The sequence below is a fragment of the Tauraco erythrolophus genome, chromosome 31 (genome assembly GCF_009769465.1).
Source record: "Tauraco erythrolophus isolate bTauEry1 chromosome 31, bTauEry1.pri, whole genome shotgun sequence".
Taxonomy (NCBI): Eukaryota; Metazoa; Chordata; class Aves; order Musophagiformes; family Musophagidae; genus Tauraco; species Tauraco erythrolophus.
In genome coordinates this window covers 1,197,679-1,309,980 of record NC_141495.1, presented here as the reverse complement: position 1 = coordinate 1,309,980, position 112,302 = coordinate 1,197,679, and the positions used below count along the sequence as shown (strand labels likewise).

At 69.3% G+C, this 112,302-nt stretch overlaps 19 protein-coding genes and 1 non-coding gene across 24 annotated transcripts in view; 14 read left to right on the top strand and 6 right to left on the bottom strand.

Moving 5' to 3' along the window:
• Positions 1 to 5,052: 5,052 nt before the first annotated feature.
• Positions 5,053 to 7,530, bottom strand: ACKR5 (atypical chemokine receptor 5). The gene is made up of 2 exons (XM_086628617.1): positions 7,362 to 7,530; positions 5,053 to 6,155 (listed from the first exon to the last, which is right to left on the bottom strand). The coding sequence occupies exons 1-2, from the start codon at positions 7,528 to 7,530 to the stop codon at positions 5,053 to 5,055; spliced, it is 1,272 nt and encodes a 423-aa protein (XP_086484743.1).
• A 2,728-nt stretch (positions 7,531 to 10,258) lies between these two features.
• Positions 10,259 to 11,893, bottom strand: LOC147526566 (retinol dehydrogenase 16-like). Its single transcript, XM_086628509.1, has 4 exons — positions 11,578 to 11,893; positions 11,169 to 11,427; positions 10,580 to 10,743; positions 10,259 to 10,488 (listed from the first exon to the last, which is right to left on the bottom strand). The coding sequence occupies exons 1-4, from the start codon at positions 11,891 to 11,893 to the stop codon at positions 10,259 to 10,261; spliced, it is 969 nt and encodes a 322-aa protein (XP_086484635.1).
• Positions 11,894 to 13,067: 1,174 nt separating this feature from the next.
• Positions 13,068 to 15,066, bottom strand: LOC147526565 (retinol dehydrogenase 16-like). The gene is made up of 4 exons (XM_086628508.1): positions 14,751 to 15,066; positions 14,354 to 14,612; positions 13,470 to 13,633; positions 13,068 to 13,303 (listed from the first exon to the last, which is right to left on the bottom strand). Exons 1-4 carry the CDS (start codon positions 15,064 to 15,066, stop codon positions 13,068 to 13,070), a joined length of 975 nt encoding a protein of 324 aa, XP_086484634.1.
• Positions 15,067 to 15,752: 686 nt separating this feature from the next.
• On the top strand, positions 15,753 to 18,444 carry PRIM1 (DNA primase subunit 1). Of its 3 annotated transcripts, none has more exons than XM_086628544.1 (13): positions 15,753 to 15,855; positions 16,151 to 16,308; positions 16,429 to 16,535; positions 16,634 to 16,707; positions 16,958 to 17,094; positions 17,162 to 17,220; positions 17,296 to 17,405; positions 17,527 to 17,618; positions 17,701 to 17,836; positions 17,921 to 17,990; positions 18,068 to 18,153; positions 18,227 to 18,325; positions 18,425 to 18,444. In XM_086628544.1, exons 1-13 carry the CDS (start codon positions 15,753 to 15,755, stop codon positions 18,442 to 18,444), a joined length of 1,251 nt encoding a protein of 416 aa, XP_086484670.1. The 3 variants fall into 3 exon arrangements, with proteins under 3 accessions (XP_086484670.1, XP_086484669.1, XP_086484668.1); XM_086628543.1 differs by having other exon boundaries at positions 17,296 to 17,419; positions 17,529 to 17,618; XM_086628542.1 differs by having other exon boundaries at positions 17,296 to 17,422; positions 17,538 to 17,648.
• A 600-nt stretch (positions 18,445 to 19,044) lies between these two features.
• Positions 19,045 to 28,989, top strand: NACA (nascent polypeptide associated complex subunit alpha). Its single transcript, XM_086628660.1, has 8 exons — positions 19,045 to 19,079; positions 19,446 to 19,517; positions 26,766 to 26,851; positions 26,976 to 27,053; positions 27,515 to 27,661; positions 27,971 to 28,099; positions 28,471 to 28,593; positions 28,861 to 28,989. Exons 2-8 carry the CDS (start codon positions 19,448 to 19,450, stop codon positions 28,873 to 28,875), a joined length of 648 nt encoding a protein of 215 aa, XP_086484786.1. The 5' UTR covers positions 19,045 to 19,079; positions 19,446 to 19,447; the 3' UTR covers positions 28,876 to 28,989.
• PTGES3 (prostaglandin E synthase 3) lies at positions 28,796 to 39,045 on the top strand. The gene is made up of 9 exons (XM_086628659.1): positions 28,796 to 28,809; positions 30,647 to 30,868; positions 35,725 to 35,838; positions 36,009 to 36,078; positions 36,343 to 36,444; positions 36,644 to 36,733; positions 37,190 to 37,252; positions 37,666 to 37,690; positions 38,225 to 39,045. Exons 1-9 carry the CDS (start codon positions 28,796 to 28,798, stop codon positions 38,242 to 38,244), a joined length of 720 nt encoding a protein of 239 aa, XP_086484785.1. The 3' UTR covers positions 38,245 to 39,045.
• Positions 39,046 to 39,521: 476 nt separating this feature from the next.
• Positions 39,522 to 42,657, top strand: ATP5F1B (ATP synthase F1 subunit beta). Its single transcript, XM_086628539.1, has 10 exons — positions 39,522 to 39,663; positions 39,857 to 40,039; positions 40,366 to 40,540; positions 40,739 to 40,860; positions 41,132 to 41,316; positions 41,408 to 41,566; positions 41,671 to 41,793; positions 41,874 to 42,086; positions 42,172 to 42,373; positions 42,481 to 42,657. Exons 1-10 carry the CDS (start codon positions 39,522 to 39,524, stop codon positions 42,576 to 42,578), a joined length of 1,602 nt encoding a protein of 533 aa, XP_086484665.1. The 3' UTR covers positions 42,579 to 42,657.
• Positions 40,986 to 41,059, top strand: LOC147526563 (small nucleolar RNA SNORD59). Its single transcript, XR_015222924.1, has one exon. It is a non-coding gene; the product is annotated as a small nucleolar RNA SNORD59 (small nucleolar RNA).
• A 1,616-nt stretch (positions 42,658 to 44,273) lies between the features above and the next one.
• BAZ2A (bromodomain adjacent to zinc finger domain 2A) lies at positions 44,274 to 57,108 on the top strand. The gene is given in 30 exon segments (XM_086628465.1): positions 44,274 to 44,300; positions 47,266 to 47,403; positions 47,921 to 48,490; positions 48,873 to 48,995; positions 49,266 to 49,460; positions 49,872 to 50,084; positions 50,160 to 50,220; positions 50,297 to 50,405; positions 50,571 to 50,672; positions 50,751 to 50,961; positions 51,057 to 51,167; positions 51,206 to 51,306; positions 51,389 to 51,580; positions 51,680 to 51,934; positions 52,286 to 52,500; positions 52,641 to 52,715; positions 52,974 to 53,136; positions 53,245 to 53,304; positions 53,380 to 53,515; positions 53,606 to 53,774; positions 53,776 to 54,181; positions 54,492 to 54,717; positions 54,810 to 54,965; positions 55,041 to 55,204; positions 55,276 to 55,559; positions 55,637 to 55,769; positions 55,871 to 56,017; positions 56,100 to 56,326; positions 56,410 to 56,553; positions 56,940 to 57,108. Coding segments are annotated over 29 exon segments (5,253 nt in total). The 5' UTR covers positions 44,274 to 44,300; positions 47,266 to 47,267.
• Positions 57,109 to 60,896: 3,788 nt separating this feature from the next.
• Positions 60,897 to 64,810, bottom strand: RBMS2 (RNA binding motif single stranded interacting protein 2). Of its 3 annotated transcripts, none has more exons than XM_086628524.1 (12): positions 64,748 to 64,810; positions 63,441 to 63,589; positions 63,267 to 63,325; positions 63,088 to 63,179; positions 62,840 to 62,997; positions 62,527 to 62,606; positions 62,343 to 62,452; positions 61,981 to 62,220; positions 61,810 to 61,857; positions 61,224 to 61,331; positions 61,058 to 61,135; positions 60,897 to 60,977 (listed from the first exon to the last, which is right to left on the bottom strand). In XM_086628524.1, the coding sequence occupies exons 1-12, from the start codon at positions 64,808 to 64,810 to the stop codon at positions 60,897 to 60,899; spliced, it is 1,266 nt and encodes a 421-aa protein (XP_086484650.1). The 3 variants fall into 3 exon arrangements, with proteins under 3 accessions (XP_086484650.1, XP_086484649.1, XP_086484648.1); XM_086628523.1 differs by having other exon boundaries at positions 61,810 to 62,074; positions 62,174 to 62,220; XM_086628522.1 differs by having other exon boundaries at positions 62,840 to 63,179.
• Positions 64,811 to 66,686: 1,876 nt separating this feature from the next.
• LOC147526560 (aquaporin-4-like) lies at positions 66,687 to 68,756 on the top strand. Its single transcript, XM_086628507.1, is given in 6 exon segments — positions 66,687 to 66,701; positions 67,372 to 67,512; positions 67,514 to 67,693; positions 67,771 to 67,923; positions 67,982 to 68,083; positions 68,547 to 68,756. Coding segments are annotated over 6 exon segments (801 nt in total).
• Positions 68,757 to 69,836: 1,080 nt separating this feature from the next.
• MIP (major intrinsic protein of lens fiber) lies at positions 69,837 to 71,593 on the top strand. The gene is given in 5 exon segments (XM_086628535.1): positions 69,837 to 70,196; positions 70,637 to 70,801; positions 70,930 to 71,010; positions 71,395 to 71,466; positions 71,468 to 71,593. Coding segments are annotated over 5 exon segments (804 nt in total).
• A 952-nt stretch (positions 71,594 to 72,545) lies between these two features.
• Positions 72,546 to 78,692, top strand: TIMELESS (timeless circadian regulator). Its single transcript, XM_086628505.1, is given in 32 exon segments — positions 72,546 to 72,642; positions 72,713 to 72,866; positions 72,960 to 73,074; positions 73,153 to 73,215; positions 73,328 to 73,429; positions 73,541 to 73,696; positions 73,773 to 73,906; positions 73,989 to 74,076; positions 74,166 to 74,342; positions 74,417 to 74,634; positions 74,712 to 74,815; positions 74,896 to 74,963; positions 74,965 to 75,018; positions 75,020 to 75,067; positions 75,145 to 75,270; positions 75,347 to 75,498; positions 75,576 to 75,673; positions 75,754 to 75,785; positions 75,787 to 75,872; positions 75,956 to 76,098; positions 76,101 to 76,156; positions 76,243 to 76,398; positions 76,478 to 76,550; positions 76,635 to 76,758; positions 76,848 to 76,930; positions 77,002 to 77,150; positions 77,240 to 77,411; positions 77,486 to 77,554; positions 77,625 to 77,743; positions 77,840 to 77,984; positions 78,247 to 78,360; positions 78,538 to 78,692. Coding segments are annotated over 32 exon segments (3,630 nt in total).
• Positions 78,693 to 79,160: 468 nt separating this feature from the next.
• Positions 79,161 to 80,120, top strand: APOF (apolipoprotein F). The gene has a single exon (XM_086628632.1). The coding sequence runs from the start codon at positions 79,161 to 79,163 to the stop codon at positions 80,118 to 80,120; it is 960 nt and encodes a 319-aa protein (XP_086484758.1).
• A 1,871-nt stretch (positions 80,121 to 81,991) lies between these two features.
• STAT2 (signal transducer and activator of transcription 2) lies at positions 81,992 to 86,950 on the top strand. Its single transcript, XM_086628504.1, is given in 23 exon segments — positions 81,992 to 82,122; positions 82,199 to 82,349; positions 82,420 to 82,518; positions 82,590 to 82,682; positions 82,751 to 82,826; positions 82,915 to 82,989; positions 82,992 to 83,002; positions 83,083 to 83,231; positions 83,306 to 83,464; positions 83,532 to 83,684; positions 83,770 to 83,790; positions 83,883 to 83,976; positions 84,088 to 84,144; positions 84,222 to 84,305; positions 84,377 to 84,475; positions 84,755 to 84,890; positions 84,973 to 85,022; positions 85,123 to 85,211; positions 85,276 to 85,412; positions 85,501 to 85,689; positions 85,786 to 85,843; positions 85,962 to 86,746; positions 86,814 to 86,950. Coding segments are annotated over 23 exon segments (3,033 nt in total).
• A 220-nt stretch (positions 86,951 to 87,170) lies between these two features.
• On the bottom strand, positions 87,171 to 88,287 carry IL23A (interleukin 23 subunit alpha). Its single transcript, XM_086628633.1, has 4 exons — positions 88,093 to 88,287; positions 87,827 to 87,925; positions 87,447 to 87,572; positions 87,171 to 87,317 (listed from the first exon to the last, which is right to left on the bottom strand). Exons 1-4 carry the CDS (start codon positions 88,285 to 88,287, stop codon positions 87,171 to 87,173), a joined length of 567 nt encoding a protein of 188 aa, XP_086484759.1.
• Positions 88,288 to 90,645: 2,358 nt separating this feature from the next.
• On the top strand, positions 90,646 to 100,379 carry PAN2 (poly(A) specific ribonuclease subunit PAN2). The gene is given in 30 exon segments (XM_086628630.1): positions 90,646 to 90,927; positions 91,286 to 91,455; positions 91,641 to 91,761; positions 91,856 to 91,933; positions 92,084 to 92,351; positions 92,546 to 92,888; positions 93,388 to 93,484; positions 94,082 to 94,201; positions 94,394 to 94,513; positions 94,586 to 94,603; positions 94,605 to 94,646; positions 94,648 to 94,668; positions 94,670 to 94,717; positions 94,886 to 94,970; positions 94,973 to 95,084; positions 95,262 to 95,404; positions 95,755 to 95,843; positions 95,845 to 95,862; positions 96,322 to 96,420; positions 96,910 to 96,986; positions 97,457 to 97,598; positions 97,863 to 98,000; positions 98,676 to 98,735; positions 98,847 to 98,937; positions 99,017 to 99,174; positions 99,272 to 99,415; positions 99,599 to 99,778; positions 99,898 to 99,991; positions 100,073 to 100,270; positions 100,345 to 100,379. Coding segments are annotated over 30 exon segments (3,591 nt in total).
• A 1,047-nt stretch (positions 100,380 to 101,426) lies between these two features.
• Positions 101,427 to 103,692, top strand: CNPY2 (canopy FGF signaling regulator 2). Its single transcript, XM_086628597.1, is given in 6 exon segments — positions 101,427 to 101,526; positions 101,771 to 101,886; positions 102,059 to 102,217; positions 102,219 to 102,257; positions 102,539 to 102,635; positions 103,527 to 103,692. Coding segments are annotated over 6 exon segments (555 nt in total). The 3' UTR covers positions 103,571 to 103,692.
• A 1,190-nt stretch (positions 103,693 to 104,882) lies between these two features.
• Positions 104,883 to 109,443, top strand: CS (citrate synthase). Its single transcript, XM_086628536.1, has 11 exons — positions 104,883 to 104,936; positions 107,034 to 107,081; positions 107,188 to 107,295; positions 107,383 to 107,448; positions 107,531 to 107,662; positions 107,740 to 107,928; positions 108,047 to 108,246; positions 108,513 to 108,642; positions 108,737 to 108,838; positions 108,914 to 109,123; positions 109,213 to 109,443. The coding sequence occupies exons 1-11, from the start codon at positions 104,883 to 104,885 to the stop codon at positions 109,381 to 109,383; spliced, it is 1,410 nt and encodes a 469-aa protein (XP_086484662.1). The 3' UTR covers positions 109,384 to 109,443.
• Positions 109,444 to 110,892: 1,449 nt separating this feature from the next.
• Positions 110,893 to 112,302, bottom strand: part of COQ10A (coenzyme Q10A) — a 3,142-nt gene continuing 1,732 nt past the window's right edge. Inside the window, exons 2-5 of the mRNA XM_086628541.1 lie at positions 112,024 to 112,167; positions 111,751 to 111,943; positions 111,554 to 111,655; positions 110,893 to 111,439 (exon numbers count right to left, since the gene is read on the bottom strand). Of these exons, the coding sequence (XP_086484667.1) occupies positions 111,272 to 111,439; positions 111,554 to 111,655; positions 111,751 to 111,943; positions 112,024 to 112,167 (607 nt within the window). The 3' untranslated portion in view covers positions 110,893 to 111,271. The remainder of the gene's footprint in view (positions 111,440 to 111,553; positions 111,656 to 111,750; positions 111,944 to 112,023; positions 112,168 to 112,302) is intronic.

The following is a 112,302-nucleotide window of genomic DNA, read 5'->3' as shown; positions in this document are numbered from 1 at the left end:
GTGGTACCTACCTACCTCCCGGGAGCGCGGCGGAGATGGCTGGCTCGTACCTGCGCAGCGTGCGGGAGATGCACAGCGCTCGGCGTTCGGCATCCCAGGGAAGCGACAGCTCCAGCCTTTCCCGTTCCGTCCCAGCTCCGTGGCCTGGCCGGATCGGTTTGCTCCTGTTACAGCCTTCCCCGCGGGAAGCAAACCTCCCTTCAGCCCCAGCCCCGCCGCAGCCCCAGCACAGCGGCTCCGTAGCAATATAAGAAGTGGGGACGGCTCCGTGCCGCCGCGGAGGGGTGGGGGAAGCGGGAGCGGGGAGCGGGGACGTGCGCTGCGATGTCCCTGCGGCTGGCAGAGCACCTCTCCCCTCTGGCTGGCACGTTGCTGTCAGGAGCGGGAGGAGTTCGCGTCCCAGGGACAGGGGCTGGAGGGTGCGGAGGTGCTGGGAGCCGCTGCTCTTCAGCTCCATCCGTCCTTCCATCCCCGCAGTTTTCCTGTAAAGCTGCATTTCCACCGCGACAGCTCCAGGTCCAGCCCCGTTGTGATGGGGGAAGAGATGAGTCGGTGTTGAGCCATGTCCCCGCCGGCGGTGCTGAGCCCTGGCTGGACCTAATGACCCTTCCCATGCGGCTCCTTCGTCCTGAGCTCGTGTCATCCCGTCACCGATGGACCCGCAGCACCCGAGTCCGACCCCTCTGCACGGAGGTGGGGTGGGAGGAACGGACCGTGCTGTCCGTCGGCGATGAGATCATTGGGAGTTTGTGTTTTTCCTCAGTCCCTGTGATATTGGCCAAGTTTGGGGCCAGCTGACATCGCCCTGGGCCGTGTTAAACTGGACTTGCCCTGATTGTGGTGCCTGGAGCCTGTTTCCAGAGGAGGAGGGGCACCGAAGCGGTCGCCAGCCCTGGGGTTGGCCAGGCTGTGCCGCGGCCGCCGCCGGAGCTCTGATTTCCAAACTCCGGTCTCGTGGTGCTGGTCAGGTCTGCGGAGCCGTGTTTAGCTGAGTGTTGTTAAGTTTTTTTTTTAAAAATCACTTTGAGAACGCATGGCGCTGTAGGGAGGCGCGGGAGCTGACGGCGGCTCGCTGCAGGCTCCTCCGAGGAGCTCTTGGAGTTACGGGGTTTGTTCCTTGCCTGGCAGGCAGGAACGGATGCGACCTGCCCTGCTCTGGAAACCGCTATGAAGGATGTGGGGGCAGACGAGGCTTTGGGAGAGCCGAGTCCTTAAAGCCTCGTGACCCTCCTGAAACGTCCCAGAAGCCGCGACGAGCTTTGGGATGGGTCGGGGTTGCTGCCGCGCCACGGCGTCTGCAGCCCCGTGTCTTGCCAAGCTGTGAAGCAAAAGCCTTTTGTGCACATAAACCAAAAAGAGAAGCTTTTACACTGAAACACTGCGGGCAAAGCCAGCCCACCCCTCTGGGCACAGCAACGGGAAAGCAAAAGCCCGTTCCGTTTTCTGCCGGTTGTTTTTGGGTGTGGGGACGGGGGGAGCGCTCGGATCTCTGGCGTTTCTGTGCCCTGGATTCTTTCCTGTGTTAAAATGAGTCATTCCCACATGAAACGTCCCGAGATCAGCAGCGAGTCCCGTCTGCGGAGGGGATGCGGGGACGGATCTGGACCCGCAGCTCCTGTGCTGGGCTGGCCTCGCGCCGCAGCTCCTCGGAGGAGGAGGAGTTTTCCCAAGAGGGATCAGAGACCTGAGCGCTCCGGGTCCTGGGCGTCCCCAGATCCGTGAGTCCGGCCAGCCTGGCTGGGAGCTCCCGCGTCCCTGCGGGGAGGGTGAGGTTGACCGGAGCAATGGGCTCATCCCAAGTCCCCCATGGGCTACGTTTCCCCGAGGAGCCGTAGCTCCGACCTGGCTGCGTCGCGGCACAGGTGCCAGGTGATGGCAGGGGCTCCCGGACAGCGGCGCGGGGCTGTGCACGTGCCGGGGTGCAGCCGTGCACATCTCCGCGTCGGAGGCCAAGCGCCGTCCGCGGCACTGGGGGAGCCGGAGCAGAAACTTGGTGCCCGGATCTGTTCCTGCTCCACCGCCGGCTCGCGGCGCGGCGCTTGGCGAGCCTGCTCGCCCGCCGGCCGCGCGTCCCTCCGTCAGTGTGGGGACGACACTTACCTACCTCGCCTGGGGCAGCCGGGAGGTGCGACTCGTGTTGGCAAAGTGCTTTGGGATCCTGGGGGTACCAGCGGGGAAATGCTTCGCCCTGAGCTGTGCCGGCGGCGTTTGCGGAGGGCGGCCGGGCTGCGGGTGCTCACGGGAAACCCCGACACCAAATCCGCGCTTGGAGACGGGTCCTACTCCCATTTCACGAGGTTCAGTTTGATTCTCCCCTTTCTCGAAGGATCCAGGTCTCTGATGGGAATAATTGAGCGGAAGAAAAGCGTTGAGTTGCTGTCTAACCTTTGCGTTAAGTTAATAGTAGGTGCTGACCTCCTGATATTTAAGTGTTTACTATCTATTTGCTGTAAAGTTTTGTATATTTTGTAAACTTTCCCCCCAAATAGTAGATGTCTAAAATCGTTGTACATCGGGTTCTTTTATACTCCATTGTTCAGCACAAAGTGTGGTTTTTATTTAGAATAATAAAATGGAAAACGTTGACCTCTTGTACATCACTTCTTTATCAAACTTGTTGCTTTAAATGTGCAGGTTGGCATTTCGGCCTCCTCGGGAGTGCCCGGGAAAGCACGTGAGCCGCTCCGGCATCCTGCTGCCGTGCTGCGCTCGGCAGGATCTGTGGCACGAGGCCACGGGCGCCCGGGGCCTCTTCCTCACCGCCGCCCCTGCGCCCGGCGCAGCGCCAGGACGATGGGCTGCGGCGTTTCTGCGGGCTGTTTCCGCAGCAGGTTGGGAGCAGCGGCCTCGTGAGAACCCGATTCGGTTTGTGTCCCTGAATAAGCCCTTTCCCGCTGCCAGCGCCGGGTTCTGCTGGGACGTGGCCCTTTGTGGGCGCGGAGCTGCTGGCTGGCACGCCGGCTCAGCGGGCAAACGCCGCCGGGGTTTCCATGAGCAGCTTTAGCTTTTCTCCAGCGGTGAAGTTTCCTTCTTGATTCAGGGCTGGGGGGAGCTGCTCGCCGGGCACTGCCATCGGCCGGGGCGGCCGGACTCGGTCACCGCCGGAGCTGCTCGGGCAGAGCCGCCCCAGGGAGCACGTACCCAGAGGGACACCGGTCCCCACTGCCGGGCTGGTGAGCAGCAGCGGCACGGGGAATTCAAGCTGGGAGGGTGGTCCCGGGGTGGGTGTCCAGCAGTTGCCAAAGGAGCCCGCGGCTGGTTTACCCCACGGGGTGGTGCAGGATTCACAGGGAGGTGGAGGGCTCCGGCTAAAGGGCTCGTTGGGTTTCCAGCCCAGATCACCACGTGGGGCTGTGTCGGGGATTATCTGAGGCCGCTCTGACCCCGAGGTCTGTGAACAAAGGTGCAGATGCATTAGGAGAGTTAAAAAACCACAAGTTTAATAGGTCAAATACCAAGTTTTACATGTTTGAGTAACTCGAAATTGAATATGTTGCAGTCCTGGTTACGTCACACCTCACATCTCTTGTTACTGTGCACTTATTTTCCGTGTTTTCCGTGAAAACGGCAGGGTAGTCGCAAAAGGAACACGTAGGGGAGATTCGGGATCAGAGCTGGGGTCGCGGCAGCGTGAAGCTGCCGTCGCGTTCGCCGGCCGGAGTTGGGGCTGTCTGGCTTCGCCGCGCATCGTGCCCAGGGGGGTCACGGGGACGGAGGCGGTGAGGTCCCGCGGCGGATCCCGAAGCACAGCCCCGGCCCTGGGGGGGTAACAGTCTGAGTGGCTCTGCGCTCCGAAGCTGTGAAACTGTGTGTAAGTAACGCAGTTAAGGAAGAGGAACGGCCGTGAGCCGCTTCCCTCGGCGATGCCGTCGTGTCCGAGGGGACCGGCTCCTTCCCCAGCTGCCGTACAAAATATTTCTGCCCAAGAGACAGATTTGGCTTTTTCTGCCAACATTGGTATCCCCCGGTGGTAAGAAGGAACGTCTCGCACGAGGAGTCCTGAATATTTAGTGCTGTACTCCGTTCCCAGCGGAGCCGTTCCCAGCGGTGCCGTGATAACCAACGGCCGCGGCGACCCCTGGTCACGGGCTTCTCCCGCGGCCCGGGACATCCTGCTCCCCCCCCACCGCTCCGTGCCGCGAGCATCCTGTCCCCAGATCTGCTTACGCTTCGCTTTTTTACAACCGTGTTTCTTGAGCAGCTCAAGGCCTTCGGCAGATTTATGGACTCTTTTCCCGGGATTGTCGCTCCGTCGCCTTCCCCTGCCCAGGGCGCGACCCGCAGCACCTGACTTAGCAGAATCCGGAGAAAGACGAACTTTCTCCGGATGCTCCAGTTTCTCCCGCAGCCAAAAGCTCAGCCCGCGCTCCGGCTCCGAGGGCGTCTGCACGCGCACGCGTTCCCCGGGGCGCGCTTCCGCGTGACCTCGGTCGGGAGGGAGCGCGGGCGAAGGGCTGCGGGGTCTGCTGGTGGTTAGAAACGCGCCCAGTGGCCTCAGAAACGTGCCAGGAGATGCTCTAAGGGAGGGTGGGTTTAATGGGACGGGTCTCCTGCTGCAAAACCCAAACTGGGAACCTGCCTCTGCTGCGGCCGGTTGCGCTCGGAAGCAGCCGTGCCCGGTCAGACCCAGATTCTGCGCTTGCAGAAGGGAAAGGACCGTGTGCCCCCAGCGCTGTGGCTCGGGGTGGGGGTACGGGGTCGGGTGCCAGGGTCTATGTTCGGACTCGGAGCAGGCGGAGTGATGCGCTGCGTTACTGCAAGTGTTTCTTTTGGAAAACAGGAAATCTCTCTTTCTCCTGTTCTGTCTTTAGCCAAACAGATGGGATGCAGCAGCACATCAGAGGCAAAACGTCAGTAGCTCTCCGCACCGCGTCGTCCCGCGCTTGGCACCGTGCCCTCAGAGCGCGGGAGGTGGCCGGCCAAGAAGGGATGTTTAAAAGCAAAGTGTCTGCTTATCACCAGGAGAAACAATCCTGCTGACCTCAGCGAGCGCAGGGAGCTGCCGCCCCCGCAACCGCTTGCCAGTGATGGGTGGGAGAGTCTGACCCCCCCTTAATTGGGGAGGTTGTTGTCCTTGGTGATGACGATGGAGTGCTGCGTGGTGGAGGAGGAATTGTCTGCGCCCTTCTGGCTGCCCTGGTCTTTGGGGATGTACTTCACCACGGCGGAGATGAGCTTGCTGCGGAAGTTTTTGCTCAGGAAGTTGTAGAGGATTGGGTTGATGACGCAGTGGAGCAGGGTGAAGCAGTCTATGATGTCGTAGAAGAAGTAGAGGAAGTGGGCGAAGGTGCAGTGGAGGATGATGTGGCTGCCCTCGAGGGTGAGCAGCGTGAGCATGATGTGGAAGGGCAGCCAGCTGATGAGGAACACGACGACGTAGGCGTAGATGAGCAGACAGTGCTTCCTGCTCTCTGGTTTGGTGCGCTTGATGAACCTGGCTGTCAGGATGTTGAAAATGGTGATGATGGGGAAGGGGATGAGGAACCCAAGGGTGGTGGTGGCCAAGCTGACCGCCAGCGCCCACGCGTCGTAGGTCTCAAAGGGAGCCATGAAGATGCAGATGGGCTCTCCGGTATTGACCAGCTGCATGTGAGCGACCTCCAGGAACGGGATGACCGCTGCCAAGGCCCAGCTGCAGGCGCAGATGATGCGGCGTGCGCGGCGCTGGTGCTTGCGCCAGAAGAGGGAGGAGCTGGTCAGGGACACGTAGCGATCCACACTCAGGCAGGTGAGGAGCAAGATGCTGGCGTACATGTTGGCGAAGTAGAAGTAGTGCGTGAAGCGGCAGAGGAAGCTGCCCCAGAGCCACGTGTAATCCAGCATCACCTCCAGCATCCAGATGGGCAGTGAGAGCAGCACTCCGAGGTCAGCGATAGCCATGTTGATGATGTAGATGTTGACCAAGCTGTTGTTGCCCCGTGTCTGCCAGTTGACCCAGATGACAAGGAGGTTCTCCACCAAGCCCACCACGAAGATGACCAGGTAAAGGATGAAGAGGATCACCCGCTTGACATTCTCATCCAGGCTGAACTCGCAGAAGGTGTGGGTGTAGTTCAGGAGGTGGAGCAGCTCGGACCAGTTGTGGTAATCCCCGTACTCGTTGAGGAGAGTGTGCGTCTCAGTGGGGGCAGTGGTCACCTCAGCCATCCTGGTAGCTGCAAGGAAAGGGAAAGCTCTGAGCTTGAAAATACGGAGAAACAGCCAATCTCTCCTGTCAGACTCAGTCCTTGCGGGAGGCTCTGAAAGTATCCTCCTCCTGGATTTTTTTTAATCCTGTTCTTACTCCGATGGTGACTTCCTACATCAACCCTCCAAAGATCCCATGTCCACATCAGTCGGTAACCTCATGTCCCAGACAAAATGCAAGCCACGAACTGCATTTCTGCACAGTGGCTGTGCCCTGTCCCACAGCCTGCTCAGCCGGGGACGGGGACAGGGATGGGGACAGGGACAGGGACAGGGACAGGTCAGGGATGGGGACAGGGACAGGGACAGGGACAGGCAGTGCTGGGGACCGACGGAGCTGGGGAACGAAGGACAGGTGGGAGCACCCACCAGCCCCGAGGCTCAGCAGCATCGGTTACTGCAGAAACCGAGCTGACGACTCCGGAGCGCAGCGACTTTCGGGCAGGACCCACCCCCCCTCCGAGGCTCGTGCTGTCCCCGACACCTCTGGAGCTCAGGTCCTGCTGCCACGGAGCCTGTGGGACCCCAGCTCTGCCCTTGCACGCAGCAACCGGCTGCGAGGGGTCGGGGCATGGGCAGGCGCCCGGACTGTTAAAGGCAGCGGTGACCGTGCCTGCTCGGCTCCGTGCCCGCGGGAAAGCCCCCGTCCCCCGCCCGAGCCCCTGGCATGTGCTCACTGCAGAAACCCAGCGGCCGCCCTCGCTCTGCCCGCCTCGCAGCTGCGTTGCTGGGAGCCGTCGGGACTCCCAAGTAGGTGACAAAATTACAAACTTAAGGGAAATGCAGTTGACCTTAACATCCTTTTATTGCCCCAAGAGCGAGAGCTCAGATCCCAGCACAGCTGCATCCGCACAGCGAAGGCACCGCGGACCCCGGCCAGCCCCGCGCCGCTGGAAGAGCTCGCAAGATGAGCCATTCCCCTGGGAAAGCCGGAGGAGCGTGCCGTGCTGCCGGGGCATTTCCGCGGCACTCGGAGCCCAGCGAGCCGGGGAACGCCGCAGCCGGCCGTCCCCTGCCAGAGCATCAGCCCTGCGGCACGCCGCCGGCACCGCCCGCTCCCGACACCGTCCCCAAGGCTCCTCGGCCTCCCGCCCTCGCCAGGCTGCAGATCCCGAGAGAGGCTGGTGGGAGAGGGGACAGACGGACACGGGCAGGGAGGAGAGGTGATGGCTCACCGGCGGCAGAGCCGAAGGCTGCGCGGAGCGGCTGCTCGGAGAGCGCGGCGATCCTCTCGGCTCGGCGGCTCCCGCGCCTTTGGGAGAGCAGAGCCGCAGCGGTGGCACGGCGCTCGGGGTGGGCTTGTTGGCAGCTTCCCAGCAGGAAGTGACTGTCGTGGTCCGACATCCTGAGACAGCCCAGCGCGGGTGACATTTGACTGGATCTCCAGCCCCGAGGCTCGGCTCCCGTTTGATTTTGCCCTGGGGCTGGGGATGGGTGCGGAGGGGCCTCGGGCAGGTGTCGGTGCCGAAGCCGCAGGTTGCCGAGGATGGAGCGGGGTTCCCCCGGGCAGGTCCCCTCCGCCGTCACTCCTGCGGGACGCGGCTGCTGCAGCCTCGCTGGTGTCAGGGGCTGGACCCTGCCCGGATCCCACTGTCACTGTGGGCAAGAGGTGAAAATGCATCGTCTGGGATGGACCCGGCTGAGCCACGTCCCTCCCGGCTCCGGGAGTCCCCAGGGGTTGGGGGGCTTAAGGCAAATGTGCCATTGACTGTCCCTGACACTCCCACGGTGCCAGGGGGAGCTCGGGGTTCCCTTTGGGGGAAAAAGGGCAGAAAGCTGAACATCTCTGCCAGGTCAGCACTGCCCATCACTCCGAGCTGTTGCAGGAGCTGCTGGCAGACGGCTGCATCCGCAGAAACACCTCTGGCCAGGCAGCAATTAATCACGGAGCCGGGATTGCCTGGCGGTTTTGCAGGGGAAGGGAGGGGGCTCCAGTCTTGCCCCAGCACTGGGGAGGGGGCTGATAGGCAGAAAATTTTGCATCAAGCTGCAAGTTCTGCAAAACAATTGCAGGAAATCTCCTTTTCGAGTGCGGACAAGACTTTGCGATCAACAATCGGCTCGGAAGGAAGGCACGGCCGGAGCGGGGAAGCACGGGGGCACTGATAAGTCGGGTCTCACAACAACAAGCCCGGTGCCCGTGACCCCGCACAGGTACCAGCCCCGGCAGCAGCAGGGCCCCGGCTGCAAACAGGAACTCAGTGGCTTTGTGCTCGCCCCGAGCGCAACGGGGCACGTTCGGCTCGGCCGGGGGCCGGGGGCCGCCAAGGGCCGCTCTGCTGCCCCATGGGCCGGGGGCTTTGCCTCCCCGGGAGGCAGGAGTGCCGTTCTGTTTCCGTGTAACGGGTCAGGCGATTTCCACGCTGAACTCTTGGATCGGGGTTTGCGCAGGGGCTGCCGATCCTGGGGGGGACGGCGAGCTCCGGGAGCCGGTTGCGTTTCCAACCAGCTGAGCCGTGGGGAGCGGGGCAGGCGGCTTGGCCCCTTCTCCCCATCCCTGCCGCGATGGGAACCATCGGTTCCCCTCTTTGTCTGGAGGTAAGTGGGAAAAGGCTGTTTCGCTTCCGGAAAGCAGCCACTTCGATCTGAGCGGGTCCTTCGGAGCCCGGTGGACCAGAGGGCGGATGGGTGGCATGTGGGAAGGCAAAGAGGAGAGATCAATAATGCCCACACCCCCCCCAAACCTGCCAGTGCTTCACTTCGGGGTGAAATATGAGCACCGGGTCCCTCCCAGTTGTCCCAGCCCGAACCCACCGGGAGGGGGCACAGCACGGACCCGCAGCGAGGTGGGCTCCAGGCGACAGCAGCGCTGGGATCTGCCATTCTCCTGCCATTTCCTACCCGGGCAGCCGGCACCGGTCTGGGATGATGCCAGAGGGATTTAGGCACAGGGGTCCCGGGGCAGGTGCAGCTGAGGCCACAGTGTCGCCACCCGGCAGCTTGGCACGCCGCAGCCCGGCCCCGCGGGGACACGCGGCCCTGAAACGTGACGTGCGGGGGCTGCTGGGGACGTCTTACTGGTTCGCTAAGCCGAGCAAAGCGTTTAGGAAAGCTTTCTTGGCCGGGGAAACAGCTGGGCGAGCTGGAACGCCGCTTGCAAAACAGCCCTGTGTGCCACCTCCTGTCCCGCTCCGCGTCCCCCCGAGCTCCGTCGCGGCCGGGGCGTCGCGTGGGCTCAGCCCCCGACCAGCCCTGAATTAGAGGCGTGAACGACGCGCCAGTCCGTGGCTTTCCCTGTGCGGGACCTGAGTGCTGCTGCCAACGGCCCACGCCATCGCCGGCGCTGTGCTGGCAAGGGAGTGCTGGCTGCCAGGGATGAGCCCGAGGTCGCCCATGGCGGAGCCGGGGGGCTGCGCTGGCGCTGAAGGGCCCCCGGGCAGCGAGGGAGGACGGAGCCGTTGCCAGCCCCGGCTCTGGGGCTCCCAGCTGCGGCAGCGAGGGAGGAGATTGGGAGCCAAGGGGCAAAGCCGCTGCGGCCTGAGCTGGACACACATGGGGAAGAGGCGGGGGATGTGGCAGAGCGGGGGGTCCCAGCAGCTCCCAACAGCTTCGGAGACCTTGGCACAGAGGAATCGCTCCCAGCTCTCCTCAGGGAGCTGGGAGCCTGGAGGGGCCGAGGGCTGGTGCTGCGCAGAGCAGCGGGTACCAAGGTCCCGGGGCAGCGGCGTCCCCCCAGCACGAGGCAGCGATGGGAGCCCAAGCACTGTGACAGCCCCGCAGCCACGACCGGCGGCGCCGGCGGGTGCGGATCGGCCCCTGGCGCTGACCACGAGGATCGGCTGGACTCCGCGGCGCGGCCACCGGCCCCTCAAAGGGCTGCGGAGGCAGAGACCACCCTGCGCCGCAGCTCGGATGTGCGCGGCTGCTCTGGGAACAGGGACCCGCCAGCGTCACAGCTGCCCTGAGAGCAGGTTGCCAGCACCGTGGCTGGCACCTCTCGGACACCACCAAGGCGAGGGGTCACCACGGGCAGCCCCTCGCTTTGCACCAGCTTTATTGAGCATGTACAGGGGCCCGAGGCGAGCACGTGCCCGTGGGTGCTGTGTCCCCATCCCCGGTCCGGTGGCCATCCTCAGGGGCATGTGGCTGTTCCACCGGCAGGGCCGGGCAGGAAGAAGCCGGTGATGGCATCGGTCAGCCAGGCCGGGCAGTAGCTGAGTGGCAGGAAGGCGAGCCGGGCGTCCCAGCCGGCCGCGTAGCGGCTGCGGGGGAAGCGGGCAAGCAGCGCGTGCTCCATGGCGCCGGTGACGGGAGACAGGCAGGCGCTGCTCAGGCGGTGCAGCAGGACGGTGCTCTTGGCATCTGGGTGGGCAGAGGGGGGTCAGCCCAGCCCGGCACGCTGGCAGTGGTGAGGTCACTGGGCAGTGCCAGGGCCATGCGGGGACGTACTCACAGCTCTCCAGGTAACGGTGGCTGTAGGCTGCCTGGATCTCTGCCGGGAGCCGCTCCCAGAGGTCCTTGATGCCCTTCACCACTGTCGTGGGGTTGGTTATGTCCGTCCGGAAGCCTCCGGGTTCGATGATGGAGACCTGCACCCCAAATGGGCGCATCTCGCGCCTGGCCGGGGAGCAGCCGTCAGCCCCACGGATGGAGCCGCCGTCCCGAGCCGAGCAGGGGCTGGGGGGGACTGAGCCACGAGGGATGAGGGGGAGCCCGTGACTCGCCTTAGGCCCCCATTGTCCCCCGGGTGGGCACAGGGGACCTTCTCTTGCTCAACGATTTCTCAAAACCTTCCCCTGGTTGCCCGCGGCTCCGGCCGTCACCCAGTTTCCCAACCCGTGGGTGACACTGTCAGTGTTTCACAAGCCCCCACCCTGTCTCGCTGCTCCTCTCCTCTACGGTTGGATGTCACTGGGCACAACACAAAACCCTGCGTGGGGAAAGTGGGGCAAAGCTGCCCGGCACAGTGGCATCTGCCAGCTGCCAGACAAGCCCTGGCACAGGGGAGCACCAGGGGCCACAGGTGACTGCCACCGCCATACCTGAGGGTGTCGGAGAAGGCCTCCACGCCGTACTTGGAGATGCAGTACCCCCCGCCGAAGAGGGCAAGCCGGCCCATCACGCTGGCCACATTGACCACCCGGCCCCGCGCCCGCCGCACCAGGGGCAGGAGGCTCAGCGTCACCTCGATGAGGCCGACCAGGTTGACATTCAGCACCTTGACGAAGTCGTCCTTGGTCAACCACTCGTTGGGGGCGCTGGGGATGGCGATTCCCGCGTTGTTCACCAGCCCCCAGAGACCTGGGGAAGTGGGATGGGGTCAGCTGGGGCTGCTCCCTTGCCCACAGCCCTGCGCCGGCCCTGGCTGTGCCGGCACAGGTCAGCAGAGCAGTGGGAGAACCGGTGGGGGTGATAATGGGGGTGAAAATGGGGGCGGCCACCCTGTCCTACCTCGGTCACCCACACACTCCCGCACCCAGGCGGCAGCGGCAGCGATGCTCTGGCTGGAGGTGATGTCCAGCAGGACGGTCTGCAGCCGCGGCGAGGCGGCCGCCCGCAGCCGCGTGGCCCCGGTTGGGGTCAGGCAGGCGGCCAGCACCGGCACCCCCCTCGCGTCCAGTTGCCGTGCCAGCAGGTGCCCGAAGCCGCTGTCGCAGCCCGTGATCAGCACGTACTTCTCCGAGAGCCCCGGCACCATCTGCCGCTCCCGGTGCCAGCGCCGCAGCAGGTACAGCCCCACCAGCACCGCCGCCAGGGACAGCCACATCCTCGGGCACCAGCACTGGCTCAGCAGCAGCCGCCTTCCACGCAGCCCATGTCCGTGCCGTATATATGGAGGTTGGCGCACAGGACCAGCCCCAGTACGTGCCAGTTGGCCAGTGGCAGTGCCGGGTGCCAGGATTACTCTGGGTGCCCGCTGGCCAGGTTGCTGGAGGGGAGGCAGGATTGCAGCAGCACCTGCAGAAACTTGTGCATCTCAGGTGCAATTCAGAGCCTTGGCTGACGCAGATCCCTGTGCCCGGAGCTCTGCTCTGGCCTGTAATGGCTGTTTGTGCTGGCACGGTGGATCCAGCTGCCCCACAGAGCTGGATTTGGCTGAACTCTCCAGGCATGGTTGGCATCACCTGGCCCCAGCCTCTCCCTGTTGCCGGCTGTGCTGCACTTGCCCCGCTTTGGTCTGGTGGGGGACAGAAGCTTCATCCCCTCACCCCAGGACGGGCACTGCACGAGGACACGGCAGAACTGCCAGGGAGACCCTGGCCACAGGCGATGGGATGTCCCCAGCCGCAGCGATGCCCAGGCACGGTTGGCTGGAGCAGGGCAGCGTTCACTGACCAGGTGCTGCGGGTCTGCGGAGCTGAGCACAGAAGCAGGCGCTGCTCGGGATGCCCAAGGGGCACCGAGGAGGAAGAGGAGGACGAGGAGAAGGACTCGACCAGAGGCTACCCAGCCCTGTGCCCGGTGAGAAATCTGTCCAGGTTTGTACAGGTCTGGTTTAATTCACGTGTGCCAACTCCTGGAGTGCTGGCTTGGGCGAGCGCAGCTCTCGCACGTGGCAGGGGCTGGACCCTGCACAGAGCAGGTGCTCAGGAGAACAGCCGGAGATCCCGGGAGCTCCTGTGCCATGGCACGGTATGGCATGGCATGGCACGGTACGGCATGGCATGGCACAGCCAGCGGTGCTGGTGCTGTTAGAGGAGCAGGGACATGGCCTCGGTGCCGCAGCCTCGCTGAGGCTGAAAATCAAACCCTTGCCAGGCGAGGAGGAGGAGAAATTGTCTTTATTCAGGAGCGAAGGGCTCTGGTAGCAGAGGACAGCGGGTTGTGCGACCCGAGTCTGAGTTAGAAATTCAGAAACCCATTGGCGCGGCCTCGGCTGCGGGCGATGCCGGATCCCGCCCTGCGCTGCCAGGGCCTGGTGGCTGCTGCCTGGCAGCTGCCTACGCCGCGTCCCTGCCGTAGGCTCCCTGGGCAGGTTTGGGGCGGAGGCGGCTGAACAGGACGTCGGTGAGGGCTGAGGGCAGGTAGCTGAGGGGGAGGTAGAGCAGTTTGGCGTCCCAGCCGGCGGAGTAGCGGCTGCGGGGGCAGCAGCTGGTCAGCGCGTGCTCCACGCAGTCTGTGACCAGCGTCAGGTTGGAGCTGAAGGTCTTCTGCATCTTCCTGAGCAATACTGAACCTGCGGAGCAGGAAGCACGGGTCAGGCTGCCAGGCTGAGACCCTCGGGCCAAATGCAGCCAAATGGCTCGGTGGGATGATGGGTGGTGGGACACCCTGTGGCCCTGGGGACGGGCCTCGCGTCAGGAGAGAAACAGCACTGCTTGACCTTTCGGTGAGGTACTTACACTCTTTCACGTAATTCTCCCCGTAACTTGCTTTGATTTCCTCTGGGACCTTCTCCCAGATGGAAAATAAATTTCTCTCCAGGTTCTCGACTCTGGACATCTCCGTCTTGAAGTAGCCTGGCTCGATCACACTGACCTTCACCCCGAAGCTGCGCATCTCAAGCCTGGAAGAGATTGAGCCCTTGGGAACAGTGGGACACGGGAACAGCGCCCAAGTGCATCTGCCACCTGGCAGCACGGGCAGCACGTGGGCATCGGCTCTGATGAGAGATGCACAGCAGCCTCGTGCCAGAGGTGCGGCGGGGAGCCCGACCACCGCAGCAGACCCCATGCCAGCCCTGGCACGTGGCCAAGGCAGCACATGAGCAAACATCTGCTGAGTCTGGATGGGACGGGGCCAAAGCAAACCTCAGGGCCGCAGGGCCATTGCCCACAGGATCTGGTATGGGGCATGGTCCGATGGGGGAGGCTCAGTCCCTGGAAGGCCGTGCCTCCCGGCAGTAGCCTCCCAGCTACTGGGAAGTCTTCAGGCAGGGGAACGAACCCCAAGCTCTGCCGAGTCCTTTGCCTTCCCGTACGCCAGGCTGCCTCTGCACGAGCTGGGCTGAAAGTGGAGCAGAGGCTGCCAGCAGCAGGCAAGGGTCCCCCCCGGGCAGGAGATCGCTCCTGTGGGACCCGAGTCCCGCAGCAGTGGCACAAGGTGTCCCGGCGTCGGGCATCCCCGCAGCCCCTCCTCTCGCGCTTCACCAGCAGCTAAAACGAACTCTGCCTGCGCTCGCTCGCGGTTGCACGAGGAGGGGGTTTGACAAATGGAGGCTTTGCCAGCCAAAGTCCGGAACAACAAGCTGGGAAATCAGGGCTGCTGTCTGCCGAGCCAGACTTACCGGAGACTGTCGGAGAAGGCCTCCACGCCGTACTTGGAGATGCAGTACCCCCCGCCGAAAAAGGAGGTGCGGCCCATCACGCTGGACATATTGACCACCCGGCCCCGCGCCCGCCGCACCAGGGGCAGGAGGCTCAGCGTCACCTCGATGAGGCCGACCAGGTTGACATTCAGCACCTTGACGAAGTCGTCCTTGGTCAACCACTCGTTGGGGGCGCTGGGGATGGCGATTCCCGCGTTGTTCACCAGCCCCCAGAGACCTGGGGAAGCGGGATGGGGTCAGCTGGGGCTGCTCCCTTGCCCACGGCCCCACGCCAGCCCCGGCTGTGCCGGCACAGATTGGCAGGGTGGCAGGAGGGCTGGCACAGGTGGGGATGGGGGCAGCCGCCCCGTCCTACCTCGGTCACCCACACACTCCCGCACCCAGGCGGCAGCGGCAGCGATGCTCTGGCTGGAGGTGATGTCCAGCAGGACGGTCTGCAGCCGCGGCGAGGCAGCCGCCCGCAGCCGCGCGGCCCCGGTTGGGGTCAGGCAGGCGGCCAGCACTGGCACCCCCCTCGCGTCCAGCTGCCGTGCCAGCAGGTGCCCGAAGCCGCTGTCGCAGCCCGTGATCAGCACGTACTTCTCCGAGAGCCCCGGCACCATCTGCCGCTCCCGGTGCCAGCGCCGCAGCAGGTGCAGCCCCATCAGCACCGCCGCCAGGGACAGCCACATCCTCGGGCACCGGGACCGGGACCGGGACCGAGAGCTCTGCGAGTGCGGCGGGCGAGCGGCTCCGGCCCGACCTTGTCCCTGCCCCCGGTGCCGCTGTCAATAATTACCGCGGCCGCGGGCTCGGGAACGGCTCCGGCGCGACGATCGCACAGAGACCGCGGGGCCTCCCGGCACTACCGGGCTGCGCGACCGGCCGCGCCCCCCCCCGCGCCCTTCCCTCCCCCCGCGCCACCCGCCGCCCGCCCCCGCGGGCCTCGCCCCGGCACGTCCCGGGCTCGCCGCCGTCGCGGTGCTGCCGCCTCGAGTCCGTCGGGCGCCGGGGCTGTCGGACTCTGTCCCGGCTTCTGCCGGGTCGGGGCCGGTCGCAGCCGTGCGGCCGCTGCGAAATCGTTAACCCGGAGCCGGGCAGCGCCCGAGGGTTCCCGCACCCCTGCGCCGCCGCCCCGCGGGCACCCCGGACCCCCTCGGGCACCCCTCGGACCCCCGCGATCCGGGCACTCCCGCACCCCCCCCGGGCACCCTTGCGCTGCCGCCCCGGGACCCCCCGGACCCTCCTGGTGCTTTGCGCTCCCCGACGTGCCCCGAACCGCGCGGTGCCCCCATCGCCGCTCCGCCCCCCCGGGCCGGACTACAGCTCCCGGCGGCCCCCGGGCGCCCGTCCCCGCCGCTTCCCGCCGCTTCCCGCCATGGCGCGGTTCGAGCCGGCGGCGCTGCCCGAGCTGCTCCCGGTCTTCTACCGACGGCTCTTCCCGCACGGCGCCTACGGCCGCTGGCTCGGCTACGGCGGCGGTGAGCGGGGCGGGGGGCACCGCCGGGGGCTGCGGTACCGGGCCCGGGGCACGTGGCGGGGTCCCGGGGGCGCTGGGGCAGGCGGCGGCGGCGCGTGGATGCGCTGACCGGGGCACCGGGGAGACCGGAGGGTGCAGGGAATGGGGGGACTGGGGGCGCCGGTGATGGAGGGGGCTCAGGAGGGCAGCGAGGGTTCTTGGGGCAAACACGCGGGAGGGGTCCGGGCACTCAGGGCAGTGTCGGGGCTGCCCCCCTCCATCCGTGCCCCCCCCCCAACCCGCCCGCGCCCCCGCAGTGGTGAAGAACTACTTCCAGCTGCGGGAGTTCTCCTTCACGCTGCGGGACGACGTCTACCTGCGGTTCCAGTCCTTCGGCAGCCCCCAGGAGCTGGAGCGGGAGCTGCAGAGGACCAGCCCCTACAAGATCGACATCGGGGCCGTCTACTCCCATCGGGTGAGTCCCGCTCCCACCCGGGCACCCCGACTGGGAGCACGGGCGCCGGCCGGCCCCGGGGGGACGCAGCCCCCAGCTCGTGAGGGTCCCGGCTGGGGCTGAGCCCGTCCCGTCCCACAGCCCAACCAGCACAACACGGTGCACCTGGGGGCCTTCCAGCCGCAGGAGAAGGAGCTGGTCTTTGACATCGACATGACGGACTACGACGACGTCCGGACGTGCTGCAGGTTCCCAGGGGCCTTCACGGCACGAGCTGGAATAGGGGGCTGGGAGATGGGTGCAGGGGCGCGGGGCGACAGCCTGACCCGCGACACTCTGCCTCCAGTTCGGCCGAGATCTGCTCCAAGTGCTGGACCCTGATGACCATCGCTGTCCGCATCATCGACCGCGCGCTTGTGGGTGAGGGGCTTGAGGGCCCGCGCCACCCCTGTCCCTGTGCGCCAGGGATGCATCCTGATCACACTCTGCCCCGCAGCAACATCTAGGCTCCAAAGCGGGGCTGGAGCAGAGCTCTCATGGAGCTGGGGGGAGCAGAGGATGCACTGGTGCCCAGTGGGGTTTGCCCAGTGGGTTTGCAGTGCTGCCAGGCTCAGGTGGATGCCACAGCCTGTCCCGACACGCTCCTGCAGCCCGGCTGTTCCCCCCGCAGAGGACCTGGGCATGAAGCATCGCCTGTGGGTGTACTCGGGCCGGAGGGGCGTCCACTGCTGGGTGTGCGACGACGCGGTGCGGAAGTGGTCCCCGGCACTGCGGGCAGCCACCGTGGAGTACCTGACGCTGGTGAAGGTGAGTGCACGGGGAGCCGGGCACCCCCTGCCCGCCCCCCCTCGGCTGACCGCTGCTGTCCCCCCAGGGTGGAGCGGAGACCGTGAAGAAGGTGAACCTATCTGACCCCATCCACTCCTTCATCAGGTCAGTGGGGACCCCCGTGCCCGGCCCCTGCAGCCTTTGGCCGCGGGCGCTGAGCCTCTCCCCGCTCCCCCGCAGGCGCTCGGTCAGCGTGGTGGAGAAGTACTTCGAGGAGTACGCGCTGGTGGGCCAGGACATCCTGGGCAGCCCGGAGAGCTGGGACAAGGTGCTGGCCCTCGTCCCAGAGGATATCCTTCCCAGAGCGGCCCCGCCATGCTCCTCGGTGCTGTGCGGGGTCTGGAGGGGGGGTCTGCACGGGGGGAGTGGGGTCGGCAGTGTCTGCGACCAGCCTTGACCACGGATGGCCACAGCACCGCGAGCCGCTGCAGAGCGAGTTCCCCAAGAAGCGGGACTCGGCGCAGCGCTGGGAGCTGCTGAAGGGCAGGATGGAGCGGACGCGGGTGAGTGGCCACGGAACCGCCCTGGGTGGGGTCCGGGTGCCGCTGCCCGCCCCGCTGCCCCCTGACCCGCCTGTCCCCGCAGCGGGCAGCGGGGACTGGAAGGTGCTACGCGGACTGGGAGATCATGCTGCAGTACTGCTTCCCCCGCCTCGACATCAACGTCAGCAAAGGCGTGGGGCACCTGCTGAAGAGCCCCTTCAGCGTCCACCCCAAAACAGGTGGGTCCGGTGGCCGGTGGGGCTGGCACCCCACGAGGACCTGTGGGGCCGGGCACCCCCGGCAGTGACTCCCCTCTTTTGCAGGTCGCATATCGGTGCCGCTGGATCTGCAGAGGCTGGACCAGTTCGACCCGTTTGCTGTCCCCACCATCAGGTACGCAAGTGGGGCTGGCGGCACGGGGGGCCCTGGCGGTGCCAGCAGCCCCCACCGCATCCCGTCATCTCCCGCAGCTCCCTCTGCCACGAGCTGGACACAGCTGGTGACGATGGGGAGCAGGAGGACGGCGGCGAGACGGAGCCAAAGCGCCGTGCGCGGGGTGAGCGGGGGCCGGGGCTGGCACGCAGGGGGTGCCCGCTGCCCTGCTCCCGCTCAGCCCCCAAATCCCCCAGACTACAAGAAGACGAGCCTGGCGCCCTACGTGCGGGTCTTCGAGCAGTTCGTGGAGGAGATGGAGCGCGCCCGGAGGGGAGAGCTGCTCCGGAGAAGCGGTAAGAGCCGGGCAGGGACGCAGCCGGCTGGGCGACCGCGAAGGGCTCTGAGAAAATTCTCTCTTTTTGTGTAAAACCCCCCGTTTCTCCTCTCGGCAGACCTGCAAGGAGACTTCTGAGGCCGCGCTGCCGGGGCCGCAGCGGAAGCCCCTCGCCGTGGTCACCTCTCGCCGCGGGGGTCCCGGTGCCCGATGGCCGATCGCGCCGGCTCTCGGCCCCGCTCCCCACGGGGGCCCTTCCCCCATTTTGTACTTTTTCTACTCAAAGACCATTAAATGTCTTCTGGCACCCGCCTGCCTGCGCCGGGATGCGCCGCGGCAGGATGGGGGTCCCGTCTCCACGGGAGGAGCCGGGGGTCCTGCCCCCGTCCCCCCCGTCCCCCTGACCCCTCGTACCGCTGCCCGCCCCCCGTACCACTGCCCCCGTACCCCTGCCTCCGGTACCGCTGCCCCCCGGTACCGCTGCCCCCCCGGTACCCCTGACCCCTCGGTACCGCTGACCCCTCGGTACCGCTGACCCCCCGTGCCCCTGCCCCCCGGTCCCTGTCCCACAGCCGGGGCCGGGCCCCACGGTCACGGTTCCGCCCCGCCGCCGGAGGGCTCGGCGCTCCGTTCCCGCGGCGGTTCCCGCCCCCCGGCCCGGCCGGGCCCCGGAACGGCGGGGCCCTGCCCCGGAAGTGCTCGTGCTCCCGGAAGTGGCGCTCGCAGCCGCTCGGTCTCTTTCCGCCGCCATCTTGGGCCCCGCTCCCCGCACAGTGAGTCCCGCCGGCGCCATCCGCCGCCATCCGCCGCCATCCGCCGCCGCGGGGGCTGCCCGCCGGTCGCGGGGAGGGCGGGAGGGCGGCGGGAGCGCGGCTGGGGTCGCTGCTGGGGCGGGAGGGCCGGGAGGGGCCGGGGGGGGTGGCTCCGGGGGGAGCCCCGTCGGCAGCACCGGGCGGGCCGGGCTCGGCCGGGGCCGGGCCGGGCTCGGGGCGCTCGGTACCGACCCGGCGGCTGAGCCGCCTTCGCAGCGCTGCGGTACCGGGCGGCGTTCTGGGGGGAGGGGGGGCGGGCGATCGGCGGCCCCGGGGCCGTCCGGAGCCCCGGCGAGCCCGAGCCTGTGCGGTTCTCCCTCTGCCCAGAAATGCCCGGCGAAGCCACAGAAACCGTCCCGGCCACGGAGCAGGAGCTGCCGCAGCCGCAGGCTGAGACAGGTGAGGCCGGGGGAGGTCGCGGCTTCGGGCGCCGGGCGGGGGGACCGTCCCCGCGGCCTCTGGGCCGCTTTTACGGGGGGAGGGGGAGCGGGGCACCGGCGGCGGCCCCCGGGGCGTTTGGGGCGGCCACTCCTGGGCTGGATCCTCCGGCCGCCCCGTCGCGGGACGGGTCTGTCCCCTGGCGGGTCGTTCCCCATCGAAAACCGTTCCGGTTGTCTGCGGGAAACGTGGCCGCGGTCACGGGGGTTGTAGCTTCTCGCGTCCCAAAATGTTGGGGGAGCGTTCGGCCAGCCGCGCCGCGCCGTGCGGTCCCGCTGCGGACCCGGGTGCTGGAGCGGCGGGAAGAGGAGGAGAACACCCGCAGCCAGGGCCGCACGGGGACTGGGATGAGCTGGGACACGTACAGACGTTAATAATCCCTTTGGAACTGGGTGGGCTGGGGAGGGGGACGCGTGGCTCCGTGTTGGAAAGTCGCAGCAGGGCCAGGAGCCGCATGTCATCCGGGGGGCTGGCACCGGGACGGGGCAGCTCAGAAATGCCCAGGTAGGTGAGCGTGGGCTCCGCACCTGCCGTGGGGCAGGGGCCGGGCTCCAGCTTGTGCTGGGACCCGCGGCCCGTGGCACAGCCTGCGACACTGCCCATCACGCTGCCCATCGCGCTGCCCGTGGCGCTGCCCGTCGCTTCTCTGGGAAGGAAGCGGCGCCCCGTGGGGCGGTGACGGCTGTCAGCGTGGCAGCTGTGGTGTCAGGTCCCAGGGAGCTGCTGCGCTTTGGTCTCTCTCCAGGCGTAGCTGGGATTCCTGCACTGGGATTCCTGCGATGGGGCCCCTTCCCAGGACGGCTGCTCTCGGTCCGGGTGGTGGTTTGTGCCCTTTCTCCTCCCAAAGCTCTGCTGCTCTCGGGTCTCTAATGGCGTCGTGGTGCGTGCCGAGGCCGGTGGAAGTGGACGGTGTGTGCTGAGCAGCAAACGCTGTCACAGCACCGGCTGCCCGGCCCTGCGGGGCACGGGGGACTCCTGGAGTGGCACAGGCAGCTGCGGAGGCCGGAGCAGCTGAGGGTGCTCGAGGCAGGTCTGCAGGCAGAGGGAGGAGGCACAGGGGGTGCACGAGTGCGAGGGCTGTCGTGTTTCTCCCTTCCTGCTGAGCCGTCTGCTCGGAGATCCGGCAGCGCCAGAGGAGCCAGCGCTGGGTGGGCGATCGGCCCGCGGGTGGGACTCGTCAGGCAGTTTCCTTTGGCGTTCATCGTACGCTTCGGAGGTTGGCTGCTCTGCGGGAGGTCCGTGAGGTTGGGCAGAGGGGTCTCCAGTCCGGCAGTACACGGCTGGATTTGGTGCGTGCAGCCGGGCCGCGGGGCGCTTGGCATCCCTTAAAAGCTGTGTGTCTCTTTGGCACGAGCTCAGCTCTTGGCAGGGGTTGTCGCTCCTTCTTGAGGCTTCCCGGGAGCAGGATGTGTCCTGGTGCCCGTTGGCACGAGGCACCAATGGCCAGTGTTCATTGAGTGGCTGCCCAGCTCTGGACCGGTGCCCGTGTCCTCTCCCCACCCTGCGCTTCAGGGCAGGCCAGGGAAATGGGGCGTTGGAGGCATCGTCTGGGCCACTGGGCAGAGGAAGGGCCGTCACCCGCAGAGGGGGCTGCTGTGAGCTCCATGCACGTGGTACCGCTGGGAACGGTGGCGAGGCGAGGGCTGGAGCTCGCCACAGTGTGGGACAGGGGCGATGGGCACGTGGGCAGGGTTGATGGGCTCGCGGGCAGGGCTGGCCCAGTTGCGGGTTGGCGGGTGACCTGTGCGGAGCCGGCTGTGGCTGCGGCGTTGGAGCCAGTGCCCTGTGCAGAAGTGGGAGATCCGTTGCTCTCTCGATGGGACGGGTCTCTGCGAACCAGACTGGTTTGGGCTCCGCTCCTGCCAGCGGCTCCTCCTCCAGCCGGCCTGGCCACACTCCCCTCACCATGGCTCCCAGCGGACATGCTGGGACCTGTTGCTCTGGGCTGATGCCGCGCATGGGGCGGGTGTGTGGCTGGGCTGGTTCTGCTCTCCCAGCCAGCAGCAGTGCCGGTTACACTGGTCAGACCAGTGCTGCCCTGCCTGGCTCTCACAGCAGTTCCCTTCGATCACCCATTGGCATTCGGAATGGCGTTCAGAACCGCGGGGCTCTCTCCTGGCTCGGCGCTGGCTGGCAGCAGACGTGCGCTGCGGAAGCTGGGTGCCAAACGCTCCCAGTCAGCGGGACTTGTCCTAACAAACTGTTGTTCTCACCCGTTCAGCTCCAGCTGCCCTTCCTCCTGCAGCCTCTGTTACTGTGCCCGTCCCAGCGCCAGGTACTCCGGACCCTGCCCGTTAACACCTCGTGTGCCACATTAACCAGTTTGCTGTTGGGGGTGGCTGCAGTTCCTTAACTCTAACAGCTTGCACAGGGCGCGCAGGTCACTGCACGAGGCCCAGGACTGGAGCTCGCGTGCCCTTGGTGTGGGTGAGCTGTGCCACCTTCGTGTCTCGGCATCGTCGTCCTGAAGGGCACCTGGCTGCCAGGAGGGTCGGCCAGTGTCGCACCGGGGTGGGAGGGGGGTCCTGTCTCTGCCAGTGTGCTCCTGGGATGGTCACGCATGCAAGTGTGTTAAATTTGACTTTTTTTTCCTATTCCTGAGTGGGTTCTCGTCACCCCCCTGCCCTCTCCAGCCCGGGATGCGATTTCGCAGGCTCGGGAGCAGCGCTGGGCTCTGGCTGGGCGTCCAGGGCTCCGCAAAGGTTGTGGCAACCCTTTTGGTGGGGAGGAGCCAAGGGCAGAGCTGGCGGTGAAGTGGGTTCCTGCTGTGCCCGACTTGCTGAGGCTCCCTGGCGTTTCAGGTGCCAACTCCTGCCACGCGGAGGTTTCAGCCACAGCTGCTCTGAAGGGGGCAGGTTTGGGGTGACGCTGCTGGTCCTGGCATCGGGGTTTTCATCCATCGCTTGTGCCCATCAGCCGGCTCACCCGCCGGCACAGCACGGTGTAAAGTTGGTGCTGGTTTGTGGAGGCGGGTGAACGCCCTGGTCCGGGCTGGAGCTGGCAGGGCAGGGGTACGTTCATCTGCTGCTCTCGAAGCCGGGCAGGAAGGCGGGGGGTGGCCAGGGCCAGCTGTGCCAGGCAGGGTGCCTGCTCCTGGGCTGCCATCCCTCTCGCCCTTCTCTCATGGATTCACTCTGTTTCTCTCCTTCAGCTGTTCTCCATGCTGCTCATTCCCCACCTCTGACTCCATCTCCGGGCCTGGTGGGCCAGGCTGTCCCAGCAGAGCCACCCAGCACTGCTGTGGCTCTGCCCGGCCCCCCGGCCCCCGTTTCTCCCCCTGTGGTTCCAGCTGCAGCAATCCCTGTGTTTTCTCTTCCCCCTCAGCTCCCTGCCCTGCCTCTGCAGGTCCCAGTTACCACTTCTCCTCCTCCAGCCCTACCTCCGCCGTCCCCCACGGGATTTGCAGCCCCAGGATCTCCAGGGCCTGCCCCAGTTAGCCCAGTGTCTCCGGGACTCCTGGCCCCAGTGTCTCCTGCTCTGGCTGCCGCTCCCGCTGCAGTGACGGTGGCCCCCCTCGCCCCCGCTGTGAGCCCTGGCTCTCCGCCCGCAGCTCTCGCTTCTCCTGTCAAAGCTGCCCCCTCTGCCACCCCTCTGAGCCCCATGGGAGGCACCCAGGCCCCTCTCCCTGTCCCCATGGCCGCCTCAGCAGCCCCCGCTCCTTCCCGGGGCCCTGGGGCTGCGCCAGCTGCCCTCCCACCAGCCCCTTCCCTTCCCCTCGTGGCATCTCCCCCGCTGGGAGCCCCCACTCTCCTGCCCGCTCCCACCTTGCCTCCCGGGGCAACTGCTTGTCCCCAGAGCCCCGGCTCTCCCCCTCTTCCCATGGCAGCCCCTCTCCGTCCTGCCATGGCACTGGCAGCAGCTGCCCCGGCAGTACTGGTGTCTCCTGGCAGCCCTGTCTCCACCCCACTGGCTTCTGCTTCGGCCACTCCCCGAGCGCCAGCCCCTGACTCTCCCCTGCCCCCCGCAACTCCTCCCCAGTGCCCGGCCCTGGCCGGTGCCATCTCTCCACCTGTCTTCCTGGCTGCCCCCATGGCCCCATTGCCACCCTCTGCCCCTCTGGCACCAGCTGGGATGTCTCCTGGGAGTCCTGCTGCTGCCCCACAGGGCACAGCCCCTGGTGCTCCAGTTTCTCCACTGGTTCAAATTTCTCCTTCTGTTGCCAAGACCTGTCCCGTGGGCCCTGCCCCGGTGGCCCCGGCTGCTGCCCTTGTTGCCCCTGCAGCTCCAGCTGCAGGAGACCTGGTCCCTCCCTCCGTGACCAGGACATCTTCTGGGAGCCCGGGCCCTCAGGCAGCACCTGCCACTGTGGCAGCTCCCATCACTCCTGCCCAGTCCGGACCCTCTCCAGGAGCTGCCCTGCCTGCCCCAGTGCCACCCGCAGCAGCAGCTCCCAGTCCTGCACCAGCAGCGGCCACAGCTGCTTCGGCCAAAGTGGCTCCAGCGAGCCCTGTCTCCCCTCCTGCAGCGCCTGTGCCCGCTGCCCCCTCGGCCCCTGCCAGCTCCCCGCCTGTCCCACCGGCGGTGGCAGCTCCAGCTGCCCTTCCTGTGGCCAAAGCAGCCCCTGCGAGCCCAGTCACTGCCCCGACTGCTCCCTCTGCCCCTGCCGCGCCAGCCCCGCTGGCTCCAGCTGCCCCTCCTGCAGCCAGATCCCCTCCCGTGAGCCCCATCACTGCCCCGGCTGTCCCCTCGGCCCCTGCCAGCTCCCCGCCTGTCACACCGGCGGTGGCAGCTCCAGCTGCTGCTCCTGTGGCCAAAGCCGCTCCCGTGAGCCCAGTTGCTGCCCCGGCTGCTCCCTCTGCCTCTGCCACACCAGCTCCTACAGCTCCACCAGCTCCAGCTGCCCCTCCTGCAGCCAGATCCCCTCCCATGAGCCCCATCACTGCCCCCTCTGCTCCTGCCAGCTCCCCGCCTGTCACACCAGTGACAGCAGCTCCATCCACCCCTCCTGTGGCCAAAGGGCCGTCTGGGAGCCCAGTTGATGCCCCCTTTGCCCCTGCTGCACCGACGATGGCAGCTCCACCAGCTCCAGCTGCTCCTCCTGCAGCCAAAGCGGCTCCCAGGAGCCCTGTTGCTGCTCCCCCGGCCCCTGCTGCCCCCCCTGCAGCCAAAAAGCCTGCGAAGAGCAGCCCTGTGGCTGCCCCGTCTGCTCCCTCTGGCCCTGCTGCACCGGTGCCAATGGCTCCGCCGGCTCCAGCTGCCCCTCCTGCAGCCAAAGCAGCTCCCAAGAGCCTGGCAGCCACACCAGCTCCGCCGGCTCCAGCTGCCCCACCAGCAACCAAAGTGCCTCCCAAGAGCCCCGCTGCAGCCACACCAGCAGCCAAAGCAGCTCCCAAGAGCCCGGCAGCCCCGGCACCTGGCGTGCCAGCTCCTGCTCCAGGCACCGCTGCCCCTGCGCTGGGGGCTCCTGGTGCCCCCCTGAAGCCATCAGCCGAGGGTGCTGCCCCTGCTCCCCAGAAACCAGAAGTTGGCCTTCCTGCCTCTGCCCCAGCGGGCAACCTCACCCCGCCTGCCTCTTCCGTGCCAAGTGCTCCCCCTGCAAAGAAGCAGACCCCTCCCAGTAAGGTTGCCAAGCCGGCCGCCCGCCCACCCCCATCCAAACCCCCCTCGAAGGCCCCAGCCCCTGCCAGCGCTGCCGTCGACGACGACGACCTGCCGCCTCTGATTCCCCCAGAGCTGCCCGCTGCCGTGCCGCCGGTGCAGCCCATCCTGGTGGACCTCTCTCCCCGAGCAGCCGCGGCCCCCGCCGAGGTCCCTGCTGCGGCCGAGCAGCCTGTCCTGAAGAACGACAAGGGTATTTGCCGCCTCGGTTTGCCGTGTGCATGGAGTGTCACTGGCTGCCCACTGGACACTAACCCGCAGGCGGGGCCCGTGTGCCCCCACGTCGCTTGGTGTGTCGGTCTGGACAAGTGGTCTGGAAGTGCCGCGGTGAAGGCCGGCCTGGACCATGCCACACCACGCTGGTCCTGCCCGAGCGGCCGGTGAGCTGGGGAACAGTGAGGGGAGATGCCCCGTGGCCGCGGGCTCGGGCAGCTCAGGGCTCGGCATGGTCCAGTGCCAGCAGGTCGGTGTCACTAACGCGTGTTGCCGGGCACGGAGCATGGAGTGGTGTGGGCATTGACTGGTGCCTGAGCTGGCTTCACCCTGAGCTCTGGGAAGAGCTGCCACTTGCCTGCTCCCCGCTGTGTGTGTCTGGCGTCCACCGTGGTTCTCTCCGTGTCCGTGTGCCGGCAGAGGGGAGCTCTGGGCGGTGCTGGTGCCAGAACAGGCCCGTCTCTGCGCTCTGGGGAAACCCCTCTGCCTGCCTGAACCGTTGGGATCCCCGGGCGCGCACCCGCAGCCGGCACAGAGCTTTGCCGAGGGCTCCCGCGTGCTCAGCGTGGGCACCGAGGCCTTTTCCAGGAAAACAAATGGGACTGAACTCAGGTAACGGCTGCACGAGAGGGCGGCGCGGTCACCCTCGGCCTGCTCCGAGCCTGGCGACACCAGCTCTTGGTTGGCTCCCGTGCGGCCGGACGCAGCTGTGCTCTGGTTCACCGGCTAATGGCAGCGCTGTGGCGGCGGCGCAGGAGCTGGCAGCGCTCCGAGCCTCCCCAGCTCCGGCAGGTGTCAGGACCTGGCACAGAGGCTGACCTGCATCCAGGAGTGCCGTTCCCTGATGGGGGCTTCCAAGGGCAAATCGCCCCCCGGAGTGAAGTCCTGGAAAGCTGCAGCGCCCCGGGGAGGTGGTCAAGTGGGTCACGATTCCGTGCCGTGTCTGAGCTGCTGCGACCTCAGCTGCGCCGCCGCCTGAACGGGTTGGAGGGGGCCGAGGGGTCCCCGTCAGCGCTGCGCTGCTGCCAACCCGCTGCCCACGGAGTGCAGCCCTGTGCTGGTCCAGCTGGCCTGCCGTGCCAGCCAGCGCTGCGCCTCACACCAGGGCTGTCTCCGAGGACTCGGTGTTGTGGAGCCAACCTCCGGGCACCCGCGGTGCTCTGGCACGTGGCTTCCACTGTGGTGAGAGCGCTCGGAAGGGGCGAGTGCCATGCACTGCTGATGGCACTCAGGGTGGCAGAGCACGCTCCTTCCACCAGATCCTGCGTAACTGCGCTGACTGGAAAGTGTGTCAGCACTGGGAGCCCCGGCAGCAGAGGCTGCACCGAAGCGCTGTGGTCTCGCCCTGTGCCCTGGACCTGCCGGAGCTGGATGAGCGACACGTGTTTGTTTCTGCAGGGTCCGGAACAGAGTCTGACAGCGACGAATCCGTACCAGAGCTCGAAGAGCAGGACTCCACGCAGGCCACAACACAGCAGGCACAGGTAGGGCGGGCAGCGTGTCCCACCGTGTCCCTGTGCCCAGCAGCAGTGGAGCGGGATCCCTGCTGATGCTTTCCACCACTGTACTGGGATTGGCACAGGTCCCTCTGGTTTTCTCTCGTTGCAGCTTGCAGCAGCGGCTGAGATAGATGAAGAACCCGTTAGCAAAGCAAAACAGAGCCGGAGCGAGAAGAAAGCACGGAAGGTGAGGTGGGATGGTGCTAGGCAGAACCAGAGTGCAGCAGACACTGTCCGTGGGCAGCTGAGCTTCTGCCTCCGAGTCTGACACGGGGTCCCGGAGCGCTGGGGACAGGGGGCACCTCCCGCCCCTGCGCGTTCAGGAGCCGAGAGGTTCGGGCGGCTTTTGGCCCTTGCCAGGCCCCCAGGCAGGGGGACGCCCCCTTCGCAGGCAAAGTCCTGGTGTCTGGAGGAGGCTGGAGGTGCCACGGACCTCATTGGTCCTGGGAGTAGGGAGTTCCCAGCGCCCTGCCAGGCTGAAAGCCTGGGAATGCTGCTCTGCAGCAGTAAAACACCTGTTATTGGCGTGAGGGCAGTGGTCAGTGGATCCGGGTCTCTGGAGAGAGATGAGCGGATCCATCTTCTCACGGGCTGGGCTGTCTTCGGCTACTCTGCTTCCCTCGCTTACCTTCCTCTCGTGTTTCTCAGGCAATGTCTAAACTGGGCCTTCGCCAGGTGACAGGAGTAACCAGAGTCACCATCCGGAAATCCAAGAACATCCTCTTCGTCATCACAAAGCCAGATGTGTACAAGAGCCCCGCGTCAGACACCTACATCGTCTTTGGCGAAGCGAAGGTGAGTGGGCCGCGGGGCGTCTGGCAGCCGCGTCGATCCGTGCTGGCGGCAGCCTGCCGCTCCGCTGGGTTCCTCCCTGCCACCTGTGCACCATGGCTGCTGCTGGCGGCTCCCAGCTGCTGTGTGCCCCCCCGAGGGATGTGGGCAGGCCTGGCGTCCGTGCCAAGGGCCGGCTTCCCAGCTGGGTTGTGCGGCAGAGCCACGCGACGTGCTGGCACTGCTGCGGCGCGGGGAGCACAGCTGCGGCTCTCAGCCGCGTGCTGACGTCCCGCTCTGCAGGGCTGGCCTCATTTATTCTTCCCCCTCCAGATCGAAGACCTGTCCCAGCAGGCCCAGCTGGCAGCTGCTGAAAAGTTCAAAGTGCAAGGAGAAGCTGTTTCAAACATCCAAGAAAACACACAGACCCCCACCGTGCAGGAGGAGAGCGAGGAAGAAGAGGTGGGCCTTCCCCAGCCTGTCTCTGCGGGGCTGGGCGCCGCATGGGGGACCCGAGCTGGCGGTCGGGCTGCAGATCTGCTGCATTAAGGCGCCTCCTGCGAAGATCCCGTGTTCCCGTTAAGAGCCGTGGTTTCCTTTCCCTCATCCACGTCTTTGCTGTGATGGCAAAGGGAGAGTGCCGGTCCCTTCCCTGGAGGATCTGGTCCTGGGCACTGCCAGGGGCCTGTCCCCAGCGCCTGCTCTTGCCTCCCAGCTTCGGATGGGTGGCCTGAGTGGGAGCTGCCCCGATCCAGACGGTCCCGTTTTCCTCTGCCAGGCACGGAGCAAAACGTGTGTTGGGCTGGTGCGAGTCCGGGCTCTGTCTCCCTTAGGTTGACGAAACCGGCGTCGAGGTGAAAGACATTGAGCTGGTGATGTCCCAGGCGAACGTGTCGCGAGCAAAGGCAGTCCGTGCCCTGAAGAACAACAGTAACGACATTGTAAACGCGATAATGGTGAGTGTCTGCCTGCCTGGGCACGCCCGGGCACGAGGGAGAACGGCTTGTGGTGGCACGGCTCGGGTCAGGGGACAGCGGACGTGCAGCGTGTGGTTCCCCGCTGGTGTGAGACCGAGAGCTCAGGGGCTCCGTGCCACCAGCAAGGCTGGCTCTGAACGCGGGCTGGGGGGCACCGTGCCACCAGCAAGGCTGGCTCCTGATGCGGGCTGGGGGGCACCGTGCCACCGCCAAGGCTGGCTCCTGATGCGTGTTTCTTCTCCGCAGGAGTTGACGATGTAGCCGCCAGAGGGAGGAGCCTTTTTTGGTGTTTCAGAGAAGAGTAAAATGCAACTAAATTTAAAATTTGTACTATTTCTATCCATTAATAAAAGTCGTGGCTTATTGTTGGTGAAACACTTTCTGCTCCGTGTCGGCTTTGCCGCTGCCCCCTCCGTGGAGCTGAGGCCCTGGGGGGAGCTTTCCTCTCGGAAGGTCTCGGCCGCGATCCCCCATCCCGTCCCAGCCCAGCAGAAGAACTCCTGCCCGTTCCCTCTTTTCCTTCCTGTCCCGAAGGTCGGCTGGCCGCGAGCCTCAGGGCCAGTGCCATGCCTGGATGCGGCTCAGCCCAGGGCCGTGGGTGGCCCAAGGTGGGAGGCCAGGAGTCCCCTGCAGACGGGGATGGGTTGGGACATCGTGCACCTTCCAGCCCGACCTGAGGGACGGCTGAGACGAGACGCGCCTGGGTTCAATCCTGCTGTTCCAGCCGCTGCTTTGCTGGAGTCGTGCGGTGCGGTGGGGCCAAGTGGCAGACAGGGCTGTGATCCGTCGGCCCTCGGGACGCCTGTGCTTCCCGGGAAGCTGCTGTTGGCAGGCGGAGAGCCCCCCGCTCGCAGCCGGAGCTGACATCTGCCCACCCACGGCCCGACTCATGAAATGCAGGGGCCGGAGCTGTGAAAATGGCACCCGCCTGCCGTTACCAGTGGGTGCCATAAAAACCGGGCCCTGGAACAGCTCATGAAAGCCGGTGAGCAGCACCACAGCCAGCGAGGAGCCCGACAGGAAATAATGGTCGGTGCTGGCTGGGACCCCTTCGTTCCCATGCCACCTGCCAGTGCCAGCGCCGACCCGCAGAGCTCCAGCAGCGTGAGGGGCTGCAAGGGAGGGCAGCCGTGCTGCGCCGCACTGGGGGGACTGGGCAGACACGTGCCCAGCAGTGTTGGACGGTTTTAGTTCAGAAACTGGAGAGCTGCCGGCCCAGAGAGCAGCTTCCAACCCCGGGAGGCCGGATTCGGAGGCTGCTGGAAGGAGCGAGGCCCCGAGGGGCCCCATCTGCCCAGAGCAGCGCTGAGCTTTCGCCCGCGCCGTGCCCAGTCCCCAGTGCCAGTGTCCTGACTGCCCAGCATGGGCACGACTTAACCTTTGGCTTGGCACAGGGTTTGCAGCCCGGTCGCTCAGCTGGCGGCCAGTGCTTTGTGTCGCCCAACGCCGCTCCGAGCACGGTGCCGTCCCTGCTCGCTGCTCCGAGCGCGGTGCCTGTCCCTGCTCGCCGCTCCGAGCGCGGTGCCCGTCCCTGCTCCTTGCGATGAGCTGAGGCGCCTTCGGAGCGAATCACTCCGCGTGTGAAGCCTGCGGCCTGCCGGTGCCAGCAGCTCTGGGCGGGCCCGAGGGGGTGAGAGCGATCCCGGGGCGGGGGGAGATGGGCCCTACCGGGCACGGACTCGCGAGGTACGGCCGGAGCCCCGCGGCCCACCGGGCCGGGGCCGGGGCCCGTGCGAGGTACAAGGCCCCGGGACGGACCGCGGGAGCCCGAGGGGCTGCGCTCCGGCCGTGCGGGCGAGGGGCCGCCGGTGCCCGCCCCGCCGGCTCCGAGGGCTGCCCCGTCGCCACGGCAACCGCCGGCCCCGCCCCGGGGCGGGCGGCCGTAACGCGCCTGCGCGGCGAGAAGCTGCTAGAAGGGAGGAGGGAGCGGGCGCGCGCGCGCGCGGGAGGGCGGGGCGCGGGCCGCGCCTGCGCGGGCGGGGCGGGCGGCTCCGCGCGCCGGAGGCCGCGCGCGGGAGGCGCGCATGCGCAGCGGCGGGCGGCGGCGCGGCGGGTATTTTGCTGCGTCACCAGCGCTGGGCGCCGCCGCTGCCGAGCGCGCGGGGCATTGTGGGAGCGAGGCCGCAGCCGAGCCCGGAGCCGCCGCTGCCGCCGGAGCCACGGCCCTGCCCCCGCGCCTGCGCCACCGCCCAGAGCCGGACCCGGAGCCGGGCCCCCCCCAGGAGCGCCAGCCGGAGCCGCCGCCGTTCGCCATGTGAGCCGGGGGGTGGGGAGCGCGGGGGCGCGGCGCGGCGCGGCCCCACCGGGCCCGGGCCCCGGCCCCGCCGGGAGCCCGCGCTCGGCGGCGGGTGGTGGGCCGAGGGAGCGCGAAGCGGCGTGCGGGCTCCCGCCGCCGCCGGCCCGCGTGGTGACCTTGGTCGGCCCCGGCGTGTTCCCAGGGCCGTGGCCCGCCGTAACGCGGCGCCTTGGGGCGCCTGTCCCGGTCACCGCCGCTCCCGATGGCTCGGGCCGGGGGAGCGCCCCGGCTCGGCCGCTGAAGAGGGGCCGGTTTGCCCGTTTCTGCCGGGGCTCGGAGCGGCGGGTCCCGGGTGTGTGAGACGATCGGGGCCGCGGCGGAGCGGCCCCGCCGGGCCCCTTCCCTTGGCGGGCTCGGCCGCGCTGGCGGCCGGTGTCGGGAGCGTTGAGCGTTTCTTGGTGGTTCGAACGGTGCTGGCGTCCCCGAACGGTAACGGGCAGAACTGCGGGAAACGCGCGGTGAGTAGCGCGTCCCGCCGCACGGACGTGCGAGCGACGCGTCGATCCGTTCATCCGCCTTCGCCTCGCGACGTGCGAAACCGGGAACAGCGGACGGGCAGAGGCGCCTGTCGGGGCGGCGCGGGAGCCCCTTCGGAAACCGCCCGGACGGTGCGGAGCGGGCGGACCCGGTGCTGCGGGAAGGGCAGAGGCGCCGAGCGGACGGATTTCTCTCCTGAGCATCCCGAGCGGAAACCCGCCCTCCGGAGCGCCTCGACGCTGCGGGAGGCGCGTGCGGCGCCGCCGAGTCCCGGTGAGCTGCCCTCGGTGTAATCCCGCTGAGGATCCAGTGGCCCGAAACCGGAGCGGGCTCCCGTCGACGGAACGTGCTCCAGCGGTGCCATGTGCGCGGCGTGGCGCCTTTGGGAGCGAAACCGGGCTGCGCAGGAGGCCGACGGCAGCGTTGCTCGCCCACGGTCGGGACTTCCACGTGTTCGGCTCAGATGACGGACGGTGGAAGCAGTTTCTGAGGCGTTTGTCTGCCGCAGGTGCCGAGGAGGGTGCCACCACCCAGTGCGAGCCGCTGAAGTGACCAGGTGCTTGTGCCCCCCTGTCCCCCCTGCGCGGTTACTTCAGCGCAGCTGTTCTGGAACCGAGTCGTGGCGCTTCTTCATCTCGGTGTGACGTGAAGCTGGAGTCTGGCGCTTAATGTCTGTAGAATACGTCATCTTGAAACCACAGGGCTGCTACATCCCACGTGAAACTGTCTGCCTTTCTAGTAGACATATAGCATACCTTTTTAATGAAAAAAAGAGCTTTTCTGGGGCATATAAATGAAAGCAAAACTAATTATGTAAAACAGATTTCTTACTGCTTTCTGGGGTGAAAAATCCCGTCCAGCAGATGACTTTTGCAGAGTCCTCAAACTGTAGGAGTTGGCAGGATACTTTCCAGGAAGCAAAGCTGAGCTGCCAATAGGTGCAACCTGTGGACAAGGGGAGCACGAGGACAGGTCTGGAAACTTCTTGAATCGCAGCAGGCCGCCGGCGTGCGCGCAGGGTGTGAGAAGCCGCTTCTGTTCCTGTGGTTAAGCTGGAGGCCGGCGCATCTTCACCCGAACCGCGGCTCCTGGTGTTGCGGGCAGCCCACCGCGGAGCCCCTGCGGACCAGGCGGAGCAGTGGGATCTCGGGTGGAGCTGCGGCCACTCGTTGCCCATCAGCAGGAAGCTTCCAGAAGCTGCTCTGCAGTGCTTCATCACGATCATCTTCTGAAGGTGGTGGCTGGAAGAGACAGTCGGATGCAGGGCCACCCTGTCTGTTCAGGAGGTGGCAGCAGGCGTGGATGTGACAGAAGAAATCCTGGCCAAACGTGGGACACGGCTGACCCGTCCCCAGGGCTGTGCGCCGCTCGAGGTCTGTTATGGCGCATTGCTACACGGGATAGAGCATGTTCAAATTAACTTCTCTGTTTCAAAGAAGCCTCAATCCTATTAGGATGTGGGAACCAAAGCACGTACTTGGGTTGACACTTGGCGTAAGGCTGAGATCTCCCGGGATTAGCTTGGTTGAGCAAGAAGAAGGAAGCGCTCGGCTCTCGGTGTGACAGTGGCTGTGCTGAGAAGTCCTGGCAGTGTTTCTCAGTGCCTGTAGGAAAACAGAAGATTTTCTGTGGGTGCAGGGGAACCATCTCTCGGAGCGTGCGCACGCTCCACCACTGGCTTCTGTGTGTGCAGTTGTCCCTTAGGAATCTCCGTGTAGGCAGGCAACGCAAATTAGCTGCGGCTTCCGCCTCGTCCGTAACTTTGGTTAGCAGTTCCAACGCATCCTGCCTTACTGGTTGGAGTGGTAAGGCCTGCCTAAAGCGCTTCACAGGTGGCTGAGGGAAGGTTTCTGTCCTCCCTTTGGGAGGAGGAGAGATTGGAAAACAGATAAAAAGGATGAGAGGCAGCTCCAGCCCAGCTGTAATTACAGTAGGTGTGTTCAGGGTGGTAAGTACTAAATATCTGGGGAGGCAGCATGTGGTTAGTGTTAGAAACACGAATTATGTGCTAGTAAATTTTCTCTGGTCTCTTTCATTTCTCTCTAGCTGAGATGTGTGCGAGCGCCCTTCAGCTCTAGGACGCTTTGTTAAGGTTTTGGGAGTGCTGTGAACAGGCTCTTGGTGCCTCAGACCCCCCGATCTTGGCAACGACTCTGAGGTCACGGCCAAACCGAAGCTACAAGGCTGAGGAACGCGTGCAGCTCCCTGGGAAGGCTGGAGATATCGCCGTTGGCATTGAAAATGCTTGCGAAGTGTTAGTGCTATTCAGCAGGAGCCCCTGCATCATCTCAGCCAGGACACTGAGATTTCTGTTCTGATAACAGCGTGTTTGAGTGATGTCCTGAGTTCCAGGCAATGAGATTTTGTCTTGCAGCGGCGTGAGCGATGGCTGCTGTGCTGAGACACACAGAGGGAGCAGAGCAGGTGGCTTCTCATCCTCCTCTTGGCTCTGAGCATCTTTCATCCCCTGTTAGAAGAGGAAACCTGTGTCCCAAAAGGAATTAAAAAAAAAAAAAAAAAAGAAAATTGCTACTCTGCTGCTGTTGTGCTTTACCCGAGTAGGTGGAGATGCCTTGGCACTTCCTAAAAAGGCTGCTAAAGGGAAAGTGTTAGGTGTTCGCCCAGTGAGACAGTATCTTGCTTGAAACTAAAGGCTGCTTTCAGAAACCACTTGTGTTTTCTGCCCTCGGGAGTTCAGTGCTCTGTTACAGGCCTCTGATCAGACGTTTCCTGCACTTGTAACGGGCGCTGGTGCTGGAAGAGGCAGCTGTGGCCGTTTGTGCCGCTGTACCGGCCTTTCCTTCGGCCGGCACCAGCGCTCGTACCGCTGAATTGCAGAGCACTGGTGGCGCCAACGGAGCCCAGAGCTGGGTCTGAGCTGCAGCAGGGCCCAGGTTCAGCTCATCCTGCAGATGCACGGACGGCTGTGCAGGGAGTGGGGCAGGAGCAGGCTGTGGGGCAGCGCTCAGGGAGTAACTTCAATAAACGTGTCACAGTTCGGTACCAAAAATTGAGTTGATTGATGACCAGGTGAGTCAGAACCTGGTCACCGTCGTAAGTGCTCTGAAGAGTTAATCACGCTGTCGTCAGGTTATGGTGTGCAGTGCTGAGGCCAGGCACCGCCCCGCGCTGTGTGCAGTGGAAGCCGCACGTACAGATAGGACCGTGAGCTTTGTTTGTATCCTCAGGTGCTCCCCGTGGTCAGGGCGGTTCCAATAAACATCACGGCAAGTGACCGTTTGGCTCGGAGCGTTTGGCTCGCTCTGACTCGCGGGTGGGTGGTTGAGGTGGGCTCTGCAGGATGTGAGCTGTGGAATCCCAGCTCTGCTCTTGCACCGCTGGAAAATGGCCGAAGCGAGAAGCTCCCGTGGTGTCCTGTGCTCGTGCTGGGCGGCCGTCTGCTTCCTCTCGGAATGCCGATGCCAGTCGCGGGCTTGGCTCGGGTTGCCAGGAGAAAAACTGACGGTGGTGGGGAGTTGGCGCCGAGGCGCGCCAAGCCGGGGTCGCCTCCACCAGCCATGGAGTGCGGCGGCACTCGAGGTCGCGGGTGGATTCTCACCGTGGGACTGCGAACGTGCAAGAGCTGGTCAGGAGTCCGCGGTGTTTTCAGGTGCCCTGGACGGGCTGCTGGTGTCTGTGGAAATCCAGAAGGTACCCAAGAGCCCGAGAGTCCGAGTCTGCATGTGGAAGGTCGTAGCAAGACGTCGGAACTGTGGTTCTTCAGCTCTCGTGCCTGTGCTGCCTTCAGCTGGGTCCTACTTGTAGCAAATTTGTTGAATGGTCCATTTTTTAATAGTATCAATGTCTGAAAAAGTGACTTTTTCAGTGGTGGTGTTTGGGGTGTTAACTCTTGGGTGGCAGAAAGCGCAGTGAAGCCGCATACGCAGCTGCTGGAGGTGGCTGATGTTTTGCCATCACCTGCAGTAGCTCCTGAAGAGTCTGTCCTAACTGGGATTTGCTGTAATGGTTATTTCGGTCTCGCAGGTTTCGGTAGCTTCTCCAAGGAATATCAGCAGGAGCTTTTTGGGGGCGTTGGGTGCTGATGCATTGTGTCTCTTTTTGTTCTTCACATCTTTTTTCAGCCTTAAGCACCTTCTAAAGATTATTAATAAGGAGCTGGTAATGCAGCTTCTAAGACCAGGACAAAGTCTTTTAGTTGAACTCCTCTAAATACAGTAAAAAAAAAAATAAAAAAAAATCAAACTGTTCAAGTTGTGTGTGGGGAAAGCCAGTGGGAAGTTTACTGGCAGCGTGGAAGGGTGAGTTTTAAATGTTTTTCAGTATTAATGAAAGATGCAAAACTTGATTTGAACTTCTCCTAAACGGTCTGTTCACAGGCAGCCTGCTTCTGCGAAGTGGTACGACCGGAGGGACTACGTCTTTATCGAGTTTTGTGTTGAAGACAGTAAAGATGTTAATGTAAATTTTGAAAAGTCCAAACTCACCTTCAGGTGAGTAACTCGGGCGCTGGCAAAGCTTGAAGGGCGCCAGGGGGCACCTAAAGGTCACCCCGATACTGCTTAGATGATGTTTTTTTCTTAAAAGTAGCAAGTTCTGTTAACGAAGCTCGTTTGTGCTGGAAGATGTTTTGTGCTGATCAAACTTTTTCTTCTCTTGACAGTTGTCTTGGAGGAAGCGATAACTTTAAACACTTAAACGAAATTGACCTTTTTAATAATATTGATCCAAACGTGAGTATCCTTGACTCTCCTCCTACTGTGTTCTTGGTGCTGTATCCTGAAAAATACCGTCCGTTCTTTAGGCTGCTTCCGTTAATGTGGGCAAACTGGTCCCTGGATTGTGGGAGTGTGCTTAAACTTGGATCTGAGAGCATCTCCGGACGGTGTTTTTCAGGGCAAAGATTAAATTGATCGCTTGAGGCAAACGAGTCTAATACAAGCAGCTGCTGGTGGAGTTTGTGGTGATTATACTGTCAGGTATTTGCTCTTTTTCAGGAATCAAAGCATAAAAGAACAGACAGATCTATCTTGTGTTGTTTACGAAAAGGAGAATCTGGTCAGGCGTGGCCACGGTTAACAAAGAGAGGGCGAAGGTGGGTCTGGGCTCCGTGGAGCCAGCGCAGCGGTGCCCGTTGCCTCCCCTGGTCTTTAATTTTGTTTAATATTTGGGTCGTGTTTAACTTATGTAACAGTTAACGGGTCACTTAGAACAGCAGTTCTTGGTAACCTCCCTTTTCTGAGCAGTAACGGCTCGTTACTCGCTTGTCCTTAAGTAACTCATTGTGTCGGTGTACAGCTCAACTGGCTCAGTGTGGACTTCAACAACTGGAAAGACTGGGAGGATGATTCAGATGAAGACATGTCCAACTTTGATCGCTTTTCTGAGGTACGGGAAGACGAATCCCTGGCGGTTTGGGTTTCCTTCTGGGCTCTATGTGGTCAAGCAGGGACTGAAAGCTGTAGGAAGAGTTATCCTCCTGCTCCTGGCGCTTTCCTGGCCCCTGGTCTCGGCGCGGGCTCTGCTGGTGTGCCAGGGAGGTGCAGTGGGCTGCCAGCGCGGCAGTGAGGTGACCAGTTTGTGCTTGTTGCCAAACATGAGATGAACGTACGCCCTGCTGTAGATACTGGCACGAGCTCGGTGTGCTGGTTGGCTTGCGAGGCAATTAATGTACTTTTTTTGTGCGCTCACTCTGTAATTTCTGCAGCTGATTTCACCAAACAACTGGTGGCTGCTGGTTGTAACAGTTCTGAGCTATTTTTAGTTTTTTACAGCGCTCCCGTAGCTCACACGGAGAGCGCGGTCGGCTTCACCCTGTAACCGGCTGTTATCTCTCTGGAACAGATGATGAACAACATGGGCGGAGATGACGACGTAGACTTGCCAGAAGTAGATGGGGCCGATGATGTGAGTACTTTGTTTGCAGCGAACACGCGCCCTGCGCGTTCCGTGCTGCTTGCCCAAGTCAAACTTGCGTTCCCTCTTGGCACCGTTAAACGGTTAAACCGCACCAAACCTTGTCTGGACAGGTGAAGTCACCTGGCAAAGTCGTTTCCCTCCCCTGAGGGGGTGGTGTCCCTGCTCGAGGTGCCCAGGCAGCTCGGTGTTCCCTGCCTCCGCCAAAACCGCTGGCAGTTACGGGTCTGAGGCCAGATGGAGCACATCCTGGGACCTGGAGCCCCTCGAAGCAGGTGCCCTGGCAGAGCACGCCTGCCACTGGGCTTTGGGAACGGCAGCTGGTGTGGGGGGGGGGGTGGTGGTGGAGGGAGAAGTGCCTTCAAACGCAGTCTGCTCCAGTTAATGTTTCCTCTTCTTTCCAGGACTCACCAGATAGTGACGATGAAAGTAAGTTGATGTTCTCATTTGTTTCTGCGCGCTGACCCAACGCTCCCAGTTGAGCAGGAGCCTTGAGCAGCGCCAGCAGATGTTCTGCCCTGGCGGCCGCGCTAATCCTGGCGGCGAGCTACTGCCGGTGCCTGCCTGAGCGGTGTGGGACGATCTGATCTGGCGAAAGCCTCTCTGCGCAAGCATGCAGCACCAGTTTGACCTTCCCAGCCAGCCGTAGTCCTGGGGAGGCTTTGGCTTTCAGAGCAGCAGACACGTGCCCGGGCTGTCGGTGTCTGTAGCGCTGGCTTTCCTCCAGGAAGGTCTGTGCGGGCAGCGGTGGCTCCGCAGAGCTCTTCCTTGTGAAGGAGCAGCTCAGAGCGAGAGCTGGGCTGAGGCCAGAGACCTTCAGCTGCCCTGTGCCCTCGGTCAGGGGCTGGATCTTCCTGCATCTGTCCCTTGTGATGTAGTGGGGCTCCTGGCATCGTTTTTAAAACCAAAACAAGAAAAAAAAGCCACTCACTAATGCTCCTCTCTCTCTCTCTCTCTCTCTAGAAATGCCGGATCTGGAGTAAGGAAAACTGTTGTCTTCAGGGTTTGGGGAAAGAACTTCATCACAACATTTCATAATTGAGATAAGAATTCCTGAGTTGATAGCCCTACAGGGAGATCCTGCATCCTTTAACCCATTTTCAGTCCATTTTAAATGGCTTCACTGATGGTAGGTGTGTACCATTGCACGGGGCGGTCGTAAGCCACCAGAGGCAATAACGTTATGCATGAACCGTTCTCCAGACTTCCAAAAAAAAAAAAAAAACAAACACAAAAACCCCTTTGAGGTGTAGGCAATCGACACAGAGCAGTCGCAATAAAGTTTACGGCGCCTTCTTGCCTCGTAGCAGCTCTAATTACAACAGGAGAAGCCTGAATTTACACCAAGTGGTAAATGAGCATTTTTCCCCCTCTGCGGCCTGAAATTGTACGTTTTTACCGGGATCAAAACGGGCAGAAACCCAGATGTTGTCATTGGCTCACGAATCGCGGCGGGCGATGCGCAGTACCGCTCTGGTGTCTTCAGGTGTTGCGTTCCACTAAAGTTCATGTTGAAAAAAGAAACTAAATTCTCCTCGTTGGGTGTTTGATCGTGAGTTGTGTGCCCTGACCCGTCCCCTGGTACCGGCTGCCCCCGAGCTTTCCACCCCCCGGCGCGAGCGGCTGGGCGCTGTTCTGTGGAGCTGGGATGGAGACCAAACCGTGGGTATGGGAGCGAGTGACAGACCCCTGGGCGCGCCGGTGGCCTCAAAAACCGATTTCTGTTCAGAGCGGCGGGGATTTTTTTAATGTCTGCATTCTTTCTAATAAACTGTTGAAGACTCCCTGGCTCGCCTGCGCCTTCCTCCGCCCGCGGGGGGCGGGATGGCGGGGAGGGCCCCTTCGGGCCGGTGCCGGGACCCCCTCGGGGCGGTGCGGGGCCCCTCGGGCCGAGGCCGGACCCCCTCGGGGCGGTGCCGGTGCCGCGGAGCGCTCCGCCGGGGCCGCGGTCACGGTGCCCGCCCCAAGGACAAGCGCGGGCCACGTGCGCCGCTGCTTCCGGCTTCCCCCCGCCCCTTCCCGCCAATCCCGTCCTATCGATTCGTGCTGTTCTTTGATGGATAGAGCCGCGGCCCAATCGCGAGGAAGCGGGGGGGATCGAGCGCCCAGGCGAGTCCGGCCAATGGGAGGGCGGACGCGCGCGGTGCGGCTGGGCGCCGCGGCCAATGGGCGAGCGCGGCGGCCGGTGACGTGCAGCGCGGTCCCGCCCCGCGGGGGCCGTGCGAGGCGGGCGGGGCGCGGGGGCTCAGTCGGCGCCGCCATGTTGGGGCTCGCGGGTCGCTGCTCGGCCGCCGCCGCCGCCGCCGTCCGGCCGCTGCTGCGCCGCGGGGCCGGGCCGGGCCGCGAGCTCCTACCGCTGCTGCTCAGCCGCGGGGCCGGCCCAGCCGCCGCCGCCGGCGCGCGTGAGTGCGGGGCGGCCGCGGGGTCACCTTGGGGCCTGCACGGCGGCCCCGGGCCGGACGGGACGGGCTGAGGGGGCGGGCCGGGGCGCGGCGGGGCAGCCCGGGGGTGCCGGCTGCTCCGGGCAGGGGTGCGGGGGGCCCCGGGGATGCCCCGTCCGCGGCCGACCTTGATCCGTCCCTTTCCCCCCCGCAGGACGGGACTATGCGGCGCAGCCGGCCCCCGCCGCCAAGGCGGGCTCGACCACCGGCCGCATCGTGGCCGTCATCGGCGCCGTGGTGGACGTGCAGTTCGACGAGGGGCTGCCGCCCATCCTGAACGCGCTGGAGGTGCAGGGCCGGGAGAGTCGCCTGGTGCTGGAAGTGGCTCAGCACCTGGGTGAGCCCTGCCGCAGGGGCCGGGGGGGGGGGGGCGGGTCCTCCCGCCGTGGCGCGGCGCGGGGGCTCGGTTCTCCTGAGCGTGATGGAGCCGCGGGGTTCGACCCGAGCGGAGGAAAATGGCTGCAGAGGGCTCTGCCCGCAGGGCTGCGGTTTGAGCGCGGCCTGGCCTCTGCTTTTCTCCGTGAGGTTTTGTTCCCGGCTCCTGCTGCTCTTCTCGGCTTCCTCCTGGCTGACGGCTCCCGTGGCAGGGCCCGGGAGGCCACCAGCAGCTGTCCCCGGGGTCAGCTCGGGGTGCTGCCGTGACACTGTCCTTGGCCTCGGCAGGGGAGAACACCGTGCGCACGATCGCCATGGACGGAACAGAAGGGCTGGTGCGAGGGCAGAAGGTGCTGGACTCCGGTGCGCCCATCCGCATCCCCGTGGGCCCCGAGACCCTGGGCAGGATCATGAACGTCATCGGGGAACCCATTGACGAGAGGGGCCCCATCACGACAAAACAGTGAGTGAGACCCGGGGCGGGGAGACGAGCGTCCAGCGGGGTCTGGAGCAGCAGACGTTGTCAGGAACGCGGCACGTATCTGCTGCCGCGGCGTTCTCCTGGCTCGTGAGCAGGGACTGCGCTTTGCAGTCTCCTGCCGGCCCCTGGCCAAGGGCCTTTGTTCGGCCGCTCAGCCCCTCTCGCCACCTCCCGCTGCAGGTTTGCTGCTATCCATGCCGAAGCCCCCGAGTTCGTGGAGATGAGCGTTGAGCAGGAGATCCTGGTGACAGGGATCAAAGTGGTGGACCTGCTGGCTCCCTATGCCAAGGGTGGCAAGATCGGTACGTTGCCCCGGGGGAGCGAGGGTGTCTGGGGAGGGGGGCATCCTGCCAGATGTGCAGAGCAGTTCCTGGGGGCTCCCACTGTGCCCTGCCAAGGCTCCAGACCCATCCTGCTGCAGTGGTTTCCTTCACTGATGAGTAACCATTTGACTTTCGTTCTTCTGAGCTTGCTGAAGCAACGCTTATTGATCTGAGGAGGAAAAGGGTGAAGGGAGACACTGCGGTTGGCCAGATCGGCCTAGGGTTGAGCGGCATTCCCGTTCCCTCCCAGGATTGTTTGGAGGTGCCGGCGTTGGCAAGACAGTGCTGATCATGGAGCTGATCAACAACGTGGCGAAAGCCCACGGCGGTTACTCGGTGTTTGCTGGTGTGGGGGAGCGAACCCGCGAGGGCAACGACTTGTACCATGAGATGATCGAGTCTGGAGTCATCAACCTGAAAGACGCCACTTCCAAGGTGTGCTGGGTCTCCTGGGGGGGGCCGGGGCGGCTCCCGGGGGCGCAGGCGGCATAATGGCAGCGTGCCGACACCGGGGTCCTGCCCGCAGGTCGCGCTGGTCTATGGGCAGATGAATGAGCCCCCAGGCGCCCGTGCCAGAGTGGCTCTGACGGGGTTGACAGTGGCCGAATACTTCAGGGACCAGGAGGGTCAGGACGTGCTGCTCTTCATCGACAACATCTTCCGCTTCACCCAGGCTGGCTCCGAGGTCTGTGCTCGGCGCAGGGTCGCGGTGTGCCGGCTCTGGCGCTGAGCGTGGCGAGACGCCCGGCCCCCGCATCGCACAGCCTCTCACGGGCTCTTCTCTCCCAGGTGTCAGCCCTGCTGGGGAGAATCCCCTCTGCTGTGGGCTACCAGCCCACGCTGGCCACCGACATGGGCACCATGCAGGAGAGGATCACCACCACGCGCAAGGGCTCCATCACTTCGGTGCAGGTGAGGGCAGGCCCGGCCCTGCCACGCCGGGGAAGCCGCGGTGCCTGCCTCATGCCCACCATCCCCTCCCACCTCCCCAGGCCATCTACGTGCCGGCCGACGACTTGACTGACCCTGCCCCTGCCACCACCTTCGCCCACTTGGATGCCACGACGGTGCTGTCCCGCGCCATCGCCGAGCTGGGCATCTACCCAGCCGTGGACCCGCTGGACTCCACCTCCCGCATCATGGACCCCAACATTGTGGGCCCCGAGCACTACGATGTGGCCCGGGGGGTGCAGAAGATCCTGCAGGTGAGGGGGCCGGGGCAGCCCCTGGCGGGGCGCTGGCGGTGGAGCGCGATGCCCGGCACTGGCCGCTCACCCCGTCTCTCCCCAGGACTACAAGTCCCTCCAGGACATCATCGCCATCCTGGGCATGGACGAGCTCTCCGAGGAGGACAAGCTGACAGTGGCCCGGGCTCGCAAGATCCAGCGCTTCTTGTCGCAGCCTTTCCAGGTGGCTGAGGTCTTCACTGGCCACATGGGCAAGCTCGTGCCGCTGAAGGAGACCATCAAGGGCTTCAAGCAGATCCTGGCAGGTGAGGCAGTCGCTGGGGGAACCGCAGGCTGGGCACGGGGGAGCCGGGGGTCCGGGGGGTCCTGGGCTGGCCCCGGCTCCCCCCACTGAGGCAGCGTCTCTCCCCAGGTGAATACGACCACCTCCCGGAGCAGGCCTTCTACATGGTGGGGCCCATCGAGGAGGCGGTGGCCAAGGCCGAGAAGCTGGCGGAAGAGCACGCCTGAGGAGGGGGCACCACTCCCCCCCTGCTGCCAGACCCCCCCCCCGTATTTAACGTTTCCAATAAAACATCAGTGAAAACAGCCTGGGGCCCCGTGTGCTGCGTGCGGCTCCTGCTGCCCAGGGGTGGGGGGGCCCTGTGAGCCCCCCACCTGCGGGAGGGGGAGGCCAGGCTGCCTGGGGGCTCTCCACGGCCCCCCCTGCGGTGCCCCCTCCGCTGTGGGCTGGGGGGGGGCAGCAGGAACCGTGCGGTGTTGCAGGGACCCTGGGGGGGCCCGGGAGTGCAGGAGCGAACCCCTGGTGTGGGGGGGGGGGGGCGGGCAGGTGTCGGTCCTGTTGTCTGTCCCCGTGCCCTGTCCGTGTGTCGGTCCTTTCTGCTGCCCCGCTGCCCCCCCGCCCCCCCCCTTTGGGCTCCACCATTTCGCAGCACAAAGAGCCGCCGCGGCCCCACCAGCTGCCGCTTTGTCCGCGGGGTCCCGGGGGAACGCGCCGGCCGGGCCCGCCCCGGGGGCACCGAGACCCCCCCCGACCCGTGGGGCCGGGCCGAGCCCCCCCACCGGGGGTACCCGACGGAGCGGGAGCGGAGGGGGTCCCCGCAAGGGCTACAGCCGGGGGGGGCCCGGCGCGGCCCCGTTGCAGGGCTGCCCCCAGCCGCCCCCCCCCCCGGCGCGAAGGGTCGTGGTCCCTTTAAATGGCGGCGCGTCCTGCGCGGGGAGGGGGCGGTGGCGGCCGCTGACATCACGCGGGGCCGGGAGCACCTGCGCCGCCGCCCGGCTCCGGCTCCGCCACCGGCACCGCACCGGGCGGGCACCGGGCCGGCACCGCCGCCCCCAGGTAGGCAGCGCGCGGGACGGGCCCCGGAGACAGGGACCCCCCCCCCCCCCTCGGGACCCCAGCGGGGCCCGGCCGGCTGCGCCGGGACCCCCGGCTCTGTACCGGGACCCCCTATCGGGCAGGGACCCCCCGGGCCGGGCCCCGCTGCCCCGCACCGGGCACGGATTGCCCCCTCTCCCCCGGGGCCGCTCCGGGACGGAGCCTCCCGCGCCGGGACCCCCCGCTCCCCCCGCCGCCGCGTTCCCAGAGGCGCCCCCGGCCCCTGCGCAGCGCGGCCCAGCCGGTGCCGCGTGACGTCACCGGAGATCCCGGGGGCCGGGGGGAGCCGCGGGGCCGGGGGGGGCCGCGCCGGGGTCCCCGCGGCCGCGCCGAGCTGCGGAGCGTCACGGTCCGGCGGGGGCCCGGCCCCGACCCGCGGGCCGCCCCGTCCGCCCCTGCCCCGCGCGGCGCCGCCGTTCCCCGGGGCCGGGGGGGGGGCGCGAACGGGGAAGCGGGGGGGGGGGGCGGGCGGGCCCGGGGGAAGCGGGGGGGACCCGGGGCGGGGGGGGCCCCGCGTGGGGATTCCCCCCGCCCTGACCCCGCCGGGGGCGGGGATCCCCTCCCACGTGGGCGCGCGGCCCGCCCCCGGTGACGCGCGGCGCCGCTCCCGGTGACGCCATCGCGGCGGCGGTGACGTGCGCGCGGGGGGGCGGGGCTGGGACCGCCCGGCGGCGCGAGGCGCTTCCTGCCCTGCGCCGCTGGTTCGGCTCCGCTCGGCGGCCCCGGTGCGCTGCGGCCCGGCCCGGCCCGGCCCGGTCCGCGCGGAGGGGCCGCGCCATGCGGAGCCGCGTCCCGCCCCGCGCCGCCTGAGCCGGGCCCGGGGCGCCCGCCGGGCCCGCGCCGCCGCCTGCCAGGTGCGGGGTCGGGGAGGGGGCCGGGGGAAAACGGTCTGCGGCGGCCGTTAACGGCTGGGGGGGGGTGGCGGCCGTTGGGGCCCGGCGCGGAGGGCTGGGGGCGGCACCGGCGGCACCAGCCGCCCTTTCCCGATCTCGGTGAGACCCCCCCCCCTTCCCCTGCATCCCGGTGACCGGCGAGATCCCCCCCACCCCCTCACCGGCCACCGGCGAGCCTCTCCCGGCGGAGGCGGCTGGGCCCGACCTGGTCCCGGGAGCCCCGGCCCGAAATCGCGGGGAGCCCGGGCCCCCTTCCTCGGCGGCCGGTGCGGTTCCCCCCGCTTTCGCGTCCCGGACGGCGGAGGGACACCCCCCAACATAGCCCGCACCGTCTGTGTGCGTCCGTTTTCCCCCCCCCCCCCGTTCGATTTCTCCGGCCCGGGACGCCCCTGCGGCGGCGGGTGGGGGCGGGGCGCTGCCCCCCTTCCCCGTGAAACTCGGTGGGGGGAGGGGGGGTTGCGTGGAGGGGGAGGGGGTGTCCTTGCCGCAGGGACCGGGGGGGTCTCCGCCGGGTGCGGCGCCGCAGGCGGGGGGGGGGGGGGCCGGTCTCGGGGCCGCGTCCCTCCGTGTCCGTGTCCTCCCCCCCCCGCAGGAAGTGGCCGGGAAATGGCAGCCGGTTGTTGCGTCTCGTTGTTTTTGAAACGTCCTTTTTAATCAGGTCGCGTCTCGCTCCCGGGATCTCCCGGTGCTGCCGGGCCGGGGGGGGCCCGAGCTCCCTGCCAGGGGAGCGGCACCGACGGCGCCCCCGGCCCGGAGCTCTGCGCCCCCCAGCCCCAGGGGACGGTCCCCGCCTGGCCCCGGGAGCGCGGTGAGCCCGGGCCGGGTGCCGGTGGGCGCTGCCCGCTCCGGTGGGAGCCGGGGAGCGGCCCCCGCGCACCCTCCGCGCCGCTGCCGGTGAGACCCCGGCGGTGCCGCCGGGCCCGGGGCTCCCGTCCCGCCGCTGGTGCATCCTCGCCCGCTCCCGGCCGGCTCCGGTTACGCTCCGGTTACGTGCCGTGGCCCAGTTTGCGGCTCCGTGCCCGGTCACGTGCTGCCCGGCGGGGGGAGCCCCGGCGGCCTCTGCCCGCACCGCGCCCGGCGCTGGCCGCGCTCCCGGGATGCCGAGGGCGGCTCCAGCACCGCGAGGCCCCGTCTGTCCCCGGTGCCGCAGCCCGGCCCGGTGGGCGACCCGCTGCCACCCACCGTGTGCCCCCTCTGCCCTCGCCCCAGTTCATTCCCACTTTCCCAGCTTTTAGTTTCCCCTCGCCTCCGCTCCGGCCTCCTCCTCGCTCCGGGCGTGAGCCCCGTCCATCCCGGTCCGCGGCGCTGACCTGCGGCCGCCACCTGTCCGGTTCCGGCACGTCCCTGTGCCGCCTCCTCTGACCTCCAAAAGCTGGCAGCGGCGTTCCCGGCCGACGCATCGCACGCCGGGTGGCACCGGAAAGGCTTTTTCTTTTTTCAGCCACCCTCCAGGAATTCCCGGCTGTGATCGGGGCGGGGGCTGCGCTGCACCAGTCTCCCCCCATCCCACCCCCCCCGGTCATGGGCAGAGGGTGGGGGTGGCCGTGGGGCCACCCCGGGACGTCCAGGAGCGACACGCGGGTGGCAGCTGTGTCACCGCCCATACGGGTTTCTCTGGTGGATGAATCACGGGTGTCCCCGGCCGGGAGAAGGCTCGGTGGCCCCGGTCCCTGCCGGGACGTCGGCCGACGCGGGCAGGGCATGATGAAATCCCCGCCTGGGTTTCGACACGGGCCATGCCACGAGCTGGTGCTGAAGCGCCGCATCTGCCGAGTACGCGGCAGTATCGGCCCTTCCAGAGAGGTCGGTGGAGCCGGTGCCACCTCAGCCGACGGCAGGTTTGGCACACACGGCAGGGTGGGGAGACACCAGCCACGGCAGCCCCACGGGGTGTCCCTGCGGGCCCCTGCCAGCACCAGGGTTCCCATCTGGGATGGGCTCATGGGGCCTCGGCTCCTCCGCGCCATCTGCTCTCTGGCCTCACGTGCCGGGACCCCCTTGGGCAGCTGCCGGCCGTGCCGGTGGCACAGCAGGGTCCCGGCCTGCGGCCAACCCCACCGGCAGCCCTCCTCGTGGTGCTCTAGTTTGGAGGGAGCGTTTCTCCTCCCGGGTGGTGAAGGTCACCAGCGGCTCCTGCCCATCCCTGGGCCGTGACACGAGGCCGGCCCGGATCCTGCCTCGGGTGTCCCTGGAGCTGCACCCGGGGCAAACGGGGCTCAGGTCCCTGTGGCTGCGGCGGGAGCACCGGCTGTCACTGCAGAGACATTTCTGTGCCGGGAGCGCAGCGTTCCCCAGGGAGCGCCGGGCTGTGCCGGGGCCCCGCGGGGTCACGGAGCTGCTGGGGGGGGCCGGTGCTTCGCTGGGAAATGGCCCCCGTGGCTGCGCCAGCTGGAGCCTGCCGGAGCTCCCGCGGTCTCGCCCCGTGCCGAGGCCTTGGGATGGCGGCGCCGGGGAGCCGAGCGCTTGAGTTTAATGCGGGAAGAAGCACGGGCGGGTGGCAAGCGGGATTTCTCGGTGATGGCCGTCCCCGGGGACGCCGGAGCCCGGTGATGAGCTGTGCTCGTGCAGGTGGTGGCTCATCCCACTGGCGCTGCCGGGCCCGGGCTGGCTCGTGGCAGAGGCAGCGTCATCTCCGCTGTGCTGGGGGCCCAGCGAGGGGCACCGCGGTCCCGGGGGGCTTCCACCGTCGCTCCTCACCCTTCCCAGCACCCCCATGTTTCCGTTGAGCGCCGGGCTGGGAGCTCGCCCTGCGCTGGGCCGGGCACCCGGCGCTTCCCCAGGCTCCCTGGGAGCAGCTCTGCCCTGGCGCGGCAGCAGAGGGTCCCCACCTTCGCCGCGGGTCCTTTGGCAGGGCCGGGCACTTGCTGCGCTGGCAGCCCCGGTGCCCGCCGGTGGTTGACCCTGCTGCCTGTTCTTCCCCCTGCAGAAATGGAAACAAACAATCACTTTAACTTCACTGGCCTTTCCTCCGCACCCGCTGCCTCAGGACCGAAACCCACGCCTGCCTCAGGGGACAGCCCCTTCGCCCACGGCGCCCCGCTCGGCTTCCCCGCGCCAGGGAAAAGTAAGTGCCCCCGCGGGGCCGGCGCAGACCAGCCCGGGGTCTGAGGGGCCGTGGCAGGCGGCAGCTCCCTGCACACGGGGCTGGGGGTCTGTCGTGTGCCCACGGGCACCTTGGCCTGGAAAAGCGGCGGTGCCGGAACGGGGTCTCTGCGTGGATTTGGCCGGTCAGCTGATGCAGCGCAGCCCTGCCAAGCGCTCGGCTAATCCCCGGCGTCCTGCGGCTCTCAGCCCGACGCCGGCGAAGCCCCGTGGTGGGGCCGGTCTCACCGAGTGGGGAGCTGCGCCGGGGGGTCTTGGGGGGAACGACTGCCCAGCTCTGTCCAGGCACAGGCAGCAGTCGTGCCGGGGTGGATGGGGCCACCGGCGGGGCACGGGGCTCGACGGCTGCCGGGGTGGGTCGTCCATCTGTCCCCTCCTGCGCCGCTGGCGGGACCGGGCTGGCTCTGCACGAGGGATGGTGTCGAGAAACGCCCGCGCGGCGCCGCTGACCCAGCTGTGTCTCCTCTGGCTCCTTCCAGGTCTGAACGGGGGCATGAATGTCAATGGCTTCTCTACTGTATCTCACCCCAGTACTTCAGGGACCTTCACCCCCGGCTCGCCGCGCGCCGGCACGCCGCCCCTCCGCACCTACGACTGCCTCTGGGACTACGCGCCGTACCCGCCCGCCGGCGGCCTCAAGGACGGCGGCCCCCCCGCCCCCTCGCTCTCCGGCCTCGGACAGTTCCCGCTTAACGGCGTCGCCGGGGGGTCCCGGCCGGTGTCCCCGGGGCACGGCACCAACCTGCGAGGGGCCGGGCAGGAGTTCTGGGGCAATGGCAGCGCCGGCCCCGTGGGGCTGAACTTCGACTCGCAGGAGCTGTACGACTCCTTCCACGACCAGAGCTTCGAGCTGATGCAGAACGGGCCGGCCGGCTTCTACGCGGCCACCCAGCCCTCCCCCATGCTGGGCTCCAGCACCGAGCCCTTCTCGCTGCCGCCGGACGCCGGCGAGGGAGATGGCGACGCTGCAGCCAAAGAGATCCCCCCTGCCATCGCGGAGAACGGGGGCGGGCTGGTGGGCAGCATGGAGCTGGAGGAGGCACAGCCAGGTAGGAGCCCGGTGCCGCAGCCCTGACAGGCGGGTTCTGGATCCCGCACCGGGACGGTGGAGTTGGGCATCGCGTTCCCCAGAGAGGCCCCTCCAGCCCACCCGCCCCGTGTCCCAGCCGGGGTTTGCCCCGTCGCTGCTCGGAGTTGGCGTTGGGATCCCGTTAGGCTGGACGGGCACAGCCCGCGGTGTCGCCGCTGGCAGAGCGCCGTGAGCCGCGGGGGGGACCCCAGTGTTGGGGGGACCCAGCACCAACCGCCCTGGTGCGGGAACCGTGGCGGCTGTGCCAGGGATGCCCTGGGCAGGGGTGCCCGGGCCCCGGGCGCTGCCGCCGTGCCGCGCCGCCGCCTCAGGGCCCCTTCTCGGTCCGTTGTCCCCTTCAGAGCTGAAGATCTGCGGCTACAACGGGGCCGCCCCCGGCGCGGCGCCGCTGGGGGACACGTCGCCCATCGCGCCGCGGCTGGAGGACACGGACCCGCTGGAGCCCTTCGGGGCGCTGGCCGGAGGTGCGGGGCGGGCGGGGCGGGCGGGACGGGGCGGGCGGCGCTCCTGAACTTCCGCGCCGGGAACGTCCCCGCCGCCGCCGCCGCCACGGCCATTTTGGGCTCCGGTTCCCGGCGGGGGGCGTGGCCGGGGCGCGGGGGGCGTGGCCGGGGGCGCCGGAGCCCCTTAACCCCTCTCCTGCCGGAGCCTTTTCAGCCGGGGGGGCCCAGGCGCCCCTCGGGAGTGGAGATGTGGCTCCGCGCGCTCACGTCCCGCTGCTCCCCCCCCGCCAGACCCCGGCACCGGCGACCTCTACGCCATGGACGACTCGCGGCTGGTGAGCGACAAGTCCCCCCTGGAGGAGCCCCCCGACCTGCCCGGCCTGCGCTGCGCCAGCCCCCCGCTCCGCGCCGATGGCCCCTTCGGGCTGCTGCCCGCCAGCCCCCCGCCCGCCCCGCTGCTCGCCGGCTCGCCGCCTGCCCTGCACGGTACGTGCCACACCAGGTTGGGCCAGTGCCCCACGGCCGGCCACTCACCCCCTCACGCCAGCTGGCCCCCGCGGTGGCCGCCCCGCCGGCCTCCTGTCTCCAAAGCTGCTGCGGGACCTTTGTGTCCGGGCACAGCGGGGACCCGGTGTGTGCCAGTGCCTGCACCGGGGAGCCACGGCTGGTGGTGGCCAGGAGCCCCTGGGAGAACGGTGCCCGCTGCGGGCACCTGGCCCTGGCTGGGTGCAAGCCCCAGCGGGGGGATCTCCTCCGCGCTGCAGATGCCCCTGGCCAGCGTGGGGAGGGGATGCGCAGCCATGTGCCCCCTCAGACGGGCAGGGGCTGTCTGGTGTCATGAGTGGAGCAGGAGGGCGACCGCGCTCAGAGCTGATGCCCCTGACCTTGGCTCTGCAGACGGTAGCATTGACCTGAACAGCAGTGGCCACGTGGGGCCAGAGGAGTCAGGGTCCCTGGAGCTCGACCCCCCGCTGGAGCCGGAGTCCCCAGTCCCATCCGCAGAGGAAGAAGAGGAGGAGGAGGAAGAGGCTGCTGACAGCTGTCCGGAGACTTCGGCCGCGCCAGAAGGAGAGAGCGAGGAGGCCGCCCCGCTGAGCGCCTCGGCAGCAGGTGGGGCCGGGAGCCCCTGCGGGTGCCCCCTTCCGCCCGCGCGCCCGAGCCCAGCGTCCCGTCCCCTCTCCGCAGGTGATGTCCCACGCCGGCGCATCGCCACCCCGGAGGAGGTGCGCTTTCCCCTGCAGCACGGGTACGTGGCCTGTCCCCCTCCCTCTGTCCCACCCCGCGGCCACCCCTGGCACCGCGCTGAGGCTCCATGTGCCCAGGTGGAGACGGGAGGTGCGGATCAAGAAGGGGAACCACCGCTGGCAGGGTGAGACCTGGTACTACGGGCCCTGCGGGAAGAGGATGAAGCAGTTCCCGGAGGTGATCAAGGTACAGACCCCCGGGAGAGCGGGGTGGGGGACGACCCGGGGTCCTGGTCCGCTACAGGCTCCCCTCGCTCTGCCAGAGCCCCCGATGGCAGCCAAGAGCTGCGAGACTCAGAGTGCTGAGCCCTCCTCACGGCCTTCCTCCCCCTCTTCCTCGTCCTCCCCCCAGTACCTGAGCAGGAACGTGGTGCAGGACGTCCGGCGCGAGCACTTCAGCTTCAGCCCCCGCATGCCGGTGGGAGACTTCTACGAGGAGCGAGACACGCCGGAGGTGGGTCTGGGGGCAGCTGAGCTGCCCCGTCCCCCCCCGACACTGCGCTGCCGGAGGTGACCCGGATCTGTGCCGCAGGGTCCGCAGTGGGTGAAGCTGAGCCCCGAGGAGATCCCGTCGCGCATCCAGGCCATCACGGGCAAGCGCGGGCGGCCCCGCAACGCCGAGAAAGCCAAGGCCAAGGAGCCGCCGGCCGCCAAGCGCGGCCGGGGTCGGCCTCCCAAGGTCAAGATGGTCGACTTGCTGAGCAAGACGGATGCGCGGCTGCTGAAGCGGCTGGAAGCCCAAGGTGAGCCCTGCCCCGGTCCCACCGGCTCGGGCGGCCCGGCTCTAGTGGGACCCCAACGGCCGACCCATCGCCCCCCTCCCTGTCTGCTCTCGCAGAGGTGCTGAGCGACGAGGACAAACTGAAAATGAGCAAAATCAAGAAGAAAATGAGGCGGAAGGTACGAACGGCTGCGCGGGGCGCAAGGCGGCTCTGGGGGGCCTGTCTGGGTCCGGGTCTGGGGCGGAGGCTTCCCTGGTGCGGGAAGGCCACCGGGTTCCCGAGCTGTCCGGTCCCTCCCAGGCCAGGAACAAGCAGAAGCAGGAGGCCAAAGCCCCCAGAGCGAAGGAGGCCAAGAAGAAGTCCAAGGTGAGTCCACCAGGTACGAGGGGGCTGGGAAGGGGGCGGCAGATGGAGCCCCTCTCCCCGCGCATCCCGGCTGTGTCCTCAGGCCAAGGAGAAGAAAGGCAAACCGGAGAAGGGCAAGGAGAAAGCGCGGCCCAAGGAGAAGAAGGGCAAAGGGGTGCGGAAGGCGGACAAGGGGCTGCTGGCCCAGCGGCGCCTGGAGGAGCGGCAGCGGCAGCAGCTCATCCTGGAGGAGATGAAGAAGCCCACGGAGGACATGTGCCTGGGGGACCACCAGGTGGGTTGTGGCACGGAGGGCTGGGCTGGGCACGGCTGGTGAGCCAGCAGCCTGCCTGGTGCCTCGCCGGCCCTGACCACCCTCTCTCGCTCCCTGCAGCCCCTGCCGACCTTCTCCCGCATCCCGGGCCTCGTCCTACCCAGCCATGCCTTTTCCAACTGCCTGACGGTCGTGGAGTTCCTCCAGAGCTACGGCAAGGTCCTGGGCTTCGACCCGGCCAAGGACGTGCCCAGCCTGTGCGCGCTGCAGGAGGGGCTGCTGGGGGTGGGCGACAGCGCGGGCGAGGTGCAGGACCTGCTGGTGCGGCTGCTGCAGGCTGCACTCTACGACCCCGGGCTGCCGCCCTACTGCCAGGTGAGCTGCCCCCTGTCCCTTCCCGGCCGGCTCGGGGGTGCCGGTGCCCGGCCGCCCCGGCTGCTGCGGGCTGGGGATGGGGGAGCCCACATTTCGGGGTGCTGCTCTTGCTGCAGCCCTCCTGCACCCTCTCCCAGCCCTGGCAGCCCTCGGGGTCCGTCCCGCAGCGGGCAGGTGGCGCTGCCCAGCCTTGCCCAGCTCCCCGGGACACCCCTGGGCTCGTCTGCTCGCGTTCGGGTTCCTGGCCCTGGTTTTCCCATCCGCGGGGCGCCGGCGTCCTCCCCGTCTTGTTTTTTCCTTCCCCTCCCGGGGCAGGGGGCATCTCCCCAACCTCTGCTCTGGTCTGCTCAGTCCCTGAAGATCCTGGGGGAAAAGGTGTCGGAGATCAGCCTGAACCGCGACACCGTCTCCGAGATCCTGCGCTGCTTCCTGACGGCGTACGGGGCGGGCGAGGACCTGTGCGACGCGCTGCGGACCAAACCCTTCCAGGCGCTGCCCCCGGAGAAGAAGGCGGCCATCCTGGCGTTCCTGGTGAACGAGCTGAACAGCAGCGCGCTCATCATCAGGTGCGCGTGGGCGGGGGGGGCAAGCGCGTCCTCCGGACCCAGCCCCAACTGCCCGCGGGCAGCGCGGGCACGGCTGCCCCTCTCCTTTCGGGGAGAGCTGCCCGGAGCCGCCTGCTGCAGCCACCCCCATCTCCTTGCAGCGAGATCGACAAGACCCTGGAGAACATGTCCAACTACAGGAAGAACAAGTGGATCATCGAGGGCCGGCTGCGCAGGTGGGTGGTGGTGGGGGCGCTGCCCGCGGCTCCCGCTGTCCGCACCCCCTCGGCGGGCAGTGCCACGGAGCTGCCAGCTGGGAGGGAGCTGCCCCACTGGGCACAACTGGGTCCCGCTGGTGGCCTCCGTGTCTTCCCCTCCGCGCGCCGGCGCTGGGGGATCTCGGGGTGACTTTTCTGGTGCCTCGGCCGGGGAGCGGGGTGCACGTGGGGGCGGCAGTGGGGCTGGCAGCAGACGCCTCTGCTGCGTCTCGGCAGGCTGAAGGTGGCCCTGGCCAAGAAGACGGGCCGTCCCGAGGCGGAGATCACCGGCCTGGAGGACGGACGGCGCCGGCGCAGCTCCCGCCTGACCGAGGAGACGGGCCTGGAGATGGAGGAAGAGGAGGAGAGCCGCAGACGGAAATCCCGCAGGGAGGATGAGGTGGGGTGGCTGGCGGGGTCCGCCACTCATGGGGGGCAGAGGTGGGGATGCCGGCCTTGGGGGTCTCTTCCCCACCCACTTCCCTGACGGGTCCCATCCCTCCCCCAGGCCGACACGTCTGCGTCCAGCATCCCGGAGCTGGAGAGGCAGATCGAGAAGCTGGCCAAGGTGAGCGGGCGCGCGGAGGGCTGGGGGCTCAGTGCCCGCGGTGGCACCCATCACCACCCCACGCTCTCCCCGCAGAGGCAGATGTTCTTCCGCAAGAAGCTGCTCCATTCCTCGCAGACGCTGCGAGCGGCTTCCCTGGGCCAGGACCGCTACCGGCGGCGATACTGGGTCCTGCCCCACCTGGGTGGCATCTTCGTGGAGGGTGCAGAGGGTGAGCTGGGAAGGGGCTTCTGGGGCGGGGGGGATCTCCTGGCCAGGAGGGGACCTTACATCTCACCTCCTCCTCCTCCCGCCCTGGCAGTGGCCGAGCCAGTGCCCCAGGAGCCCCCGGAGGAGAAGGTGTCCCCCCACGTTTGCCCGGTGAAGGAGGAGCCGGCGGACGTGCCCATTCCCAGCCGGACGAACTGCACGGCCTCGCGCTCCCGCGGCCGGCCCCGCAAGAGCAAAGAGGAGCTGTCGCAGCACTGCGGGCCCAGACCCCCCCCCCATCAACGGGGTCCTGGAGGAGCCGGTGTCCCTGGGGCAGAGCCAGCACGACCTCAGCCAGTCAGCGTTCCTCTCCTGGCTGAGCCAGACGCAGTCGTCCCTGCTCCGGGACTCGGTCCTCACCCCGGACAGCAGCCCTGGAAAGGGGGACACGGGGCTCCCACCGCTCGAGGCCCCGTCGGACCCTGCAGAGGAGGAAGAGGAGGAAGAAGAAGAGGAGAGTGCTCCAGAGACTGCAGAAAAGCGGGGGCCCTGGTTCAACCTGCTGCCCCGGACACCCTGCGATGGCCGAGCCCCCCTCGCTGCCTCCTCCCCTGTGCCCCCGCCGCAAGCTGCCGCGCAGCCCCGCAGCCAGCCCCGCGGCGAGCTGGCCAGGGGCTCGGCCCGGCAGGTACGTGCTTGGGCTCAGCCGGGGTGGCGGGGGGGGCTGTGCCCCACGTTGCCACCCCAGCTTCTGGGTACTGCGTTGAGGGGAGAACCCCTCTGGGGGGCTGCGGGGAGCAGGGCGGAACCCTCTGCCCGGGCACTGGGGGGGATTGGCACGCCGGGAGCCCGGTCCTGCTGTCCCCAACCCTCTGGGCTGAGCCCCTGAGAAGCGAAACAGCCACAGGGCTGGGGGGGGCCGCAGGGTCGGGGGCTGCAGGGCTGAGGAGCGGGTGCGGTGCGTGCCCGGCCCTTCCGACGCACTCTGTCCCCACCAGCTGAACGGCCTCCCCACGGACGACCCCATGGCTCCCCTGCTTGCTTCCACGCCGGTGCCCGCCGGCACCAGGGCCCACGGCGCATGCCCCAGGAGCCGGGGCAGCATGGAGAAGCTCCAGGACCTGCCGGGACAGCCCAAGCGCCGAGGGCGGCCGCCCACCAAATTCTTCAAGCAGATTGAACAGAAATACTTGACCCAGCTGACGGAGCAGCCCGTTCCCCCTGGTGAGAGCCTGGCACCCACGAGGCGAGTGGAGCCGGTGCCCCGGCGCGGTGCCGAGCGCTGCGGTGCTGAGCGCTGCGCTGCTGCCTTGCAGAGATGCAGAGCGGCTGGTGGTGGCTGCAGGACCCCGAGGAGCTGGAGGCGGTGGCTCGCGCCCTGCACCCGCGCGGCATCCGGGAGAAGGCGCTGCACAAGCACCTCACCAAGCACAAGGAGTTCCTGCGGGACGTCTGCCTGCGCGCCGCCACCGGTACGGGCTGCCCGCGCTGGCCGGGTGGGGGGCCGCTGCTTGCCCCCCGCGCTGAGCACCCCTCTGCACCCCCAGACCCCATCTTCCACCCGCGCCCCGAGGCGGCCGCCGCCGCCGTGTCTCAGAAAGCCCTGGCCCAGTGGTCGGTGATGGAGAGAGCCTACGAGACCGACCTCTCCGTCCTGCAGTGGGTGGAGGAGCTGGAGCAGCGCGTGCTGATGGCGGACCTGCAGATACGGGTAGGTGCCAGGCTGGGCGCCGCGGTGGCCTCGGCCGGATGCCCACCCTGAGCCCGTCTCTTCTCTCGCAGGGCTGGACGTGCCCCAGCCCCGACTCCACGCGGGACGACCTGCGGTACTGCGAGCACAAGGTGGAACCCCTGGAAGACATCACCGTGCGGAGCCGGCGGGACGGGCTGCCGCTGTGCCGGGAGCGAACCAACCCGCTGGACCTGGCGGTGCTGCGGCTGGCGGCGCTGGAGCAGAACGTGGAGCGACGCTACCTGAAGGAGCCGCTCTGGCCGCTGCACGAGGTGGTGGTGGAGAAGGTGGTGCTGAGCAGCCCCGAGGAGCTGAGCCTGGGCCCCACCGAGATGTGAGCCCCGCTCCCTCCCCCCGGCCGTGCCACTGGCACCTGAGCGGCTCCGGCTGAGCGCCATCTCCCCGCCGCAGAGCCTACGAGATCACGCCCCGGGTCCGGACGTGGCGGCAGACGCTGGAGCGGTGCCGCAGCGCGGCTCAGGTGTCCCTCTGCATCTACCAGCTGGAGAAGTCCATCGCCTGGGAGAAGTCGGTCAACAGAGTGGTGAGCGCCCGCGGCGCCGGACGGGAGGGCTGGGCTGGGCTGGGGCACCCCGGGGTGGCAGGGACCCCCGCGCCGGCGCGGCTGAGCCCCGCTCCCCGCAGACCTGCCTGGTGTGCCGGCGCGGGGACGACGACGAGCACCTGCTGTTGTGCGACGGCTGCGACCGCGGCTGCCACCTCTACTGCCACCGGCCCAAGATGACGGAGGTGCCCGAGGGCGACTGGTTCTGCTCCGTCTGTGTCTCTCGGGTAGGTGACGGGGCAGCCCCGCGCCCACCGGGGCCGGCAGTGACTCCGGGCTCCGGCGCTGACCCCCATCCCCTCCCCGCAGGCAGGAGAGTACCGGGACCCCATCTCGCCCCGACGAGGCAAGAAACGGAAACGGGGGCGTCTCTTTGCGGGGACCCTCGGGGAGGAGGAGGAGAGCCTGCGGCGCCGGCCGGCCTCGCGCCGCCGCGAGGGGCTGCCCGCGCCGCGCTACACGGGTGAGGGGCTCTCCCCCGCCAAGCGGAGGGGTGCGACGCTGCGGGGGCAGCCCAACGACCTGACCTTCTGCGAGTGAGTGGGGCACGGGGAGGGGGGGGGGGGGCCGGGGCCGCGTCCCTGGGGACCCCTCCTGACCCCCCCCACCTCCTCCCCAGGATCATCCTGATGGAGATGGAGTCGCACGAGGACGCGTGGCCCTTCCTGGAGCCCGTCAACCCCCGCCTGGTCCCCGGCTACCGCAAGATCATCAAGAACCCCATGGACTTCGGCACCATGCGCACGCGGCTGCTGCGGGGCGGGTGAGCAGGGGGCGCGGGTGGGGGTCCCGCGGGGTGGGCGGTGGGTCCCACAGGGTGGGTGAGCAGGTGGGGGTCCCATGGGGCAGATGAGCGAGTGGGGGGTCCCGTGGGGTGGGCGGTGGGTCCCGCAGGGTGGGTGAGCAGGTGGGGATGGGTGGGGGTCCCATGGGGCAGATGAGCGAGTGGGGGGTCCCGTGGGGTGGGTGTGAGTGGGTGGTACAGGTGGGATTCCCATGGGGTGGGTGAGCGAGTGGGGGGTCCCATGGGGTGGGTGAGCAGGTAGGGTTGGGTGGGGGGTTCCTGCGGGGCGGGTGGGGGGTCCCACCGAGTCCTTGACCGCCGCCACTCACACGGGGGGTCCCGCGGGGTCCCCGTCCCACCCGCAGGTACTCGAGCTCGGAGGAGTTTGCGGCCGACGCCATGCTGGTGTTCGACAACTGCCGGACCTTCAACGAGGACGACTCGGAGGTGGGGAAGGCCGGACACGCCATGCGCAAGTTCTTCGAGAGCCGGTGGGAGGAGTTTTATCAGGGAAAACACGCTACTAACCCGTGAGCGGGGGGGCCGGGGCCCCCCCACCCGGCCGGGGTCCCCCCCGCGCCCCCCAAGAACTGACTCCTCTGGAGCTGATCTCGCTGCCTGCTGATCCCGCGCGGGGGCCCCCCCTGGCCAGCGCGAACGGGCCCCCACCCCACGGCCCCTTCCCGCTGCCCGGACCCCCCCCCCCCCTCCCCTCCACACCTGCCCGGACCCCCCCAGCACCACAAACTCACAGACTGTGTAAGCCAAAAAGAAAAAAAAAAAGAGGTGTTTTTTTCTTTCTTTCTTTTAAATTTTATTTTTGAATTAAGAGCAGAAACAGCCCCCCTTGCCCCCCCCACACACACCCAACCCCCCCCCCCAACCGAGGGACGGACCCTCCCCGCTGGGAATATTTAATAATAGCAATAGTTCGTAGTGAATGTGTCCGAGCACTCCTGTGCAGCGTCTACATGCATTAACGGCCAGTAAAGTGGACTTAGCCCCCCCGCCCCCCCGCCCCGGCCGGGACCCCCCCGCCCGCGCAGACACTTTACAGGGAGGGGTCCCCGGAGCAGCCCCCGCTGCCCTCGGACCCCCTGCCCGCGGCCGGGGCCCCTCCCCACCTGGCTCCAGGGACCAAAGTGGGGGGGGCGGGGGGGCCCCGCAGCCCCTTTCCCTGCCTCCACGTCTCAGGAAGAGCCCGGCCCCCCCTCCCCGGCACGGGGACCCCCGGGGCTGGGCAAGGGTCCTGGCCGCCCCCTCGCCCCCGACTGGGATCCCTCAGGGACGCTACTGCAAGCCCCGGGCGGGGGGGGGGGGGCACACACCGCCCCCCCCCCCAATATGGACTTGAAGCCTCAGGCGGGTGTTTGCCCCCCCAGACCCCCGCTGGGCGGGGGGGGTTGCACTGGGTGGGGAGGGGGCTCCCTCCCCGGCCGGCAGGGGCCTGAGCTGGGGTGGGGGTCCCCCCCCCTGCCCCCAGGTCCCCCCCCCCACCGCGGTGGGCGGCCGGGGCGGGGGCCGGGCCCCCCCCGGCCAGGATATTACGGGTACTCGCTCTGGGGGTTGGGCGGCCGGTGGGGCCGTGGGGGGGCCCCGGGCACGTCCCCCCCGGCCCCACAGAGCACTGAAAACAACTCACCTACCTGGGCAGGGGGGCCCCAGCCGCCCCCCCGCCCCCCCGTCTCTCAAAGTAGCCTTTTTTCTATCAGAAAACCTCAGAAAGTTTTATTTTATGTTATTTTTTTGCTTTGCGCTGAGAGGTGGAGTCGAGTCTCTGAACTGACTTTCTATCCGCAGAAATATTTATATTTTCTCTAAACTTGGGTTTCAGTCGCCCGTCACGGCTTTTCCGTCGTGGGAAAGTTGCCGGAGTCTCCGTGTCGTTCTCGTGTTCGTTCAGTTGAAGTTTCCGCCCCCCCCCCGCCCCGTTTGACACCCCTCTACCCCCACAGCCCCCCACGGCCGGTGCCCACCCCCACACCCCCCCCCCAGGCCCAGGGTGGGGGGCACGGGCACCGGGGCTGTGTCTCTGTGCCCCCCGGCCGGGGGCTGCGGCGTCATCGGGAGCATCGAGCGTGTGTGTGTGTCCCCCCCCCGGCTGCGGCCCCTTCCAGCCCCCCCCCCCCCCCGGCCGCCTTTTCTATAACCAGCCGTGTCGTTTTAGTGACTTTTTGATAATGTACAGGTTTTGTGGATTTAAATTTATTTCTTTCTATATTTTTAGGACCAATCTCATTTTTAATAAGGTTGAGGGGGGGGGGACGGCACCTCTCGCCCCCCTCCCCGTCCCTTCAATGTCCCCACGAGCTGTAGGACCCCCCCCCCCCCCCCCAACCCCGCGTGTCGCGTTCCAGAATAAATGACTCACGTTTGATAGACACCCACTGGTCCGACCCTCTGTGGGGGGGGGCTGCGGAGGGGCTGGGCTGGGGGGGGCAGCAGGGACCCCTGAGCTGGTGGGGGGGGGGAATGTGCTGGGGGCGCGGGGGGGGGGGGATGCTTTGAGGGCCCCTGGGGTGGGGGGGAAATGCTTTGGGGGGCCCTGAGCTGGGGGGGGGGGATGCTTTGAGAGACTCTAAACTGTGGGGACACCCCCTCGCTCCCCCCCCCCCCCCCCGACTCCCCACATTACAGAGGCATTTGCTTTTCTTGCCTTTTTATTTAAAAACAAAAAAAACCCAAAAACCTCGAAGGGGGGGGAGCTGGGGGGGCCGAGCGCGGAAGCAGAAGAAATACAAAACTAGAAACCTCTCGAGATTTTAAAAAAAAGCAACTTAAAAACCTGTACAAAATGCGCTACGTATAAATTAAAGGGGGGGCAGGAGGGGGCCGGGGGGGCCTCGGCTTCTCCTCTGCAGCTTGGGCCCCCCCAGGGCCGGCGGGGACCCCGAGGCTCAGCCCCCCCCCACCTCCAGCAGTGGGGCGGGGGCTCAGCAGGGGGGTCCCAGTGCCCCCCGGCCCCCGGGGGGGGGCCGTCAGCGGGTCTCCCTCTTTGGTTCCTTCCTTGGGGGGGTCTATGCCCCCCAACCAAAGGGGCTGTGCCCGGGGGGGTTGGGGGGGGGGCCCGGGCAGTAGCAGCAACGGGAGAGGTGGGTGATGGCTGGAAACCGGGGGGGTGGTGTCACCCCAGGCGGGGGGCAAAGGGCTGCAGCCCCCTGCCCCCCCCGGGCCTGGGCTGAGCACACACCGAGCTGTGGGGTGAGGTAGATGTGTGGTGGGGGGGGTCCCCGCTGCCCCGGGGGGGGGGGCCCTTGGCCCCGGGGGGGGTAACCTCGGGGGCCCCACTGGGGGCCGAGGACCCTTCTGCACTAGGGGGGGCGCTGGAAGAACTGGGAGGCCCTGGGCAGAGCTGGCACGGGGGGGCACAGCTGGCCCCGAAGCTGGAAGCAAGTGGGGGGGCTGCCTCCCACCCCCAACCCCCCCTGTGGGGGGGATGGACGGACAGACCCCCAGTGTGGGATCACGAAGCCGGGGGGGGGGGGGCGAGGGGGGCCAGGCCCCCCCCCCCAGACCTCCTCAATCTTTGGTTGCAAGAGCCGCCCCCGCAGGACCCCCTGATTGTCGCTGTGCGGGGGGGGGGGGGGGGGGGGCAGTTCGGGGGGGCAGCGCGGGGGCCGGGGCCGCGGCACCCCCGGGCACGGGGACTCTAAAGTGCCTGGTCGACCCTCGGGGTGCCCGTTGCCCGTGGAGGCGGGTTTTGGGGGGGGGGTTATTGCACTTCTCCTCCCCCCCCACTGGGCCGGGTGGGGGCAGCATGCAGAGCCCCGGCCTGCACCCACGGGGGCAGGAATGGCTGCGGCGGGGGGCGGGGGGGAGGCAGCACCACCGGCCCTGCGGGGGGGCTGGTGCCCGGAGACTGGACCCCATGGCGGGGGGGTGGGGGTCCACCATCACCCCCCGACCCCGGTCCCCGAGCCGGGAGCACCGGCTGGACCAGGCAGCAGAAGGCACAGGGGGCACCGCGGCTGGGGGGGCTGGCGGGGCCGCGGGCCCTGGAAGCACGAGGGGGGGTGGCCGGGACGGCCCCCCGGCCCCCCCCGGGGCGGCGTGTTGTCTTCTTTTTCTTTTTTTTTTCTTTTTTTTTTTTTTTTTTGTCTTTTTTCCTTTTAGTTTTTTAGAAAACCGGGAGGAAAAAAAGCCCTCCGGGGTGGGGGGGGGGAGCTGCCTGGCTGGGGGGCAGCGGGACCCCCCCGCACAGGGACCCCCCCAGGCTCAGGGACCCCCCGGCCGGGGTGCGGGTCCTTCCCAAGGCGTCGGTGGCGGCGGCAGCGGAGGGGGACAGCACCGGGCGGGGGTCCCTGGGGCCGGCCCCCCCGCCGCTACTTGGGGTAGGGGTAGGGGAAGGCGGTGGGCTCGGAGGGCGACTCGCCGGGGCCGTGGCTGGGGGCAGCGCTGCCATCCTGCGGGGAGGCGTTAGCAGAACCTGAGCCCCCCAACCCCCTGTGCCCCCCCCCGGAACCCCCCGGACCCCAGCACTCACCTCCAGCGGGAGGGCGGGCGGCACCGGCGGGTATGGCGGGATGAAGGCTCCGGGGACGGCGGCGGCAGCGGGCACGTACTGGGCACAGCAGGGGCGTCAGTGGGGGGGGGGGGTGGGGGCAGGGGGTGTTGGGGGTAGCTGGGGGGGGGTGGGGGGAGTGTCTTACCGTGCCAGCGCTGCCCAGTGAGAGGTGGCCGAGCTGCTGGGCCAGGGGGGCCACCACGGAGGGCTGGAGGGGGACGGCGTGGTCCACAGCGGGGGCCAGCACCGCGCCCTGCACGGTGCGTCAGCTCGGGCACGGGCACGCACCGGGGCGGGGGGCACGGGGGGGCACACGGGGCATGGGGGGGACATGGGGGCTGTGGGGAGCCGGGTCTGGGGGCGCAGGGACGGGGGGGGGGGGGTCTGTGGGACACGGGACAGTGGAGACCCGGGGCTTGGGGTGGGGCAGTGGGGCGGGGCCACAGGGGGCGGGGCATGTGCAAAGTGGGCGGGGCATGGCTGCAGGGGGCGGGGGGGGGGGGCCGGGGAGACTGTCAGGGTGTGGCACGTGTGGGTGGGGCAGTGGGTGGGGCAGGTGTGGGTGGGGCAGTGGGTGGGGCAGTGGGTGGGGCAGATGGGTGGGGCAGTGGGCGGGGCATTTGTGGGTGGGGCATTTGTGGGTGGGGCATTTGTGGGTGGGGCATTTGTGGGTGGGGCATTTGTGGGTGGGGCAGTGGGCGGGGCCCCACACCCCCTCCGCCCGCGCTCACCGTGGGCTGCACAAGGTAGGACTGGTGCATCCAGGCGGGGCCATGGACCTGCGGCAGCGGCTGGGTGGGAGCGGGTGGGGGCTCCCCTGAGCACCCCACCCCTCCCCCCGTGGGGACACCCCCCTCCTGGACCCCCCCTCTTGCCCTCTGCCCCCCTCCCCCCCCCCATACCTGGTAGGAGGAGACGGGGGAGGGCAGGTATGGGGCGAGGGCCGTGGGGGCGATCATCCGGCTGGGGGCCAGGCCGTAGGGCGCGGGGTAGAACCTGCGGGTGGGGGGGGGGTCAGGGACAGGGGACACACAACCAGCAGTCCCCACCCCACCGAGGGGCTGGGGGGCGTCTGGGGGGCCACGGGGCACCCACCCATTCTGCAGCGCCGTCGCGGGGTCATAGGCCAAGGTCACGGTGCCCTGTGGGTGCAATAGGGTCAGCGCTGCCCTGCAGCCCCTCCGGCAGCGTGGGGTCTGCCCCCCCCCAGCAGGACCCCCTCCCATGCCCCACCTCTGCCCCATGCTCCCCCAGCCCCCCTCACCGCGTCGCCGTCCCGGGCCCAGGCTCTGCCATTGGGCACGAGCTTGCCCTGGCTCTGCCGCTTCTTCTGTCCCCCGTCGGCGAACTTGCAGAGCAGCGGGTCTGGGGGGGCTGCGGGGAGGGGCTGTCAGCACTGTCAGCCAGCCCCCGGCCCCCCCCAGGCCCCCGGGACCCCCCCAGCCCACCTGGCACCCCCGGGGGCATCTTGATGTACTTCCCGTTGAAGTGGGTGATGACGGCCTCGCACTTCTCCGTGGACTCCATCCTGGGGGGAGCGGGGCTGGGGTGGGGGCTGCGCATGGCTGCCCCCGGCCCTGCGCAACCCCCCCGGCCCCATGCTACCCCCCCCCCAGCTCTACGCAGCCCCAAGCACCCCCCTCATCCTCCCAGCCCTACGCATTGCCCTGGGCACCCTACAGCAGAGCCCCCTGGCCCTCTGTACCACGTGAAGCCCCCCCGGCCCCCCCCCGTACCGTGCGAAGCCCCCCCCCCCCGTACCGTGCGAAGCCCACGCCGCGGCTGGTCCCGTGGGGGTCCCGCAGGATGCGGGTGGAGACCACCTGCCCGAAGGGCTTCAGCAGCGCCTCCAGCTCCTGCTCGTCCACCCCCAGCGGCAGGTTCGAGATGTAGAGGTTGGTGGGGTCCTGCTCCTGTTGCTGTTGGTGGGGGGGGGGGTCAGGGAGCCGGCCGGGGGGCCCGGGAGGGCTCTGGGTGTCAGGGGGGGGCCCCGAGGGGCCGCACTGTACCTTGGCCATCTGCGCCTGCACCCCGCTGGCCTTCAGCGCCGTCACGGCCTTCTGCGCCGCCGTGGGGCTGTCGAAGTCGACGAAGCCGTAGCCTGGGGCGGGGGGGGGGGGTGTCAGCAGTGATGAGGGGGCCCCTGCAGCCCCCAGCCCCCCCCCCCGGCCCTGCGGCCCCCCCCAACCTTTGCACTTGTTGGTCGTCTTGTCCAGGATGGCTTTGGTGGAGACGATCTTCCCGTAGCTGGGGGGAAACGGGGGGGGTCAGTGCCCGGCAGGGCCTCCAGCCCCCCCGCGGGGGGGTCCTGGGCAAGGGGCAGTGGGAAGCCCAGCCCCGGGGGGGTCCCGGCCCCACTCACGGCTGGCACAGCTTGACCAGGTCCTGGTCCGTGGTGCCGGGGTGCAGCCCCCGGATGTAGAGGTTGGTCTTGCTGAGCTGGTCCGTGCCCCCCCCGGCGGGGCTGGGGCTGGGGGGGCCCAGCGGCTGCGCCGGCGGCACATAAGGCTGCTGGGGGGGGGGCCGGGGTCAGAGCCAGCCGCGGCTTCACTGCGGCCCCCCAGATCCCGGCCCCCCAGGGAGGGTGCAGCCAAAGCCCAGGGACGGATCCTGCCCGTCCCGGGACCGCCCCCCCCCCCCCCGGGACCCCCGGTCCGGTACCGGCCGGGAAACCTCCGGGCCTGATGTCAACGTGAAAAAATCCATCACCCGCGGCCGCCCCCGCGCCCCCCTGGGCCTGGCCCCCTGCTCGGGTCCTCCCCCCCCGTGTCCCCGCGCCCCCCCCCCACCTCAGCCCTGCACCCCCAGCCCGGGCTCTGCCGCAGCTCCGGGCCCCGTGCCCGGTACCGGCCGGGGGTCCTGGGGACGGGGGTGACCCCCGGCACGACCCCCCCCCCGGGATGGGGGTCACCCAACTGCGTGGAGTCCTCCGGCTGGGACCCACCAACACCCCTGGCCCCCCTGGCACGAGTGAGCACACGCGTGTCAGTGCACACGCGTGTCGGTGCACACGCGTGTCGGAGTGCACCGTTCACAAGCGCGTGCACTGCCCTCCACGCGTGTGCAAGCGTGTGCGCGGGGTGGGGGGGGGGCACACGCCAGGGCCGCCTGGGGCTGTCACCCCGTGGCGGGGGCACCGAGGCCCGTGCTCGTGCAGGGCAGGTGTGCGCGTGTTGCACACGCGTGTGCAAGCGTGGACACAGGTGTCGGTGGGGGCCGCCCGGCCCCGCGTGGCGCCCCGCAGCCCCTCGCCCCCGGATGGGCCAACACCCCCCCCCCTCCCCCAGGTGTGTGCGGCCACCGCAGCCCCCCAGGGAGGGAAACTGAGGCACGGGGTGGGCGGGCAGGACCCCCCCGCGCCGGGGCTCAGCCGGGTGTCCCGCCCTGACCCCTCTCCGGGCGGAGGCTGGTCCCGCCCCCCCCCCCCCCCCCCCCCGCTCCCCCAGGCCCGCTGAGGACCCCGGTGTGTCCCCCCCGGTACCTGGGCCGCCCCCCCCCCCGCCACGGCCAACCCCCAGGGAGGGGACGGGGCCACCCCGGCGGGAGCCCCCGCCCCCCGCGGCGGGGGGGTGCCCCGGGCCGGGGGTCCCGCTGTCCCGCCACGGCCGCGGGCCGGGCCTGGCGGCGGGCCGGGAAGGGGGCCGGGGGGGCCCGGGGGACCCCCCGTACCTTCTTGCCGCCCTTGTTGTAGGCGAAGGGGAGGCCGGAGCGCGGCGGCACCGAGAGCAGCATTGTCGGGAGCGGAGCGGCCGGGGCGGGCCGGGAGCCGGGCGGGCCCGCGCCTGACGTCACGCCCGGGAGCCGCGGGAACGCGCGGGCACGGCGGGGCCGGGTCCTAACGCCGGGAGCGGCCCCGCGCCCCCCCGGGGAGCCCCGCCGCGCCGGGGGGAAGGGGGGATACCGGGGACGCGCACCCCCCGCCCCGGCTGCGCGGTGGGGGCCCCCCCTCCGGTGCCGCCCCTCGCCCGCCGCAGGTGCGGACCCCCCCGGACGTTCCGTCCAGCCGGGGCGTCGCCCCGGTGCCCCGGCCGGGCCGTGCGGGGTGACACCGGGGGAACCTCCCGGCACCGGCACCGGCCCCCCCGGCCAGGCCCGTCGCGCGGTTCGCTCGGCCACAGCCGCCCGGCACCCGGCGGTGCCGCGGGGAGGGGGAGGCTGCACCCGGGCCCCCCGCCCCAGGGGTGCTCGCTGCCTGCCCGGGCACGGGCGGCACCAGCGACCTCGGTGCGGCCGGAGCGCCCCCGCCCGTAACGGGCGGCCCCTTTAAGCGCGGCTCCTTTAAGGCCGCGAAGCCCCGCCCCCGCCGCCATTACCCCTCGGCGGAGGAGCCGCCCCGCCCCGCCGCACCATGGGCGCGGCCATTTTGGAGCGGCCGGTCACGTGTCCCCCGCCCCGCCCGCCGCCCGCCCATCTTGGCACCGCCCAACCCTGCCCGCGTGACGCCGGCTGGCTCCGCCCCGCGGCTGAGGCCGGGCGGGGGGCCGCCATCTTGTCGTGTCCCGTTCCGCCCCCCCCCGCCCCGCGGTGGGGCGGTGTTAAACTGGGGAGGGGGGGGGTGGGAAAGGGGAGTCCGGGGGCGCGTGGGGCTCCTGAGGAGCGGGATGGGGGATCGGGGGGTCCGGGACACCGGGGGGGCTGTGAGGCAGGATGGGGGGTCCCGCGGGGGCTGTGGGGTGGGATGGGGGTCCCGGGGGGGCTGTGGGGCGGGATGGGGGGTCCCGGGGGAGCTGTGGGGCAGGATGGGGGTCCCGGGGGGGCTGTGGGGCAGGATGGGGGTCCCGGGGGGGCTGTGGGGCAGGATGGAGGGTCCCGGGGTGCAGGGGCAGACCTGGGGGTCCCCAGAGGGTCTGGGGGGCACACAGCGTCCCCGGGGTGTTCTGTCGGGTCGGGGCAGGACAGGGGGTCCCGCGGGGGTCTGTGGGGCAGGACGGGGCCCCCCCAGCCAACACGGGGGCAGGACGGGGGGTGCCCAGCCGTGCCCAGCATGGCCGGTGCTCAGGCGGGTGAGCTGGGCCGGGGCGGGGGGTGCCCGGGGACGATGGGGCTGGGGGAGCCGCTGCCGCCCCACTCCCCCCGCCTGCCCCCCGGTGTCCCCGCTCCGTGTCCGTGCGTCCGCCCGCGTGGCCCCTCGCGGCAGCGCCGGGTGCGGATTGTTCTGGCTCTTTGCAGGGCGTCAGCAGGCGGGCGCCGCGTGCCCGCGCTGAGCCGCTGACTCACCCCACGTGCGGGAGGGCTGCTGAGCTGGCAGGGACGCGCAGGGGCACCCCCAGCCCTCTCCTGCACACCCGCTCCCCCCAGCCTTTCATCCCTGCCTTTCATCTCTCACCGAGGGATGGAGCGCTGGTCGTCCTGGCAACCCCCCAAAGGGTCCCGGCTCGTTTCCATGGCACCCAGAGATGCTCTGAGCCCAATCCCAGGACCACTGTAGCCCCCCAGGGCCCTCCCCAGCCTCACCCCCATCTTGCGCCCCAGGGGCACCTCATGCCAAGCGTGGGGTTCCCACACACCCCCGTGGGTTGGCAGTGCCGGGGGTGGCAGGGCTGGGGGGGGCGGGAGGTGCCCTCACTCTGGGCATCCTCCGTGTTTGCCTTGGCGCCGCAGCTGTGCCATGGCCATCGGGGAGGTAAGGCCCTGCGCGCTGCGGTGCCCCGGCCCCTTCCCCCTTGGTGCCCCCCTCGCCCCCAGAACCATGGCCTTGGGGTCCTGGGGCCCCTCCCTGCCCGGGGGGGGTGAGCGAGCAGCCCCCGAACTCATGGGGACCCTCCGGTCTGCCATCTCAGCACCCAGCCCCCCAGCCCGTAGCCCCGGCACAGGGGTCCCTGTGTGCCCCTCACCATGGCCCCCAGCCCTGCTGTGGCACCTGCCCCCCCTCCATGACTGTAGCCCCCTGTAGCCCCATCTCTGTTGCCGTGGTGTCCCCTTTGCTGTGGTGCTCCTGTTGCCGTGGTGACCCTGTTGCCGTGGCACCCCATCACTCTTGGTACCCAGTTGCTGAGGGGTCAGGGTCCCATCACCATCGCAGTGCATCGCCAAGTCACTGGTTGCTGAGGCATCCTGTTGCCATGGCACCCCATCAGCAGGGTACCCTATCACCATGGTACCCAGTCACCGAGGCATCCTGTTGCCATGGCACCCCATCACTGAGGTCCCCCACTGCCACAACACCCCATCGAGGTTCCCCACTGCCACCACACCCCATTGCCAAGGCACTCTGCCACCATGGCACCCCACCGCCATGACTCCAGTCTCCACAGTGCCCGCTGAGGTGATGCCCAGCTGCCCTTTGCCCCCAGGAGCTGCGGAGCGGGTGCTTCTGGCGGGAGGTGCTGGCGGAGATGGCGGCAACGCTCATCTTTGTAGGGGTGGTGCTGGGCGCCTCGGCAGCCCCCGGGCCCCTGGCGCCGGCGCTTGCCGGGGGGCTGGTGGCTGGGGGCGCTGGCCTGCACCCTCGGGGCACCCCAGGCCAACCCGGCGCTCACCCTGGCCCTGCTCTGCACCCGCAAGCTCGGTGCCATGCGCAGCGTCGCCGGGCTCCTGGCCCAGTGTGCCGGGGCTGTGCTGGCCTCCGCTGCTGCCCGCCTGGTGCTGCCGGATGACACCGGCCTCGTCACCAGGGTGAGTGTCCCCGTCCCTGTGCCCGTGCCCATGCCCATGGCCGGCAGCGGGGCGCTGAGGCCGGGCTGTCGCGACAGGTGAGCGCGGTGGGGACGGCGGGGCAGGCTCTGGCCTGGGAGACCTTCGCCACCTTCCAGCTGGCTCTGACCGCCTTCGCCACCGCCGACCACGCAGGCCCCCTGGGCGGGCTGGCCCTGGGCAGCGCTGTGACTGCCGGCGCCCTGGCCGCGGTGAGGACCCCCCACCCGCTTTGCCCTCCCCAGGGGCACTGATCCCCTCCCCAGCCAGCCCTGACCCCCCTCTCCCGCAGGGCCGTTCTCTGGGGGCAGCATGAACCCCGCACGCTCACTGGGGCCGGCCATCGTCACCGGCATCTGGGACAACCACTGGGTGAGTTGGCGGCACGCCCAGATCCCCCCCCAAGACCCCAGTGTGGGGATGGGTGCCCCCAGCAGCAGCGTGGGACCCCCACGGTCGCGTCCCCACCCCAAGACACGTTCTCTGGCTCTTCCCTTCGGTTGGGTGGGTCCCTGGGTGCCCCTGGGACAGGCCACCCTCGGCTGCATCCCCAGTTTGGGTCTTCCCGGTCCCTCCATCATAGGATGGGTCCCCCCGCGGTCCCCACCCTTGGGATGGGCCCCTCCCGGTGCCCCCATCCCAAACATGTGATGCCCCCGCAGCTCCCCATGCCCGGAGCAGCTTCCTCCCGTCAGTCCCCTGTCCCTGGTGTGGGGTCCCCCGTCCCCCCCATCCCTGGGACAGTGCCCAGCAGCCCCTGGCCCCGCATCTCCCCAGCCCCAGGACACCCCTGATGTGTCCCCCCCGGACACCCATGACACCTCGTGCCCCCCAGGTGTACTGGCTGGGGCCGGTGCTGGGCGCGGTGCTGGCCGGGCTCTCCTACGAGTTCATCTTCGCCCCCGGCGCCTCGCGGGAGAAGCTGGGCGCCTGCCTCGCCTGCCGGGACGTGGCACCCGTGGAGACCACCAGCCCGTCCCCCTCCTCGCCCTCTGCCCGCGGCCGCCCAGAACCCCCAGCTGAGCGGCGCCAGGACGCAGCCTGAGCCCCCCGGCCCCCAGCTCTGACCCAGCCTGCGGGAGGTGGCATGTGGGCCCCGACACCGGGTCCTCGCCAGCCCCCCAGCCCAGTACCCTCTGTGGGGCACCTGGGGCACGGTGCCCCCCCTGGCAGGATGGGAGGGGGCTGGGGGGGCCGCGCACAGATGGCTCCAGCCCCCCTCCTCCCCCCAATTGCCCTCTCCCCCCGGAAGATTAAAGGTGGCTTTGGGTCGGAGCCGGGTGCGGAGCGTTGCTGTGAGGGATGGGGCGTCTCGGCAGCCGCGAGACCCTCGTCCTGTGCCTTCGGGGTGTGGGGGCACCCAGGGGTCCTGCCCTGTACCCCCCTCGGAGCTGTATGCCCTCCCCAGCTAGCCCGAGCAGGTGCCCCCTCCCAGCGGCCCCGTGGCCAGGGCGGGGGCCGGGACCCCCCGTCCGCCCCGTCCCGTGCCGCGGCGCTGAGCGCAGCAAAGCGCTTTGTCGTGGCCTCTGCAGCCCCGGCAGATTCCGGCGGGCACCAATGGCCGTGCCCGGCCCTAATCCCCCCCCGGCCGGGGAATTAGCGCCCGCTAAGCCGGGCTGAATAACCCTCCCGCAGACAACGGGGCCGGGAGGGGGGAGCCCCCGCAGCCCCCAGTGGGGCTGGCCCGGGGGGGCACCCAGGGCCCCTCCCGTGTGGGGCTGGGGGAGCCCAACTCCCAGCAGGGTCACCCTGGTGTGCCCCCAAAGCATGGGGGGGGCTCAGCGCTGTCCCTGGCCCCCGGACATGGTGGTCCCCCACACCCCACAGAGGGCACCTATGGGTCAGAGCCCCCCCCCAGGCCAGGCAGCCGCAGGGATGGAGGATGCAACTCAAGGGGGGTCCCCGCTGTGCTGGGGGTGCAGGGCTGCCCCGGGGTGTCCCGGGGGGGGGGCGCGGGGGGTGTCCCTCGCCGTGCGTCACCCGTCCCCCGCACCGGGCAGCGAAGTGGTAACAGGGGGTGGCGGCGGTGGGATCCCACCCCCGGGGCCGGCCCGGGGGGGCCTTATAAAGGTGGGCACGGGCGCCCCCGGGAGGGGAGCGGGGCACAGGGCAGCGGGGCCAGGCCATGCGGGAGCTGCGCTCGTCCGCCTTCTGGAGGGCCGTCCTGGCCGAGTTCCTGGGCAGCCTCCTCTATGCCCTGCTGGGGCTGGGGGCCTCCCTGCGCTGGGCCCCGGGCCCCCAAAGCGTCCTGGGGGCCGCCCTGGCCTTCGGGCTGGCCCAGGCCACCCTGGTGCAGGTGCTGGGCCACGTCAGTGGGGGCCACGTCAACCCGGCCATCACGCTGGCCTTCCTGATGGCCTCGCAGCTCTCCATGCCCCGCGCCGTGGGCTACCTGCTGGCCCAGCTGCTGGGCGCCCTGGCCGGGGCCGGCGTGCTCTACGGGGTGACGCCAGCCCCCGTCCGCGGCACCCTCGGCCTCAGCGCGGTGAGCGGGGCTGGGGGTGCTTGAGGGGGGCTGGGGTGCAGCGGGGCAGGGAGGGGTGAGCAGGGCTCCAGGAGGTGGCTTGGGGTACCGTGGGGCTGTCATGGGGGTTCAGAGATGCTGGGGGGGTTGGAGCACTGAGGGGATGGGGGGGGACTCAAGGGGGATTGGGTGGTGCAGGAGGTGTTGAGGCTTTGGGGTGGCACGGGGCAGCAATGGGGGCTGGGCGTGCGGGAGGTGTTTGGGGGTGAGCAGGGGGCTGGGGTCCGGTGGGGCTGGGGGTATCAAGGGGGTCAACAGGCAGTTGGGGCCAGGAGGTGCTTGGGAGCGTTGAGGGGGGACGGCCAGGGCTGCGGGGGATTGGGGTGCTGGGGGAATGGGAGACCAGCTCTGTGGGGTGCCAGCTGCGGGCAGGCGAGGTGCTGAGCCCCCTCCCCGCACAGCTGCACCCCGGCGTGGGCCCGGGCCAGGGCACGGTGGTGGAGCTGCTCCTGACCGCCCAGTTCATCCTCTGCGTCTTGGCCAGCTTCGACGACCGCCACGACGGGCGCCCGGGCTCAGCCGCGCTGCCCGTCGGCTTCTCCCTCGCCCTCGGCCACCTCTTCGGGGTAAGGGCAGCTGCGGGGACCCTCCTGGCGTGGCCCTGGGGGCGGGAAGGGGCAGGTCTGGGTCCATGGGGGCAGCTGGCTGGCAGCCCACCACCCCGTCCTCCCCCCACCGCCCTGTCCTCCCGCAGATCCACTACACGGGCGCCAGCATGAACCCCGCACGCTCCTTCGCCCCCGCCGTCATCACCCGCAACTTCGCCAACCACTGGGTAAGTGGGGTGGGGGCACCCCCTATCCCGCCCCGGACCCTCCCCATCCCACCCCGCTTGTCCCATCCTGCCCCAGCCGCAGTGTGCCCGCCGAGGGGGCCGGCTGCCGCAGCCGCCCCGGTGACAGCAGCACCCCGGGGTGCTGGGGGCTGCGCAGATGGGGCCCAAGGAGCCCCCCACCCCTCCAGCCCTGCTGCCCCCCGACACTTCGGGGGGACGCGCGGCCGCCCCTCACTCATGCCGCCCCCCGCTCTGGGAGGTGGGTGCCCCGCGGCCGGGCCGGACCCTGCAGGAGTGGGGGGGGGGGTGGGAGCGAGCGGGGCGGGGGGGGTGCCCGGGCCGCCCGGGGGTACCGGTGCCGGTGCCCACGCCGCCCCCCCGCAGGTGTACTGGGCGGGCCCGCTGCTGGGCGCGGCGCTGGGTGCGGTGCTGTACGAGTTCGCGCTGTGCCCGCGGCCGACGCAGCCTCGCCGAGCGCCTGGCCGCCCTCAAGGGAGAGCCGCCCGCCGCCGCCGCCGCCGTCGCCGAGGCGCCGCCCGAGCCGCCGGCCGAGCCGCTGGAGCTGAAGACGCAGGGCCTGTAGGCCGCGCCCCCCCCCGCTGCTTTGCTGTGACGGGGCCGCCGCCGTGCGTGTGGTGCGTGTGTGTGCGGCGCGGCGGGCGGCGGCGGGGCCCCGCTGCCGGGGCCCGGCACTCGGGACGCGGCCCGGCCGGGGCCGCCCGTACCGGGCCGGGGCCGCCTCGCCCCGCCCCGCCGCGGCGGGAGTTCTGTGTTCGGTGAATTAAACCTGCTCTTTTATTTTGGTAACCGCTCGCGGCCGTGCCCGGCGCCGGGGAGCGGGGAGGGGCGGGGGGCATCGGGGGGGACCGGGACGGGGACACCGGAGCCGGGCCGCGCCCGCGTCGCCCCGGCAACCGCGCGGGGCCTGACGGGAGCTGCCGCCTGTTCCTGTTCCCGCGCCCGCAGGGGAGGCCCCGCCCCGTGTAGCTCTTAAAAGGGCAATGCCGCGCATGCGCACTCGCTTCCCACAGGGCCACCCTCTCGGGGACCCCTCGCAGCACCACGGTGCGGGGAGCGGAGCGGGGCCGCGCAGAGGCCGTGCCCGAGGGGAGGAGGCTGGGGGGGCACCGCGCCGCCGGGCCGTGCCCGTGGTGGGTGACGGAGAGGGTGTCGAGGGCCCACCGAGTCCCGGCGAGAGGGAGTTACCGCTTGAAGGCCGCGGGCGGGGCGGGGCCTCTCGCCGCGGGAACTGGGCCGGTTGTGTAACGCCGCCCCCGCGCCGGTTCCCGGGGCGCTCGGCCGCGAGGGCGGCGCAGACGGGGCTGGCGGTGAGCGCGGGGGGCCGGGGCGGGCGGGGGGGCCGGGCCCGGTTCGCGATCCGGTATCGGAGGGTCTCGGGGGGAACCACGGCAGCGGCGCCGGCTGGGGCCACGGTACCGGCGGAGCGGGGCCCGAGAACGGGGTGGGGGCACCGGCGGTGGCGCTGACGGCCGCCCCGCAGAAGGCCCCCGGTGCCAGCGCCCCCCCCGCGCTGCATGGACTGGTACATGATGAACTGCGAGCTGCTGGCGACCTGCAGCGCCCTGGGCTACCTGGAAGGGGACGTCTACCACCGGGAGCCCGACTGCCTGGGTAGGTGGGGCGGCGGGGGGCGGCGGCGGCCGGGGGCGGCGGGGGCTCACGGCCCCGTCCCCCCTCCCAGAGAGCGTCAAGGACCTGATCCGGTACCTGCGCCATGAGGACGAGACCCGGGACATCCGGCAGCAGCTGGGGGCAGCCCAGATCCTGCAGAACGACCTCCTGCCCATCCTGGTCCAGTACCCGCAGGACAAGGTGCTCTTCGACGCCGTCGTCAGGTAGCGGGGGGCAGGGCTGGGGGCCGGGGGTGGCCCTGGGGGGGCTCCCCACAGAGCGGTGGTCCCACGCGCCCGCGCTCTGCCCGCTCACAGGCTGATGGTGAACCTGACGCAGCCGGCTCTGCTCTGCTTTGGCAAAGTGCCACCGGATGCCACTTCCCGGCACCACTTTCTCCAGGTCCTGTCCTACCTCCAGGCCTACAAAGAGGTGAGTCTGCCCGGGGAGGTGCCCCTGGGCGGGGGGCTCAGCCTGGGCCCCCCTAGACTCACGCGGGGCTTCCTGCAGGCTTTCGCGAGTGAGAAAGTTTTTGTGGTGCTCAGCGAAAAGCTCTATGACCTGCTGCAGCTGGTGAGTCCCGTGTCCCCGCGTGGCTCTCGGGCACCGCGGGGTCCCTCCCTGCCGAGCGGTGATGGGATCCCCGTGGGTGCTGCGGGAAGCCCTCACGGCTCTGCTGCCCCAGGACTGGGAGCAGCGGCAGGAGGAGGACACGCTGCTGATCGAGAGGATCTTGCTGCTGGTGCGCAACGTGCTGCACGTCCCCCTGGACCCCACGGAGGAGCAGGTACCGGGACGGGGCCCTTCCCCAGGTACCCAGCAGCTCTGGGGCTGTGACGGCTCCCCGGGAACCCCAACGCTCTGCCTGCTGAGCCCCCCGCCCCACCGCGTCCCCCAGGGCGTGGATGGCGATGCCAGCGTGCACGACCGGGTGCTGTGGGCACTGCACATCAGTGGGATGGACGACCTGCTCAAGTTCCTGGCCAGCGCCCAGGCGGAGCAACAATGGGCCCTGCACGTCCTGGAGATCATCTCCCTCATGTTCCGTGACCAGGTGAGCTGGGGTAGGGGGCAGTGGGGCCGGGGAACCCCCAGAGACCCCCCTGCAGCACTGACAGCGCTGCCCACAGAGCCCGGAGGAGCTGGCAGCGCTGGGGCAGGGGCAGGCGGCTGCCGAGCACGGGGAGGACACGCGGGAGCTGGAGACCCTGCGGCAGCGGGAGCTGGCGGAGAGGAGGGCCCGAGCGCTGCAGCGCCCGACCAGGTGAGAGGCTGGGACCCCCATAGCAGGGCCAGGACCCCCGTGGCGGGGCCAGCACCACTCAGCCCGTGTCGCCCTGCCCCAGGCACTCGCGCTTCGGCGGCTCCTACGTCCTGCAGGGCCTGAAGGCGATCGGGGACCGGGACGTCGTCTTCCACAAGGGACTGCACAACGTGAGCGCGGGGGACAAGGACGGGGTGGGGGACGGCACAGGGGTGGCACCGGGGCACGAGTCCGGCTGCTTGACGCTTGTCCCCTGCAGCTGAAAAGCTACAGCCACGACCTGGGCAAGGAGACGCGGCGGGTGCCGCGGCGGCGCCAGGCTGCCCCCGAGGCCGAGCCCCCCCGCCGCTCTGCCCGCAACGTCCGGCTCTTCCTGTGCCAGTTCTGCCAGGACTTCCTGGAGGGCTGCTACAACCGCCTGATGCTGCTGGTCAAGGTGAGGGGCTGGGGCAGCCGGGACCCCCTCCCTGGGCTGCGGGACCCCTGCTGAGCCCCCCCCACTGCCCCCAGGACCAGCTGGTGCGGGAGAAGGCTCAGCAGCACGATGAGACCTACTACCTGTGGGCCACCGCCTTCTTCATGGCCTTCAACCGCCGCCGCGGCTTCCGCCCCGAGCTGGTGTCGGAGACGGTGGGCGTCCGTGCCTTCCACTTCATCGAGCAGAACCTCACCACCTACTATGAGATGGCACTGATGGACAAGAAGGAGGCGGCGACCTGGGCCCGCAGGTGGGGGCCGGGACCTCCCCCCGGGCACCGGGGTGTCTCCCGGGCGGGCGCCGTGCCCTGACGCTGCCCGTCCCCAGGATGCACCTGGCCCTGAAGGCATACCAGGAGCTGCTGCGCACGGTGCAGGAGATGGACCGATCCCCCGAGCAGGCGGTGCGGGACAGCAGCCAGGTCATCAAGAGTGAGTCCGTCCATCCGTCCCCACCGCCCGGCTCTGCGGGGGTCCAACCGTGCCCCCCTGGCTCACCCCCTCCTCCCCAGGCAACATCTTCTACCTGATGGAATACCGGGAGCTCTTCCTCGCCCTCTTCCGCAAGTTCGACGAGACCCAAGCAGCCGCGCAGCTTCTTGCGGGACCTGGTGGAGACGGCGCATCTCTTCCTCCCGCATGCTGGAGCGCTTCTGCCGGGGCCGCGCCAGCCTCGTGGTGCAGGTGAGAGGTGGCTGCCTCGCCGGGGGGGTCCCTGGGGGGTCAGGCAGCCCCTCCTGACCCCATCCTTGCCCCCCCAGAGCAAACGCGTGCGGAGGAGGAAGAAGCCGCAGGCACCCGCAGCCCTCGCCCCGCAGCCGCCCAGTGCCGTGGAGCTGGAGGAGCTGTGGGCAGGACTGGCACCGCAGCTCCAGGAGTGCCTGCAGGTAGGGAGAGAGATCCGGCCCTGCAGCGGGCACTGGCTGTCCTGGTGGGGCGCAGGGTGACAGTGTCCCGCCCCAGGGCGAGGTGCCCCTCCCCGAGGACGTGGTGCCCTTCGATGCCGCCTCGGAGACGCCGGTGGAGGAGCAGCGCGCTGAGGCTCTGCTGCGGATCCAGGGGTGCCTGCGGGACGGCCGGGCCCCCCAGGCCCTGCAGCTGCTCCGCTCCGCCAGGTACCAGCACTGCAATTTCCGTCCCGCAGCCGGGCAGGGGTGCGGGGGCGCGGTGCCAGCCTGTCCCCCTCTCCCAGGGACGTCTGGCCCGAAGGGGACGTGTTCGGGGCCCCTGACGCGGGGCCGCCCGAGGAGACGCGGCTGCTGCGGGAGATCCTCCTCGCCCCCCTGCCCCGTGAGTCCTCCGCCATCGGCACCAGGAACGGCGAGCTCTGTGCCGGGGCGCTCCGGGCCCTCAGCACTGTCCCACCGCAGGGCACGCACCCGCCGAGGCTGAGGAGCCAGAGGGAAGAGGAAGAGGAGGATGAGGAAGAGGAGGAAGAGACCGTGCAAGTGTCGGAGAAGGAGTTCAACTTCCTCGACTACCTGAAACGGTGAGAGGGGCCGGGGGGGGCGCGGGGGTCCGGGGTGACTCTGCTCGCCGGCGCAGCCCCGCTCACCGCGGCTGCCGGGGCAGGTTCGCCTGTGCCCCCGTGGTGCGGGCGCTGGCGCTGCTGCTGCGGGGGTACGCCCGCAACAGCCCCCGCACCAACCACTGCGCCGCTCGCCTGCTGCACCGCCTGGCCCGCGACCTGCGCATGGAGCCCCTGCTCTTCCAGCTCTCCTCTTCACCCTCTTCCACCGCCTCCTCAGCGACCCCGCCGCCGGCGCGCACCAGGTCAGCCAGGGACCCCCGAGCACCCCCGGCTCCAGGGGTCCGTCCCCCGCAGCCCCCAGCCCCGCTCTCCCTCCCTCTGCCCGCAGGAGCTGGTGGCGTTGGCCAAGTTCGTTCTGGGCAAGTTCTTTGCGCTGGCGGCCACCAACAAGACGGCCTTCGTGGAGCTGCTCTTCTGGAAGAGCCCGGCGGCCATCCGCGAGATGACCGAGGGCTACGGCTCCCTGCGGGAGGGAGAGGGGTGAGTGGGGCTGGGGAGGGGGCTGCTGCCCTCCCCTCGCCTCCCCTCACCTCCCCTCTGCCTCTGTCCAGGGCCGGCAGGAGCCGGGGTCCCCCTGGACCCCCCAGGAGGAGCAGGAGCTGCGGGAGCTGTACTGGAAGTACAAGGAGGTGGAAGGTAGTGGGGGTCCCGGGGCGGGGGGCGGCAGGACCCCTGGGGGGCGGCTGGGGGCTCCCTCCCTGCAGCCTCCCCCTCCCACAGGTGAGGACGTCATCGCCGCCATCCTGGTCCGGCTCCCGGCCCCCGGGCGGACACGGAGGCAGGTGGTGAAGCAGCTGGTGCGGCTGGGGCTGGCCAGCAGTGCCAAGGACTTCCCGCGGGAGAGGTGGGTCGGGGACCCCCGTAGGGGACCCCCGGGCCGGGGCGGCCGCCTTGTGCTGGGGCAGAGACCAAACGGCCACGGCCGCCCCCCAGGAAGGGCACCCGCCTGGTGCTGTGGACGCCGGAGCAGGAGGAGGAGCTGACGCGGCTCTTCGAGGAGTTCCAGGACACGGAGGGTGAGCGGGGCCAGCACGGGCTGGGGGGTGCAGCCCCCCGCCACCCCCCACGCTGACCCCCCTCCCCGCAGACGTCCTGGGGAACATCATGAAGCACCTGACGGCGCGGCGGGCACGGGCGCGGGTGGTGGAGAAGCTGCTGGGGCTGGGGCTGGTGTCGGAGCGCAAGGAGCTGTACAAGAAGCGCCGGAGGAAGGACCACGGCCGTGGCCGCGGCGCTGCGCCGGTATGGCGGGCTGGGGGGGGCCCAGGCTGTGCCCAGCGGGTGCTGCCTCATCACGGGCACCCACACACTGCTGGTGTCCACAGGTTGTGGTAGGTGCCGTCGCGGTGCCAGCCCAGGACAGCTCGGCAGAGGATGGGGACAGTGAGGAGGAGGAGGAGGAGGAGGATGATGAAGCAGAGGAAGGCCCCATGGAGGAACACTGGGCGCCTGAGGAAGGGGCTGGGCAGGGCCTGGCGCATCGTCTGCATCAAGAAGGTGGGCGAGGGGCCCTGACCCCTGCTCGGGCATGGCTCTGGGGCTGTGCCTGATCTTACCCGCCCTGTCCCCAGGCCTGGCCGGGCCCCTGCGGTGGCTGCAGAACTGTCTGCGGAGGACGGCCGGGGACCGCGAGGAGGACGGTGAGCCGGGGGGGGCTGCGGCGGGGCTGGGGCGGGGGCCGGGCGCGGGCTGACGGTGCTGGTGGTCCAGGCGTGTCCCACCCGGTGCCGCTGGTGCCACTCTCGGAGGAGAACGAGGATGCCATGGAAGATCGGCGCTTCCGGGCACTGCTGCGGCAGCTGGGGCTCCGGCCGCCCACCAGCGAGCAGGTGAGATCCTTGTCCCCGTCTCATCCCATCCCGTCCCGTCCCATCCCGTCCCCTTGCTCCGCCCACGGCCCTGCACCATCTCCCCTCTCTGCCCAGGAATCCTTCTGGCGCATCCCGGCCGCGCTCACCCCGCAGCAGCTCCGTCGCGCCGCCGCCTCCATCGCCCACCACGGCCCTGACCCCCCGGGGTCCCCCCACGACCCGCCGGAGCCACCCGGGTGCCCCCAGGACCCGACTCCAGGTGAGGGGCCTGTGCTGGGGGTGCGGGAGCTGGGCTGGGATCCCCCCCAGCCGTGGGGTGGCCCTGAGCCCCTCTTCTCGTGCCCATCAGTAGAGCAGCCGCTGGCGGGGCAGGAATCGGACTCGGAGAGGTGAGAAGGGGCTCCCGCACGCTGCCCCGCAGCCGGGTCCTCACCCTGACTCTGGGTGGGGGGACCCAGACCCGGACCCCTGGGTTCTCACTGAGCGGTGCCACCCCCTGTCCCCGCTGCAGCGGCGAGGAGCCATCCCTGTGCCCATCCCTGTGCCCGTGCCCGTCTCCAGCCCAGTGCGGTTGGGCCCCAAGAGGCGCCGGGAGCTTGGCAGCGAGGATGAGGATGAGGACGGTGGGAGCTCAGGTGGGTTCAGCCCCTCTGGTCCCTCCTGGGGGGCTGCCAGGGCTCTGGGTGGCACTGGGTGCTGCTGGGTCACACTCGACCTGTCCCTGGTGCCTTTGGCACAGCCCTGGTGCTGGGGCGCCGGCGGGGGGCAGGGGTGCACCCCCCCCTCCCCGCACCCCTCGGCAGGGGGCTCAGCCCCCTCTCCGCTTCCTCCAGCTACAGGTGCAGAGCCGCCCCCCGCAGCCCCCCGCTCCCAGGGGGACGAGGATGAGGATGAGGATCCGCAGCCCCGGGGGAGGCGGAAACGCGTCCGGCTCGTGGAGGAGGAGGAGGAGGAGGAGGAGGATTGAGGGGCCCCCCCGGGCTCTTTTCTGTTTTTTTCCACAGGTTTTCCAGTTGTTCCGAAGGGCGCCGTGAGCACGAGGACAGCTCCGGCCCCTGGCCCATTCCCTGTCCTCCCTCTTTTCCCTCGCCTCTGGTTTTGGGGGTTTTTGGTGTTTTTTTTTTTTTCTAACGTCTTTTAAAATAAATAAACGCGGCTCTTGGCCTTGCCTGGCGCGTGGGGCTGGGGGACGAGGGGGGCCGGGTCCCCCGGGAGGGGCCCTGTCCCTGCCCCGCGTGTCGCAACCCCTCCTGATAACGGCGGCCATAAAGGGGCCGCGGCGCCGCGGCGGCCGGACGGGACGGGGGACGCGGACACCAGCGCCGGCGGACGGGTGAGCCGGCGTGCTGGGGGGCCGTGGGGGGCTGCGGCCGCGGGGGGCTGACGGGGCTCTGCCCCTTCTCCTGCCTCCACAGGCGCCCCCAGAGCTGCCGCCATGCCCCGGGCTCTGCTTCTCGTCCTGCTGCTCCTGGGCGCGGGGGGCAATGCCCTCTGTGCCACGGCCCCTGGGCCGGGTGCTGAGGACCGGGCTGCGGCGCGGGCACTGCTGGCACAGCTGGCAGAGCACATCCCGCCACGGGCCCTGCCAGGACACGGGATCTCATGCCAGGACCTGCGCCCCGAGGCCCTGCCCGGCTTTGCCCAGCTCCCGCCGCCGCCCCGTGCCCTGGTGCGTGCTGCCATGGCGCTGGCACTGAGCGGGGCCGCCTGCGGGCCCCAGGCTGAGGCGGAGGTGCTGGGGCTGTTCCGGGAGCTGGGCCCCTCTGCGGCCACGGCGGTGCTGGGGGGGCTGGCACGGCTGCGGGGCACCCCAACCCCCCAGGCCCTGCCCCTCCTCCTCCTCAGCCTGGCGCGGCGGGGGGGCTCTGCCCTGGCATGGCGCTGTGCGGCATCGCCCTGGCTCCGGGGGCCTGCGTCCGGTACCCATCCCGCCCCACCCGGGGTACCAGCCGCAGTGCCCTCAGCCACGGGGGGCCGGGGGGCCGGGGCCCGTGCCTGGCTGCCCGCGTGCTGGCGCGCTGCCCGGCACCAGTCCCGGCACCGGCGGGAGGACGAGGACGCCTGCAACCCGCCGGGGGAGCAGAAGGCCCACGGGGTGCTGGTGTGGGTGCCAGGCGTCAGCACCTTCTACAACCTGGGCACCAGCCTCTACTACGCCTTCCAGGGCTGCGAGGCCCTGGCCTCCATGCGGGCCCTGGAGGCCGCCGAGGATCTGGGCTATGCCAGCCTGGCCGCCCTGGCCGCCGCCGCCGGCGGCCCCGTGGGCCTGGGGGTGCAGCTGGGGCTGCAGCCGGGGCTCAAGGCTGGCGTGCGGGCACTCATCCGCTACTTCACCTCGGACGGGGACCCCCCGACGGCCCCCACCACCCACAGCGGCCCCGTCCTCATCGTCTGAATAAAGGCCCGGTGCCATGGTGCCACGGCTGCGCCGCGTGCCTGGCGGGGGTTCGGCTCCGGGTCGGTGCGGGGCCGCCCTGCCCTGGGGTATGGCGCCCTTGACCCCGCGGGGAGGCCGGGCATGAGCTCTGCAGCGGCAGCGGGTCCCAGCCTGTCCCTGTCCCCGTCCCAGTCCCACCCAGTGCGCCCTGCCCTGCTGCCTGCGCGCCAGCTCCGGCAGCCCTGCCCCTGGCCTGGCCCTATGGCCCAGCCCTGGCCCTGTAGCCCAGCCCTGGCCCTATAGCCTGTCCCTATGGCCCAGCCCTGGCCCTGTAGCCCAGCCCTGGCCCTGTACCCTGTCCGTATAGCCCAGCCCTGGCCCTATAGCCTGTCCCTATGGCCCAGCCCTGGCCCTGTAGCCTGTCCGTATAGCCCAGCCCTGGCCCTATAGCCTGTCTGTATAGCCCAGCCCCGGCCCTATAGCCTGTCCCTATAGCCCAGCCCTGGCCCTATAGCCTGTCCGTATAGCCCAGCCCTGGCCCTATAGCCTGGCCCTATGGCCCAGCCCTGGCCCTGTAGCCCAGCCCTGGCCCTATAGCCTGTCCATATAGCCCAGCCCTGGCCCTATAGCCTGGCCCTATAGCCCAGCCCTGGCCCTAGAGCCTGTCCCTATGGCCCAGCCCTGTCCCTGTAGCCCAGCCGTGGCCCTATAGCCTGTCCGTATAGCCCAGCTCTGTCCCTATAGCCCAGTCCTGGCCCTATAGCCCAGCCCTGTCCCTATAGCCTGTCCCTATAGCCCAGCCCTGGCCCTAGAGCCTGTCCCTATGGCCCAGCCCTGTCCCTGTAGCCCAGCCGTGGCCCTATAGCCTGTCCGTATAGCCCAGCTCTGTCCCTATAGCCCAGTCCTGGCCCTATAGCCCAGCCCTGTCCCTATAGCCTGTCCCTATAGCCCAGCCCTGTCCTTATGGCTTGGCCCTATAGCCCAGTTCTGTCCCTATAGCCCAGCCCTATCCCTATGGCCTGGCCCTATAGCCCAGCCCTATCCCTATGGCCTGGCCCTATGGCCCAGCTCTGTCCCTACGGACTGTCCCGGTCCCCGCAGCCCGCCCCGCACCGGCGCTGCCGTTCCCCCCTTCCCGCTTTCCTCGCTGGCCCCGCCCCCTCTGGCCCCGCCCCCTGACGTCATTTCGGGGAAGCGGGCAAACCCCGCTGGAACCGCGGCCTCCCGGCCGGGGGGGCGTGGCCTCGCCGCCGCGCTCCGCCAATCGCCGCGCAGGGCAGGGAGGGGGCGTGGCCTGCGCGGCTTCCTGCCCCGACAGCCGGGAGCGGCCGAGGTGGGAGCGCGGGGCCCGGGGGGCCGCTCCGCGCCGGGTCCGTCTGCGGGGCGCCGGTCCGGGGGCGGGGAGCCCGCGGGGGTCGCCCTCGGGGCGTCCGTCGGGGGTGTCCCCCTGGGGCGGGGGCGTTTGGCGGCACCCACCCCCCGGGATCCCCGCGGGGGGGCACCGGCGGCGCGGGGAGCTGCCGGGGGACACCCGAGGGGGCGCGAGGAGGGACCGGTCTGGGGGTGCCCCCGGGCACAGGGCCTGGGGTGTTGCACCGCGGGTGCGGGGGGCCGTGTGCCCCCGCAGCTCGGGGCGGCTCGGCCCGGGCACCGGGCACCGGGCACCCGGCCCCTGCCGCTGCTCACCCGCTCCTCCCGCCCCAGCACGGGGCTGCCAGCCCCCGGCCCAGCCTGAGCCGGCGCAGAGCGACCCGCGGGACGCCCGCGCTGTGGGCAGGTACGTGGGCACAGAGGTGCCCGGCGGGGCACACGGGCGCCAGTTCCGGATCCTCCGGTCGGGCTGCGGCCAGGGGGTCAGTGGGGCCGCCCTGACGCCCCCACCCCCCAGCATGGCACAGTGGCAGGAGGTGCAGAGTTTGGCCAACACGTACCTGGAGCAGATCCACCAGCTGTACGCGAGCGCGGCGCTGCCCATGGTGGTGCGGCAGTGCTCGGCCGCCTGGATCGAGGACCAGAACTGGTAACGGGGGGTCCGGGGCTGGGGGGCTGCACCGGCCAGTGTGTGCCAGGCCGGTGCTGAGCCCGCGGTGCCGCAGGCGCCAGGCGGCCGAGCCGCTCTCCTCCCATGCCCGGATGCTCTTCCACTCCTTGCTGTCACTGCTGGGCGAGCACCTGGGCAGCCCGGGGCTGGGCGACGAGGACTTCATGCTGAAGCACAACCTGCGCAAGGCCCGCCGCGACCTCCAGGTGGGCAGCGGGGCTATGGTGGGGGGGGTGAGGGTCTCTGCACCCCACTGACCCCCCAGCCCCTCCACAGGCTGAGTTTGAGGAGTGCCCGGAGAAATTTGCCAACCTGGTGGCCAACCTGCTGCAGGAGGAGCGGCGGATCCTGCGCCTGGGGCAGGCGGGGGGGCAGGTAGGGCAGGGTCCCCACCGCCACCCCGCGGGGCTCCGCCAGCCGCTGCCCGACACCCCGTGTCTCCGCAGGGGGAGGCCGCCCCGGCACCCAGCGCACCCCCGAAGAGCGACCGGGAGCAGCAGATCCAGCGGCGTCTGGCCGAGTTCCACATGGCCCTGCAGGTAACGGCCCCCCCGGCCCCCCCAGACCCCCGGGGGCTGCCTGGCTCCTCACCCCTCTCTGTCCCCAGGAGGCCGAACGCGCCTTCCGGCACCTGGAGGACCTGCAGGACGCCTTCGACTTCTGCTACAAGGTGCACTACCTGCGGGTAAGGCTCCATCCTGCCCGCCCCGGGGGCAGACGTGGGACGGTGCTGCCCAGCGCCGCCCCCGGACCCCCCTCACCCCCTGCCCACAGGTGAGAGCAAGACCAGCGACCCCGAGTAAGCCCAGCAGCTCCAAGCCCTCCAGGCCAAGCTGCAGATCCTGGACGGCAGCGGCGGGTGAGGGGGGGCCGGGGCTGAGCTGAGGAGGGGGCCGTGGCCACCCCGCGCCCCCCACTCAGGCTCGCGTCTCCCCCCAGGAGGTTCTGGGTCAGATCCAGCAGCTTCTGGGGCGCAGCGAGACCCTGCGGGACTTCCTGCTGCAGGAGCTGGATGCGTGGCAGGAGCGGCAGCAGCGTGCCTGCCTGGGGGCCCCCGCTGACACCCACCTGCGCCCACTGGAGACCTGGTAGGGCCAGGATGGGAGGGGGACGGCATGGGGGAGCCGCAGCTGGCCCCGTCTGAGCCCCGCGGTGCCCGCAGGTTCACAGAGCTGGGCCAGGGGCTCTTCCAGCTGCTGCAGCTGCTGCGGGCGCTGGGGGACCTGCGGCAGAAGGTGACCTACGCCAGGGACCCGCTGAAGGCAGAGACCCCCCTCCTGGAGCGGCGGCTGCGGGAGCTGCTCACCTACCTGCTGCAGAGGTGGGGGGGCCGCGGGGGGCCGGGGGGGCCGGGGCTGGGGCAGCCCTGACCCCCCCGCTGCCCCCAGAGCCTTCGTGGTGGAGCAGCAGCCCAGCATGCCCAACACCTGCAAGCGCCCGCTGGTGCTGCGCACGGCCAGCAAGTTCTCGGCCCGCGCCCGCCTGCTCGTCCGCCTCCACGACCGCAACCACCACATGGAGGCCAAGATCCACATCGACAGGTCGGGACCCCCGGCTGAGCCCCCCTGCCCACCCGCGGGGGTCCCGGAGTCCCGCTCCCCACTGATGCCCCGTTGTCTCTTGCAGGGACCCCCCCAAGATAAAAGGGTGAGAGCCGAGCGAGCGCGGGCTGTGGCGGGCAGCGCTGTGCCCCCCCGGGGGGTCCCGGCCCCCCACCCGCGGCCTCTCTCTGCCCGCAGGTTTCGCAAGTTCAACATCCTGACATCGAGCAGCAAAACGCTCCTGGCAGGGGACAGTCCCCAGGACGGGCTGGTCTGCGACTTCCAGTACCTTGTAGGGGCCCCCGCCCGGACCCCCGGGTGCCCCGTGGGGCGCAGGAGCGGGGCGAGGACCCCCGCCCAGCCCCGGGTCCCCGGCCCGGGCTGACCCTCTCCTGTCCCGCAGACGCTGAAGGAGCAGAAGGACAGCAGGTCGGGCAAGGGCAGCAAAGGCACCAGCGAGGTGGGTGCGGGGCTGGGGGCCGTGGGGCGCGGGGGCGTTGGGTGCCCCACGGTGCCCACGGAGCCGCCTCTGCGCAGGGTCCCCTGGTCGTGATGGAGGAGCTGCACCTCATCACCTTCACGCTGGCGTACGCCTACTGCGGGCTGGAGCTGGAGCTGGAGGTGAGTGCTGGGGGCTGGGGGGGGGCTGGGGGGGCCGGGGGCTGCCGGCCTGACCCCCGCTCCCCCCGCAGACCTCCACCCTGCCCTTCATCATCATCTCCAACAACAACCAGCTCTCCAGCGCCTGGGCCTCCATCCTCTGGTTCAACACGCTCAGCAGCCACCCCAAGGTGAGAGGGACCCACCCCCCGCCCCGCTGCCCCATCTCCCCCTGCCCTGGTCCTGGTGTCCCATCCCCATCCCATCCCTGCTCCTCGCCCAGTCTCTGTCCTGGTGTCCCATCCCAGGTTCCTGGTCCCTGTCCCTTCTCTGTCTCCAGTTTCTGCCCCGTCCTGGTCCCTGTCCCATCCCTGCCCCCTGCCCCGGTGTGCATCCCTGTCCCTCGGTCCCTGCCCACATCCCCGGCCCCAGCCATGTGCCCCCGGCCCCGCTCACCCCGTCTCCCGCAGGACCAGCAGTTCTTCTCCGCGCCACCCCCGGCGCCCTGGCCCCGGCTGGCCGAGGTGCTGAGCTGGCAGTTCGAGAGCGTGGCCGAGCGGGGCCTGAGCAGGGACCACCTCCTCATGCTGGCCGAGAAGCTCTTCGGTAAGGCTGGGCACCAGCCCCGAGCCCCCCAGGGCTGGGACAGGGACCGTGCCGCCCCCCTCACCCTGCTCTCGCCCCCAAGGCTCGAAGCCGTCTCCGGAGAGCACCCTGGCCTGGCCCAAGTTCTCCAAGGTGAGCGGTGCCCATCCCTGCGTGGCCCCATAGCCCTGGCACCCCCCATGGCACCGTGACCCCGGCCCCCCCAGCCCTTCTCACCCACCCTCTCCCGCAGGATGGTGCTGCTGGCTTCTCCTTCTGGGCCTGGCTGGACGGGATCCTGGGGCTGCTCCAGGAGCACCTCAAGCGGCTCTGGAAGGACGGGTAGGAGCAGGGCTGGGGGGCTAGGGGGTTGGGGGGGCCATGGGGGCTGACGGTGCCTCCCCAGACTCATCCTGGGCTTCGTGAGCCGGAAGCAAGAGAAGAAGCTGCTGAAGGGGAAGCGGACGGGGACGTTCCTGATCCGGTTCAGTGAGAGCATCCTGGGGGGGGTCACCTGCACCTGGGTGGAGCACCCTGAGAGTGGTGAGCGCACCCCCTCCCCAGAGTCCAACCCCTCACCCCAGCCTCAGGCCTGCCCTGGGGGCTGACTCCAGCTGCCCCGGCCCCACAGGACCCCCAGCTTTCCGGGCGGTGGTTCCCTACACTGCGGCCGAGCTGGCATCTCTGGCGCTGCCCGACATCATCCGTGACTACCAGCTGCTGGAGGAGGAGAACATCCCTGAGAACCCCCTGCAGTTCCTGTACCCCGACATCCCCCGCGACGAGGCCTTCGGACCCTACTACAGCCAACGGCAGGAGGGTACGGCACGGCACGGCATGGCACGGCGTGGCACGGCACAGCGCGGTGCGGGGGGAGCACCCACCGCCCCTTCTGACCTCTCCTCTCTGTCCGCAGGGAACCTGATGGAGCAGAAGAAATACTTGAACCGGCGCCTCATCCGCGTGTCCTCCAGGTGAGGCTGGGGGGCACCTCTGTCCCTTCGTGGCCCCGTGGGAAGGGGGACCCTTTCACCCGCAGCCTCATGTCCCCTGACCCTGACCCTGACCCTGACCCACCGTCTCTCCCTGCAGGCAGGCAAACGAGTCGTGGCAGGCAGAAGAGGACTTGGTGGCTGCCACGGAAAACCTGGAGACGCTGCAGCTGCAGCCCGGTGGCCTGGGGACACAGTGGCCCGGCGGCCTGGCACCGCCGCAGCCCGGGAGCTCGGGGATGGTGCAGGTCACGTCTGGGAACCTGGGGCCACCCACGAGCCCAGGCACCGTGCAGGTGATGGCCGTGGGCCCGGGGATGCTGCCCCCCGGGAGCCTGGCGGTGCTGCCGGTGATGGCCACGAGCCCAGGGATGCTGCAGCCTGGGGGCTCGGGGACACAGCAGCCCCCACAGCCACTGCGGGTGGAACTGGGGGTCTCAGAGGTGCTGCAGCCGGGGATTGGGGACCTGAAGCCGCAGCTGGTTCTGCAGCAGCTGGTCCCCGAGGGCCAAGGGATGCTGCTGCAGGTGGGACCAGGGGGGGTGGAGATGCTGCAGGTGGTGCCTGGGGGGCTGAGGATGTCACAGCCGGTGGCCGGGGACATGGTGATGCAGCAGCAAGTGGGAGCTGAGGACACGGGGGTGCCGGTGCCGGGGGCTGGGGAGCCGCCACTGGTCCCCGAGGCACAGGGGATGCTGCTGCCGGAGCTGAGGGACCTGGAGCTGCTGCCCGGGGGCCCCGACGTGCTCCTGGAGTCCCTGACGGAGCCGGGCTCGGGGACGCTGGAGACACTGGAGGCGGCGGAGCTGATGCCAGACATGCTGGAGACTGTGGACGGGGGCCTGGAGGGACTGGGCCTCGAGGGGCTGGGCCCCGAGCTGGCAGGTGAGTGTTGGGGCCGGGGTTGGGGCCGGGGGTGTCCCCTTAGCACTGACCTCTCCCCATCCTGCAGGCAGCGCCGCGCTCCTGGACCCCCGCGACCCCTTCCTGCCGCAGCCCAGGGATACGGTCCTGCCCGCCGTCGCCTCCCTCTTCACCGCCATCGACGACTTTCCCCCGCTCCATATTGACGCCAACGACTTCCAGTGACTCCCCCTGGCCCCCCTGTAAATAAACCTCTCCCCACCCAGCTGCCTGCGCTGCCTGCAAGCCGCCCCGCGTCGTGCCACACACCGGGAGCCGCTCGTCTCCTTCAGACCTTTATTAGAAACCCATAAATACCCGAGATAAATAGGGAGCGTCGCACATAAATAGCCCCTCGGGGCGGAGGGGAATAAATAATGGGGGGGGGTCCACAGCCAGGCCCGCCTCAGCGGGGGCTGGCGCTGTGGGTGAAGATGCGGCTCATGATGGCGGTGAAGGACTGGAGCCGCTGGAGCGCCAGGTGCTGCAGCAGCGGGCGAGCCCAGACCTTGCTGGGGGCCACGGGGTGGCGGGGGGGGCGGCCGTGCTCCTGCTGGGGGGACAGCAGGGTTAGGGGGCCCGCGGCTGTGGCTGATGGGCACCCGCTTCCCCGGCTGCGGGGGGAACAGGTGCCCCCGGGGCTGCCAACCTCCTGGCCCCCCCGGCCCTCTCAGCCCCTCACCTGGATGAGGCCCAGCAGCTGGTCCAGCGCAGCCTCCAGCCGGGGCAGGCGGCGGGCAGTGAAGATGTCGGAGCCCAGCAGGTCCCGGTAGTGCTGCAGCCCCTGAAGGACGCGCCGCAGGCAGCGCTGCGGGGAGTGGGGCGTGAGCTGGGGACCCCCGCACACCTCTCCCGGCACCCTGGGACCCCCAGCACCCCGCGGCCCCTGGGTACTCCCAGCACCCCTGAGGAACAAGCCCAGGGACAGCTCTCAGCATCGCTTGGGACCCCCAGGCACTCCTGGGACCCCCAGAGCACCCCCGGCCTCATGCCCCTTCCAGGCACCCTCAGGCTCCCCGGCTGCCCCACCACAGCCCCCCACCACCCCACGTCCCCCAGTACCGTGTTGTTGGTGTCCAGCGTGGAGGGGTCGCAGGCGTCGCTGCAGTGGATCCGGGGGGGCCAGTTCTTGGGGTCCTCCTCGCTCAGGCGCATCTCCTTCTGCAGCAGGGGGGTCAGCGGGCTCCCCACGTCCCCCCGCATCCCCCACTTCCCCCAGCATCCCGCTCCCTCGGGGCACCCCTCCTGCCGGGATGCCCCACAACTTCCAGCACCCGCAGACCCCCGGGCACTCCCCGGGCCCCCCATCTGAGCCCCCCAGCGCTCACCAGGTCCGGGTGCGGCTCCTTGAGGGTCGCCACCAGCCGCAACAGCTCCCGGGAGAGGGTCCTGCAGGCGGCCCAGTCGGTGCGGGAGACCGGTACCAGTACCGGGGCAGGGGCCGGGGCCGGGGCCGCGGGCGGCGGCAGCAGCAGCGGGAGGCAGAGGCAGAGGCAGAGGCGGAGGTGGCGGAGCGGGGCCATGGCTGGTCAGTGCCGCCACCGGCGCCGCCACCGGGCTCTTATGGGGCGGCGGCAGGTGGGGAATCCCCGGGGCAGGTGGCACCCGCCCCCCGTTACTGCGAAATCGCCGCCTCCCTCGAAAGCAGAACCGATACCGGGCCGGGGTCTCCGGGCTGCGCCCCGCCGCGCCCGGCCCCGCGCCACGCCGGGACGGGACGGGACGGGCAGGAAAACCCGGGGCAGTTCCTGGTGGCTCCGCTCCTGGGGGTGCCGCGGCGGCACAGGCGGGACCGGGACCCCCGCGCCTGCTCCGGGACTCCTCGCCCCGGGACCCCCCCCCGGCGCACCTGGGCCGTCCCGCCCGCTGCCCGCTCCGCCGAGGGCACCGGGGATCCCCGGCGGGACAGGACCCCCGCGGTGTACCCCGGTATGCCCCGGTGTCCTCTCGGTGTCTCCTCCGCGGGTCCCCCCGTGTGCCCCTCAGTGTCCCCTCCGGTGTCCCCCGCTACCACCGGCCGCACCGCGAAATCAGCCGGGGCGGCCCCAGCGCGGCGGCTCCCCGGAGCCGCGGTGTCCCGACGGGGCTTCCCCCGTCCGCGTCTCCAGGACCCCCGCAGGCCACGGTGGCCCCGGTCCGCGCCGGGCCGGGCTGTGCTGCAATAGCGGCGGCCCCGACGGGGCGGCTCCGGCGCTTCCCGCTCCCGGCCGGCGGGGCTGCCCCCGGCCTTCCCCGGGCCCGTGGGCACGGACCGGCCCCGCCTCGGGCACCGACCCGGAGCCGAGCCCGCTCCGAGGGGCGAGGGGGGCGGCCCGCCCTCTCCTCCCTCCCCGTCGCGTCGTGTCCCCGCTGGGTTTGAGAGGGGGAGGCCGGGGCGGGGGTCCCGGGAGGGGCCGGTGGGGCTCAGCACGTGAGGCACAGTGCGCTGCCCTGGGGACCCCGCGGGATCCCGTGGGACACGGTGGGACACCAGGGAACAGTGTGGGGCATTTGGGGACACTTTGGGATCCCATGGGGTGCCAGTGGACGCTGCGTGACACCAGCGGGCACAGCGAGACCCCGAGGGGCTCCGAGGGGTGCTGGGGGACACCGTGGGACACGCTGGGATCCCGTGGGGTGCCAGGGGACGCTGCGGGACGCCCATGGGCACGGTGGGATGCTGTGGGGTGCCCGGGGATGCTCTGGGACAGCAGTGGGCACGGTGAGACCCCGTAGGCACCGTGGAGGCACTTTGGGACCCCGTGGGACACTGTGAGCATCGTGGGATACCGGGAGACCCGTGGGATACCGGGGGACTCGTGGGAGGCCACGGGACCGTGCGGGGCTGCAGGTGTCGGAGCCGGCGGGCAGCGCCCGGGAGTCTGTGCGGTGCTAGGGGGGCGGAGGGACCTGAGGGGCCGTGGAGGTCCCGGAGCGCTTCCCCCTCCCGGGCTCTCCCGGTCCCAGCCTCGCCCCGGGCACCGCGATCCGCCCGCACCGACACCACCGCCCCGAAACGGCCGATTTCAGCCTTTTTGTCCCCTCCGCCGCACCGTCCGGCGCACCACCCGCCGCACCGCTTCGTCCCGCCTCACTCAGACGCTGATTGGCCAGCTCCCCTAGCGCCGCCCTACCATTGGTCCGTCGGCTCCGGGGGCGGACCGGTTTACCGGGCGGGAGCACGGGGGCGCGGTTGCCATAGCGACGGCGGGAGGGGCGGTGGCGGCCCCGGCCCGGCCGTGGCGGCGCAGCGGGACGAGCCCGGGAGCGCGGCCCTGGCGGGGCTCTGCCCGCGGCTGCTCGGTAACGGCGGGCGCGGGGTGCTGTGGGTAACGGCCGCCGTCGCCCCGGGGCGCGGGGCACTGTGGGATGCTTGGCCGGAGCGCGGGGGGTTGTGGGTAGCGACCGCGGGCTCGGAGAACGGCGGCGAGAGCGGGAGTCCCGCCCCGCCCGGCCCCGCCCGGCCCCGCCGCCAACGGCCGCGGGTCTGCGGCCGCCGATACTGCCGGGGGTCCGGTGCCGCCCTGCCGAGATAACGGAGGCGGGTGTGGAGCCGGTCCGGGTGGGGCGGGCCGCGGCGGGAGGGGGCCGGAGGGGCCGGCGGGAGCCCCGAGTGGGGTCCGGCTCCCCGGTGCACCGGGACTGCCGCGGGCCCCTTCCCCCGGCGGCTCACGGCCGTGACGGGGCACTGAGTGTCCCGGGAAAGGGACTTTACCGGCCCCGCCGCCGGTGGCCCCGGCGGGAGCGCTGCTCCGTGCGCTCACTGGAGATTCCAGCCGCCTTTTCCATCCGTCGGAGTCACCGGGCCGCCGCCGCCGATTCTCGGAATCGGAGGGCGCCGGCGTTTCTGGCCGAGCCGCTCAGTTCCGTTTCTGGTTCGCAGGCGGGCGCTGGGCTTCACCATGAACTTTGAAGGTCTCGACCCCTCCCTCGCCGAGTATGCGCCCCCCCTGCACCCCGCGCTGGACCCCGTCCTGGACCCCCATCTCAACCCCAGCTTGCTGCAGAACGTGGAGCTGGACCCCGAGGGGGTGCCCTTAGAGGGCATCGCGGTGCCCGACTCCGTGCACCTGATGGAGGGCATGTACAGCGAGCTGCACACCGCCGTCTCCGAAGTGGGGGTGCCCGTCTCCGTCGCCCACTTTGACCTGCACGAGGAGATGCTCTGGGTTGGGAACCACGGGGTAGGTGCCCGCTCCGGGAGCGGGGCAGGGAGGGTCACTGGGCATCTGCCCAGCGGCGGTGGATGCGCCTCAGAGCACAAGCCTTTGGTGTTTGCCAAATAACTGCACTGGCCGGCCCTGTGGGGCCGCTGGAGCTTTTGGATCTTTACTCATGTCTGAACGTATCCACCCGAGAGGGAAAATTCTGAACAATCTTCCGCAGTTCGGGGCACACCGGGGGCGGGAAGCCCCCCCGAAGGCCGGTGAGGCCACAGGGCAGCTGCCCCGGAGCTGGCGCGGGGCAAAGTGGCGTTTGCCCGTGTCGCGTCTGAGCGCAGCCGGGGCAAGCCCTGACGTGCCCGTCCCCGGGCGGGTTTAGGGCCACGCCACCTCGTTCTTCGGCCCCACGCTGGAGCGGTACTCCTCCTTCCAAGTGAACAGCAGTGACGACATCCGGCAGATCCAGAGCCTGGAGAACGGCGTCCTTTTCCTGACCAAAACCAACCTGAAGTACATGTCGCGAGGGGGCCTCATCATTTTTGACTACCTGTGAGTGCTTCCCCTGGCAGCAGGAGGTTTGTGCCACCCCTGTGCCGGGGAGATGCTCCCAGCCCCTCTGCTGGTGGCGTAAGGGTAGATCTGGGAGGGGGCGAGCGCCGATCCGCCACCCCGTTCCGCGCTGCCTCCCCAAGCTGGGCGGGAGCGCGGGGGCTGCCCTCTCCCCTCTCCCGCAGGATGGACGAGTCCGAGGACATGCACAGTCTCCTGCTGACGGACAGCAGCACGCTGCTCGTCGGCGGGCTGCAGAACCACGTCGTCGAGATCGACCTCAGCACCGTCCAGGAGACGCAGAAGGTGCGGCCGGGCGGGGGGGCTGCCCCCTGCTGCGGGGAGGTACTTTGTGCTGGGGCTCAGCCCCCCTCACCCGGCTCTTCTGCCTCCTTCCCAGTACACCGTGGAGGTTCCCGGCATCACCATCATGAGGCAATCAAACCGCTTCTTCTTCTGCGGGCACAGTTCGGGGAAGGTAACGCCAGCCGTGTCCTTCCTGCAGCCCTGCTGGTGCTCGGCTTTCCTCTGGGATACCCTGGAGTCGGTGTCCAGCTTTTCCCAGAGCTCCGGGGGGTCCTGAGTAGCCACCCGCGTGGCACCCAGCGCCCCTGTCTTGCCCTCGCAGGTCTCCCTGCGCGATCTGCGCACGTTTGTGGCGGAGCACGAATTCGACGCCTACTCGGGCAGCTTGTCTGATTTTGACGTCCACGGGAACCTGCTGGTGACCTGCGGCTTCTCCAGCCGCATGAACGGCCTCGCCTGCGACCGCTTCCTGAAGGTGTACGACCTGCGCATGATGCGGGCCACCACCCCGCTGCAGGTCCACATCGACCCCTTCTTCCTCCGCTTCATCCCCACCTACACCTCCCGCCTGGCCATCATCTCCCAGACGGGTGAGCGAAGCCGCGTTCCGCCCCCAGCCGGGCTCCGCTCCCCGGGGGCGACGGTCCCGGCACCCCCCAGGCTCAGGGTCGAATCCCAGCGGGACAGAGTTGGCCGCGGAAGCCAGACGTGTGCTGGGTCACCGTGTGCCACCCTGCCCGCCTGCTCCTGGTGCCACGTGGCTCTGCGCTTCCCTCCCGTGCAGGTCAGTGCCAGTTCTGCGAGCCCACCGGCCTCGCCAACCCCGCCGACATCTTCCACGTGAACACCGTTGGGCCCCTCATCATGACCTTCGACGTCTCGGCCAGCAAGCAGGCGCTGGCCTTCGGCGACTCGGAGGGCTGCGTCCACCTCTGGGCCGACTCCCCGGAGGTCACCTTCAACGCCTACTCCCGCGAGACCGACTTCGCCTTGCCCTGCCTCGTGGACACGCTGCCCCACTTGGACTGGAACCAGGACCTCGTGCCGCTCTCGCTCATCCCCGTGCCGCTGACCAGCGACGCCCTGCTCTCCGACTGGCCCGCTGCCAACTCTGCCCCGGCACCCCGGTAATTTGCCAGTCTCTCCCAGCGAAAACCAGCACAGGAGAGCTGGTTGTGGAGAAGTTCATCTCCTCCCCTGGGTCTTGGGAGTGGGAGAGTGGCTCTGTTGCTTCCCCGTCTCGTGGCTGGCACTGCCCTTCCTCCTTGCGTGCCCCATGAAATGCAAGGCAGGCTCCCTGCGGTGGAGTGGAACCGCTGAGGTGCAGGGGCAGGTCTGGGGACGGCTGGGTACGGTCAAACCACCATCTTCCCAGTAGGCAGATCCCGATGGGATCTCAGCTGCCTTCTGCCTGGGTGGAAGCTTGTTTTCCCTCTGCCTGATCCCTGTCCCAAACACGCCTGCACTCAGCGCTGCTGCCGTGTTCCGGCGTAGCCTGGCTGTTTTGTTGGCATGGGAAATGAACCTGGGGGAGACCCTCGTGACCCGCTGGTGGGTCCCTGAGCCCACCCAGCGAGGCCCTCGGTTCCGTGGTGCCACCAAACAGAGCCGTGGCGCGTTTTGCAGGCGAGCCCCTCCGGTAGACCCTGAGATTCTGCGCACCATGAAGAAGGTGGGGTTCATTGGCTACGCCCCAAACCCACGGACCAAGCTCCGCAACCAGGTGCCCGCTCAGGAGGGGGTGGTGCGGGGAGGGGTACTGCCAGCAGCGGAGGTCTGCAGTTTGGGGAGGGGTGGAGCTCTCGCCGCGTGCTGAACCATCTCAGAGCTTTCCGCAGGGCTTGGGACAGGGCTGAGGGATGAAATTCTCCAGCCCGGGGCGTTGCAGGAGGCAGGTGGACAGTTTGGAGGCGACAGCTTTTTCCCGAGCAGCGTCAGCGGCTGAGCCAGCCCTGGGGGAGGGCTGGAGTCTCCCCCCACCCCGGGCCACAATCCCAGGTTTACGGACAACTCGCTCTGTGGCAGGAAGGGTTTGAACTGTCCGGTTCGGAGGCTCATGGCACGTCCCCCGCCCTGGGAAAACACTGCTGTGTTCGCCCTTGCCCGCAGCACCGCTGTAGTTTCCCACAGCGATAAGTCCCTTGCAGGAAGGCAGGCGTGGAGGCCTCGTGCAGGTTCAGGGAGGGCCCCGCTCCTTTCTGGTTTATTCCTTTGCTCATTCGGGGAGGCAGGAAAGCCCGGAGCTGCTTGTTTCAGCGCATGGTGCTGCGCTCCACCGCAGGGCTCAGCCGCTCTTCCCTCCTCCTCCTCCCCCTCGCAGATTCCCTATCGGTTAAAAGAGACGGACAATGAGTTCGACAGCTTCAGCCAAGTCCCCGAGTCCCCGATCGGGCGGGAAGAGGAGCCACATCTCTACATGGTGGCCAAGAAGTACAGGAAGGTGGTAGTCTTCCAGGGCTGCCGTGGGGCATGGTGGGGACTGCATGGGGGTCCCCAGGTGGGGCTTGCCTGGGGTGAAGGACCTGCCTGGCCCTAAGCACCTGCCCTCGTCTCCGTGGGGAGCGCCTCGGCGGCGTGCCGGTGTCCCACGGTGTGGGAAGGCGCCTGTTGAACACGTTGCGTCTCTCCTCAGGTCACGATCAAATACTCCAAGCTGGGACTGGAGGACTTTGACTTCAAGCATTACAACAAGACGCTGTTCGCGGGCCTGGAGCCCCACATCCCCAACGCCTACTGCAACTGCATGATCCAGGTGGGAGACACCCAGCCCTGCCCGGACCACCGCGGCCCCCAGCACCTCCCCTGACTGCTCTGGCTCTGCCAGGTGCTGTATTTCTTGGAGGCCGGTCCGCTGCCTGGTCCAGAACCACCTGTGCCAGAAGGAGTTTCTGCCTGGGCTGTGAGCTGGGGCTTGCTCTTCCACATGCTCGACCTGTCCCGAGGAGACCCCTGCCAGGTCGGTGGTGAGCCCTGGCGTGGCGTGAGGCCGGCGGCTGGGCAGGCTGGGAGGGTCAGGGAGATCGCAGAGGAGCCGGAGCCGGGGTGGTGCCGGGTGATGGCATCAGCCATGGTGGAAACTCCTGTCACTTGACCTCGTGACATGCCGCTCTTGCCCCATCCCCAGGGAAGCAAACTTTTGCGGGCTTTCCGTACAATCCCAGAGGCTTCGGCGCTGGGGCTGATCCTGGCTGACTCGGACGAAGCCACGGGGAGGTGAACCTGGGGCGGCTGATTCAGAGCTGGAACCGTTTCATCCTTACTCAGCTGCACCAGGAAACCCAGGAGCAGGAGGGACCGCAGGCGTATCGGGGGGCTGGCAGCAGGTAAGTCCCTGGCCCGGGGACAGGACGGGGAGGAACCAAACCAGGGAGGGGAAGGCAGCTCCCAGCAGCCCCATCCGTCCCTCGGGAAGGAGCGTTCTCAGCCACCCCGGTCTGCCCCGAGGGCTGTGCGGGAACTCGCGGAGCCGCGGGATAAACCCTGCTGCTCCTTTTCTCCAGCAGCTTTGGGTCGTCGGGGGACTCGGTTATCGGGCAGCTGTTCAGCTGCGAGATGGAGAACTGCAGCATGTGCCGCTGCGGCAAGGAAACCGTCCGCGTGTCCTCCACGCTGCTCTTCACCCTCTCCTACCCCGAGAGCGCTGGTAACGGGCAGCGTTGGGCAGGGCAGGGCCTGGCACGTTCACGTTCAACGCTGCTGCGTTTCCCTGGCCGGGTGGGGGTTTGTTATCCCTATGGATGAGCCGTGCATTCTCCAGGTGGCAGACACCTGCGGCGAGGAGCTTCTGCAGTGGTCTGGCGCGGGCTGCGGCAGACCCAGAGCTGAGGTCTGGCGGTGGGTTCCCAACCAGCCGAGCTTTTGGCTGCAGAAAGGCAGATTTGGGGGTTGACCTTCTCGCTGGTGGTTGTAAGGAAAACCCCGGAGGTTTGGCTGAGCTAAACCGGTAAAGATGTGTGTGTCGGAAGGTGACGTTATTCTCCTTTCTCCCGTCAGAAAAGCCAGTCAAAGATTATGAGTTTGCCCAAATTTTGAAGCGAAGCATCTGCTTGGAGCAGAACACGCAAGCCTGGTGCGAGAACTGGTGAGAAGTACCAGCCCACGGTGAGCCGGGGCGCGGGGCGCCAGGGGGTGCGGGAGAAGGGTGCGAGCGCCCCGTGCCGCCGGCTGAGCAGGGGTAGTTTCTCCATTAGTCGGTGGGGAACCTCCTGAGCAGAGGTTCGGTTCCCGGCCGGGATGGCGAGCCGGCGTGGCGGGGGGTATTTCCTGGGCCAGGCGAGCGCTGGAACGTGTCTCGCAGGGCACGCAGATCCCAGCCGAACCCCCTGGGGTAGGGTGTGGGGGTAAACCCCCTGGAGCTGAGCACGCCTGCTCCGAGGCGGCCGCCTGCTCCGTGCCTCAGGAGCTCTGGCAGCACCCCCAGCTAGCAGGAGCCAGCCAGGCAGTGGGGAGGAAGCTCCGCAGGCAAAGGAGGAGGGAAGATGGTGGAATGCGCCAGATCCGGTTTTGAGCCTCTCCAGGGCTCTGGGTGCTGCCCGGTCCCATCTCCGTCTCTCTCTGCAGGTGCAGACCCGGAACATCCGCTGCCTGCCGGACGTCCTGGTCATTAACTGTGAGGTGAACAGCTCCAAGGAGGCGGATTTCTGGAAGACGCAGGCTGAGGTGGGGGAGACACTGTGGGGCAGAAGCAGGCTTGTTCTCCCTGGCACACGGGGTTGCTGCGTGCCCACTTGTGCGCAGGTGTTTTCCGCTCTGACCTCGCTGTCTCTGGCAGTCTCTTGCTCCCTGCTCGAGTCACCGACTTTGGTCGCAGAGGACATGTCAGTATTTGGTCACGCTTGTAGCGTGAGCTGCGCGCTCAGAGTCGGAGAAGACGAGATCTCCTGCCCTGGCAAAGCTGACGGGACCAGCAGTAGAGTCACTGTTTCCTTCCCCCCGTCCCCCGGGACGTAGGAGCAGCAGGGCAGTGCCCACCTCCTGGAGCACATTCCGGCAGAGAGCGGGCGGACAGTTGGGTTTCCCTCGCTGTCATTTTCCCTGTCACCGACATAAAGTCCCTGTCTTTCCCTGCTCTTGGCCTGGCTGTCGCCCACGTGTCCCCAAGCCCAGCCTGGCGCTCCGCCCTGACGCTTGCCTGTGTTTCGTTGCCAGTATGCCTTTCAGAGAGCCGTGATGAAGAGAGGAGGCTTTGAGATCACCAAAGGCAAAGAAATCTCTCTTGGAGAGTGGTAGGTGACCGTTCCTGGGGTGGTGACTCTGAGCCAGTGGTGCCTTCTGGCTGTTCCCTGGGCCTGGGGGAGTTCCGGGCTGTTTCCCATAATCTGTCTGGGCTGGAGCAATCTCACTGCTGCTCCGAGACGGACCCTGTATGGGTGCTCTGCGCAGCGTCCCCTTCACATACTCTTGTGACCCACCTGGTGACCCACCTGGGAGCCCCCAGCCCCATTCCCCTTCTCCGACTGACAAAAGACCCCAGACTGTGTGTCGGCCCTTTCTGCCGACGTTAGCCGACCGCCTTTCCCAGGCTCCCGCTCCAGGCAGCTGCACGGAGTGGTGCAGCTCTGGCTTCCTCGCCTGTCCTGCGGAAAGTTCAGGAACAGGCTGGCGAGTGGGTGGGGGGGGTGATGGGGGTCCTGCCCCAGAGAAGTTGGCATCTTGTGACTCCCTCCAACTCAGCCTTCCATGATTCTCTGTGCAGGAGGGAGCTGGGGAACCCCAACACGGGGCATTCGTATCCTTCCGTGGAGGAACTGAAGAACATCTGGATCCCTCACGCCATCAAGATGAGGCTGACCAAGAGCAAGGAGCTTGATGTCTGCAACTGGAGTGAGAGCGATGAGGTGAAGGCTGCCGAGGTCCTCTGGGGCTACGTGGTTGTGTGCCCGTGGGGCTGCGGGAGCGCAACGGCTTCAGAACCACTTTCTGCCAAGGGTGTGTGGGCGAGAGAGAACGAGGAGGTCTTGGAAACACCTCAGGGGAGAATGGGAACCTCTGGGCTGGTGGGGAGGCGCATGCCTGAGCACTGGGGTTTGGGGCGGAGGGCTGGGTGCTGCCCAGTGGGAAGTCGGGGCTCAAACATTTCCTTGGGCCGGTTTCTCCTGCAGCTGAGCCCGACCGACGACCCCGAGTCGGTCCATGTCTACGATCTGATGGCCACCGTCGTCCACATCCTGGATTCCCGCACGGGGGGCAGCCTGGTGGGGCACATCAAAGTGGGAGAGACCTACCACCAACGGAAGGAGGTGAGAAGCGCTGCGGGACGGGCACTCTCCTGCCCACAGCCGCCATGCCCGCAGGCTGCCCAGAGCAGCCCTACTCCCCGGCAGTCCTGCCGTGCCGAGGCGCCCCTGCTCCGGGGTCGGGTTGTTGGGCAGACGCGTTCCTGGGTCTCTTCGTGGAGCGTTGAGTGCTGGGCTGAAGGTGCCAGGCAGCCCTCAACAGCCAGGTGCTGCGTGGGCACTGCACGGGGAGGGCAGGGCTGAAGGCGTGCTCCTCCCACACTTGCTCAGGCTGGTTCCTTCTGCTCACGGGCACGATGCCAGCAGGTTCTTGTGCTTCCAGGTGAGGGCTGAGACATCATCTCCCCTCCTGAGGAAAGGGGGCTGCTCTGGGCAGCCCTGTTGCCTGGTGGAGATGCCCAGCCAGGAGTTCCCAGTGTGTCAAGGCTGCATCCCTGGCTCTTATCTGTTGCATCTCTGTGGAGTTTTGGGCAGGAGTTGGGCAGAGACCGTGTCTGTCCAGCCCGACTGCTTCACGTACGCGTCACCACCCGGGCCGGCAGGGATTTCCCCACGGTGTCCCAGGAAGGGCGGGAGTTCCCACATGGCATCGTCACACCCCTCTTTCCCTGGTAACTGGGTAGAGGAGTCATTGCACTTGCCTGGGGGGGGCCCCTAAGGCCGTGCCTCTGCCCGCAGGGCGTCACTCACCAGCAGTGGTACCTCTTCAACGACTTCCTCATCGAGCCCGTGGATAAGGTGAGCGCTGGGCGCCGTGCTCTGGCCGTGTCGAGGCGGGACCGTGGCTGCAGGGACCCCATGGAGGGGGGTTTCCTGCTGCCCCCTGCACCGTGCCCCCCTCCCTGGCAGTGCGAGGCGGTGCAGTTCGACATGAGCTGGAAGGTGCCGGCCATCCTGTACTACGCCCGGAGGAACCTCAACGCCAAGTACAACCTCGTCAGTGAGTGTCTGGGGTGGAAGTGGCCGTGTGGCCAGCGGCGCCGGCTCACGGCTCATCTCCCTTCCCCTTTTTCCTCCAGTCAAGAACCCCATCGAGGCCAGCGTGCTGCTGGCGGAGGCCTCCCTGGCGCGCAAGCAGCGCAAGTGCCACGCCACCTTCATCCCCCTCATGCTGAGCGAGATGCCGCAGGCGGGCGACCTGGTGGGGCTGGACGCCGAGTTCGTCACGCTGAACGAGGTCGGGCCTCGGGGCACGGGGCACTCTCTGGGTGGGTCCAGCCCCCACGGGGGCTGCGGAGCTGTCGGTCACTGTGCTCTCCTCTCACCCGTCGCAGGAGGAGGCCGAGCTGCGCAGCGACGGGACCAAATCCACCATCAAGCCCAGCCAGATGTCGGTGGCCAGGATCACGTGCGTGCGCGGGCAGGGCCCTAACGAGGGCGTCCCCTTCATTGACGACTACATCTCCACCCAGGAGCAGGTAGGGGGCTCCTGCCGGGGTTCCTGCGGCTCCCCAGCCCCGCAGGGAGGGCACAGACCCCCCCTCTGCCTCCCGCTCCGTGGATAGCACCCACAATAATGCCAGGACCCTCCCTGGGATGCTGGCATGGACTCGGGGCAGGGGCAGACCCCTGCGGCTGCCCACGGGCCCTGGTTCCCGCAGGTGGTGGATTACCTGACCCAGTACTCGGGGATCAAGCCGGGAGACCTGGATGCCAAGATCTCCTCCAAGCACCTCACCACTCTAAAATCCACCTACCTGAAGCTGCGCTTCCTCATCGACGTGGGGGTCAAGTTCGTGGGCCATGGGCTGCAGAAGGACTTCCGCGTCATCAACCTGATGGTGACAGCGCCGAGCCGCCCTCCCTCAGCCCGGCGTGGGGCTGGCGGCGGTGCCGGGGCTCACCCCCCCGCATGGCAGCCCCCCCTGGCACGGGCGGCAGGACCCTCTCTGCTTTCCAGGTGCCCAAGGACCAGGTGATCGACACCGTCTACCTCTTCCACATCCCGAGGAAGAGGATGATTTCCCTGCGCTTCCTCGCCTGGTACTTCCTGGGTCAGTGGCTGAGCCCCGGGGTCCGGGAGGGGCAGGATTTGGGGCAGGGGGCCCCCGCCCTGACCGGGGCTCTCTCCGCAGACCTGAAGATCCAGGGGGAGACCCACGACAGCATCGAGGATGCGCGCACGGCGCTGCAGCTGTACCGCAAGTACCTGGAGCTGAGCCCGCCGGGCGCCGAGCCCGAGGATTTCCGCAAGGTGCTCAAGGGGCTCTACGAGAAGGGCCGCAAGATGGACTGGAAGGTGCCCGAGCCCGACGGCCCCAGCAGCCCCAAGCGTAGGCCCTGCCACGGCCCCCCGTGCCCCCCTCTGTGCCCCCCGCGCCCCCTCACCCCGCTTTGTCTCCGGCAGATGGGGCCGTGTACCCGCCGGTGCTGGCGCTGTGACCGGACCCCACGGCGAGGAGCAGCCCCGGGACTGCCCGCGGGAGGCGGACACACGTGGAACTGGAACCAGCAGCGGGCACGGGGCTGTGCCCGTCCCTGCCCGACCCCCCCGCGCCTCCCCCCGGGGCCCGGCGCCCCGGACCTCCCCCTCCCTGCTGGTACCGGGAATCATCGCACCCCCCTCGCCGCCGGCCCGGGCGCCCCCATAAAGCCGCCTCGGCCCCCGCGCTGCCGCCTGCTCCTTGGCCCGGGGCCGCGGGGTGGGCACCGGCGCCGGGGACGGGCGCGGAGGAGCGGGAGCGGGACGCGGCGGGAGGGACCCGCGCGGGACCGGGGCTGGCACCGGGGACAGGGCGGGAGGGACCCGCGCGGACCGGGTTGCCACAGGGGTTGGCACCGGCGCTGGCACCGGGGACAGGGCGGGAGGGACCCGCGCGGACCGGGGCTGGCACCGGGGTTGGCACAAGGGACGCGGCGCGGCCGCAGCACCCCCGGCCCGGGGGCGGGGCCGGGGCGCTCGTGGGGGCGGAGCCATCGCAGGCCCCGCCTCCGTGGGGGCCGAGCGCCACGCGGACCGGGCCCTGGCGGTGCTGGGGCCCTCGGTGTTCGCGCCGGGCTGTCTGCAGCGCTGCCTGCGCACGGGGATGGCCCCGCCGCGGGCCGAGGAGTCGCCCGGCAGGTCTGACCGGTCCGTCTCCCCGGTCAGCTCGGCCGCCGCTCTCTCCGTGTTATTTTCCGCCGCGGCGGGTCGGGCCGAGGGCGTTCAGGGACAGGCGGCGCCGGGGCAGCCCCGGGGCAGCCGGGGAGCGGGCCGGGAGAGCGGCGCGGTGCGGGGCTCGGCCGGGGCCGCCGGTGCGGGGCGGGGGGGGGGGCCGGGGGGGCTGCGAGCGCCGCTCTGTACCGAGGGGGCTCAGGAGGGGCTGGGGGGGCTGCGGACGCGGTCCCGTAGCGGGGGAGGCTCTATGGGGGGGCTGGGCTCGACCCCGCCGGGGCCGGGGCCACGGGGCTGCCGCGCTGGAGCTGCCCGTGCCCGCAGGTCGCCGTGAGATGAGGGGCCGCGTCCCGCCCGCGCTCGGCCTGGCCGTGGCTCTGGCTGCGCTGCTGCCCGCGGCGGGTGCCCGCCGGAGCCAGGACCTGCACTGCGGAGGTGCGGGGGGACCGGGACCGGGACCGGGGCGGGACGGGACGGGGCGGCGGTGAGGGGCTGGGGCAGCCACTGGGACACACTGGTCCTGCGGCCGCTGCCACTCGCCCCGCTCGGGGACGGGGAGCCGCTCCCTGCAGACCCGCTGCCCGTCCGCACCGGTTACTGCCGGCGGCAGCGCCGGGACCGGGCGTGGGGTCGGATGGTGCCGTTAGCTCCGGGCCCTTGACGCCTGCGTCCTCCTCAGCGTGCCGGGCACTGGTGGACGAGCTGGAGTGGGAGATCGCCCAGGTCGACCCCAGGAAAACCATCCAGATGGGCTCCTTCCGGATCAACCCCGACGGCAGCCAGTCGGTCGTGGAGGTGAGGCGTCTCCCGGCACGGACCCGCCTGCGGCACCGGGAGCTCCGGGGGAGGCTGCAGCGGGAGCAGCGGCCGCACATGGGAGATGGGGAGATGCTCCTGGCTCCCGAGGAAGGGTTTCCCAGTGTTTCCTGCCGTTGTCACGCTCAGAGGCCCGACCCCACCCCTGCAGGTGCCGTATGCCCGGTCGGAGGCGCATCTGACGGAGCTGCTGGAGCGGGTGTGCGAGAAGATGAAGGAATACGGAGAAAAAGTCGATCCGTCCACGCACCGGAAGAGCTACGTTCGGGTGATCTCCCATGATGGGACCAAGATGGACCTCTCCGGGGTCAAAAATTGATGGAGACGTGGCTTCCAGTCTGAAGTTTGCGGTGTGTGTGGGGACTGGGTCCCCCTGGCATCTCTTGGGGCTCAGCGGAGGTTTTGGGTGGCGGGTGCCCACTGTGTTGGGCAGCCATGCCCCTCCGAGGAATGAGCTGGTCCCACCAGCTCCCAGCCACTTCCCCTGGTCCTTCCTGGAGCTGGAGTGGAGGAGGCTGCTCCTGGGCTGGGGTGGGTGGGCACAGGGCCCGGCTCTGGGCTGCTCCGGGTGCCGTTGGCATTGACTGGCTCCGCAGGGTTGCCGGCTGACCCGCGGGCGTCTCTCTTGCAGTGTGAGAGCATCGCCGAGGAGTACGAGGACGAGCTGATCGAATTCCTCTCCCACGAGGCCGACAACGTCAAGGACCGGCTCTGCAGCAAGCGGACGGGTGAGCAGGGGCTGGGCTGTGCCGGGGGGGGGGGGCTCCTGCTGCACGGCGGGTCGTGGCTGCTCCGTCGGCGCCGAGACGGGAGGAGCTGCCAGCCCAGAGCAGGGAGGGCACAGAGTTGCTGCGAGTCCTCCCCAAAATCCCAATATCCGGTAGCCCCGTGGAACAGCCCCTCTCTGGCAGCCCGGCACCGAGGCGCGTCTCCCTGCTGCCAGCCCAGCGCCTGGACCCCGCTGCCCACAGCTTTTTTTGGATGCTCTGCGCGGCTGGGCACGCGCTTTCGGGGGCCGAGCCAGGGCAGCTGCCACGCCGGCTCCGTTGGCTGCTCCGGCGCAGGGCTCCTTGCGTAGCCGATGGCCGAGTGCCCGTCCCACGGGCTATTTCCAGCCCGCAGGCACCGGGGTCAGGGCACGCCGCAACCTTTGCGCGTCCCGATTAACGGCCGCAGCCCGTGGTCGTTACCTGCGCCGCGGGACCGGGTCCCTTCGGCACCCGCCACGTGCATCACAGGAAACGCCCCTTCCCCGGGGGGGTCTTGGGGATCCCGCAGTGCTCCCGGGGCTCAGCCTGCCCTGGCTGGGTGCCCCCTGCCTGCCCAGGGCTGGGTGGCCTGCCCAGGGCAGCGCCAGGCCGGCAGCTCTGTCCAAACAGCCGGTTTCTGATTAACCCCGGAACAAAGCCAAGGGGAAGCGCAGGCGTCCCCTGGCGCGGGTCACGGCTGTGCCCGCCCAGGCACCCTGCGCATGGCTCGTCCCTGCGCTGCGGGCGGGCACGGTGTGGCCAGGGATGAGCAGGAGGGGTTGCGGTGCCGGGGGAGGGTGCCCGTTCCTGGGCTGGCGCTGCCCACGGGGCTCCGCCGCATCCTGAGAGCGCCAGCCTTTGTCACCGCAGACCTGTGCGACCACGCGCTCCACATCCCGCACGACGAGCTGTGATGCCAGCGGCCCCGGCTGCCGACGGAGGATGGTGCCGACGTGCCCCGGCAGCCTCATGGGACCAGGATGGCGCCGGGCTCGGTCCGGGTGTCCCCTACCTCTTGGTTTGCCTCATCCCCGCTGCCCCCCGCCGGGACAGGCAGCCGTGCCAGGGAAGACCGTGGCTCCGGAGCCGGTGCAGACGCCGCCTCACCCAGTCTGGTGCTCTCGTCCTATTTATTCACCGTCCGTCCGCTGCAGCCGCGGTGCCAGGGCCGCCGGTGCGCTGGCCTTGCTCCCCGACGGAGCCGCCACGGGGAATGGCGCTGCGTTCTCGCTCCTGCCGGGACGTTTCGGCGGGCAGACTGCTGGCCAGGGACCCTCCTGTGCTGGGGACACCGGGGCAGGTGGTCGGGCGGCTGGGGCTGGTTTTGGGACCCCCTCTCCCTGCTGCAGGCAATAAAGGGGCTACGCGGCGACCGTGCCGCGTCCCACCCGAGGGCACGGCTCGCTCCTGTGCGTGCGGGGCTGGGCGTGGGGAAGCGGGTGGCCCGGACCACGCAGGGCTGGGATGCTGGTGGCAGCCACGCGTGTCCCCACGGAGCCTCCGGTGACTCGAGCTCCATCGTGGCCGGCACCCGCCTGCCGCGGCTCGGCCCTGGGCCAGGGACATCCCCTGGCAGCCGCCGATCAGCCCGCGGCCCCGTGTGCCGGGGCCGGCGGGGCAATGCCCGGGGGTCAGCGCGACGGTCACCCGCGGCCATGCCCCGCCCCCGGGCCCCTGACGTCATTGCGGAGCCGGAGCAATGGTCACCCCTGAGCCCACTGCGGCTGAGCGTGGGATGACATCACTGGCCCCGGTGACCTCATAGCACGTGGCTGAGTGCCTCGTGACGTCACAGGACTGCCCCCGCACCACAGCCGAGCGACACCGAAGCACCAAGGCGCTCGGGTGGGTGACGCGGCGGCATGACGTCACGCGCCGCGGGCGGTGACGTCACGACAGTGGGCGGGGCGTCGCCTCACCCCACCCCAGGCCATGATCAGGCGAACGCGGCGGCCACCTATCGCTCGGGCCCCCCCGGCTCCCACCGCTTCATTTCCCTATCCCCGCCCCGCGGCGCGCGGCCGGGCCAATCAGCGGCGGCTCCGTGCCGAGGGGGCGGGCGGGGGGCGGGGCTATGCTAATAACCAGCGCGCGCCGCGCCGCGCCGCGCCCCGCCCCGCCCGCCGCGCTGAGGACCCCCGGCCGCCGCCGCCGCCGCTCGCTCCGGTCCCGGTCCCGGTCCCAGCCCCGCTCCCGGCCCCGCTCCGCCCCGGCCCCGGTGCCGCCATGACGCTCCTCGCCGCCGGCAGCCGGGCGGCCGCTCGCCTCCGCGGGCCCAAGGTGAGGGCGCCCGCCCCGGCCCTGCCGCGCCTTAAAGGGGCGACGCCGCGGGGGGGGCCGGTTCTTAAAGGGGCGACGGGGGGGGGGCGGGGGGCGCCGCCTTAAAGGAGCCGTGCGGCGGCGGCGGGGAGGGACGACGACGACACGGGGGGCCCCGCTGCAGCGGCAGCACGTGGTGGTCGCGAGCACCGGCGCCGCCTCCGCCGGGAGTGGCCCCGTCGCTGCCGTGTGGGAGCCGGGGGGGCTCCGGCCGGACCCCGGCCCCGCTGGGACAGCCGGGGGGTCCGCGATCTGGCCGCGCCTCGGGCTCCCCTGTCTGGGGGTCCCCGCCCTCTTGCAGCCCCCCACTGGGGGCTCCCTGCCCGCGGCCCCCCCGTAGTGGAGCTGAGCTGCAGCGCCGGGGCCGGGGGGGCCCCACTCCAGCCCCGGGGGCTCGCGCCGGCGGCCACCGGCAGCGAGGGGATGGGGGATCCCACCGGGGGGTCCCACCCGCCGTCCCGCCTCGACCTCCCCCAGCGGCCCAGTGCTGCAGATGGCAACGGGGGCACAGCGGGGAGACCCCCCAGCCCGGCCCGGGGGTTTGAGCACCGGTGCAGGGCTGGGGCGGCCCCCGTCCCCCCGCCCGTTTGCCTTGGCCCCGGCCCCGGCGTTTCGTAACGGCCGCGTCTTTATCGACCGGGCGTTATTTTGGGACCCGGGGCCACCCTCCGGCTTGTGTCCTGGTCCCGACCCGCCGTCCTGCCTTCACCCTCCTCCTCCTCTGTCCCGGCCGCCCCTCCGCCGGCGCTGCCCGGGGGGCTCCCGTACCCCCAAACCGCGGCGGGGGCGACCCGGGAGGGTCCCGCCGCCACCGGGCCTGCCCCGGCCCCGTCAGCCGGTGGTCGGTGTCGCCGCCAACACGTGTGACCTTGAGCCGGCGGCGCCTCCGTGACAGCCCGGCCCCGCCGGGACGAGCCGCGCGGGGACACGGGTGCGGCGGGGGCCGCCTTGACCTTGGGCTTCCCGCTGCCGCCTCCATTGTTCCCGCCGGCTTTTTCCTCCTCCGGTGCCGCCCGGCGCGGGGAGACGCGACCCGGTGACCCGGAGCGGGCAGCCGGGTCCAGCCGCGCTCGGGGTGTCGGGGTCCCCCCGGCCGGGCCGGCAGGGTGTGGGGCTGGGGGCTCGGGGCAGCGCTCGCCCCCCCACCCCGCGTCCCCCCCAGCAGCTGGTGGAAAAAGCGAGTCACGTTCTGGCTGCGCCGCAGGCGCCGCCGCAGCTCCGCACCGGGGGAAGGAGCGGGCTGCCGGGTGTGGATGTGGTGGCATCACCGGGCTGGCATCCCCCAGCCCTCTTTGTCCCCCCTCGCTGCCCACCCGGGTGCTTGTGAGCGGGTTCAGGTGTGGGTGAGCCCCACGTTGGTGCCGCGGGCACGGTGCTGCCAGGGTGAGGGTCACTGCCAGGCCCGGGCTTCCCGGCTGCGTCAGGGTGTTCCTGCCGGCCGGAGTCCCCACGGTTGCCACGCGTGGGCGAGGAACAAGGATCGGTTTCCCCAGCACCTGCTGAGCCCTGGTACAGGAAAACCGCAGCGGTGCTGGCCTGGCAGGGCTCTGCCGGCGGCACCGACTCGCTCGTGCTGGCAGCTTCCGCGCTCCGCAGAGCAGGAAGCGAAATGTGGCTGCAATCGCCGCTGCCGGGTTTGCCCGGCGCAGCGCTCGGCTCTGCAGCGGGTCTGGGGCCAGCCGCAGCCGGCGTCGTGCGTGATGTGAATGAGCAGCACCGAGGGGCCCCGCGCCGCCCCCTGCACCGCGCGGCCCGGCTGAACCTGCCTGGCGCTGATCTCCGGCACGCGTGGGCGAGGGAAGCCGCCGCGGCTGCCGGGCGCAGCGTCCTTGGGAGATGGGATCTCACCGGAGTCACGAGGCGGCTCCAGCTGCAGGAGCTGTGCCAGGGGCCGGGGATGCTTTGGGGCGCTGTGCTGGGAGCCGGGGGTGCCCTGGGGCCGGGATGTTCTCTGGGGCTGGGGGCTGCCTGTAGGGCTGCACCCCCCAGAACGGGCAGCCGGGGTGCGGTGGGGCTCTCCCCGGGTAACGCCGAGTCCCTGTGTCTGCTCTTCCGCAGAACGCACCGTGTGTCGTCTTCGCCGCCCGTCACGCCAGCGCCGCCACGGTAAGCGGAGCCCCCGCCGCTGTCACCCCTCTCCGGTGCGGGTGGGGGGAGCGTGTGTCGGCCCCCTGCGGGTGCCAGGGCTCACGGCCCCCTCCCCTCTTCCCAGAACCTGAAGGACGTCCTCGCCAGCATGATCCCGAAGGAGCAGGCGAAAATCAAGAGTTTCAGGCAGCAGCACGGCAGCACGGCCATCGGGCAGATCACGGTGGACATGGTGAGTGGGGGGATGCCGCGTCCCCGCTGCGCCGGGGCCACCGGGCTGTGCCGCAGCCGGTAACCGCCGCCTCCTGCCCTTCTCCAGGTGTACGGCGGCATGAGGGGCATGAAGGGGCTGATTTACGAGACCTCCGTGCTGGATCCTGACGAGGTAGGGCCTGATCCTGCCCTGCTCGGGCACCCGCTCTCCTGGGTGACGCCGCAGCGGCTGACGCGTGTGCCGGGCTCCATAGGGCATCCGCTTCCGCGGGTACAGCATCCCCGAGTGCCAGAAGCTGCTGCCCAAAGCCCCTGGGGGAGAGGAGCCGCTGCCCGAGGGGCTCTTCTGGCTGCTGGTGACGGGAGAGGTGCCCACCCAGGAGCAGGTAACCCGCGGGGGGCGCGGCGGGGGGGGCTGCCGGCCCCCTGCCCCGTGGCTCAGCCCCCCCCTGCCGCCCCGCAGGTGAGCTGGCTGTCCCGCGAGTGGGCCCGGCGCGCCGCGCTGCCCTCCCACGTGGTGACCATGCTGGACAACTTCCCCACCAACCTCCACCCCATGTCCCAGCTGAGCGCCGCCATCACCGCCCTCAACAGCGAGAGCAAGTTCGCTCGCGCTTACGCCGAGGGCATCCACCGCGTCAAGTACTGGGAGGTACGGAGGGGCCGGGAGCCCCGCTGTGGCGTGGGGGGGCTCAGCCACCCCGGTTCTGAGCTTGGGCCGGGGTTTGGGGGCGGGGGGCGGCTGCCCCGTCTTACCCCACCTGTCCCAGTTCACCTACGAGGACGCCATGGACCTGATCGCCAAGCTGCCTTGCGTCGCCGCAAAGATCTACCGCAACCTGTACCGCGAGGGCAGCAGCATCGGCGCCATCGACCCCAACCTCGACTGGTCCCACAACTTCACCAACATGCTGGGCTACACCGACCCCCAGTTCGTGGAGCTGATGCGGCTCTACCTCACCATCCACAGGTACGGGGCTGGGAGGAGCGGCGGGCGATGGTGCAGGCGGGGGCTTGGCTCTGCTCCCAGCCCCGGGGCTGGGGACGTGCCCGGGCTGCTCTGGGGGTGTCACCGGGCTCTCGACGTGGGGCCACGGGCAGCTGCAGGGCAGGGCTGTGCCAGGCTGGGAACATCGTGGTCCCCTCGAAAGGCCGTGGGAGTGGGGAGTGTCCCCTTGGCCGCGGGGGCCCCAGGTGGGGATGGGGGAGACCTGACACCCCCCCCCACCCTTGCAGTGACCACGAGGGGGGAAACGTGAGCGCCCACACCAGCCACCTGGTTGGCAGTGCCCTCTCCGACCCGTACCTCGCCTTCGCCGCCGCCATGAACGGGCTGGCCGGGCCCCTGCACGGCCTCGCCAACCAGGTGGGCACCTCCGCGCGCCCGCGTGTTCCCCTGCCTGCCCGTTTGGCCGCGTGCCCGCGGTTCTCACCCCCTCCTCCCCTGGCCGTGCCCGCAGGAGGTGCTGCTCTGGCTGACCAACCTGCAGAAGGAGCTGGGCCAGGAGGTGTCGGATGAGAAGCTGCGGGATTTCATCTGGAACACGCTCAACTCGGGCAGGGTGAGTCGGAGCCCGTGCCAGGGCAGTGCCAGGGCTGTGCCCAGGGCCAGGCTCTGACCCCCCTCATCCTTGCAGGTGGTGCCGGGGTACGGGCACGCGGTGCTGCGGAAGACGGACCCCCGCTACAGCTGCCAGCGGGAGTTCGCCCTCAAGCACCTGCCCGAGGACCCCCTGTTCAAGCTGGTGGCTCAGCTCTACAAGATCGTGCCCAACGTGCTGCTGGAGCAGGGCAAGGCCAAGAACCCCTGGCCCAACGTGGATGCCCACAGCGGGGTCCTGCTGCAGGTGAGCCCGGGGGGCCTGGCACTGCTCCCCGGGGTGGGGGGGCTCCCGGCTGCCCCCTCCCTGCCCTGACCCCCCCCTCTTTCCCGCAGTACTACGGGATGAAGGAGATGAACTACTACACGGTGCTGTTCGGGGTGTCGCGGGCGCTGGGCGTCCTCTCGCAGCTCATCTGGAGCCGGGCGCTCGGCTTCCCGCTGGAGCGGCCCAAGTCCATGAGCACCAAGGGCCTCATGCAGCTCGTGGGCTACAAATCCGGGTAAAGAAGGGAGGGGGCCGGGGCCGCGGCCCCCCCGGGAACGCTGTGCCCCCCACGGACTCGCACTGAACCCCCCTCGGGCACCGGCCGCGGGTCTCCTGTGGAGTGTGTCCCCCCCCCTTCCCCACTGCTTCCGTTCCCCCCCGCTGCCCTGGGAGGGGGCAGAGGCAGCCCCAGGCCCCCCCTGCTGCCCCCCCCCCCCCCCCCAGAGCCCCCTCCCCAGCTCTGCCCCCGCAGGGTGGGGGGCTCCCGTGCCCCCACCCCCAGCAGCATCACGCACACTAGGAGCCCCCCGGCTGCTGGGCTGGGGGGGGGGCAGCACCGGTGAGGCCGTGGGGGCACCCCCCGCCCCCCGAGAGCGGTTCAGTCCAGACGCGTGTCCTGGCCCCCCCCGCGGGGCAGCGGGTGAAACCCGCCTGTCTCGGCCCCCCCCAAGCAGGGACTCGATACACTCCTCCCCGGCCCGCGCCCCCGTGTTTGTGTGAATCCCCGTGTCCGATGCCCGCAGCCGGAGCCGGCCCCCCCCACCGCGCCGGCCCCCCCACTGCCGGTATCGGGCACTTCTGTACAAACAACGACAAAAATGCAAAATAAATGTTTTTATTAACAAAGCCGGAGCCTCCGTCTGTCCCTCCCTCGGGCACGGGGTCCCGGGGGGGGCAGGACCCCGACCCCTGGGCTCTGCTTTGCTCCTGTAGGATTCAGAGGGGGGGTCAGGGGATGGGTGCCCCCACCCCACCCAGGGGCTGCCTGGAGACCCCAAGCCCTGCTCTGTGTGGCACGTGGCAGCGCCAGGCGCAGTGGTTACCACAGGTACCAGCCTGGTTTGGGGTCTGGGGGGGTCTCAGCATGCAGCCCCTGCCCCCCCCCCCCCAAGCACCCCCCCGACGGCTGCGAATGAGGACCAGGAGGCTGCTCACCCTTCACAAATGCTCTTTATTGGCCCGTAAAAGCCCTTCCTCGGGCACCGCGGCCACATGCCCTCGGTGCCGGGGATGGAGCGGGGCGCGCCAAGCTGAGGGGGCTCAGGGAGCCCCTGCCCTACCCACCCCCCAGTGGGTGTTTTGGCCTGGTGGAGCTGGAGACTCCCCCTGTTCCCCCACCGAAGGAAGGGAAAGGCTGGATGGGGGTGGTGGGACCATCCTGGTCCCTGCGGTGCCGGCGCCTCGGCCTGCGGTGGGTGCTGGGGCTGGGGGGGGGTCTGAGGGGGTGGGGGTGGCAGCACCAGCCACCCCATCCCCCTCCCTGTGCGTGTGACTTGTGCAAACTGTGCGACGTTGGGGCTGGCAGCGGCGTGGGGGCTGCCGGGGGGTCCCTTGGCTCTGGTGCCCAGCTGCGGGCGAGGGGCCGGGTGGCAGCTCCGCTCCCCCCATGGCGGCATCCTCCCTGCACCGTTCTCCTTCCCTTGGGGGAGGAGGGGGCCCCGGCCCCCAGCCCTTGTCCTTCCCTGGCCCTTCGCTGTCCCCCCCTCACATTCCCAGCAGGATGCAGCCGGGGTCCCTCCCAGCCAACACCCACCTTCCTCCCACTCTCCCGGAGCGAGGCGGCAGGGCCCGGGCACGGCCGGCTGGGAGCTGCTCTGCTGCCGAGACCCCCCAGCCTCACCGAGGAGCTGAAAAAAAAGCCCAAAAGGGGAAAAAAAAAGAGCTCCCAAGAACTAAACCAAAACTTAAAACCCCAAATCAGCTCTAAAACCAGGGAGTCCAGCGCTGGGACGCAGCTCCCGCGGTGGTGCGGCTGGGGGCTCGCGGCAGCGCCCGCTCCCAGGAGCAGCCCCCTTGCCCGGGGGCCGCGAGGGCGGTGGCAGCGGATGCACTCAAATAAATACGCAGGAGGGTGGGCAGGCGGGCAGCCCTGGTGCCCTGGCACAGTCCGCGGTGGCCAGGCCGCCCTCACGTCTGGTGGACCTCGTGGAACATGAGCTCCCGGGGGATGCGGGTCTCGGGCCCGAAGTTCTTGGCCGCCCGGCGCTCGAAGGCGGCCACCATCTGCTTGACCACCTCGTCGAAGAAGACGGTGGCCAACTGGGAGTGCAGCAGGGAGCGAAACTCGAAGGAGATCTGGGGAGGAGAGCGGGCGGCGTGAGCCCCCGGCGGCGGGCGGCACGTCTCCGCAGCGGGAACCGTCTCCCCCGTCGGCGTCGTGCCCGGGACCCGCCCGGCGCAGCGTCTTACCGAGAAATCCACGGTGCTGGTGCGGGGGTAGCCGGGGATGCCAGGGCTGAAGCGCCAGTTCGTCTCCAGGTGGTTGAAGAGGCGCCCGTCGGTGCAGACGGCCTGGGGTGGGGGAGCAGCGGTCAGGGGGGGCCCAAGGAGCCGGCCGGGGCGGTCCGGCTGCCCGCTGTGCCGTGCCACGCCGGCGCCATGCTCACCTTGACGAGGTGGGGGCGGACGAGGGTGACGATGGAGGTGTAGCGCTCCAGCACGGGCGGAAAGCCCACCTCCAGCTGGGCCTTGACGTGGCCCGTCCGCTTGGAGACCACCACCGACTTCTTGCACCAGGGCACGAAGTTCTTGTAGTCCTCCACGTTGGCGACCACGTCGTACATCTCCTGCATGGAGTACCTGGGGGCAGCGCCGCGTTGGAGCCGGGGCCGCGGGCGCTCGCCGCCACGCCGGCGGGGAGGCCGCGCCGCCACACCTACCCGATGATGCGCCGCTCCGAGTATTCCTTCCGCTTGTTGGTGAGGTTGAGGAAGGACCGGCTGGGCTGGGCCCGGGGCTCCCACTCGGCACCGCTCGCCAGCCGGCCGAGCCGGCTGAGCCGGAGGCCGCAGAGGGCCGTGTGCCTGGGCGGGAGACGGCTGTTAGCGGGGGAACCGCGACCGTGCCGGGTAGCGGAGCCTCCCGGGAGCGCCCACCGGGACAGCCATGGTGGTGGGCCCCCTCCAGACCCGCTCGGGATGGGAATCGGCCACGGCGCC

Coding starts and splice junctions, on each gene's coding strand:
- ACKR5 (XM_086628617.1), bottom strand. CDS start 7,530: ATGTCGGACCACGACAGTCACTTCCTGCTGGGAAGCTGCCAACAAGCC. Junction 6,156..7,361: donor AGCCTTCGGCTCTGCCGCCG/GTGAGCCATCAC, acceptor CTTTCCTTGCAG/CTACCAGGATGGCTGAGGTG.
- LOC147526566 (XM_086628509.1), bottom strand. CDS start 11,893: ATGTGGCTGTCCCTGGCGGCGGTGCTGGTGGGGCTGTACCTGCTGCGG. Junction 10,744..11,168: donor GCCTTCTCCGACACCCTCAG/GTATGGCGGTGG, acceptor CTCCCCGGCCAG/GCGCGAGATGCGCCCATTTG. Junction 10,489..10,579: donor CCACCGTTACCTGGAGAGCT/GTGAGTACGTCC, acceptor CTGCCCACCCAG/ATGCCAAGAGCACCGTCCTG.
- LOC147526565 (XM_086628508.1), bottom strand. CDS start 15,066: ATGTGGCTGTCCCTGGCGGCGGTGCTGATGGGGCTGCACCTGCTGCGG. Junction 14,613..14,750: donor GGAGTGTGTGGGTGACCGAG/GTAGGACGGGGC, acceptor CCGCTTCCCCAG/GTCTCTGGGGGCTGGTGAAC. Junction 13,634..14,353: donor GCCTTCTCCGACAGTCTCCG/GTAAGTCTGGCT, acceptor AATCTCTTCCAG/GCTTGAGATGCGCAGCTTCG.
- PRIM1 (XM_086628542.1), top strand. CDS start 15,753: ATGGCGCGGTTCGAGCCGGCGGCGCTGCCCGAGCTGCTCCCGGTCTTC. Junction 17,991..18,067: donor TTTGCTGTCCCCACCATCAG/GTACGCAAGTGG, acceptor CATCTCCCGCAG/CTCCCTCTGCCACGAGCTGG. Junction 18,326..18,424: donor AGAGCTGCTCCGGAGAAGCG/GTAAGAGCCGGG, acceptor TCCTCTCGGCAG/ACCTGCAAGGAGACTTCTGA.
- NACA (XM_086628660.1), top strand. CDS start 19,448: ATGCCCGGCGAAGCCACAGAAACCGTCCCGGCCACGGAGCAGGAGCTG. Junction 19,518..26,765: donor GCAGCCGCAGGCTGAGACAG/GTGAGGCCGGGG, acceptor TTGTTTCTGCAG/GGTCCGGAACAGAGTCTGAC. Junction 28,100..28,470: donor AGGAGAGCGAGGAAGAAGAG/GTGGGCCTTCCC, acceptor TGTCTCCCTTAG/GTTGACGAAACCGGCGTCGA.
- PTGES3 (XM_086628659.1), top strand. Junction 30,869..35,724: donor GAGCCGCCGCCGTTCGCCAT/GTGAGCCGGGGG, acceptor GTCTGTTCACAG/GCAGCCTGCTTCTGCGAAGT. Junction 37,253..37,665: donor AAGTAGATGGGGCCGATGAT/GTGAGTACTTTG, acceptor TCTTCTTTCCAG/GACTCACCAGATAGTGACGA.
- ATP5F1B (XM_086628539.1), top strand. CDS start 39,522: ATGTTGGGGCTCGCGGGTCGCTGCTCGGCCGCCGCCGCCGCCGCCGTC. Junction 41,567..41,670: donor TCACCCAGGCTGGCTCCGAG/GTCTGTGCTCGG, acceptor CTTCTCTCCCAG/GTGTCAGCCCTGCTGGGGAG. Junction 42,087..42,171: donor GGGTGCAGAAGATCCTGCAG/GTGAGGGGGCCG, acceptor GTCTCTCCCCAG/GACTACAAGTCCCTCCAGGA.
- RBMS2 (XM_086628522.1), bottom strand. CDS start 64,810: ATGCTGCTCTCGGTGCCGCCGCGCTCCGGCCTCCCCTTCGCCTACAAC. Junction 63,326..63,440: donor CTGGTCAAGCTGTGCCAGCC/GTGAGTGGGGCC, acceptor GTTTCCCCCCAG/CTACGGGAAGATCGTCTCCA. Junction 61,136..61,223: donor CACTGGGCAGCGCTGGCACG/GTAAGACACTCC, acceptor TGCTGTGCCCAG/TACGTGCCCGCTGCCGCCGC.
- APOF (XM_086628632.1), top strand. CDS start 79,161: ATGCCCCGGGCTCTGCTTCTCGTCCTGCTGCTCCTGGGCGCGGGGGGC.
- IL23A (XM_086628633.1), bottom strand. CDS start 88,287: ATGGCCCCGCTCCGCCACCTCCGCCTCTGCCTCTGCCTCTGCCTCCCG. Junction 87,926..88,092: donor AGGAGCCGCACCCGGACCTG/GTGAGCGCTGGG, acceptor CCCCTGCTGCAG/AAGGAGATGCGCCTGAGCGA. Junction 87,573..87,826: donor CGCTGGACACCAACAACACG/GTACTGGGGGAC, acceptor CACTCCCCGCAG/CGCTGCCTGCGGCGCGTCCT.
- CS (XM_086628536.1), top strand. CDS start 104,883: ATGACGCTCCTCGCCGCCGGCAGCCGGGCGGCCGCTCGCCTCCGCGGG. Junction 107,663..107,739: donor AGGTGCCCACCCAGGAGCAG/GTAACCCGCGGG, acceptor GCCGCCCCGCAG/GTGAGCTGGCTGTCCCGCGA. Junction 107,929..108,046: donor ACCGCGTCAAGTACTGGGAG/GTACGGAGGGGC, acceptor CACCTGTCCCAG/TTCACCTACGAGGACGCCAT.